The sequence below is a fragment of the Camellia sinensis genome, chromosome 3, assembly GCF_055761805.1.
Source record: "Camellia sinensis isolate YWXY chromosome 3, ASM5576180v1, whole genome shotgun sequence".
NCBI classification, from domain to species: Eukaryota; Viridiplantae; Streptophyta; class Magnoliopsida; order Ericales; family Theaceae; genus Camellia; species Camellia sinensis.
In genome coordinates, this window is record NC_138963.1 from 8,684,067 (window position 1) to 8,814,333 (window position 130,267).

At 37.8% G+C, this 130,267-nt stretch overlaps 5 protein-coding genes and 3 long non-coding RNA genes across 9 annotated transcripts; 3 read left to right on the forward strand and 5 right to left on the reverse strand.

Annotated features, from left to right (window-relative positions):
* Nucleotides 1–19,286: 19,286 nt before the first annotated feature.
* Nucleotides 19,287–58,704, reverse strand: LOC145822317 (uncharacterized). Its single transcript, XR_014363425.1, has 2 exons — nt 57,960–58,704; nt 19,287–19,831 (listed from the first exon to the last, which is right to left on the reverse strand). It is a non-coding gene; the product is annotated as an uncharacterized LOC145822317 (long non-coding RNA).
* LOC145822316 (uncharacterized) lies at nt 20,562–23,131 on the reverse strand. Its single transcript, XR_014363424.1, has 3 exons — nt 22,613–23,131; nt 21,604–21,661; nt 20,562–20,836 (listed from the first exon to the last, which is right to left on the reverse strand). It is a non-coding gene; the product is annotated as an uncharacterized LOC145822316 (long non-coding RNA).
* Nucleotides 26,713–29,164, reverse strand: LOC145822315 (uncharacterized). Its single transcript, XR_014363423.1, has 3 exons — nt 28,790–29,164; nt 27,781–27,838; nt 26,713–27,013 (listed from the first exon to the last, which is right to left on the reverse strand). It is a non-coding gene; the product is annotated as an uncharacterized LOC145822315 (long non-coding RNA).
* LOC114314620 (probably inactive leucine-rich repeat receptor-like protein kinase IMK2) lies at nt 48,128–57,100 on the reverse strand. The gene is given in 3 exon segments (XM_082919010.1): nt 48,128–48,955; nt 49,569–50,217; nt 55,749–57,100. Coding segments are annotated over 3 exon segments (2,223 nt in total). The 5' UTR covers nt 56,718–57,100; the 3' UTR covers nt 48,128–48,350.
* A 21,379-nt stretch (nt 58,705–80,083) lies between the features above and the next one.
* Nucleotides 80,084–82,159, forward strand: LOC114314622 (uncharacterized). Its single transcript, XM_028261092.2, has 2 exons — nt 80,084–80,407; nt 80,788–82,159. Exons 1-2 carry the CDS (start codon nt 80,385–80,387, stop codon nt 81,818–81,820), a joined length of 1,056 nt encoding a protein of 351 aa, XP_028116893.2. The 5' UTR covers nt 80,084–80,384; the 3' UTR covers nt 81,821–82,159.
* Nucleotides 82,138–87,672, reverse strand: LOC114314621 (MATE efflux family protein). 2 transcript variants are annotated; one of them, XM_028261091.2, is made up of 13 exons: nt 87,305–87,665; nt 87,107–87,228; nt 86,488–86,646; nt 86,255–86,397; nt 85,786–85,921; nt 85,576–85,672; nt 85,363–85,463; nt 84,405–84,568; nt 83,817–83,888; nt 83,618–83,734; nt 83,283–83,378; nt 83,077–83,198; nt 82,138–82,742 (listed from the first exon to the last, which is right to left on the reverse strand). In XM_028261091.2, the coding sequence occupies exons 1-13, from the start codon at nt 87,577–87,579 to the stop codon at nt 82,679–82,681; spliced, it is 1,668 nt and encodes a 555-aa protein (XP_028116892.2). In that variant the 5' UTR covers nt 87,580–87,665; the 3' UTR covers nt 82,138–82,678. The 2 variants fall into 2 exon arrangements, 1 of the variants encoding a protein (XP_028116892.2); XR_003647518.2 differs by lacking the exon at nt 82,138–82,742 and having other exon boundaries at nt 83,156–83,198; nt 83,618–83,721; nt 87,305–87,672.
* Nucleotides 87,673–104,201: 16,529 nt separating this feature from the next.
* LOC114306963 (uncharacterized) lies at nt 104,202–107,125 on the forward strand. Its single transcript, XM_082917589.1, has 2 exons — nt 104,202–104,611; nt 106,171–107,125. Exons 1-2 carry the CDS (start codon nt 104,210–104,212, stop codon nt 106,729–106,731), a joined length of 963 nt encoding a protein of 320 aa, XP_082773715.1. The 5' UTR covers nt 104,202–104,209; the 3' UTR covers nt 106,732–107,125.
* A 1,190-nt stretch (nt 107,126–108,315) lies between these two features.
* Nucleotides 108,316–109,851, forward strand: LOC114313336 (uncharacterized). The gene is made up of 3 exons (XM_082917802.1): nt 108,316–108,873; nt 108,966–109,113; nt 109,379–109,851. Exons 1-3 carry the CDS (start codon nt 108,316–108,318, stop codon nt 109,849–109,851), a joined length of 1,179 nt encoding a protein of 392 aa, XP_082773928.1.
* Nucleotides 109,852–130,267: the final 20,416 nt, after the last annotated feature.

Sequence of the window (130,267 nt, forward strand, 5' to 3'; positions counted from 1 at the left end):
ATTTAGCGATGCTTTTGAAACGCCGTCATAGATATTTATACATTTTAAAAATCCAACCGTTGGGGCTGGGATATAGGGACGTTTAAAAAACGCTGCCATAGCCTTTTCTTTTCTTTTTAATTGTGCTAAGCTTGACATTTAAATATAGCGATAGATATTTATACCTGTCATAAACGATTATTAAGAACTAATAATTGATGTATATTAAATTAATAAATAAACTAAAGCTTGAAAGCAAAATTCATGTTCAAATTAAAAATAAAAAAAACAATGCATTGCATACCCAAGAATAGAAACAATTCATGTTCAAATTTTAAATACATCAATTAAAATCAAAGTCGTCTTTGTTCGCTCCCACAACCTTATCCACTATCTTTCCTTCTTTCAGGATCACAAAAGTCGTATAGCCTCTACTTCCATTTCAATTCACCCCTAGCTCTGAGTTGTGCACAAGGTAGCACACTTGAGAATATAATTTTATAACAAAGGTTGAGTTATAAACTCAAAGTTCACGAGTTTAAGAAATGCGATAACGTCATTGATTGTACGAACTTATGAAAAATAAAAAAGAATAGAGCATCACCAGCTTTATATTGCGCGATATCACCAACAATAGGAGCTGAATTATGCTTGTATATCACAAGATCAAGTAACAAGCGAGCCCTATGCAAGTAGTCAAACTACATGCCAAAAGTAGTGAGTACGTAAAAACATCACATTATAAAATTAGTCTTCATAAAACATAAGATACTGATAAGTGGACAGTTGGGTATAAATGTAAGTACCTTGATTACACCCGAAGGCAAAGGTTTCCCTTGCATATATTTGATGACGAAAAGACCACAATCATAGCTATAGGAATGAGTGTAGTTGTAACAATAGAGTCAACGAACTTAGAGATTATAACATTAATGCTTATTTAAAAATCAAGAACGATAATGTAGTGTATTACTTGTTGTCTTGGCGTGGCATGTCTTCCAACCATTGAAATGCAAACGAACTAACATCTTGAACGTAATCTTCTCCATGCGCATATTGAAGCAGCTTATGATTGTTCTTGGCTATAAACATATGAAAATGAATATAAGAATTCGTATAATGGAAAATATATAACTACATACAAATAGATATTAACGAAATACCAAAAGAAAATGAATGGAGTGATCGGGCGCTTTGGAGGATCAGTCGGCTTATCCATTAGGCTCCAATCAGAATTCCTTATAAAGAAAGACAAGAAAAATAAACTCATAATATCTTTGATTAGGAAAAAAAACAAACAAACAAAAATCTTAAAGGTTATAGTACATTCATCAAATGCATGACATGCACACATGAATGGATTTGTTTTATAATAATGTAGTTAACAAAGACTATGTTTCCAATGTAAAAAGGAAAGACACTAAAAAAATTCTAATCATAAACAAAAAATGATACCCCAGTAGCTTAGGTCACATTACCATAAAAAATAGATTAAAGAAAATTTTTTTGGACAAAATTTGTAATTTGGTAAGGAAATTTTTTTGTCGCAAAAAGGAGCCAAATATTTTGGCACCATACGAATTGATAATAAAAACGACATTGTTTTTTATTTTATTTTTGGGACTATTGTAGAAAAAAATAAAAAACGATGTCATGGTTATGTATAGCTCCTTTGCTCCTTCAAGTCTCACTTTAGGTGTCCAGTCAGAAGGTTGAATATCTTTATTAACTGGTTTTACTTGCTTTGGTTTTAGCTATGTTGTGGTTCACTTTCCCATATTTTATCTTGCTAATTTTTTTTTTATTCTCTGCATGGGTTTGGGAATGGCTTGAACCACATAAAGCACTTGAAAATTATAAATGTTTAGGAAAGCAATTTGTTTTTTAGAATACAAAATACAAGAAATTAGAAAATGGGAGAATGATTTGATACAGTTGTATTCAGTAATATACATACACTAACTAAAGATTTGATGCACTAAGGACCCTTGCATACTGCTATACCTACTGCCACTCACAATTGAATCTTGGATTGTGAATAGAGCTTCTCTTGTATTAATGCTATGCTTATTATTTGATTTTATTATTTATATTTATTCTGTCATTGATACTTTAGATTCAAAATAAATAATACTAATATATGAGCACTACTACAAAATTGGTTAAAGGTCACAATTTTTAACTTTGACCTTATACTTTTAGTCTTAGTTTTTTTTTTAATACAAAAACTGTGATGAATGAGGGTGTGACTGTACAAGTTATATCATAAATATTTTGCTTTTTAATTTGGCCATCACGCATACCATATAATTTAAATATATTGAAGCATAGAGGACCTTGTAGGAAAAAATATGTACCTGTCGAAGAAGTAGTTCAGCAACAACACAACCAGCAAACCAGAAGTCAATAGCTATAGTGTACTCCGTCGATCGAAATATAAGCACAGATGTAAGAGGTATTGGCCTCTCCTTTACCTGCCAAAAATAAGGAATGAAGCATTTCAACCAAAACACAAAACTAAGGGAGAGGGGAAAAAATTAAAAGACATAAACCAACATGTCAAAACTTTAAAAATTCCAAAATGAAGTTGTTATTTGTAAAAGAGTTAATGAGGTGGTGGGAAAATAGCATATATGAAAGGGCATCATTAGTGATGAAAAAATGTAAAATAATTACAATTACACATGAGGGTTTATAGAACTCTAATAAGTATATAGCATATTAATTAGGATACATGTTAGAGTGTAAATCCTTTGGAAATTAGGCCAAATGTTATAATTTGCATATGGTACACATCTCAAAAGGGGTGTAGTAGCATGACCATACATACCACACATAAACCCATATAAACTCTAGTTTGGAATGAATCAATAAATCAAAGACCCCAAAAACAGAAGAACAATAATTTTTTAAAGGCATTTTTATGTTTCATGTATCTTCATGCTCTTGTAGAAAAAGCAATAAACAACAAAGAAGGGGGGGAAGAAAAGAAAAAGAAAAATAAGAAGTAAATTAATAATTTAGTGTCTTTGAAGTTTGAGGGTTTTGAATGAAAATAGGTTTTTCTCGAATCAAGTAATGTTGATATTTTTTTAATTATTTAATGGAAAATCAAGATGTGTGTATTTGCTAGTTCGATATGCGGTCAGATGTGTTATTTGACATGAATGTTGGAGGTAATCCTATCATCACTCTATTTCAATCCAGATGATTTTTTATTTTTTTATATTTTCTTTATTAATTTGCTTGTGTTTATCATTATTACTTACCTTCTATTGAAGCAAAAAAAAAAAAAAAAAAAAAAAAAAAGGAAAAAAAAAAAGAAGCCAAGGATGGTTGCTAATCCTGCTAGGAAGAGTGGGAGTAACTAAGTTGGAAGTGGGAGGGGTTTATCGAAGGTCATTATCTTTTGTTGTGCTTTTTGTTGCTCTTTCGTTCCTTATGGTCACCTTGGAGGATTAAGCTATCTCTCTCTCTCTCTCTCTCTACTTGGGTGATAAAAAAAATAAATTAGACCATGTAATGCCAAAGGGATGGCAATGAGGGGAAGTAATGAAGGCGGCGGTGGTGGAGGTGGCAATGATGGGTTGACTAGGGATTTCTTACGTCTTAGAACAATCTCTCATAGGGGGTTTCCAAACATGGCTGGGCTTGATCATATGATAGTAGTTATGACTAATATGGTATTGGTTATGATATAAAATCATATAAGTTTATAACTAAACGTATGGTACATCTAAATGTACCATAGCATCACCTGTGATGTGATGAGAAACCTCCATTTAATGATTGTTATCGATAAAAAATTGCAACGTCTAGTGAAATTGAAAGTTTAACCCCTGAAAAAACAGTAATCACTATTATCCACCTGTAATTCATTAATTGCAGAGTCTAGAAAGAGGAGCGCGTAAACCGATAAGATTCTCTGTGCTGCAAATTCTCTTTCTCACATCGCAATAGCTTTTTTTGGGGTTTCACTTTTTGGTGCCTCTGTTTTTTTACTGGGTTTGGAGCCAATTCTTGTCGGTTGGCTCTTCTCTTCTCTTTTGGTTAATAAAAAGAATAAAACCAAACCAAACACACCACACAATTCATATATATATATATATACTGACACTAGTGTATCAATTCAATTCAAGCCCACTTCTTATTTCTGTAGAAGACTATTGTTTTATCAATACTGGGTTTGGGTTTTCAAAGCTTGTTTATATCGAAATACTCATCTGGGTTTTATTCTCTATCAATAAAACAATTTATTCTCTATCAAATTTCCCAATATATTCCTTGTAATTTAATTAAATTAATTATTATTATTATTATTTTTTTTTTTGGGTTTCTCTGTTATTTACATATAATTCTTAGAATTTCAATGGTATGGTATGTTTAACAAAGGTGCATAATGGCCAATGGGAGATTAGGACAATGGTTGCATATGCTAGTTTGTGTACTAATATTGCTCAAAACATAAGGCTTCTATGTTGGCATAACTTATGTTCAGAATGTTGTTGCAAAAGGAGCAGGTTAGAATCTTCTTCATAATAAGCCAATTTAAATTTTTTTTACAATCTTGACTATAATGTGTTTGGGATTCTGATATTGTGCAGTTTGTTTGGATGGGTCTCCCCCGGCTTACCATCTTGATAAGGGGTTTGGAGCAGGAATTAACAATTGGTTGGTTCATTTTGAGGTTGGTCCTTCATTTACCATTTTGTTTTACAATACAAAAATGATTTGTTTGTTGTTAAGAAGATGATTGAAAAGAAAAATAAGAATTGTGAAATCATATAAGATACCCAATTTTCTGCAGTTTTATTGGAAATTGAATTGAGAACTGATTTTGATTTTTTTGAAATGCCAATCGGATGTTAATAAGTGAATAATGATTAATTAACCAACGAATCATTTTTACTATTCAAATTTTGATGCCAAAACTGGGCTTCATGTGCATAAGACATTTCATCAGGTAAATTATTGTATCAACGCATTCCTTGGATACGACCTCCATTTTTACAAAACTAGCATGTATGGAGAAGTAGTAAGTACAATTATAGTATAATCTCAATTACCAAGGTATTCATGTAGTTAAATAAACTATAATTTTAATCGTAGATGTATAGCACAAAGTTTAAGACATACTATTGAGGTGTACCAAAATGCCAATACAAGAAAACTATATCAAGCTCAACAGTAACATTTTTGTAGTAGTAACTTGGGAACAAGCATCCATTAATCAAGCTTTAGAGAGAGAGAGAGAGAGAGAGATTATTATATGCTCACTTTCACCTATATGTAGCATGGAGAAAGGCTTTATTTCATAGTTTTTTAGAACATAGTCATTGATCAAATTGGTAAAAGAAAGCGAAGCCAGTAAAATACCTTCAGAAGATCAAAAACCTTTTCACATGTATACTTTTGCAGAACACTTGCACCACGTTGTTGTAATTTGTCAGGGTGAACACATAGAGTGGCTTTCCTGTAAGCTTTCTTAACAGCCGTAGAAGTTATAACTTCAGCCAAGGGAATTCGCTGCCAACCACTATCAGGCCCAAGGATCTGTGGATGATGAAAATGTAATTTAGAGCACAAGTAAATGGAAAATTATAGAAAAAGGAATCAGTCAGTGTAACCAAGCAAGGATGAGGATCAATATTGTAATGCTAAACTATGTTGATCTCGATCATCTATTGAACTACACATATGAACGAGGAAGAGAAATGAAAGACTCTGACTGCATCTATTAGCAGATAATAATTGATATATTGATGCAGAATATGGACCTTGGTCAGGCCACATCTCCATGTATTAGTTTTCAAGGGCAGGATATTCAAAAAATATTCTGTGCCAGCAGCAAAATCCTCACTCTGGCCAATAGTTCAATGTAGATGAAGTAGCATGAGAAAGAGTAATTTCATTTCGTTCTATGCCTTCTTCATACTAACATACACTACAAGAAATTACAGCTTTGGCGACTAATTTTGCCGACTAAACTCAATTTAGTCGCCAAAGGGGTATACATTAGCTACTAAAAATTTTTTGGTCGCCAATGGTACACACGTTAGCTACCAAACATTATTTGGTCGCCAAATAAAGACGTATTAGCTACTAAACTGTTTTGGTCGGTAAATGTGACCTACTTTGCTACTAATGTGGAAATTTATTCAAGTAGGCTTCCATTGCCCTCCCATATGATTTGTTCTTTCCTACTTAATCTTATCCAAATCTCAAAACTATTTTTTCTGGTGCAGTGATTGATTCATCTATGTAGTTAAACTCAACCATATATCAAAGCATTGGCATTTATCAAATCTCCATGTATTAATTCTTCTGGTTGCCCAGCAAAAATCGATCACTTTCTTGAGTATGTTTAGATTAGACAAGAAAGTGATCGATTTTTGCTAGGCAACTAGAAGAATTAAGCACTTGGGAATATATAGCAACTAAATTGATAGGATTCCTACTGGCATGGCTTGTAGCTAAAAAAATTGACACTAACTTTACAAAGACTTCTACCCAAAATTATATTTTCACTTTTTATTTAAGTACACGTCATAGCTAAAAACACTTTAATAGCTCCTAATGCACTAAATGTTGTATAAATGCAAATGAAACACACAATACATGGTTATGTGAAAGAAGGATTAAGGTTAATAGTAAAGTTTATATACATTATTAATTAAAGTTGAAATTTGTTTTACGAATAATAATTAAAAAGTTCAAGTATGATGCAGTGATAACTGGTGGATTTGGGTGAAATGTATCATTTTGTATTATAGATGTAGATATATAGATTGGACAGCAACAAGACCTATAAATTGGGAGAAATTGTATTTTGCACCATGAGCAAATCCAATAATTTGAAGTTGATTGGATAAAATAGTGAATCCTACAGTGTAGAATAAGCCATTTGTATTGTCTCTTCGAAAGAGTTACAAAAGTAATTGGCGCTAAATGATAAAATCTTGAGAATAAATTTATTAGTTGTCAGTACTGTATTTTATTAGTTTTTTTTTTAAAGAAAGAATTTTATCTCTATACTTGATGCTCATTGTTTTTTAGTTGATTAGATTCATGGAATTGAAACATCATGGAACTTCTTGTGTTCTATTGTTTTGATTAACAGGGGGAGGTTTTGTGATGAGGAAATGACAATGTGTGATGGGACTAACTCATTTTGGTGTGGAAATGGAGGGACTTGCGAGGAGATAGTGCAGGGTGAGAGTTATAAATGCCAGTGCCAAACAAGGCATAGTGGAGAGCACTGTGAGCTTGCAGGGGCACCATGTGGTGACATTTTCTGTTTCCATGGAGGTGCATGTTTGGTTGAGAATGATGTCTGTGACTGTCCCACTGATTAGAAAGGAAGCATTAATTGCTCTCTCCCAACCACAACCCAAACAGGTCCTTGTTTCTCTGCCTTCTCTATCATTTGTTGCGAATTTAATTTTTTTGAAGTTGTGTTTGAATTTTAAATTTTGAAAAGATTTGAGAAGAGAATAGAAAAGAGAAAAGAAATTTAAAACTTATATTTAATTGGCATTTCACTTTTTTATTTTTTCACTACACAACAATTTTCAAAATTCTTGTGTTTTGTGATTTTTACGAAATTATTCAAAAGATTAAGGACTAAAAAATACTATTGATATAAAATAAATAACATAATGATATACAGATACTCACATGTTTATGGATCTCACACAAAATGGGAGCCACAAACATGCGAGTGTCTATCCATCATGCATTAGTAACGTTTTTAAAATTAGAACGAAAATGTATGTTATTATTATATATTAAAATGTTATGATTTGTTTTTCATGGACATTAATTACAAACCATTGCAGATTCTACAACAAATTCAATTGGGTTGCACCAAGAAGAAAGCAACAGTGATGTAAATGTAAGTATATATGAGGCATACATAAACAAACCATGAATTTGCAAGAAATAAAAGGATTTGTGCAAAGATTTGTAAATGAAAAGAAAAAAAAAAATCTTCACAAAAAAAAAAAGAAAAAAAAAGGGATTTGTGAATGAAATAGAGGATGAATTTTTTCACAAAAATATCTTCCTTATTATTTTCTCTCAACAAATTGCTTCACAAATTCAAAATCCAAAAATAGTCCAAAATGCACAAAGACGCCAAAGAGATAACTAAAGCATGCACAAAAGATTTGCCATGACTGCCAAAAAAACTTCAATATTGTCGAAATTTTAAAATTGACAATAATATTTTTTAATTTATTTATTTATTTATTGTCAGACTCTTCCATCATACCTTTGATTTCAACACACTCATGCACATCTTCTGTGTGTGTGTGTGTGTGGCTAACGAGAAAGCAGAGGAAAATACAAAAGAAAGGAAAATTGAAAACCCCAACCCATAAAACACCATAAAATCTGCAAAAATCGGCAAACCGTATAACTCAATAAGCATTCAAGATCCAATAAAATCTGCACACACCATAATAACTCAAAACTGCACACACCATAATAACTCAAAAATAAAATCTGCACACACTAAAATCTGCACACACCATAATAAAATCTGAACATAATAAAATCTGCACACAATAAAATCTGCACACACGGGTAATCCAAATCCAAACCGTATAACTCAAACCATATAACTCAAAAACCCAAAAACAGAGCAAGGAAGACAGATGGCAGACACAGGGTATGGGGGAGACAGAGAGTAGATACTGATATAAACACAGACAAATCATCCATATGGTGGGAACACCCATTGATCTAAACCATCCATAAAAATTAATATCAGATATTTATTCTTCAGTTCTGAAATCAAAGTGGCACATCTATTGGATATAGATTTTAATTTTCATTGAGAACCAAACTTAATATCAAATATTCAATAAGGGTTAGGGTTTTCAAATCAAAAGCCCTAATGTAAATGAAGTTTAGAGTTAGAAACAAACCTGAGCCACAGAAAATATCCCTTGGAAATATTCGATTTGAATGGAAGAAACTCTAGTTCTTGACGTCAAGAGAGTGAGAGGTTACACTGAGAGAGTGGTGATCCCGACGCCAACAGGGCTGGTGGTCTTCGGCAATGGCTGAAGCTCCAGCTATGGTGGAAGAGAGGAGGGAGGAGAAGAGAAGAGCAAGAGCAAGAGCACGACCCAGAGAGGGAGGCCAACTGGCTTCGGGACTGTTGGACTTCTGACTTTGCCCTGTTTGGTAACCGGGTACACCGGTTGCCTAATTTAAGAGAAAAATTATTTAATAACTTAGTTATGACCTGGTTATGAAGTAATATGGTATAAGTAAATAATTGAATATAACTAAGTTATGAGTTAATATGGTAATAGTTATGACTAATATGGTATAAGTTATGATATAAAATCATATAAGTTCATAACTAAATGTATGGTACGCCAAAATGTACCATAGCATCACCCTGGTTTTGGTACTAAACGGCTAGTTTTTTCTTTTTCTTTTGGATAAAAGCTCTTTCCTTGCTTCATTTGACGGTGTAACGCCCTCAAAATAAACCCATCAAATATATATAACATCAACATGCAATGTTTAAAAGGAAACATTTCATTATAATATTCATCAGAGTCTTACAAAATAAAAGCATTACATGTAACGTCAAATTAAATGCCCTACAGGCTTACATCTTTCCAAGTCATCACTTGGACACAAAAGTATGAGTTCTAACTCAATTACAAATAAAGCCCTAGGCTTGTATGTTACATGTACTAACAATGAAAAACAAATAACTGAAAATAGTCTTCAAAATCCAAGTCCTGCCAAGCTAAGTTCTTGGAGGTAGCTTATCACCTGAACCTGAAAATTATGTTCCCATATAGGGTGAGCCACAGCCCAGTAGAAATATACTAAACCAAATATAAGCAATGAATAAAGCAATAGCATTCAATAGATGGTTAACCAAGATAATCAATTACAACATTATCCAGTCTCATGACACTATTGTCAATAGCACGTTCCACTTTCCAACATTATCAATATGGCTCAGAACCTGGCCAAACTTACAACAGTGAATCATATATATCATATTCACATTCTTCCAATGTCAACAAACAAATGAGACTCAAGCTCAAATCAAAACACTTCATACTTCCAGATTGATACACATTTTAGTGCTGTATCAATAAAAACACTTCTATATAAATAAGCACACATAAAAGTGATGCTAATGGAGTCCATCCCCTATCTCCTCCCAAACAAAATCCGGTTTAGAGGTCCATCCCCTATCTTCCCCTAAACCGTGGAGTACATCCCCTATCTCCTCCCACACAAAAACAATGTATGTAAACACATAACATATACAACACACAATCAATACACATAATGGCTGTATTAATTCAACAGTCAAAATTGATGACTTAATCAATGATTAGTTTCAGTTATCCCTAATCCACATGCAGTGTCTACAACAATCACGGCTATCCTCCACCGATAGCCCAAAACAGTTATTTCTAAACTGAAAATAAATATAGCAACAATTCAATAGGCGAGTGATTTAAATTATCCAACTACGCCATTTAATCAATGAGTTCCTCAATTTCATGAATTAAACCAAATTCCCAATTCCCTTAAATTAATTATACAAATTAATTAATTAATACAACTAGGGTTTTTCCCAAAATTATCAAAGTAACCCCAACATATCAAAATACCAAAACTTAGAACAAAACTTATAAAATGGAGTAGGAAATCCCTACCTCGAAGAAAACAACCCAAATGGAGAAGACAGAGATGAATACCCAAATACCAATGTGCTCCAAATCGCCAAATGTTCAGATTAAATGAAAGCCCTCGACTCCCTCTATCTTTTTAATAAAGCAACTAGGGTAGAAACACACTCTAAATAGATCAAACCTAAGAGAGAAGGTGAGTAGGGAGAGAGAGAAGTCGGACCTAGGGTTTGGAATCAAAAAGAAGATGAAAAAGACTGATCAAAACCCGCTGCTGCGTATATAAACTGGACAGGCTCGCTCGAGCGAAGACTTGGTCGCTCGAGCGACCAGAAACAAGAAATCCTCGCTCGAGCAAAGAAAAATCTCGCTCGAGCCAAGAATGCAATGCTACAGGTCCATACTGGACGCAATCTCTCACTCGAGCGACCAAACCCCAGCTCGTGCGAAGAACCAAAAACAACATCTCGCTCGAGCGACCAACTCCTCGCTCGAGCGAAGAACCAAAATTCTGGACAGCAACACTTGGTTTCTAAACCCAACCAATCTGAAACAAACCTGCCCAACACATCCTATAACTCCAAATAAGAAAATAAGGGACAACAACAACAATTATATAATGACAGAATCTATGGAACTTAACCTCCCCCCCTTAAAAGAATTTCGTCCCCGAAATTAAGCATAAGTTTGTAAACAAAAACAAGTTTTTCTCAATTCCCAAAGATATTAAATAACAACAATAAACATCTTGACCCAAAACTGGTCACTTCATCTCTTTATCAAGGGGTATCTCACAATATATAAAACAGCATATATCTCAACCTGTATCATTATTATGCATTATTCCTTTCAATGTTAACAATTCCCATATCATATTCAATCGCATGATATATACAACACATTCAACAATGTATTCAACAGATGCAATGTTACACTAAACTTCTATAATGAAGCAAGTTTCAAGATACACCCATTTACTAAAACATACACAACGTTTTACAACTTAAGACATATGTAAGGCTCTTAAGTTCAACAATATTACAAAATCTAAATACAAGATTACAAATCGATAAATATGTCTGGGTATTTTTCGCGGACTTCCAACTCACGTTCCCAAGTGGCTTCCTCCACTCCGTGATGTTTCCACAAAACTATAACCAAAAGGATGGTTTTGCCGCGCAAAACTTGATCCCGCCTATCCAAGACCCGAACCGGTCTCTCCTCATACGAGACATCCTCTTCAACCACTAAATCGGTCCAATCTAACACATGTGATGGATCCGGCTCATACTTCCGAAGCATACTCACATGAAACACGTCATGTACTCCGGACAACTGCGGTGGCAAAGCTAAACGATAGGCAGCCTCGCCAATCCTCTCAAGGATCTCAAAAGGACCAATGAACCGAGGGGATAGCTTCTCACTCTTCCCAAACCTCATCAAACCCCGTCTAGGTGATATCTTCAAAAAGACATGATCACCCACCTCAAACACCAAAGGTCTCCTCCTATGGTCGGCATAAGATTTCTGACGACTCTGTGCTGTAACAAGCCTCTTACGGATAAGCTCAACTTTCTCCGTCGTTTCCCTCACCAACTCCGGACCCAACAGAGGTGCATCACCCACCTCGGCCCAACAAACAGGAGATCTACACGGTCAGCCATACAAGGCCTCAAATGGTGCCATACCGATACTAGACTGGAAACTGTTGTTGTAGGCAAACTCCACCAACGGCAAATGCCTCTCCCACGAACCACTAAAGTCTAGAACACAACCCCGCAGCATATCCTCAAGGATCTGAATAGTACGCTCGGACTGCCCGTCAGTCTGAGGATGATAAGCCGTGCTAAAGGTCAACTTAGTGCCTAAGGCACTCTTCAAACTCTGCCACAACCTGGCAGTAAAACGAGGATCTCTATCCGAGACGATCGTCACTGGAACCCCGTGTAACCTCACTATGTCCCGAATGTACAAGTTGGCAAGATGATCGACTGAATCTCTCACGCGCATAGGAATGAAGTGCGCCGACTTAGTCAACCGGTCTACAACCACCCAAATAGCATCACTACCCCGCTGAGTCCTCGGAAGGCCCACAACGAAGTCCATAGTGACGTGTTCCCACTTCCACTCGGCAATAGGCAAGGGTTGCAATAAACCCGCTGGCCTCTGATGTTCGGCCTTCACTTGCTGACAAGTAAGGCACTTAGACACAAAAGCTGCCACATCTCTCTTCATACCCCGCCACCAAAACTGGCGACCCAAATCCCGATACATCTTAGTACCTCCCGGATGCACCGCAAGGCGTGAATGATGAAACTCCCAGAGTACCTCCTCTCGGCAAGACTCCGGTACAAACAGACGGTCTCAGTATCTCACACTCTGGTCGGAATACACCGACAAACCCTTCTCAACCTTCCCATCGGAAATCTTCTCACGAAGAGATTCTACCTTAAGGTCACCTCTCTGAGCCTCTAACACTCGAGTCACAAGTGTAGGCTGTGCAACAACAGAACACAAGGCCGCAGCCTCAACGGATTCGCCCAGAAGTAAATCAAACTCCCCGAGTGTACCCAACATCTCCCATTCTCGGATGGCTATACTAGCTATGTCACCAACAGGTTTCCTGCTAAGGGCGTCGGCCACCACATTGGCCTTTCCCGGATGATAATGCAACTCAAAGTCATAATCCTCTATGAACTCCATCCACCTCCTCTGCCTCAAGTTCAAGTCTTTCTGTGTAAACAAATATTTCAGACTCTTATGATCCGAGAACACCTCGAACCTCTCACCATAAAGATAATGCCTCCAAATCTTCAAGGCAAATATCACAGCTACTAACTCTAGATCATGCGCAGGGTAATTCTGCTCGTGAATTTTTAACTGACGTGAGCCATAGGCAACTACTTTTCCTTCTTGCATCAACACACAACCCAGACCCTCTCGTGAGGCGTCACAATAGACTGTATAACCCAACCCTCTCTCTGGAATAATCAATACTGGAGCGGTGGTCAGTCTAACTTTCAACTCCTGGAACGACTTTTCACAAGTCTCACTCCATACAAATTTGACTCCCTTCCGAGTCAACCTAGTCAAAAGCGAAGCTAATCTGGAGAAATCTTTCACAAACCGACGGTAATACCCAGCTAACCCCAGAAAACTGCGGATCTCAAACACACTCTTAGGCTGTGCCCAATCTTGCACTGCCTCAGTCTTGGATGTATCAACAGACACTCCTTCCCCAGAAACTACATGGCCTAAGAACTTGACCTCTTCTAGCCAGAACTCACACTTCCCAAACTTAGCATAAAGCTTATGGGCTCTAAGTAACTCAAGCACCACTCTCAAGTGTTCCTTGTGCTTCTCCTCAGAAGGTGAATAGATAAGGATGTCGTCCACGAAGACGACTACAAAACGATCTAACAATTCCCGGAATATTCGGTTCATCAAATCCATAAAAACTGCCGGTGCATTGGTGAGCCCAAATGGCATCACCAGAAACTCATAGTGGCCATACCGCGTACGGAATGCCGTCTTCGGAATATCCTCCTCCCTGACTCTTAACTGATGATAACCCAATCTCAAATCTATCTTCGAGAAACAACGGGAACCCTTCAACTGGTCGAACAGATCATCTATACGAGGCATAGGGTACTTATTCTTAACCGTAGCCCGATTTAATTTTCGGTAATCTATACAAAGTCTCAAAGCACCACCTTTCTTTTTAACAAAGAAGGCCGGTGCTCCCCACGGCGAAACACTAGGACGTATAAAACCCTTGTCTAGTAACTCCTGGAGCTGAATCTTCAACTCAACTAACTCGGCTGGGGCAAAACGATAAGGTGACATAGAAATCGGCGCCGTGCCGGGCACTAGGTCAATAGAGAATTCAATCTCCCGATGCGGTGGCAAACCAACAAGATCCTCGGGAAAGACGTCCGAGTACTCACAAACCACCCTTGGCAACACAATCTGAGTCTCATCATCCTCACTAATCGAAAGGTTAGCAAGTAGACCACTAAGCTCACTCCGTCCTCACGGAACATACCCCGGTGGCAACACATTACCAACCCGGTCCCCCAGAAAATGAAAATACTCTCCGCTCACGGTACAACAAGTGACCCTCTGGCGGTAGCAATCAATAACAGCCCGGTATGACGATAACTAGTCCATACCCAAAATAACATCGAAACCCCTCATAGGCATAACTACAAAGGAAAATGGGATTCTATGATAATCAGCCTCTATATCACAACCCCTAACACCTTGTTTCAAAATCAATTCACCCCCAAGAGGTGACACTACACAAATAAGAGATGCTAACTGTGCTAACTCCAACTCCAAAACAGATGCAAATGCAGCAGACACAAAGGAATGAGATGCACCCGTATCAATCAAAACACTAGCAACCGAGTTGCAAAACAAGAAGGTACCTCTCACAACTGATGGTGCCGGCACAAGATCCTGCGCGGTAACAGCATACACGCGCCCAGATGACCTCTGATCAACCTGCTCACCCCTAGGAGCATAAGATTGCTGCACCGACTGGGACGATGAAGCCCCCCTGATTGGCCCTCGGGGCCTGACCCGACTGAGCTGGCTGCTGCCCCTGAATCGGCCTCAAACCAGATGCACCAGATGTGCCACCCAACTGCGGGCAATACCTCTTCATATGCCCTGGCTGACCACACTGATAACACGAGAGTGGCTGGCCTCTACCCTGACTCTGGCTCTGAGATCGAGCCGACGATGATGCTGCTCTCTGCACTCCTCCCCTCTGAGGACAAACTGGAGACTTGTGGCCCAGCTGGCCACACTTGAAACAGGTAATGTCTCCCTGACTGCCTTTCCCCGAACTAGCACTCGGCACAGGAAAAGTCGATCTAGAAAAGCTACCCTGAGACTGCTGAGGATTAAAACCCTTCTGTCTCCTACCATCACTCTGACCATCCTGACTCCTCTTGGAGCCCTTTTGTCCTTCCTCCTCCTCCTGCATCATGATTTCCATGTGGGCTGCAGCATCAACCATACGCCCATAATCCCGAATCATAGTTCCCCCAACTCTCAGCTTGAGGCCACGCCTCAACTTCTTCTCAAACTCGATACAACGGCGTTCCTCAGACGCCACCAACTCAGGTGCAAACCTGGACAAGCTAGTAAATGCAGCCTCAAACTCGGCCACTGAAGAACTCGACTGCATAAGCTGGCAGAACTGGTCTCTCAGCTTCTCCCTAATTGCTGGAGATAAGAACTTCTCCTCGAATGCATTCACAAAAGCCTTCCATGTACCTCCAATACGAGCCTTAGTGAACTTCCACCACTGACCCGGATCCTCGTTCAGCTGGAAAGATGCCAAGGTCACTTTCAACCCCTCGTCTTCGATGCCAAGCATCTCAAACGTCTTCGTTGTCTGTTCGAGCCATTCATCTGCCTTAAGCGGCTCTTTAGGATCACCCACAAATTCATCCGGGTTAGACCGGAAGAACTCCCTCTTCAGAAAGGAAGGTCCTGCATCCGCAACAACAACCTAAGCTTGATTCTCAGCTCTGAGAATGCCTACTGACTCTCTGAATGCCCCTGCTATCTCTCGGGCTAGAGCGCCCATAGCCTGCTGGCCTACTGGCTCGGCCACATTGGCCTGGCCAATTCCCTCCTGAACTGCCGGAATCTCCTCTGGCACAGGCACCTCCTGCCTACCCGGCCTACCACGCCTACCGCGTCCTCGTCCTCGTCCTGACATCCTAATAAAGGAAACAAAGACGTTAGCACATTAATAAATGTGCCGAAACTAAACACTCGCGTCCTAATGCATTGGACAACAATAATTCATTCCACGTAAGCACATAATCACATAAGCACCTACGAACTTCATTCCCGGATGATGATAATTCCGAATCGTTACTATAGTTCCGGTTGGAAGCAGCATTGATCAAGTGCCTTTCCAACAAGACTACTAGAAACTCAAGGGTCCAATCAACATCCTAGGAACTACATTCCATACCCACATAGTCACATAACATGTTATCACGTAAGCATATAACATTACACTAAGTCTCTATCAAACGAGACGAACCCAATGTGATACTAATCACTTCCCACGTACCCAAAGTATTCAAACCCGGTACGCTCTGATACCAAGTTGTAACGCCCTCAAAATAAACCCATTAAATATATATAACATCAACATGCAATGTTTAAAAGGAAACATTTCATTATAATATTCATCAGAGTCTTACAAAATAAAAGCATTACATGTAACGTCAAATTAAATGCCCTACAGGCTTACATCTTTCCAAGCCAACACTTGGACACAAAAGTATGAGTTCTAACTCAATTACAAATAAAGCCCTAGGCTTGTATGTTACATGTACTAACAATGAAAAACAAATAACTGAAAATAGTCTTCAAAATCCAAGTCTTGCCAAGCTAAGTTCTTGGAGGTAGCTTATCACCTGAACCTGAAAATGATGTTCCCATATAGGGTGAGCCACAGCCCAGTAGAAATATACTAAACCAAATATAAGCAATGAATAAAGCAATAGCATTCAATAGATGGTTAACCAAGATAATCAATTACAACATTATCCAGTCTCATGACACTATTGTCAATGACACATTCCACTTTCCAACATTATCAATATGGCTCAGAACCTGGCCAAACTTACAACAGTGAATCATATATATCATATTCACATTCTTCCAATGTCAACAAACAAATGAGACTCAAGCTCAAATCAAAACACTTCATACTTCCAGATTGATACACATTTTAGTGTTGTATCAATAAAAACACTTCTATATAAATAAGCACACATAAAAGTGATGCTAATGGAGTCCATCCCCTATCTCCTCCCAAACAAAATCCGGTTTAGAGGTCCATCCCCTATCTTCCCCTAAACCGTGGAGTACATCCCCGATCTCCTCCCACACAAAAACAATGTATGTAAACACATAACATATACAACACACAATCAATACACATAATGGCTGTATTAATTCAACAATCAAAATTGATGACTTAATCAATGATTAATTTCAGTTATCCCTAATCCACATGCAGTGTCTACAACAATCACGGCTATCCTCCACCGATAGCCCAAAACAGTTATTTCTAAACTGAAAATAAATATAGCAACAATTCAATAGGCGAGTGATTTAAATTATCCAACTACGCCATTTAATCAATGAGTTCCTCAATTTCATGAATTAAACCAAATTCCCAATTCCCTTAAATTAATTATACAAATTAATTAATTAATACAACTAGGGTTTTTCCCAAAATTATCAAAGTAACCCCAACATATCAAAATATCAAAACTTAGAACAAAACTTATAAAATGGAGTAGGAAATCCCTACCTCGAAGAAAACAACCCAAATGGAGAAGACAGAGATGAATACCCAAATACCAATGTGCTCCAAATCGCCAAATGTTCAGATTAAATGAAAGCCCTCGACTCCCTCTATTTTTTTAATAAAGAAACTAGGGTAGAAACACGCTCTAAATAGATCAAACCTAAGAGAGAAGGTGAGTAGGGAGAGAGAGAAGTCGGACCTAGGGTTTGGAATCAAAAAGAAGATGAAAAAGACTGATCAAAACCCGCTGCTACGTATATAAACTGGACAGGCTCGCTCGAGCGAAGACTTGGTCGCTCGAGCGACCAGAAACAAGAAATCCTCGCTCGAGCAAAGAAAAATCTCGCTCGAGCCAAGAATGCAATGCTACAGGTCCATACTGGACGCAATCTCGAGCGAAGAACCAGCTCGAGCGAAGAACCAAAAACAACATCTCGCTCGAGCGACCAACTCCTCGCTCGAGTGAAGAACCAAAATTCTGGACAGCAACACTTGGTTTCTAAACCCAACCAACCTGAAACAAACCTGCCCAACACATCCTATAACTCCAAATAAGAAAATAAGGGACAACAACAACAATTATATAATGACAGAATCTACGGAACCTAAGTCCGGATACATTAATCAAATGGGAAAAGACCGGGGTCGCTATAGACGGGGAATTACTAATTGCTAAAATTATGTATGACCCACCTCCTTTATTTTGCTCCGTAATAGAGGGTGCCACAAATTTATTGCATTTTTTATTATAAAAGTAATTAATAAATAAACTTGCTGTCAAGCGTTAAGAAGTGGTCGTTAAAACCCTTGACCAGGTCTAAACGCAGAGCATGGATCCTCTCCTAATCAACTCATATTTTTATGATGGGATGTCAAAATTAATTTATGTGTTTCTCGATTGATTTTGAAACTTATGCACAACGTCTCTTTACGTAAATCGGATAAATCTCGAACATAGCATACATATATCAATTCAAAAAGTTGATAGCATCTAGTGTGAGTTGAACCTGAAACCTAAAGAGAGGATACTTCCCAACTCAAGTTATATTCACTAGGCCAACCCTTTGAGTTCATAGTCAACTCATTTAAATGCTAAATTATCTCTATTTATGGGTAGATTTTTAATAATGTTTTTTTCCCAAAACATCACAATTTAAAGTCGTTCACATCTAGCTTCTTTCTTTTTTTTTTCTTTTTTCTTTTTTTTTCCCTTGAAACCAACACCAAAACAAAAAATTATATTTATAAGATAGCACAAACTTTGTGTGTGTATGTGTGTGTTTTGGGGGCAAATAAGAACTTCATTGATAGGAAAAAAGTACAAACAGTTTTGAGTTGTTACAAACAGCCATAAGGTAACAACCAGCGGCCTAACTATGCAGCAGCAAATCAAAAAGAGAAGTAACCGCCAACAAAACAGAGCAAAACCACATCAAAACACCCCAAAAAAAAAGAAAAAAATTAAAGGAGGAAAAGCTATAAAAGATGCTACCGTAGTCTCTGGTGCCACCAAAAAAAAAAAGCAAAGGCTAAAAGGAGACCCGTGGTTAAGCAGCAAAGGCAGCAAGAGCTGTGGCACCAAAAAAAAAAAATAGCAAAGGCTAAAAGGAGACCCGTGCTTAAGCAGCAAAGGCAGCAAGAGCTGTGGCACCAAAAAGGGATATCTCATGAACCGAAGAAATCTCATAGCACTGTAGACACTGGACCTAGAGGAGAAAGGACACTGGACAAGGACGAGACTTCAAGAAGAATATCAGCCCGGCACATTAACATAGCTTCGAATTAAAGAACATCCTATTCAAGCACCAGAAAACTCCTCAACCACCTGCAAATAAAAAAACAGAAAAAGACACATGCACATGCGCGCGCACACACAAGAAATGGAAACAAAACAAGCCCGAAGCACTGAGGGAATTAATTACGAAGGGCCCGATTATGTAAAACATGAAAGTTTTACGATTTGCATAAGAAAAAATTAGGAGAAAAGATGAAGCTGAAAGTACTCCAACTGAATAAATCAGGAGGAAGGATCTTTATCGGAAGAGGAAAATCTCAAATCTGAGCCACTCCCAAGTGGTCCTTTTGGGAAAGGACATCCTTGTGGTAAAGAGGGATACTTACTCTCGGCTAGATAAGGGTAAAAATTTACAACTCTTTCACAGGAATGTGGTTGCCATTGTGTCAGTTAAGATTTACGGCAATAGATACATCAAGCTCTTGTTCAACAGAAGCTCACATGCAAAAAGCTAACCTTGAATTTGAAAAGAGGAATAGCAACATCCAAGACAACATACATACATGCATATTGGAAGATATTCGTATGGAGTCAAACCGGATTGGTTTTGATGGTGTAGAAATGAGATATGGAGAGGTCCAGACCATTATGCATTTAAGAAAAAAATGCATTGACCCAATCCCAAAATTCTGAAATAAAAAGCCATAGGAGTAAGGGTTCTTGTAGGTTAGTGTCACACCCCAAATCCGGGCATGACCGGCCTTGGCCCACAGGGACTTAGCCCAAGGCACACGTAAGCCTAAACACGAATCCAATCACATTGAACAACTGAACAATAGTCTAATAATAAATAACCAAAACTCAATCCAGACATGTCACAATTATAAACGGCAAAATCAACCGTAATAAAAAAACCATCCAAACTTATGGGATATAAACAACCCACCTATCAAAAATAATCCTAAATAAAACCCAATCACAAAGTATGCACAAAACTCGACAAAGCAACCTAAAAGAAAATTAAATAAATGCCCTAGAGGTCCATGCAATTGAGTCCCCGCTACGCCATGAGTCCACTCTAAGTCCATCTAACACCTGGAAATGGTAAACAACTAAGTCAGCTGATAGCTCAGTGAGTAGCAACATGGATAGTAAATACAGTTTTGAAAACAGGGTTCAATTCCAAAATAAGATAGATATCACAGAAACTAGATTGGCATACAGTTTGGTAAATACAATCTGTTTCAAAAAGAAGGTTCCACAGTTCAACACTTAAAATACTCATGTCTCGCAAGAACATGATAAACGACATTTTTCACTTAAAACAGATTATAACATGAACACCAATACTTTTCTGGGTACCAATAAAAACAAATAATCTGCCACACATTTCTCAGGCTATAAGCCTCGTTGGATCCAATACCGAACTAAGAGTCATCCTCAGGGTGGCACCTGGGCCTTTTCTCAAAGACGATCCGATTGAAGGTCACCTAGTTGTTTTTAAAGGTCTGTTCCTTACAATCGTTGAGCACTAGAGTCATCACGGCCCAACCCGGATCTGTTCCCTAGTGGCCAGAGTCACCACACACAGTGGAATAATTTCCCTGGACTAAATACACACATGGTCCCAATAATCAATACACATCAGTTTTCGCAAAACATGGTGGTTCATCATTATAAACATGAGACCAAAACAAATAGTTTACAGTATGCCAAGTTCACACGTGTTTTAGAAATAATTTGATTCAATTGATAATATAATAATTTATCAAAACAGTTTAATCATGAAACAATAATTTAATTTTTCCAACAGTTCAGGGTAAGGGAACATTTATAAAAATACGTAGCATGAAACTACTCACCTGAAACGAAATGATATAATCCTTGAATCGAATAGAGTGTAAAAGTCCAACTAGTGCCCTGAACGAAGTATATATAAAAAAAAAAAAAAACTACACGTCACAACTAATTTAAAATACTACAAAATAGGAACTAAGTAACCTCAACTAAAGCGCACTAACACGGCTCAACCCAACTCACCGTTACTCTTAAATATTAGCTAAGTTCATGTTCTTCAACGTTTAAAATCACCCAAGACATGGGTTCCGGTCAAAACTTAATTAATTGTGACTTTAAGATAAAACAGAATTTCAAACAAGCCTTCCCAACCTATTCGCTAACTTTGAAAATTACAAAAACCCACTCCACGCTATTCAAAAAATTCCAATAACCTCCAGATATGATCTAATGTATCCTAAGTTTCAAACCCAAATGGTTTCACTTGATTTGCTTATCAAAATAATTATCTACAATTTATTATATCCAAACAGGTTGTTTTCTGCAGCACTTTAAAGAAATTGACGGTTCTCTTAATATACACGAGCAATCAATGCAAGGCCAAAAATGTACGAAACTAGACTCGTAACCGGTTCTAATGACACTAATTTGATAATTTTTGGATTTATACCCAAAGAGAACAACACTCCCGAATTTACTATTTCGGACTAGTTTCCGGACAGATTTGAATACCTCAATTTATATGGATTTTGACTCCCAAAAATTAATGAAAAAAATTCAGATATACAATTCAATATGTAGTTGATCTACTATAAAAATTTCAGTTCAAAATTCATCCGTTTGATATGGTTTCTTGATTTTTAAAGTTTGTGATTCTGTGCAGAATTTTTGGACTAAGAATTACACCATTCTTTATACATGAATTTAACTCCTCAAATTTCTTAACAGTATATATATATATATACAAAATACATAAACCTACAACTTCTCCATCAATGATCTAAATAATAATAGAGTAAGAATAAAGAACAAAAACAAAGAAAAAAAAAAAAAAAAAAGAAGAAAGATACCTACCACACCCAAAAATTACTCCTTGTTTGCAATCCCCTTTTTTCTTCTTCTTTTCTCTCAAACTTCTTCCTCCCCGTGGCTGTTGTGGCTGCTGCTATAGAATGTATTAGGAACCTAGGGTTTTTCTTTTCTTTTCTTTGTTATACATAACATAAATGACTCTAAACAAAAATGTCCTTTGTTTTATTTTATTTTATTTTATCTCTCCATTAATTTAAATAAAATACAACTACTATTAGATCAAAATATGCTTACTAATTTGACACTTAATTTTATTTTATTTATTTATTTATTTTTTTAAATAATAAATCTTGCCTTTAAATTGAAGACTTTCACCATAAATTTATTTTAGGTTTTAAAATTAATTAAAAGACCCTCCAAATATTTAATTTGCACTTTAGAATTCACCATCAAAATATTTGAGATTGTAATATTATTATTATTATTATTTAATTATTTACTTAATTTTTTTATATTTGGGTCTTCACATTCTCCCCCACTAAAAGAAAAGTTTCGTCCTCGAAACTAACCTGAGTAAATCATGTGAATAGACGTGGGTACTTCTCGCTCATCTCGTCCTCGCGCTCCCAAGTCGCCTCTTCAACTAGATGATTACGCCACAATACCTTAACCAATTTAATGACCTTTGTACGCAACCTTTTCTCTTTCGAATCCAAAATCTGAACAGGTATCTCCTCATATGAAAAATCCTCTCTAATCTGAAGCGGCTCATAATCTGTCACATGCGACGGACTGTGCACATATTTCCTCAGCATAGACACGTGAAACACATTATACACTCTTGCCAACCTAGGGGGTAGAGCAACACGGTACGCAACCTCACCAACTTTCTCCAATACCTCAAATGGACCAATGTATCTAGGACTCAACTTTCCTTTCTTTCCAAACCTGATCACTCCTTTCCATGGTGATACTTTCAAGAATACCATATCCCCCTCATGAAACTCTAAGTCTCTCCTACGATGGTCAGCATAACTTTTTTGTTTACTCTGAGCAGTCAATAATCTCTCTCTAATGATTATAATTTTCTGTGTAGCATCCTCCACTAAATCAAGTCCCAACATTTGCCTCTTACCAACCTCATACCAGCACAAGGAGACCTACACTTCCTCACATACAAAGCCTCATAAGGAGTTACTCCCAAACTAGAATGATAATTATTATAATACGCATACTCCATGAGCGGCAAATAATCATCCCAATTACCTCTCCACTCCAAAGCATAAGCCCTCAATATATCCTCAAGGATTTGAATAGTCCTCTTCGATACCCCATCTGTCTAAGGGTGATAAGCTGAACTAAAATTTAACCAAGTACCAATAGCTGACTGTAACGCACCCCAAAACTTAGACACAAAACGAGGGTCCCGATCTGACACTATTGACACAGGTGCACCATGCAATCTAACAATCTCCTTCACATACAACTGTGCAAATTGAGCTAGAGAATAGGTCATCCATACTGCAATAAAATGTGCTGACTTGGTTAATCTATCAACAACTACCCAAACTGCATCGTGATTACTACTAGTATGAGGTAATCCACACACGAAGTCCATGGTAACATGATCCCACTTCCACTCCGGTATAGGTAAGGGTTGTAGTTTCCCCGCAGATTTCTGATGTTCTACTTTAACCTGTTGACACACCAAACACTGAGCCACAAATTTTGCAATATCTCCCTTTATACCATTCCACCAAAAATGTTCATAAAGATCCCGATACATCTTAGTACTTCCAGGATGAATGCTATAACTATAACTAGAACTATGTGCCTCCGTCATAATCTCCTTCCTCAAATCACCACCAACAGGAACAAAAATTCGGCCACAGAATCTAAGCAGCCCATCATCACTAACCACAAAGTCTACATGCTTACCCTCTACCATCTCTCCTTTAATACGCTCACACTGGGGGTCAATCTCCTGATCTAAACGAATCCGTTCTCTCAAGGTCAGTTGAACTATCAATTGACTATAATAAGCCCTATCACCAGGCATAACAACCTCAAGCCTCAAACGTCTAATGTCTTCCACCAAACAACTCTCAATAGACAAAGCAGCTACATCTCCAACTGCTACTTTCCTACTCAAGGCATCTACCACCACATTTGGCTTTCCCGGATGATACAAAATATTCATATCGTATCTTTTAACAACTCAAGCCATCTTTTTTTTTTTTTTTTTGCCTCAAATTTAGTTCCTTCTGTGTGAAAATATACTTCAAACTCTTATGATCAGTGTAAATCTCACACGACTCTCCATACAAATAATGTCGCCAGCTCTTAAGAGCGAAAATCACTATTGCTAACTCCAAGTCGTGCGTAGGATAATTTCTCTCATGTACTTTCAACTGTTGTGATGTATAAGTAATCTTCTTCCTATGCTGCATGGGCACACATCCTAAACCCTATCGTGAAGCATCGCTATAAATCACAAAACCACCACCATCAGTAGATAAGGCAAGGATTGGAGCTGATGTCAACCTCTGATTAAACTCTTGGAAGCTACACTCACAATCATCATTCCACTAAAACTTGACCCCTTTCCTAGTGAGATTGGTAAGTGGCAAAGCAATACGGGAGAATCCTTCCACAAACCGTCTATAATAACCAGCAAGCCCTAGAAGCTATGTACCTCCATCACCGAAGTAGGTCGTGGCCAATCAACAATTGCTGCTACCTTTGTGCTATCCACAAATACCCCATCTTTACTCCCACATGACCCAAAAAGAATACACTGCTCAACTAGAATTCACACTTCTTAAATTTTGCATACAGTCTCTTCTCTCTAAGGATCTAAAATACTACCCTCAAGTATTGCTCACGCACTGCTTTACTCCTCGAATAAATTAGGATATCATCAATAAACACCACCAAAAATTTATCCAGTTGCGGTTTAAATGCTCTGTTCATCAAATCCATGAATGCGGCGGGTGCATTTGTGAGACCAAAAGGTATCACCAAGAACTCAAAATGCCTATAACGGGTTCTAAAAGCGGTCTTGGGAATATCTTCATCCCTTACTTTCAACTAGTGATAGCCTAACCTCAAGTTAATCTTAGAGAATACCTAAGCTCCCTGAAATCGGTCCAACAGATCATCAATGCGTGGCAAAGGATACCTATTCTTCACTGTGACTTTGTTCAGTTCTCTATAATCAATACACAATCTCATAGACCCATCCTTCCTCTTCACAAACAACACAAGTGCTCTCCAAGGTGAAACACTAGGCCTAATAAAACCTTTGTCTAACAACTCCTATAACTGAGTTTGTAACTCCCTCAACTCCAATGGTGCCATTCTATAGGGTGCTTTAGAGATAGCTGTTGTATTAGGGGTCAAGTCAACGGAAAATTCGACCTCACGGTCAGGAGGAAGACCAGGTAGATCCTTTAGAAAAACATCAACACATCACTTACTACAGGAAACTCCTCTAACTTCTACTCTGGTTGTTCGATACTCACCACACAAGCTAAATAATCATGACACCCTTTACTTAACATTCGATTAGCCTAAAGGAAAGAAGTAAAACAGATAGAAGACCATTTCCTATCCCCCTGAAAGAAAAACTCAAGTTGTCCCAACATAGCAAAAACTACCCCCATTCTAAAACAATCAATAGAAGCATGATGCTTCGTCAACAAATCTATCTCCAAAATCACATCAAAATCATTCATCTCTAAAGAAATCAAATCCGCTGGAAAAATCCTACCATCCATCTTTATCTCACAAGATCTACAAACATCTCCCAATACTACTATTTCTCCTAATACTACTGTTCCACCTAATGGAGTAGACAAGGTAATACAAACATCAAAGGCTCACCAGGAATAGACAATCCAAATAGATATCCAGGTACTAACTCTTAATCTCCAAAACGAAATCAAGAACGATTCAACACAAGCTTAAACAAAACTAACTTAACCAAACACTACTAAGGACTATAGGGACTCGGACCTCGTCTAAATGATGAAATGCAAGATATGTGACTCGATAAACTACAGCTCTGATACCACAATTGTCACACCCCAAATCCGGGCATGACCGGCCTTGGCCCACAGGGACTTAGCCCAAGGCACACGTAAGCCTAAACACGAATCCAATCACATTAAACAACTGAACAATAGTCTAATAATAAATAACCAAAACTCAATCCAGACATGTCACAATTATAAACGGCAAAATCAACCGTAATAAAAAAACCATCCAAACTTATGGGATATAAACAACCCACCTATCAAAAATAATCCTAAATAAAACCCAATCACAAAGTATGCACAAAACTCGACAAAGCAACCTAAAAGAAAATTAAATAAATGCCCTAGAGGTCCATGCAATTGAGTCCCCGCTACGCCATGAGTCCACTCTAAGTCCATCTAACACCTGGAAATGGTAAACAACTAAGTCAGCTGATAGCTCAGTGAGTAGCAACATGGATAGTAAATACAGTTTTGAAAACAGGGTTCAATTCCAAAATAAGATAGATATCACAGAAACTAGATTGGCATACAGTTTGGTAAATACAATCTGTTTCAAAAAGAAGGTTCCACAGTTCAACACTTAAAATACTCATGTCTCGCAAGAACATGATAAACGACATTTTTCACTTAAAACAGATTATAACATGAACACCAATACTTTTCTGGGTACCAATAAAAACAAATAATCTGCCACACATTTCTCAGGCTATAAGCCTCGTTGGATCCAATACCGAACTAAGAGTCATCCTCAGGGTGGCACCTGGGCCTTTTCTCAAAGACGATCCGATTGAAGGTCACCTAGTTGTTTTTAAAGGTCTGTTCCTTACAATCGTTGAGCACTAGAGTCATCACGGCCCAACCCGGATCTGTTCCCTAGTGGCCAGAGTCACCACACACAGTGGAATAATTTCCCTGGACTAAATACACACATGGTCCCAATAATCAATACACATCAGTTTTCGCAAAACATGGTGGTTCATCATTATAAACATGAGACCAAAACAAATAGTTTACAGTATGCCAAGTTCACACGTGTTTTAGAAATAATTTGATTCAATTGATAATATAATAATTTATCAAAACAGTTTAATCATGAAACAACAATTTAATTTTTCCAACAGTTCAGGGTAAGGGAACATTTATAAAAATACGTAGCATGAAACTACTCACCTGAAACGAAATGATATAATCCTTGAATCGAATAGAGTGTAAAAGTCCAACTAGTGCCCTGAACGAAGTATATATAAAAAAAAAAAAAAACTACACGTCACAACTAATTTAAAATACTATAAAATAGGAACTAAGTAACCTCAACTAAAGCGCACTAACACGGCTCAACCCAACTCACCGTTACTCTTAAATATTAGCTAAGTTCATGTTCTTCAACGTTTAAAATCACCCAAGACATGGGTTCCGGTCAAAACTTAATTAATTGTGACTTTAAGATAAAACAGAATTTCAAACAAGCCTTCCCAACCTATTCGCTAACTTTGAAAATTACAAAAACCCACTCCACGCTATTCAAAAAATTCCAATAACCTCCAGATATGATCTAATGTATCCTAAGTTTCAAACCCAAATGGTTTCACTTGATTTGCTTATCAAAATAATTATCTACAATTTATTATATCCAAACAGGTTGTTTTCTGCAGCACTTTAAAGAAATTGACGGTTCTCTTAATATACACGAGCAATCAATGCAAGGCCAAAAATGTACGAAACTAGACTCGTAACCGGTTCTAATGATACTAATTTGATAATTTTTGGATTTATACCCAAAGAGAACAACACTCCCGAATTTACTATTTCGGACTAGTTTCCGGACAGATTTGAATACCTCAATTTATATGGATTTTGACTCCCAAAAATTAATGAAAAAAATTCAGATATACAATTCAATATGTAGTTGATCTACTATAAAAATTTCAGTTCAAAATTCATCCGTTTGATATGGTTTCTTGATTTTTAAAGTTTGTGATTCTGTGCAGAATTTTTGGACTAAGAATTACACCATTCTTTATACATGAATTTAACTCCTCAAATTTCTTAACAGTATATATATATATATACAAAATACATAAACCTACAACTTCTCCATCAATGATCTAAATAATAATAGAGTAAGAATAAAGAACAAAAACAAAGAAAAAAAAAAAAAAAGAAGAAGAAAGATACCTACCACACCCAAAAATTACTCCTTGTTTGCAATCCCCTTTTTTCTTCTTCTTTTCTCTCAAACTTCTTCCTCCCCGTGGCTGTTGTGGCTGCTGCTATAGAATGTATTAGGAACCTAGGGTTTTTCTTTTCTTTTCTTTGTTATACATAACATAAATGACTCTAAACAAAAATGTCCTTTGTTTTATTTTATTTTATTTTATCTCTCCATTAATTTAAATAAAATACAACTACTATTAGATCAAAATATGCTTACTAATTTGACACTTAATTTTATTTTATTTATTTATTTATTTTTTTAAATAATAAATCTTGCCTTTAAATTGAAGACTTTCACCATAAATTTATTTTAGGTTTTAAAATTAATTAAAAGACCCTCCAAATATTTAATTTGCACTTTAGAATTCACCATCAAAATATTTGAGATTGTAATATTATTATTATTATTATTTAATTATTTACTTAATTTTTTTATATTTGGGTCTTCACAGTTAGGATCAATTTATAAGAGGATACAATTCCATAAAGAGGTGAGTTGGGGTCTGGAATGTAGTCCTAATGTAACAAAGATTGAGAATTATGAGGCAATGGATGTCACCAAATCACTTTTGAGCCCATTGCAAGTTGCCTTGTCTCGAAAGCGTGGGTTGGAGCTATTACCCAAGGTTTCACTAACAAAAAGCACAAAAGAGAGAGCATCATTACCCAAGGTTTCACTAAGAAAAAGCACAAAAGAGAGAGCATTATTACCCAAGGTTTCACTAAAAAAAGCACAAAAGAGAGAGCATTATTACCCAAGGTTTCACTAAGAAAAAGCACAAAAGAGAGCATAATTAAAGATGGCTACAGTGATCCAGCAGTAAAACTTCTCAGCGTTTTAGTGGCCAAAATGTGGGACATAACAACATTTATAATATCGGGCTACATTGTCCTTGTATACCCAAGATGATGCTATCTAGCTTATACCTAGATCAATATCAAAATGAAATCATATTTTAAGTTGGTATTTACTTTAAATAAGGAATTTCACTTCCTCTAAATATTATTCAGTTTGAATAAGTAGTTTGGAGTAATTCACTTAGCGGGCTTGAAAATAAAGAAGAGAAAACGGACAAGTATAATCTGTGTTGAAAATTTTTGTTTCATTTGAAGCCAACTAGTTTACAAGAATAAAATTAAGAAACAGTGTAAAAAATGCTCAAGACGCAACAATCTTACTAGTAGATCATAACCAACAAAAGCATCAAATGAAAGACATTCAAGTTTATCATTAACTTACAAATGCAATTCCATACAAGTTATTTAATAATAGAAGCAGCAGTCCACTAGCCAGGGTTTGAAGTCAAATGCCATTCCATGGTTACATTGTATTATTATCAATTGTTTGTTCTCAAAGCTCTTCCTCCCTTTCCACTTGCCTCCGTATTAACAGAATTTAACAAGGGATAATAACTTCTTCTTTTTTATCATTTTCACTTCCATTTTTTTTTTTTTTGGGTCTTATATCTCGTTTGGGAGTAGGTTATTTTAGTAAGTTTTTAATTTTTAATAAAAAGATGTACGAAAAAATAAAAAGAAAGATATAACATCTTATAATAATTTTTTTACTTTTTAATTAAAATATGTAACTGACAAACGTAATCTAAGTATCAAAGTTAACAACAATAAGGGAAGTTGGCAGAAGATGTTAATGGCTTAATGGCTTAATGGCTTTAAATTTACATAGTTGTATCAGAAGCTTACATTGATAGAGAAAAACAGTGTAGAACAAAGAAAATAAAAATCTCAGATCCACACTCGATGATGGTCATATTACTGTCATCTCTCTCTCTTGTCAAATACTTTGATAGCATGTCCTAATAAACTTTAATAATTATGTCATTAAAAAGCTTCCTGTCCAATTGAAGCACCAAACGAAAGTTAGTTTACCTCTCTCCTCACTTAGTAGCCATTTGTTGGTAACCGCACAATTTTTAATTATAACTAGTCATTTTCAGTCACTCACATCCTATTTTACCAATCGTTTCACGTACAACAACTTTATATTGAAATCATACCATAAGAGAAAGTAGATGCACAATCTTTCTTTTACCTTCGTGACATCAAATTTAAACCAAGGTGAGCCTTGATGCTTCGGTATTGTATTGTTTTTTTATTTTTTTTATGATTTTTCATATTTGATTATGAATAATCTTTTCTAGTTTCTTTTTGATCGATTGAGAGAACAGATACAAGATAAACCCCCCAAAAAAGGGGTCTTTTGAACCATGCTCCATATTATGACCCAAAAAAAGGTATACTCTATACGACAAAACCATCAAATCCAAAGTTTAGCACCCTCCAACTTCTTCCATTGTTCCACTATTAAACACTTTATATAGACTTTCCCATTTGTTGTCTGACCATTAGTCCATCTAAACATACTACTTGCAACTATGTTCATATCACGGAGATGTTTTTTTACTACCCCAAAAATATATTCGACTGTTGATTTTTGACCATACAATCAAACGAAGAACTTAGTTGCAGAGCATCGATAGAATAGATTAAGTCCAACAATATGTACAAGAAGATGAGAATCCGACGGTGGTTCGTCCACCTGGAGGTATTTCGATGATTAAGTCAGTAATCAATATCTCTTAAAGATAGCAAATTGTACTTAAACTCACAAGAAGAAACTTACTTCAGACCCACAAGGGTGCCTTGCTTTTATAATCAGCATTGACCTAATCCCCCTAAAAGTCTCACTTCAATGGACTCAGGCTCCATACTCATCATGAACCTTCATCTAGATAAAGATAAACTCTTCTTGAGACTTATCTCTATCCAAATTGAGGTCCTCCCCTGTTCTAGGACTTCTGTCCCTTATCTGCTTATCTCAAACTCTGATATCTCCACAGATAACCTCGGCCTAGCCGAGATCATCTCAGCACATGACCAAGCCACGTGGCACCTCAGGGGACACTTCGACGTCACCTTAGCCACGTGCTGCCATTTACAAAAAATGTCCCACAACTGCCCCCTAGGTTCTATTACCTCAGCAACCTGAGGTAATGGAACCTACATCGTTTGTCCATATAGCACATCGACTAAAAATTCATTTCTCTTTTTGACTGATATCATAACTCATCAGCTTCAGCAAATCCAGGACTCAGCTGTCCACTTTCCCAAGACTCGAGAACCAAGAACTCAGTTCTTTAAGCATCTCATCCGAGGTTGCTCCTCCAGCCGTGGTTATGGCCTCATTACTTTAGGAATTGCAAGAGTTCTTAACTGTGCATGAGCTATCGCGCACAGTCTTTCCAACCATTTCATATACGTGTCCTTTCCTTAGTAATTCGTACTTGACACACGCTATTAGGGCGCGTCATTTCTGCCCACACCGCTTGACAAGCACGTCGTCCAAGGCATCTCATTACGTTTTGCTGTCTTTTCACATTTTTGACAAAACTTCTCCTTTCTCTATCTGCCTATTCATTTCGCATTCTCGCATTCTCTCTTTTAGTCAAGATTTTCTCTCTCTGCATTCCCAAAAACCTCTATTGTTGCGTTCACGAGCTCTTTGTACCCATTCGGTTCACCACTTTCGGCGAGGCATTCCCTGTTCTAATTCATTTACCGTCGTCGTCAAACTTTGACGATCATTGCTCCGTCGTCATTTTCCCGACAGGACTCAGTAAGTTCTCTAATTTCCTCATTTTTTCTTTTAATTTTCCAGTGTTCTTGAGTGTGATACTGTTATGAATATTGTTTTGCATATCTCTTGCTTCTTGAATTCTTTATTCATTCCCTGATTCAAATTGCCATTTTTAGACATTGCAAATCAATTCTGGTTCTTGACTCTGTTTTACCGTTCTTCGTTACTTTGGCTTTATACTGTATCTGTGTGTTGCCATTTGAATCGGTGTTACCTCTATACACTTTCTATATTCTTGCATCTCTATTGCTTTCTTGATTCTGAATCATGCTTTTTTCTTTCTGTTGTTTTTGCTTTGTTTCCAAATTTTTGCCTTTGATTCTTGTTTCGGTACATTTAGGTTTGGGATTTGTTAGAAATCACATTCTTAGGAAAATTGAACCAAATTCCCCTTAGATCTTCAAAACCTTTGCCCCAGTGCCTATTTAGGGTTTAGCCGAGGTCTTCAAAACAATACCAATCATTTTTTTCTGAAATCTTGTACCAACTTCATTAATCCGACATCATGGGTATGTTTAGGTAGAGAGTAGACACCCCAGCCAAACAAGAGTACTTCCGACAAGAATTCTCCATCCCAACCGACGTTCAACTCAGGTTGGCTGGGGAAAAGGACTCTATCATGCCTGATGAAGATTTCATGCCCTTCCCAGTAGTTGCCTTCATAGAATGTGGACTCAGCTTTCTTTTCGACACCCTCTTTAGGGAAGTCCTCAACTACTACAAACTTAATCCCACGTAGCTAGCCATCAATTCCTATAGGTTTATCAATGGTATAATCGCCCTAGCACGCTGAGAAAAGGCTAGGATTACACTAGCCGATATCCAATTCTGTTACACAATGTGTGGCCTTAAGTCTGAAAAATGTTACATATATTACCTCAAGCCCAAATCCACCGCCTACAAACTTATAGTCGACCTCCTAGACTCTAACAAGGGTGTTGGAGATAGTTACTTGATCATCTCGGGCAACTGGGAGTTTGCGCCTGATAATGATCTCCATCTCTTTCCTCTGCGTCGAGCAGTGTTTAAAGAGGGTGATGGTAAAAATTGGGTCATCTCATAACTTACCTTTACTAAGACTAGCTAGTTCATCTATTTGTACTAATGTCTTCTTTTTGTTTCTGCTTTGCAGCTCTTCCCCAGCCATCAAAGGATTTTCGCCAAACTTTCCGCCCCAGCCCTGATCTGAAAAGGCTTCTAGGTTTGGATATTAATAAGTGCAAAGCCCCTTAGCTACTTGATTATATCCTGACCTACAAGTCTACTTTGCCCGACGTTCTCTGTCGAAGTAAGACTCCCCTATCAACAACCACCCCACTAGTTGCTTCATTGCCAAAACAAGACCAGGCCTCGTCCCCAGATCTAGTAGAGCAACCCTATACCTCTGCCCCTTAGTTGATCCCACAATCTCAGCGTCAATGTTGACACCAAGCCCTCTAAACGCTCCAGTCGACAGAACTCGTAGCCATAAACGCCGAGATTCTGAGGCATTGACTTACGATCTAGCTAATCCTCCAATTGCCCTTCCTACAATCCACTTCGTGTCCAAGCTTCGCTTCTTTCTGAGTAACTGAGAACACAAAATGGCAAGCTACCGAGCGGTGTGCTGCCCGAAAAACCTTCCGACGATCAAGTTAGCACACTAAGAGAGAAAAATAAAAGAGAGACAAAGGGGTAGGTAGCTCTAATCACCAGATGTTCCAGACCTATGTATGGATACGCAACACCGTTTATATAGTTCCTGCACGTTCCTCTCTGTCTGTCCTCCTCCTGACACATGGATATGTTTCCCTCTTACCTTCTTCCACGTGTAAGGGCAAATTCTGCCAAACACCGAATGTCAATACCACCCAACGGTATTGACACGTAGGGAGGACGACGGAATCTTTCTCCAGTAATCAAATTATGCTACATAGCACACCCTACTGAGCTATACCAAGTACGGTACCACAATCCTTCTTCAGGGCTACGCTATCTATTCGGTCTCATCGAACAAACCCATTCATGGTCCCAGCCGAGCTCCGTAATCCACAACGAGCGCCTGCACGGTTGAATCTGACATTCTGGGGACGAATTTTGTCCTCCGAAAATGCACATCCTTAAACCGGGCTAGCCTCTTGCCGTTAACTTGTTCGGGCTGTGTCTTCGGTTGTATGCGTGTCTTACATCAGACCGTATTTAGACCCCGGTGTGGCACGCATCTTTATTTCATTCGAGTAAAAACCTTGGCTAAGGCTCACACCAGCTCGGCCATTTTAGACCTTAAATCTCTCTCTCAATTGCCCCTTAATTCTGTCAGCGCTAGCATGACTGGGATTACACTTATAGGCTGAGCTCGTTTTCCTGCTTGGTCATCCATTATTCTGGACCAATTTGCTATCTTCGACCGTGCTAATTCTCATGCGCGGTCCCACGACCTGTCTAGTTGACGATTTAGTTTTTCAACTTGTCTTTTCAAGACTGGCATTGGTCTCGTCATGGACACGTGTCGTTTACCTATTGGCCCCGTACCGCCCATCTAGCTGTCCCACACCATCTCCTCATATTCAAATTTTGCCACCTATTCCCATTCTATACACATAACCTTTTCACTTCTCCTTCACCTTTCACTATTCACCTTCTTCATCACTGACGACTAAGAGCAACAACGTGCCAACCTCCTAGTTTTTTACATTCTTTGCCTGAATCGAAGCATCCTCTTGGTGGATTTGGCGTTGTCGTGATCACCAGAGACTCACCAGTCGACTGAGACGTTGATTAAAGCTTCCCTTCGTAAGTTCTTTATACTTCATCCTCTCGTCATTTTTCTTCGAAATGACATGGTAATAACATGAAACATAAAGAAAATAGGGTAGAATCAAACAAACTAGCGCTCTGTTTGATCATTTGTACTGGGAAATCCTCGTATTTCTCATTTTTTACCACTGTTCATCGCCTTTTGAGATGAATAGGGGCAAATTTGGGTCAGACTAGGAAAAAAGTGTTATCTTGATCTAAAAATGCCAATTGACTGGGAAAACATAGTGTTTATTAAGTTAGAGTAAAAAAATTGAGCTACCAAATGCACTAGGTCACGCAACCGGGCTAATATCTGGTCCTTTTGAGCGTTCGAGCTTGGTTTCATTAAACCATAACGACCGAGCTGTAATCGCGCTCGATCTGACCGAGCTAAAATCAAGCACATTTGCGTGACCGCACTACCACTTACACTTGGTTTTTAACTACAGAGTCCTAGAAGACCAGGTACACCAACACTAGGGCTCTCAAAGACTGAGCAGCCATCAGGCACAACTTTGCCAAATTAATTCTGCCAGGCTAAACAAATCGGCCTCCCATAAGGCACTATCGCTTCCTTGTAAACATGCCAGGTGCACTGGTTGCGTTTCGAGAGGAGTACAGCTCCCAGCCAATGTACACTTAGAGCTCAATGAAGAGGACATAAACCCGTGGGGCAGATTGGAGTCCTACCTTTTTACCGTGCTGAGCATAGTCGAAGGGGGACTACGTTTTCCAATGCAGCCCTTAATTTGTGAATTTCTAAGACACACTGGACTAGCTCCCACATAAGTTTCCACCAATACATACCAAATCATAAACGGAGTAGCCGAGCTGAACCACCAGCTTGGTCTGAATCTGGGCCTGGCCAAGATATTGCGCCAATACACACTCGGTCACACGACAGACAAGTATAATTATTACTTGAAAATAAGGTCGGGCCAAGAACGTCTAGTAATCGGTACTCCGGACAAAGATATGTACGATGATGACTTGTTCTGGGTGTCTAGCAATTATGAGACCGCCGATGTGTATATAAGCAAAGACTTTGGTAAATCATGTAAGTCGCGCTCCTTGACCGGTCAAGTTATCTAACTTTATCATTCTGTGCTAACCGACTTCTTTTTGCAGCCATTGAAGAGTTACAAGCCAACTATCTTCGTCCAAATGAAGAGGCGATTAGGGTCGCACTAAGGTATCGACACCGGGATTGCCACAAGCTTCTCGGTTATGTACCGAGCTATCGCTACTCAGCTCCTCACAAAAGCAAAGTCACAAACTTTCTGTGAGCTCCTTCTCCACCACCAGATCTAACACTTCTAGATGTGCCCATAATCAGATTGATCGAGGAACAAGAAATGGTAAAGAAGAGCCGAATCAAGAACCTTATCATCGCCACCTCCACCGAGCTGTCGAGCAATCCACCACCTGTACCTACTACCGGTCAGAGTTCAGGGACCGTGATTGCCTTGGCTTCCACGACTGCTCCACACGCTGAACAACACAGGGATAATAAATGGGCCGCTCGGCTGATTCGTCTGCCGAGCTTGTGGTTGAGCTAAGCACCAAACAGCCGGTACAGAATGTTGAGCCGACGCCTCCATGGAAGCTCGAGTTCAAGCACTATAGTAAAGAGATCCCGGCTAACACTTCAGTTAAAGGAGATAAGGAGCATCTTTTGGCTTTTGATTTGTCAAAAGTGTTGCTACTGTCGAGCGATGTGACCGGGAGCGATCATGTTCCTGACACCCGACTCGTAAAATCTACTGTCAAGTCTATGACTAGGGTATGATTCGAAATTTCGTCAAGTCTTTGCTTGGTTGATTTCTTGGCATAGGCTAACTTTCCTCTGATTTCTTGCAGGCTATCCAAAAACAACACCTCGTCATGGACTGTGTTGTCAACTTGCGTCATAAAGTGACCGAGCTGAATAACGCTGGTAAGAACGTTTCGGCCAACCTTGGTCGAGCTAAGGCCTGGCTTGAAATTGCCAGTGCCAACAATGTCAGGCTTTTTGGCTAGCTTGGTAGGGCCGAGCAAGAGAGGGATGCACTCCGTGCCGAGCTGGAGGAGTTAAAGAAAGCGAGGCAGAAAGACATAGATAAGGCCAATAATCTCAGCTTCATGGAGGCCGAGGAGAACTACATTAAATAGGTTGAAGCCACCAAGGACATCTTCTTCAAGTTCGGTTGGAAGGAAGCCTATGAAAAACTCAGCTAAGGATCTGAAACCGAGGTTTTCACCTCTCCTCCCCTCGCTTTCCTGCCAGTCTATATGGTGCCTTACGCAAACGACGTCTTCAACTCGTTGCAAAAGAAGGCCAAGGAAGGACGTAGTCAAAAGGAGATTGGCCAAAAGGAGGCCAGTGACAAAGAAAGGATTGCTGTGGTCGACCTGGAAACCGCCTCAAATGGAGTCGGAGATGAGTTCGCCGACCTCTCCCCCTTAGTCTAGTTTTCAATTCTCTGCCTTTTTTGTTTTGAACTTTTGTAACCGGGCTGGTTACCCGAACTCTTGTACTTGCAATCTCAATCAATGAAAATTTTTACGATTTTTGTTGCTTGAAATTACATTATGTTCCTTCTTTGCAACCGTGCAATATTCTTTGAACAAAGTATCCACTCCATTAGTTGGGCAAAACACCTCAGTTGAAAGATTTGAGCTGAACAATTCATCAACTTTTTTAGCCGGGAGAATACCTCGGCTAGAAGTTTTGAGTTGAACAATTCAACAATTCTTTCAGTCGGGCAAAATCACCTCAGCTAAAAGCTTTGAATTAGACAGTTCAACAATTCTTTCAACTGGGCAAATTCTTCTTGGCTAAAAGCTTTGAGTTGAACAATTCATCAACTCTTTTAGCTGGGTAAATTCTCCACGGCTAAAATCTTGAGTTGAACAATTCGTCAACTCTTTTAGTCGGGCAAATTCTCCACAGCTAAAATCTTGAGTTGAACAATTCATCAACTCTTTTAGTCGGGCAAAATACCTCGGCTAAAAGTTTTGAATTGAACAATTCAACCATTCTTTCAACTGGAAAAAATCACCTCAGCTAAAAGCTTTGAGTTGAATAATTTATCAACTTTTTTAGTCGAGTAAATTCTCTTCGGCCACAAGTACTGGGTTGAACTATTCATCAACTCTTTCGGCCGGGCAAAATCACCTCGGCTGGGAGACCGTTGCCCCCGGTCCACAGCAATCCACAAATCACGACAAAATTTCTAAGTACAAAATTCGAATTCATTTCCTTTGTATACACATTTCATAAATCCTTGATGTAGCTGAAAGAATTACATTAAAGAGTAGTGGGGTATGACTGCCTCCTGCAAAAGTTACATTGAAAGTTTAAACTAAAAATAATGTGGGTGTTTGGGAAGTGGCTATTTTAGAGGCTTTTTGACTTTTTGACTATTTTAGTAGGCTATTTTAGTTTTTGTGTTTGGAAAGATGGGATGGATTTTTATTTGAGTTGGTGTATTGAAAAATGTGTTGAAATGATGTTTGAAGTTAAAATGACAAATTTGTTCCTAACCTCACATTTTTCAAAATTAATCTAAAGGGGAAAAATTGTAATTTACGAACTTGTCACTGTGACAGTGTCACTGTCACAGTGTCAGCCCACTGCCGACCCATTTTTTTTTTTTTTAAAAAAAAACCATTAGTTTAGAGGCTTTTAGGTTTTTTTTTTTTTTAGCCTTAAAGTTAGGTTCTCAAACACCCCCAATACAATTTCAAATTGGCTGCATTCCAAGGTCGAGGAATGGCTTTATCGTCCAGATCCTCTAGGTGGTACGCCCCTTTGCCCACCAGACCAGTTATCTTGTAAGGCCCTTCCCAGTTTGCCCCTAGCTTTCCTTCGCCCGGCACTAAAGTATTGCCTATCACCTTCCTTAGAACCCAATCCATAACCTTGAATTGTCTGGGGTGAACTGTTTTGTTATACTTCTTAGACAGTTTTTGGTGGTATGCTGCAACATGGATCAGTGCATTTTCTTGGCATTCTTCTGCGAGGTCCAACTCTAAGGCGATGGCTTTGGCATGCGAGTCTGGCTCAAAGTTTTCTCTACGGATGGTGGGTATGTCGATCTTTAGTAGGATGAACGCCTCTATGCCATATGTTAAAGCGAAAGGTGCCTTTTCGGTGGAGCGTCTTAGTGTTGTTCGGTAAGCCCAGAAGACATTCAAAAGCTCTTCAGTCCATTTTTCTTTGACCTTATCCAGCCTCTTCTTCAACCTATCCAGAATGGTCTTATTTGACGCCTCGGCTTGACCATTCGATTGGGGATAGGCCAGTGCTGAGTTGTAGAATTCTATCTTTAGTTCCTCACAGAATCCTCTGAACAACTTTTCGTCAAATTGGGTGCCATTGTCGAAGATCAAAGCCTTGGGGACTCCAAACTACGTTATCACGTTTTTCTAGACAAATTTCTTCACATCCTTTTCTTTAATTGCTGCAAGGGGCTCGGCCTCAACCCATTTGGTGAAGTTGTCTGTCGGCACTATGAAAAACTTGTGGTTGCCCAGTGCAGTGGGGAGTGGTCCCACAATGTCAAGCCCCCATATTGCGAATGACTAAGGACTTGTGAGAAGAAGAAGCTTTCTAGCCAGCTGATGAATTTGGTGGGCGAATTTTTGGCACTTCTCGTATTTTCTCACATATTTCTATGTGTTTTCCTGCATGCACGGCCACCAGTATCCTTGCAAGATAGCACGGTAAGCTAGAGATCTTCCGCCGATGTAACTCCCACACATCCCTTCATGGATTTTGAAAAAAACAGCATCGATTCTGCTTGGATGGACGCACTTGAGGTATGGATTAGTGAAGGACCTCTAATACAAAACACCAGATGGAGAGAGCCAAAACCGTTTAGACTTCACTCGGACTTTGTTTGCCTCTTTCTTGTCAGTTGACAGGATTCTTTCTTTTAGGAAAAGAATGATGGGGTGTATCCAAGAAGGACCTAGCTCAGCGCAGAGAACTTTCGTCTGCATTGAGTCTTCTATGCTGGGTCTTAGGAGGAATTCAATGAGTAGAGGGCTAGGGGTTGATTTGTCTACCATCGAAGCCAGACTGGCTGACTCATCTGCTCGGCTGTTGTCTTCTCGACCGATTCGCTGAACTCGTATGGCTTGAAACATTTTGACCTGCTCTCTCACCAAAGCTTGGTATTTGGCCATTTTTTCATCTTTGGCTTCATATTCCCTAGACACTTGGTTTACAACGAGTTGGGAGTCGCTATAGACCATTAGCTCGGATGCTTGCAGTCAGAGCGCACTTTTCAGTCCGACTAGCAATGCTTCGTATTCGGCCTCATTATTGGATGCGGAAAACCCGAGTGTGATGGATTTTTCAATTGTCAGCCCGTCTAGTGAGATCAAAACTATGCCTAGCCTGGCTCCATGTCTGTTTAAAGCGCCATCGACAAAAAGCTTCCACATTTCGCCGATAAAAAACTTCCAACTTTCTGCAGGGCCTTGAGACTTTTGATGGTTCAAGTGTTCTGAGTTGCTCGGTTGCTCAGTTATTTCTGCATCAAGCTCTCCGTCGATGATTGCAACTTGCATGCCTTCATTCCCTTGATGCGGTGTTGGATCTAACATGTTGTCCTATTATTCCTAAATCCATCAGCGCATTGCCAGGTTTAAGTGGGCCTTCAAATGATGGGTCTGTGGTCGGGCGAGCAATTTTTGCGTCACCCTCCATGTTCGGCTTGTTAACAGGATTGGCTTGGACCGAATTGGGAGTTAGTTGTGCAATTTTCGCCGTGCCCACCCTCCTCTGCCCGATTGCATTGGTAAGATCCACCGGGCAAACTAGGTGAATTTCAAGCAAGAATTTTACAACGAAGTCAGCCAATGCTTGTGCCTTGATGGCGGTTTGAGGTTAAAACTTGACGTCGAATTGTTCCAACTCGACTGCCCACTTCCGGATTCGACTGGAGAAGTCTGCCCGCTCAAACAAGGCTTTTAAAGGGAACTCGGTCAGCACCACGATCATGTGAGCATGAAAATAATATGCCAACTTCCTTGAGGCCATCATTAGTGCTAAGGTGAGTTTCTCGAGTAGCAGATATCTCGACTCCGCCGGGAGCAGGGTTTTGCTCACGTAGAAGATCGGTAGGTGTTGTATGCCTTCTGCTCTTACCAACACCGTGCTGACCGCACGTTGGGAAACAGCTAAAGCAGGGTGAAGAGCACTTCACCCTGCTTCAGAGGATAAGTATGTCTTGAGTTCGACCAACGCCTTGTCGCATTCTTCGTCCCATGAAAACTTTGACTTCAAGGCTTGGAAGAAAAGGCGGCAACGATCTAATGACCGGTTTATTAATTAGTTAAGCGCGGCTGCCATCCTGATAAGATGTTGCATGTCCTTTACTGAGTTGGGCAACTTCAATTCTTGTATGTCTTTGATTTAAGAGGGATCTGCCTCAATCCCACGGTTAGTGACCAAAAAACCCAAGAACTTTCGTGACCCCACACTGAAGGCACAGTTTGATGCATTCAAACGCAACTTGTGTTGCTTAAGAATGGTGAACATCTCGGCCAAGTCAGCTAAGTGGTCAGTCTCACATTTGCTCTTCACAACCATGTCATCAATATAGGCTTCTGTCGTCCGACTGAGCAAAGGAGCGAACATCTTCGTGACCATCCTCTGAAAGGTTACTCCGACATTCTTTAACCCGAATGGCATAACTCTATAACAGAAAAATCCTCGTGGGGTCGTAAAAGAAGTGATTTCTTGGTCGGGTTCATGCATGAAAATCTGGTGGTAGCTGTAGTAGGCGTCCAGGAAACTAAGCCGGTTGTGCCCAGCTGCTAGGTCCACCAGTTGGTCAATTCTGGACAAAGGGAAACTGTCTTTAGGGCAAGCTCGGTTGACCGTCTTCTAATCGACACAAACTCGCCATTTTTCATTCTTTTTTGGCGCAACAACTGTGTTGGAAACCCACCGTAGGTAGTGTACTTCCCAGATAGCCCTCGCTTCAAGTAGGTTCTTCACCTCTTCCACCATTATCTCGGCGTGATGAAACGTTGATCTCTGTGTTCTTTGAATGACCGACCAGGCATCAGGGAAAACATTAAGTTGGTGGAAAATGAATTTTGGATCGACGTCAGGTATGTCGTAAGGCATCTATGCAAACACTTCGATGATTGTCACCAAGAAATTAACCATCTCTAATCGTTCTTGGGTTGTAAAGGTGGATCCTAGCAGGAAAAACTTCTCAGGATTGTTCTCATTGATTCGTACCTCTACCAAGTCCTCGACAGCCTTCTCCTAGACTCTAGTGCCCATATTGTCCAGGACGCTTTGATCTTCCAGTCCTTCGATCATTTGCACGAAGCCTTTGGTAGCTCAGCTCCCATTTATGGCCATGAACCATTATTTGGCCATGACTTGGTCACCCTAAACTTCTTCTATCATCCCGGTAGTAGAGGAAAACCTCATGACTTGGTGGTAAGTTGACATTACCACTTGCATGGCATGAAGTCATCCTCTGCCCAAGATCAAGTTGTACGTCGAGGGCATCTTCAGCACCCAGAATTCCACTTGTTTAACGACGGACCCTGCTTTGACCGGTAGGATGATCTTTTCTACTGGCCATTCCGGCTGCAAATCAAAGCCAACCAGTGGTGAGGTCGCTGGAGCCAGGTCCTGGCCATTTAGCTTGAGTTGTTTGAAAGCGTCATAATGCATTATCTCGACCGAGCTACCTTAGTCGATTAAAATTCGTCTAATGTCAAAGTCCTTCATGTGAAGCGTGACCACCAACGCATCATTGTGTGGCGTCTAAATGTGCTCAAGATCTTTGCTTGAAAGCTGAGGACATCTTTCACCTCGATTTTGCCTTTCTTGGCTGCTGGTTGGACCGACATAACTTCCCTCATATGCTCCGTTTTCTTAATCATCCCCCGAAGATTGCATACTCGCGTTGGCTCGACAATTGAATGGATCACATTGATCACGCCTTAGGGGGGTGCTTCTAAGGCAGCCAAACCGTTAGGCTCGGCTTGAGCATGGGGGGCGGCTTTGGCATGATCAATGGACTATCGGGAATTGAACAAAGTAACTATTAATCATAGCCTAGGAGTACTTAGGATGAAATGAGGATGCTTGAATGCACTTGAAACACTTGACAAAAACTTTGCTGAAACAGGGGTCTCGCTTGAGCGTGGCTTTCTTCGCTCGAGCGGACATGCCAAATGTGAATGGTCGCTCGAGTGCACACTCCTTCGCTCGAGCGGCCTACAAAGTATGAAAAAGTTCTGGTTGCGTGCAATTTTCGCTCGACGCTTGGTTGAGCATCAGACCCAAGTCCTCGCCTGAGTGGAACTCTAGTCGCTCGAGCGGACTGCAAAAACACGCAACTTCTGAGAGCATGCAATTTACGCTCGAGCCACCCTTTTGTCGCACGAGCGGAAATGTGAAAATGAAAGTGGTCGCCCGAGCGTAGAAACCTTCGCTCGGGCGTGGAAGCAAAATTCTGGGTTTTCCAAATTTGCATCCAAACTGAAATTCTTGAATTCAACATTCCAAAACTCATCCCCTTGGGCCAAAATTCTGGAAAATATTTAGAAACTCACAAAACATCAAGATTTTCATGAAATCAAGGCCCAAAGGCATGTCAATTGTACACAAATTCAACTTAAACTTTATAAATGTTCCAAAAACATGACATGCATGAAATGATTGAGCTTCAAGTCTCCAAATCATGATCAAATGAAATGAGAGGATGTAAAACATGATGAATTCCTACAACTAAGCTCAATTTATGACATGCATGAGAGAACTTCCTAGTAAACATGCTCCAAATGTATTGAAATGTACATGCATATATGAATTAATCTTCCTCTCTACCTCTTAAGCTTGATTCTTACATCTCTTAGCTCAATTTACTTGAATTCATGGATGAATTAACTCAATTTCAAGACTAGAGACTTGGCTTCTTACCTTAGATGCTCAATTGGGTCTTAGGTGCTAAATTCTTGAGCTAGATGATCAAATCTCCAAAGTTCTTTCTTTTTTTCTAGCAATTCCTTTTTAATTGAGTTCAATTCTCAAGCCTAGGCCCAAATCTTCTTACTCTCTCCCTCTATCTCGTTTTTGAACATCAAATTAAGGAAAAAATGAAGTGTAAAAGTGAGCTAATGGGGTCAAATATGGCTCATTTGGTGGTAAATAATCAAAGTTAATCAAATGGCATTAAATTAATCTAATTTAATCGCTCCGAACCAATTTTTAATTAAACTTACCATAAGGTTCTAAACATTCCAAATAACACATAAATCAAATCAATTTCTGTATCGGATGCCGCTAAAGCCTTCAATTCACAGACTGAAACTAAAACATGAATAGATCTTTCTACATTAAACAGATATAACCACAAAATGATGCAATGCAATTGTAATTAACTCAGGATTTCTTCTTAATTACTTATTAGGCATACACAAACATGAATTAGCGCAAATCATGGGTCGGGGTTGTTACAGGCACATGTGCAGTTAGGCGTGGTGGCGGCATTATAACCTCTTCACTAGCACGACCTTCGTGGGACAACCACTACAATGTCGGTACCCTTTGCGCCTCCCGCTGGTGCGCTTGTTCTTCCAGGACGTCCCTCAAGTCCTTCGAACGGGCGGAGTAAGAGTATCTCGATATCATTGACGGACGTGAGGGACGGTAGCTGCTATCTTGTGCACACGATTTCTCCACCGGCAGGTCAGAGTCGCCAACCCCGTAGCTCCTGGTGATGGAAAGGAAAGATGTCCTTCGTTGGTTTTGGTTGCTTGAGCGACGGGGTTGGGTGCGCTCACTGTGGTTACCCACTCCGACGATACCCTTCCCTTTGACTTACCGTTTCAGTGCCTCCATCTTCGTCACCATCCTCTGAATGATAGTGTCTTGGTCTCTCAACTTATGCTCCAAACGCTGAGCGTGTGACTCTCTCTGTCGCCGATGCCCGTCTGGACTCCGTAAGTGGTCTGTGCTCGTTGTGCGCTTATCTCGCGCATCTTTAGAAAAGCCTCTGGAGGAAGTCTCTAAGCCCGCCATGGTTGGAACGGCCGGTGGGCCATCTTTCCTCCAGACTGACTTTGGGGTAATGCCATCAACGACAGACAATAGCGTTTTGTCGTTGTGAGCCATGAAAAATGATCGGAAAAGCTCGAAGGACAAGGTTTTGTCTGTCGAAGATTTCCACAAACGACGCCAATTGTACGGTGAGTAAATATTTGTCGCTTTCTGTACTCCTTGTGTCCAAGCTTCGTTTCTTTCCGAGTGACCTGAGAACACAAAACAATGAGGTACCCAGGGTGTGTTGCTAGAAAAACCTCCCAACGGTCAAGTTAGCACATTAAAAGAGAAGAAGAAGAAGAGAGAGACAAAGGGGTAAGTAACTCTAATCACCAGATGTTCCAGACCTGTGCATGGATATGAAGCACCGTTTATATAGTTTATGTGCGCTTCTCTCTGTCTGTCCTCCTTCTGACGCGTGGATATGTTCCCCTCTTACCTTCTTCCACGTATAAGGGCAAATACTGCCAAACACCAAATGTCAATACCGCCCAACGATATTGACATATAAGGACATCGGAATCTCTCTCCAGTAATCAAATTATGCAACGTAGCACACCCCACCATTCTATACCAAGCGCGGTACCACAATCCTCCTTCAGGGCCGCGCTATCTGCTTGGTCTCATCGAACAAACCCGTTCGCGGGCCTAATAGAGCTCCGTAATCCACAACGAGCTCCTGCTCGGTCGAATCTGACCTTCTGGGAATGAACTCCGTCTTCTGAAAATGCATATCCTCAAACCGGCTAGCCTCTTGCCGTTGACTTGTCCAGACTGTGACTTCGATCGTACGCGTGTCCTACATCAGACCATGCTTAGACCCGAGTACGACGTGCATCATCATTTCGTTTGAGTAAAAACCTTAGCTAAGGCTCACACTAGCTCGGCCATTTCAGACCTTAAATCTCCCTCTCAGAACCTTTTAACAAAAATTGACTGAAAATGAAGAGATGTTCAAGATTGCTAATAAAAGATGAGGTTCCCTAGTACTCGATAATTTTATATCTCCAAAAACTTAACATATATCTCAAAGAATGAACAAAAAATTACCTTAAATAACCAACTATTCCAAGCCAACAACTTTGTACCTCAACTTCATATTGTGATTTTCCTACCAAGTTTCAGAATTTTGTTAGTTCCATCAATTTATCTTAACACGAAAATTAATAGAAGGAAAATTCAATATTCAAAACAATCACTTCAAGTAAATTTGAGCACACTTAACAGCACATTCCTACCTGCTCAAGAACCCTAGCTGAACTCTTCTCCACAAGCCTTGGCAAGCATTTTATCATACAAATCCTCGAATTCCCCTAAATAACTTATGGTTTCTAGACCCATCAACCAACTCAACCACCCCACATCAAACTCCTCAATGCACAAATCAAGGTCCCTCTGTTCATCGGAAACCTTACTCATACCCTCAAAGCCCTTAATCTCACCTTTCCCATCCTCCACAATCGAACTCAAAAACGGAGAATTAGGCGAAAATCGTCGTAATGGCTCCGAGCCAATATTGACCATATCTTGGGTTTTAGCTTAAAAAGATTGGGTAGATTATCGGAATTGAAATGCTTTGTAGTCGTGTGAGTGGATCAATTGGGCTTGAAAGGGGGTCGTGATGAGGAGGAAGATGAAGGGAGAGAAAGAGTAGGGTTTGGGGAAATTGTGGAGTTGGGTGGTGGAGGAGAGAGAGAATGTGATGGTGGGATTGTTGTCGGAGAAGGTAGATGGGGTGAAGAGGGAGACGTGGCCGAAGAGAAGGCCATCGAGGTCACTTGGAGAAAGAGTGCAGAAGGGATGCTAAGGTTGAGCCTGAGATTTGTATCTTCTGCAATGGAATGTCTTCCATGGCTGCTGCTGAGTGAGAGAGAGAGAGAAGTGAATTAACAAAAAAAAAATTGATAACAGAATTTAAAAATTCAAAAACGCTAGACACTCTAAAAATTCTATTAAAATTTTTATCAAATGTCTCACATGAGACTCATCGGGATTCACATTATGTGGGTCCTATACTCACGTGAGATATTTAATAAAAAAATTTAATAGAATTTTTAAAATCTCTAACATTACTCTTAAAAATTAACAAAAATTAATGGGTGTGTTTGGTTTGTGTTTTGAGAGAAATTTTCAAAAAAAAAAATTGGGAGAGAGAGTTTAGAAATTTTTTTAGTTTGTTTGGTTGTATATTTTGAAAATAGTTTTGGAATTTGAAAGTTTAGGATGATTTGATATTTTGTTGTAGTGGAATAGATGTGTGTGAGAAAAAAAGTAATTAAGAACGAGAAAATAGAGAGAAAAAGTGATTGATTAATATAAGAGAAAGAGAGTGAGTGATTTTGAAAAAAAAAATTCAAAAAATTTGAACCAAATAAAATTTTAAAAATTTTTCTTAAAAATTATATCTTGAGTACAAACCAAGCCCAATAATTCCACTCATTTTCAAAACAAGGGTGAGTTCATACTTTTCTTGTGGAAACATGTCAAATATATTTTCTTACTACTATTATTTTCGCTTTCTGTTACTTACCCACAATATTAGGGGTGCCTGTTGTAGTAATCAACCTTATTTTGAATTTTTTTTTTAATAATTTGAATCGTTTATTTTGTAAGAATTTATTATGTATTACAAAATGTAGTTAAAAGAATGTTTATAGCAAAACTCTTAATTTTTATTTTTTGAATATTTAAATACCAAATATATTTTTTATTTTTATTTTTTTAAAAAAAGTGAAAAAAATATTTCAACACTAGCAAACCAAACAAAATAAGCAAACGGAGCATATATCTCAAGAACTTCATTAATAAAATAAAATAAATAACTATTTTATTTCGTTCACTTGAATATGAATAGAAAGAATTTTATTACAATCCTACATTTCAACAACAACCCAAATGAAATAAATAAATAAACTCATATAGATTTTATATACACATATAACAAATTAAACAAGCCATTCTTGTAATAAAAAAATAATAATAATAAAACACTTCCAATTTCAAACTATCCAAAACCTTCTTCACTTATGCAGCAGCTTTGTTACTATCATCGCCAGGTCTGGCAACCATCTCCGGCTTAATCTCCTCCAGCTGCCGGAGAACTTGCTGAGCTTCAGGCCTTGCTGCCGGAGACGGATCAACACAATGCAAAGCCAATTTCAACGTCTGAAGCAATCCGTCGCCTGAATTCGATGCATCCCTCATAAGCTCCACATCAAACACTTCATTAGTCCAATCCTCTTTCACAATTGAGGCCACCCAAGAAGGCAAATCAACCCCATCTGTTGCCTCACTAGCTGATTTCCCTGTCAAGAGCTCCAACATGATCACCCCAAGGCTGTAGACATCGGACTTTGTGGTGGCGTTTTTGAGTTTTGAGAGCTCTGGCGCCCGATAGCCCAATGTGCCTGCTGTGGCAATCACATTTGTATTGGCAGCGCTAGTCATGAGCCGCGAGAGGCCTACATCTGTGATCTTTGGATTGGTTTGTTTGTCGAGTACTATGTTGCTTGATGTGAGGTTCCCATGTACTATGTTCTCTCGGTTGTGGAGGCAGCGTAGTCCACGTGCGATTCCCATTGCTATGTTCATCCTTGTTGGCCAGGTTACCAGAGTGTCAGGCCCTCGAGCTGCAGACATCAAACCATAATCGTTCGACAAAAAGAAGAAAAAAATCAACGTTCAGATATCATGAAAACATTTGCATCCCATGACGTGTATTATCTCAAAACATTTTACCCCAACCAAAGTAGCTTTCAAAGTGTAAGTCCCACACCATGTGCGATTTTTAATAAAATATTTAGTAAAACATTTGAGTTCCTAACATTTTTCTTCAACTTATTTTCCATACTAAGTTGTTTATTGAGCCTTTAGGGTTTTCAAAACACCATTGAATTCGTGTTTATGAAAATAGAGAGGCTGAAATAGTCGGATTGGAAAATAAGTTCAAAACTACGTGGGTTTGGAAAGTGCGTCTTAAAAGAACATGGATTCGGGGAAAAAAAAGAAAAAGAAAAAGATCAAGATCTAGTTTGTCCACTCACTAACATCAAACATTTAAACTGGAATTCTAGTTATCAAGATCTACTGTGGAGCCAACTCTCATGATAATAGCCAACATTGTATCTACGTTTTTTTGTCACTCATGAAGAACTCATGTATCAAACTTTTATAATGGTTGACGTTCAAAAGAGACAAAAAATGAAAACACAACCAAAAACAGTTTTGGTTTAGCTTAATTACCATGGAGAAAGGTTGCAAGACTCCCATTAGGCATATAATCAAAGACAAGAAGCTTCTCTCCTTTGGGTCCCAAATAGTATGCTCTGAGGGCTAATATATTCGGATGTCGAATCTTCCCAAGCTCCACGACCTCGATTTCAAACTCCTTCCGCCCCTTCGCAACCTTCTCTCGCAGCCTTTTTACAGCAACATGATTACCATCCTCCAAAGTCGCCTTGTACACCGTCCCATACGTGCTCTTCCCCATTATCTCCGCCGTTGCACACAACAGATCATCAGCTGTGAACACAAATGGACCATCAAAATGGACTAATTTGCCCCCAGTTTCACCACCCGATTCAATTTCACCCCCAACCACAGGAACCCCCTTCTCTCCTCTCCCCGAAACAGCCTGACCGGTTTTCTTGCCGTTGTTTCCTTTCGCAGCTTTTTTCCTGATCAGACAACAGAGCAAAACAGAGCACAGAAGCAGTAGAATCACCAGGAGGGCTCCGGCTGCTATGAGGATTATGTCCTTGGTGTTCAATTTGCGATCGCGATGATTTGAACTCGACGGTGGTGGAGAGGGAAGAGTTTGGGGTGGGGGAGAAGGACATGGAGTTGAGGTAATATACCCACAGAGTTGAGAATTCCCAACAAAAGAGCTCGGTGTTGAGGATCGGGGGCACACCAGGGAACTCAAACAAGCAATAACACACAAGTTTTAACGTGGTTCGGCAACTCGCCTACGTCCACGGGCAGCGGATTCACTATATTGAACAAAATGGTGAATTACAACACTCTCTGTAATTCTCTCTCTCTTTGCTCTCAACTCACACCTCCTCAGCTCCACATCTCATATCTATATCCTCTCCCTCCCGTCTCTATTTATACACAAAGGAGTAGGTGGGAGAGCCCTCATTCTTTGACTTTTGACATGGTTGGTGGCCTTCCATTGTTGACATGAGGTTGGTGGCCTTCCATTGTTGACATGAGGATCACCCCTTTCACATGGGGTGACCTCCAGAATCTGCAGCCAATTCAACAAATCTCCACCTTGGCGAGGATTCTCTTATCCAACATAGTGATCGATCAACACTGCCATGCACCCGAAGGTACTCAGTTCCGAGAGATGCTGACCAAGTCCAAACAATGTTGGAACTTGATCCCAGAAACTACCTTTGTGAGCATATCGGCCGGATTATCTGCAGTACCAATCTTTTGAAGCAGAATATCCCCTTCATTCACTATTTCTCGGATGAAATGGAAACGGACATCAATGTGCTTGGTGCGGGCATGATGAACCTGGTTCTTTGCCAAACAAATGGCACTCTGACTGTCACAAAACACCTCAACGTGCTTCTGAACAATTCCCAAGTCTTCAATCAATCCATGTAGCCAAATAGCTTCCTTAAAGGCTTCCGTTACTGCCATGTACTCTGCCTCTGTAGTAGACAAAGCCACCGTTGACTGAAGCGTTGACCTCCAACTTACCGGCCCTTTAGCAAGCGTAAATAAATACCCTGTTGTTGACCGGCGTTTGTCTAAGTCACCAGCATAATCTGAGTCCACATATCCTTCCAAATTCTGCCCGAGTCGGTTATCTCTCTCGAACTTCAATCCCAGATTGACCGTGCCATGTATGTACCTTAGGATCCATTTCACTGCCTGCCAGTGATCTTTTCCTGGATCATGCATATACCTGCTTACCATACTCACAGCATGCGAGATGTCAGGCCGTGTACAAACCATAGCATACATTAATGCACCAACTGCATTTGCATATGGAACCTGTGCCATATGCTTCCGTTCTTCTTCTGTGCGTGGAGACAACGAAGCACTAAGCTTGAAATGAGGGGCCAATGGTGTACTTACAGCTTTGGTTTTCCCATTGATGCCAAATCTGTCTAACACCTTTTTCAGATACTGGGTTTGTGTCAGACAAACCGTGCCCTTCTTCCTGTCTCTCTTGATCTCCATGCCAAGAACTTTCTTTGCTTCTCCCAAATCCTTCATTTCAAACTCCCTTGCTAACTGTGCCTTGAGTTTGTCAATCTCCACCTTGCTCGTAGATGCAATCAGCATATCATCTACATATAAGAGCAAATAGATGAAGGAACCGTCGGGAAGCTTACGGAAATATACACAATGATCAAATTGACTTCTTGTGTATTCTGTCTCTATCATGAACCGATCAAATCGCTTGTACCACTGTCTCGGGGATTGCTTCAATCCGTACAACGATTTGTTCAGCTTACAGGCCCAATTCTCTTTTCCAGCAATTTTGAAACCATCTGGCTGGGACATGTATATCTCCTCTTCAAGATCTCCATGTAAGAAGGCAGTTTTGACGTCGAGTTGGGCGAGCTCGAGATCAAACTGTGCAACCAAAGCTAACAAGATGCGAATAGACGTGTGCTTCACAACAGGTGAGAATACCTCATTGTAGTCTATTCCTTCCTTCTGAGCATAGCCTTTAGCTACCAATCTAGCTTTGAATCTGATGTTGTCTCTGCCTGGAATGCCTTCCTTCTTGGTGTAAACCCACTTACACCCAATTGCTTTCTTGCCTTTTGGAAGTTGCACCAACTCCCAAGTCTGGTTCTTGTGAAGTGACCCGATCTCTTCATCCATAGCCTCCTTCCATTTGACACTTTCTACATTATGCACGGCTTCTTTGAAAGTGCAAGGAATATTGTCTTCAATGATTGGAAGTGCATAGGCTACCATATCGGTCATCCAACTGGGTTTCTTAGTCACCCTTTTCCCTTTCCTGATTGCAATGGGTTCTGATTGATGCGGAGCCTCTGGATCTTCATTTTCATCTGAACTCTCTTCAGAGCTATCCTCTGAGACTTCTTCAGGATGGTTGATTGGCTGACTAGTCTTTGTTGGAGTCTCAAACTCCACCTGCACTGACTTCTTCAATGCTTCCTCATTCTGTTGAGGATCTGATTGCTTCAGCATTACAGACTCATCAAAGGTAACGTCTCTTCTGATGAGAACTTTCTTTGATTCAGGGCACCACAGTCTGTATCCCTTGACACCGTCACCGAAGCCCAATAAGATGGCTTTCTTGGCTCTTGGATCCAACTTAGTTTCTGTAACATGAAAATATGCTGGACATCCAAAGATACGTAACTGATCATAATCAGTAACTGGGACTCCTGACCATACCTCCATGGGAGTCTTCCCATCTAATACTGCAGTAGGTAGTCTGTTGACAAGATGACGAGCATAGTTCAATGCCTCGCCCCAAAATGCCTTGCTCAATCCAGACTGTGACAGCATACACCGGACTTTCTCCACCAAAGTGCGGTTCATGCGTTCTGCAACTCCATTCTGCTGCGGTGTTCCAGGAACTGTGAAATGTCTCACTATCCCTGCATTCTGGCAAACCTCAAAGAAGGGATCTGATGTATATTCTCCACCATTGTCAGATCTGAGCTTCTTGATCCGTCTGCCTGTCTGGGTCTCAATCATCTTCTTCCACGTAAGAAAGATGTCTAAGACTTCATCTTTGTGTTTCATTGTATAAATCCAAACTCTTCTAGAGAAATCATCAATGAACGACACAAAGTAGTGTTTACCTCCCAACGAAGCAGTCTTGGAAGGACCCCATACATCAGTGTGGACGTAGTCTAGAATCCCTTTGGTACGGTGAATTGCAGTACCAAACTTGATTCTTGTTTGCTTGCCCAATACACAATGCTCGCAGAACTCAAGCTTCCCCGTCTTGGCGCCTTTCAACAGGCCTTGCTTTACCAATCCTTGTAAAGCCTTCTCACCGACATGCCCTAGGCGCATGTGCCAAAGTTTGGAAGTGTCTGATGCATCATCTTCTGAGCTGGAACTGGTGGAGACAGCCACTCTCCCTGTGACTGTAGAGCCATCTAGGAAATATAAATTTCCCTGTCGAGTACCCTTCATTACAACCAATGCTCCTCGAACAACTTTAAGGACTCCACCTTCCATGGTTATTCTGTAACCTTTGGAGTCTAAAACTCCCACTGAGATGAGATTCTTGGTTAGATCTGGTACATACCGTACATCTTCAAGAATTCTGATTGTTCCATCATGGCTCTTCAGTTTAATTGTTCCAATCCCCTTTGTCTGGCAAGCTTGGTCGTTGCCCATCAGCACAACTCCTCCATCGAACTCTCGTAAGCTCGAGAACCACTGCTTGTTAGGACACATATGGAATGAACATCCGGAATCTATTATCCATTCATCCGACTGGCCATATGATGAAACTGTGAAGGCTCCTCCTTCATCATTATCTCCATCTCGTGCAATATTCACCTTCTCTTCTGTCTTGTCTTTATTTGGACAATCTTTTGCCCAATGCCCCTTCTGGCGACAAGCTGCACACTCGTCTTTTGCAAGACGTCTTTTGTCTGAAGGTTTCCCCCTGGATTTTGAGCGAGACTTTCCTCGCCCTGTATTTCTTCTGTTATTTGTTCTGCCTCTGACTGTTAATGCCTCGGATGTTGAGTCCCTGTTTGCAGACTTATCTTTCCTTCTGAACTCATTGTTCACCAAGGCGTTTGCAACATCAATATACTTGATCTTCTCTTTACCGTACAGTAAAGTAGTAGTGAGATGATCATACGAGTCAGGCAAGGAATTTAACAATAACAGTGCTTTATCTTCATCACCAACATGATCATCCAAATTCTTCAAATCCGTAATAATTTTGTTGAAGTTATTTAGGTGTTCGTTCATCGAAATACCTTTAACGTAGTCGAAACGAAACAACCTCTTCCTCAAGTAGAGCCGGTTCTCAATGCTCTTTGTCATGAACTTATCTTCCAGCGCCTTCCAAAGCTTCTTCGCAATATCATATTCTGTAAAGGCATACTTCTCCTCTTTTGCAAGGCAAAGTCGGATGGAACTACAGGCCAGGAGATTCACCCTCTCCCATTCTATCTCGTCCATGTCATCTGGTTTGTCTCCCAGAGTGAAGTGCAGGTTCATTTGGACAAGCATATCCTTAACTTCGCATCTCCACATGCCGAAGTTGCTGCTTCCATCGAACTTCTCTACCTCGAACTTGGCATGGGACACCGGGGTCCAATGCCTAGAAGTGCTTGTACTGGCTGGATTACTTACGGACTCGGATGCTCTAGATTCTGCCATTTTTTAGAAACTTCAATTCAAAAAACTGACCGTACAGATGTGTCCGGAATACTCCAAATAGTTGGGAAGCACTATTGGATCGTCAAAAACGGACTCCGAATGGCTCCGATCTGGCAAAAACACTTTGGACGGGTCAGATCTACAGAATCTGGTGCGCTGAGATGCACCGGATACTTTCTCCCGTCAACGGCTGGTCAACGGCTCAGTCAACGGCGCAGGCGGCGCGGTCAACGGCAGCGCAGGCGGCGCGGTCAACGAGGCTCCGGCTCGGTCAACGCGGCTCCGGCTGACTGGGCAGGACACGTGGCTGACACGTGGCTGACACGTGGCTGACACGTGGCTGACGTGTCGGATGACGTGGCACGCGCGTGTATTACACGCGCCTTCCCCCACTCGTCTTCTTCCTCCGTCAGCGCGTGGGGGCGCGTGCGTGAGAGTGGTATCACGCGCCGGTTGTCTGAACGGCGCGTGTGGCGCGTGCTGAGACTGTGGGTGACGCGCTTTGTTCAGAGAGCGCGTGAGGGCGCGTTGCGAAGCTTCTGGGCTCTGTTTTTGCTGTTTTGGACTCCTCTCGGGGAGTTCTTCCTCCTGGTATGGTCAAAAGTGGATTTTGAGCACTTCGAAATCTGGGCACTTTCGGGAAAAATTCGATTTTTCGCAACCCGAGCTCTGATACCAATTGTTGAGGATCGGGGGCACACCAGGGAACTCAAACAAGCAATAACACACAAGTTTTAACGTGGTTCGGCAACTCGCCTACGTCCACGGGCAGCGGATTCACTATATTGAACAAAATGGTGAATTACAACACTCTCTGTAATTCTCTCTCTCTTTGCTCTCAACTCACACCTCCTCAGCTCCACATCTCATATCTATATCCTCTCCCTCCCGTCTCTATTTATACACAAAGGAGTAGGTGGGAGAGCCCTCATTCTTTGACTTTTGACATGGTTGGTGGCCTTCCATTGTTGACATGAGGTTGGTGGCCTTCCATTGTTGACATGAGGATCACCCCTTTCACATGGGGTGACCTCCAGAATCTGCAGCCAATTCAACACTCGGATCAAATCTTTCGGAAAGGAGATAAGGAACAGAGCCTGAGAGATTATTGTAGGAGACATTGAAGTGAGTGAGATTGGGTAAGTTGGAGAGTGAAGTTGGGATTTTTCCAGTGAAATTGTTGTTGGAAAAATCAAGTTGGGTTATACTGGATATGTTTCCAATTGTTGCTGGAATGGTTCCAGAGAGCTGATTATGATCAAGGGTCAAGATTTGAAGTTAATTGATCTTCTTCTCTGTTTCATTTCCACCCCAGGAATCAGGAACAGAGCCAGAGAGATTGTTGTGTTGGAGAGCAATGAAGGTTAGCGAAAAAGACCCAAAAAGACTAACCGGTATAGAACCCGAAATTGAATTGAAGCTCAGGTTGATTCTGTATAACTTGGTAGAGTTTGCAAGACTAGAAGGAATTGTACCAGTGAGCTTATTGTTGTTGAGATTAAGGGTCCGAAGAACAGGGCAGCCACTAATTGAAGGCGGGATTGAACCAGAAATGCGGTTATTGAATAGATAAAGTCCTCTGAGATTGGGGAGAGACCCGAGAGAGTTGGGGATAACACCAGTGAGAGCATTGTCGTGGAGGCTGAGCTTTCGAAGAGCTTGAAGCTGACCAATTTTCTCGGAGATTCGACCACTTAAGCCCCTCCATGGAAGCTGGAGAGCAATGACTTGACCTTTGAGACACTTGATTCCAACCCACCCACCTGAGCAAGCTCCATAGCCAGTGTCATTCCAGCTCCTCAAATGTCCTCTAGAATCGGTGAATTCGTGTTTGAGGGATTTGAGAGCTTGGAAATCTGATTGGGTTATAACCACCCCTTCCCAATCTTGGTCTGAAGCAAATCCAGAGGCGAAAAGGAGTAGCAGAATGAACAGGAGGAGGTGGGCATGAGAAGAAGAAGAACATCGAACACTAATCCATTTTTGTGTAAAATGTCGAAACTGAAGAGGGTATGTGTGTGATTGATTCATGAGCTAAGAGCTGATGTTTTTATGGGAAGTATAAGAAATTTTGGAACTTGAGACAGAGGATTGAGATAGAATGGAATTTGATCTTCTCTCTCTTTCGTATTCAGTACACAATCTAACGTTGGTGAGTGAAACCGAAGATTAATGTGAGAGAAAGAGAAGCTCAAAAAAAATATGAGAGAAATAGAGAGCAGGTGGTGGAGGAACAAAGTGAGGAGAAAGAAAGTGAGGGAATCTTTGGATTTGGGGGAGAGAGAGAGAGAGAGAGTAGGGAGTCTCTGGGTGAACAACAAAAGGATAGTATTCAGAAGAGTCTTGTTTGGTTTTGGTACTAAACGGCTAGTTTTTTCCTTTGGATAAAGCTCTTTCCTTGCTTCATTTGACGGGGTGTTACTAACGGCTAAAATATGTATGACCCACCTCTTTTATTTTGCTGCGTAATAGACGGTGCCACAAATTTATTGCATTTTTTATTACAAAATTAATTAATTAATAGACTCTGTCAAGCTTAAGAAGTGGCGGTTAAAACCCCTGACCAGGTCTAAACGCAGAGGGGGATCCTCTCCTAATCAACTCATATTTTTATGATGAGATGTCAAATTTAATTTATGCCCATCTCCATTAATTTTGAAACTTATGCATGACGTCTCTTTACGTAAATCGAGCAAATTTCAAACAGAGCATGTAGATATGACTTCAAAAATTTGATAGTATTTAGTGCGAGTTGAACTTGAAACCTACAGAGAGGATACTTCCCAACCCAAGTTATACTTACTAGGCCAATCCTTTGGGTTCATAGTCATCTCATTTAAATGCTAGATTATCTTTATTTATACGTAGATTTTTAATAATGCTTTTTTCCCGAAACATCACAATTTAACGTCGTTCACATCTACCTTGTTTGTGTGTGTGTTTTGTGGGCAAATAAGAACTTCATTGATAGGAAAAAAGTACAAACAGTTTTGAGTTGTTACAAACGGCCATAAGGCAACAACCAGCAGCCTAACTATGCAGCAGCAAATCAAAAAGAGAAGTAACCGCCAACAAAACAGAGCAAAACCACATCAAAACCCCCCAAAAAAAAATTTAAAAAAAAAAGAAAAAAATAAAGGAGGAAAAGCTATAAAAGATGCTACCGTAGTCTCTGGTGCCACCAAAAAAAAATAGCAAAGGCTAAAAGGAGACCCGTGCTTAAGCAGCAAAGGCAGCAAGAGCTGTGGCACCAAAAATGGGTATCTCAACCACCTGCAAATAAAAAAACAGAAAAACACACATGCACGTGTGCGCGCACACACAAAATGGAAGCAAAACAAGCCCGAAGCACTGAGGGAATTAATTACGAAGGGCCCGATTATGTAAAACATGAAAGTTCTACGATTTGCATAAGAAAAAATTAGGAGAAAAGATGAAGCTGAAAGTACTCCAACTGAATAAATCAAGAGGAAGGATCTTTATCGGAAGGAAAATCTCAAATCCAAGCCACTCCAAAGTGGTCCTTTTGGGAAAGGACATCCTTGTGGTAAAGAGGGATACTTACTCTCGACTAGATGAGGGTAAAAATTTACAAGTCTTTCACAGGAATGGGGTTGCCATTGTGTCAGTTAAGATTTAAGGCAATAGATACATCAAGCCCTTGTTCAACAGAAGATCACAAGCAACAAGGTAACCTTGAATTTGAAAGAGGAATAGCAACATCCGAGACAACATACATACATGCATATTGGAAGATATTCGTATGAAGTCAAACCGGATTGGTTTTGATGGTGTAGTAATGAGATATGGAGAGGTCCAGACCATTATGCATTTAAGAAAAAAATGCATTGACCCAATCCCAAAATTCTGAAATAAAAAGCCATAGGAGTAAGGGTTCTTGCAGGTTAGGATCAATTTATAAGAGGATACAATTCCGTAAGAGGTGAGTTGGGGTCTGGAATGTAGTCCTAATGTAGCAAAGATTGAGAATTATGAGGCAATGGATGTCACCAAATCACTTTTGAGCCCATTGCAAGTTGCCTTGTGTCGAAAGCGTGGGTTGGAGCTATTACCCATGGTTTCACTAAGAAAAAGCACAAAAGAGAGAGCATCATTACCCAAGGTTTCACTAAGAAAAAGCACAAAAGAGAGCATAATTAAAGATAGCAACAGTGATCCAGGGGTAAAACTTCTCTGGGTTTTAGTGGCTAAAATGTGGGACATGACAACATTTATAATATCGGGCTACATTGTCCTTGTATACCCAAGATGATGCTCTCTAGCTTATACCAAGATCAATATCAAAATGAAATCATATTTTAAGTTGGTATTTACTTTAAATAAGGAATTTCACTTCCTCTAAATATTATTCAGTTTGAATAAGTAATTTGGAGTAATTCACTTAGCGGGCTTAAAAATAAAGAAGAAAAAACAGACAAGTATAATCTGTGTTGAAAATTTTTGCTTCATTTGAAGCCAACTAGTTTACAAGAATAAAATCAAGAAACAGAGTAGAAAATGCTCAAGACACGACAATTTTACTATTAGATCATAATCAACAAAAGCATCAAATAAAAGACATTCAAGTTTATCATTATCTTACAAATGTAATTCCATACAAGTTTTTTAATAATAGAGGCAGCAGTCCTCTAGCCAGGGTTTGAAGTCAAATGCCATTCCATCGTTACATTGGCCCTGTTTGGTAGAGCTGTGGGAAAGTGCTTATAGCTTATGCCTAAACAGCTTATAGCTTATAACTTTCAGATTAAGCTGATTTCCAGCTTATTCTTAAAGCATCTCCTGCCTCACTCAAAGAATAAGCTGTTTTCTGACTTCCACAAAGCTATAAGCTATAAGCTATAAGCTAAACCAAACACATCAAAATAGCTTAAATTAAGCTGAAAGCTGAAATAAGCTGAAATTAAGCTGTACCAAACAGGGCCATTGTATTATTACCAATTGTTTGTTCTCAAAGCTCTTCCTCCTCCCTTTCCACTTGCCTCCGTATTAACAGAATTTAACAAGGGATAATAACTTCTTCTTTTTTATCATTTTCACTTCCATTTCCCCTTATATCTCGTTTGAAAGCAGGCTATTTTAATAAATTTTTAACTTTTAATGAAAAGATGTAAAAAAAATAAAAAGAATGATGTGACATCTTATAATGACTTTTTCACTTTTTAATTAAAATATATAACTGACAAACGTGATCTAAGTATCAAAGTTAATAGCAATAAGGGGAGTTGACAGAAGATGTTAATGGCTTAATGGCTTTAAATTTACATAGTTGTATCAGAAGCTTACATTGATAGAGAAAAACAGTGTAAAACAAAGAAAATAAAAATCTCAGATCCACGCTCGATGATGGTCATATCACTGTCATCTCTCTCTCTTGTCAAATACTTTGATAGCATGTCCTGATAAACTTTTGATGATGTTGCTAGCCACAGATGAAGCGAGTCAGGGTTGTCCACCCTTCTCAAGTCGTTGCCCGATTGTAGGACCCACCGTGAAACCTGCAAAATAGTCCAATGGGGAACGGGGAGTCTCCCAGTGAACCCTCTGACGATCAAGTTAGAGAAGGGAGAAGATGGTTGAACGTAGAGAGATAGATTAGTGATAGAGAACTTAACCTCCTTTTCTTTGTCTTAGGAGCCTGCTTATATCCATTGCTCATCATTTTCTTGTCCACTCCGAGCCATCATGTTGGCCGAAAGTCTATGGTCTAGCTTGCCTTGTTCATGGTGAGGCTGTTCTATTCCGACGTGAGGGGTTATCGTAATAAATGCTGCAGGAAAACTCATTAATGGCTGATGCAAATATCAAATCATTCCAAACTTTCAAACTCCAAAACTATTTTCAAAATATACAACCAAACAAACAAAAAAAAATTCTAAACTCTCTCTCCCAATTTTTTTTTTTTTTTTTTGGAAATTTATCTCAAAACACAAACACACTCATCAATTTTTGTTAATTTTTAAGAGTAATGTTAGAGATTTTAAAAATTCCATTAAATTTTTTTATTAAATGTCTTACATGGGTATGAGACCCACATAATGTAGATCCCATATGAGTCTCACACTCATGTCAGACCTTTGATAAAAATTTTAGTAGAATTTTTAGAGTGTCTAGCATTTTTGAATTTTTAAATTCTGTTATCAATTTTTTTTTTTTTGTTAATTCACTTCTCTCTCTCTTTCTGAGCAGCAGCCATGGAAGACATTCCATTGCAGAAGATGCAAATCTCAGGCCCAACCTTAGCATCCCTTCTACACTCTCTCTCCAAGTGACCTCGATGGCCTTCTCTTCAGCCACGTCTCCCTCTTCACCCGATCCACCTTCTCCGACAACAATTCCACCATCACATTCTCTCTCTCCTCCACCACCCAACTCCACAATTTCCCCAAACGCTACTCTTTCTCTCCCTTCATCTTCCTCCTCCTCACGACCCCCTTTCAAGCCCAATTGATCTACTCACACGACTACAAAGCATTTCAATTCCGATAATCTACCCAATCTTTTTAAGCTAAAACCCAAGATGTGGTCAATATTGGCCTAGCACCATTAAGGCGATTTTTTGCCTAATTCTCCGTTTTTGAGTACAATGGTGGAGGATAGGAAAGGTGAGATTAAGAGCTTTGAGGGTATGAGTAGGGTTTCTGATGAAAAGAGGGACCTTGATTTGTGCATTGAGGAGTTCGATGTGGGGTGGTTGAATCGGTTGATGGGTCCAGAAGCCATAAGTTATTTAGGGGAATTCGAGGATTTGTATGATAAAATGCTTGCCAAGGCTTGTGGAGAAGAGTTCAGCTAGGGCTCTTGAGTAGGTAAGAATGTGTTGTCAATTGTGCTCAAATTTACTTTAAGTGATTGTTTTGAATATTGAATTTTCCTTCTATTAATTTTCATGTTAAGATAAATTGATGGAGTTCGATGTGGGGTGGTTGAATCGGTTGATGGGTCCAGAAGCCATAAGTTATTTAGGGGAATTCGAGGATTTGTATGATAAAATGCTTGCCAAGGCTTGTGGAGAAGAGTTCAGCTAGGGTTCTTGAGCAGGTAAGAATGTGTTGTCAATTGTGCTCAAATTTACTTTAAGTGATTGTTTTGAATATTGAATTTTCCTTCTATTAATTTTCGTGTTAAGATAAATTGATGGAACTAACAAAATTCTGAAACTTGGTAGGAAAATCACAATATGAAGTTAAGGTACATAGTTGTTGGCTTGGAATAGTTGGTCATTTAAGGTAATTTTTTGTTCATTCTTTGAGATATATCTTTAGTTTTTGGAGATATAAAATTGTTGAGTACTAGGGAACCTTATCTTCTATTAGCAATCTTGAACATCTTTTCATTTTTAGTCAATTTTTGTTAAAAGGTTCTGAGAGGGAGATTTAAGGTCTGAAATGGCGGAGCTGGTGTGAGCCTTAGCTAAGGTTTTTACTCAAACAAAATGAGGATGCGTGCTGCACCGGGGTCTAAGAACGGTCTGATATAGGACACGCATACGACCGAAGTCACAGTCCGGACAAGTCAACGACAAGAGGCTAGCCTATTTGAGGATGTGCATTTTCGAAAGACGGAGTTTGTTCCTAGAAGGTCAGATTCGACCGAGCAAGAGCTCATTGTGGATTACGGAGCTCTACTGGGCCCGCGAATGGGTTTGTTCGATGAGACTGAGCAGATAGCGCGGCTCTGAAGGAGGATTGTGGTACCGCGCTTGGTATAGCTCAGTGGGGTGTGCTACGTGGCATAATTTGATTACTGGAGAGAGATTCCGATGTCCCTACATGTCAATACCGTTGGGTGGTATTGACATTCGGTATTTGATAGTATTTTCCCTTACACGTGGAAGAAGGTAAGAGATGAACATATCCACACATCAGGAGGAGGACAGACAGAGAGGAGCGCGCAGAAACTATATAAACGATGTTGTATATCCATGCACAGGTCTGGAACATCTGGTGATTAGAGCTACCTATCCCTTTGTCTCTCTCTTATTCTTCTTCTTCTCTCTTAGTGTGATAACTTGACCGTTGGACGGTTTTTCCAGCAACACATTGCTGGGTAACTAATCGTTTTGTGTTCTCAGGTCACTCAGAAAAAAATGAAGCTTAGACACGAGAAGTACGGAAAACAACAAATATTTACTCACCGTATAATTAGCGTCGTCTGTGGAAATATTCGACAGACAAAACCTTGTCCTCCGAGCTTTTCCGATCATTTTTCATGGCTCACAACAACAAAACGATGATGTCCATCGTCGACGGCATTACCCTAAAGTCAGTCTGGAGGAAAGATAGCCCACCGGCCGTTCCGACCATGGCAAGCTTAGAAACTTCCTCCAGAGGCCTCCCTAGAGATGCGCGAGATAAGCGCGCAAGGAGTACAGACCATTCACGGAGTCCAGATGGGCATCGGCGACGGAGAGAGTCACACGCTCAGTGCTTGGAGCATAAACTAAGAGACCAAGACATTTGGAGGATGGCAGCGGAGATGGAGGCACAAAAATGATAAGTCAAAGGGAAAAGTGTCATTGGAGTGGGTAACCACAGTGAGCGCACCCAACCCCATCGCTCAAGCAGCCAAAACCAACAAAGGACACCTTTCATTTCCATTCCCAGGAGCTACGGGGTTGGCAACTCTGACCCACCGGTGGAGAAATCGTGTACACAAGATAACAGTTGCCGTCCCTCATATCCGTCGACGACGTCAAGATACTCTTACTCCGCCTGTTCGGAGGACTTAAGGGACGTCCTAGAAGAACAAGCGCACTGGCGGGAGGCGCAAAGGGTACCGATATTGCAATGGCTGTCCCACGGAGGTCGCACAAGTGAAGAGGTTGTAAAGTCGCCACCACGCCCAACTGCACATGTGCCTCTCGCTAGAGGCTTGGTGAGGATGAGCGCCACTCATTTCTCCCTCGAGATAGAAACCACGCCACTCCCTACAAGCTTTCACCATCCCAAGTTTACACTCTATGACGAAAAAACCGATCCATATATGCACTTGAGCCACTTCCAGCAAGTTATAGCTGGTTATAGACAGAACGACGCACTTATGTGCCTGATTTTCCCATTGAGCTTGGGCAAGTTGGGCCTGAAATGGTTCAAAAGGCTGCTAGAGGGGAGTATCAAAAAGTGGTAGCAACTGGCGGAGCGTTCGTGACCCGATTCAAAACCAACACTAAAACACCCAAGGAAGCCGACCACCTACTCAGCATCAAAATGAAATCGGATGACTTATTCAAGGTGTACAGTGCCAAGTATTGGAAAACTTTCAATGAAATTCTTGATTGCCCGACCAACTTGGTAATCACCCAATACAAACACAGTCTCCCGGTCGGACATAGACTGCGGGACTCGTTTACCATGAGTCAGCCAACCACCATGGAGTTACTGATGCAACGCATCAACGAGCACATCTGAGTCGAGGATGATGCGAACGCGGCTACCACGAAGCTGAATCCGGTAGCAGTAGACAAGAAGGTGTCCGGAAAGGTTCATGCAATTGGACAGGAGGTGAACCATCTAAACAACTGCAAAAGAGAATCAGATCACAATGCTAACCGTAACAATTGGGGTAAAGGTCGTTGCAACGACTGAGCTAACTGCCCACGTGATGTCGCGAAAGATGCAAAGAGAAAGCTGAACGCCCGAACCGGCATCACCACGGTTTTTAAGATCCCAATCTATCGCATCCTTAGTGAGATCCGCGATGAGGCATACGTTCGGTTTCTGGCTAAGTTGGGTGATACACAGAGAGGCTTCAATCCAAGATGCTGCTGCACCTCCCATGATGAGAGCAGTCACCGCACAGAAGATTGCGTCCCTTTGAAGAAGCATTTGGAGGAGTTAGTGGTTGCCGGCCACCTAGACCGCTACATTGATGGGGGCGCCAAGGCCGTGCCCCATGCTCAAGCTGAGCCTAATGGTTTGGCCACCTTAGAAGTACCCCCCTAAGGCGTTATCAATGTGATCCATGGAATTGTCGAGCCAACACGGGTATGCAATCTCCGGGGGACAATCAAGAAAACGGAGCATATGAGAGAAGTTATGTCGGTCCAACCAGCTGTCAAGAAAGGCAAAATCAATGTGAAAGATGTCCTCAGCTTTCAAGCAGAGATCTTGAGTACATTCAAACGCTACACAATGATACGTTGGTGGTCACGCTTCACGTGAAGGACTTTGACATTAGACGAATTTTAATCGACAAGGTAGCTCGGTCGAGATAATGTATTATGACACCTTCAAGCAACTCAAGCTAAATGACCAGGACCTGGCTCCAGCGACCTCACCACTGGTTGGCTTTAATTTGTAGCCAAAATGGCCAGTAGAAAAGATCATCCTACCAGCCAAAGCAGGGTCCGTCATCAAACAAGTGGAATTCCTGGTGCTGAAGGTGCCTTCAACATATAACTTGATCCTGGGCAGAGGATGACTTCATGCTATGCAAGTGGTGGCGTCGACTTACCACCAAGTCATGAGGTTTCCCTTTGCTACTGAGATGATAGAAGAAGTTTGGGGTGACCAAGTCATGGCCAAGCAATGTTTCGTGGCCGTAAATGGAAGCCGAGCTTCCAAAGGCTTCATGCAGATGATCGAAGGACTAGAAAATCAAAACGTCCTGGACGATGTGGGCACTAGAGTCTAGGAAAAGGTTGTCGAGGACTTGGTAGAGGTACGAATCAATGAGAACAATCCTGAGAAGTTTTTCCTGCTAGGATCCACCCTGACCGCCCATGAACGATTAGAGATGGTTAATTTCTTGGTGACAAACATCGAAGTGTTTGCATGGAAACCTTACGACATACCTAACGTTGATCCAAAATTCATTTTCCACCAACTCAATGTTTTCCCTGATACCCGGTCGGTCATTCAAAGAACACGGAGATCAACGCTTCATCACGCCAAGATAAAGGTATAAAAGGTGAAGAACCTGCTTGAAGCAAGGGCTATCTGGGAAGTACACTACCCACGGTGGATTTCTAACACGGTGGGTTTCCAACACGGTTGTTGTGCCAAAGAAGAATGGAAAATGACGAGTTTGTGTCAATTACAAGATGGTCAACTGAGCTTGTTCTAAAGACGGTTTCTCCTTGCCTAGAATTGACCAACTAGGGGACCTAACAGCCGAGCACAACCAGCTCAGTTTCCTGGACGCCTACCGCGGCTACCACCAGATTGCCATGCATGAACCCAACCAAGAAATCACTTCTTTCACGACCCCACGAGGATTGTTCTATTATAGAGTTATGCCCTTCGGGTTAAAGAATGTCGGGGTAACGTTTCAGAGAATGGTCACGAAGATGTTCGCTCCTTTGCTCGGCCGGACAACGCAAGCCTATATCGACGACATGGTTGCGAAAAGCAAATGTGAAACCGACCACTTAGCTGACTTGGCCAAGATGTTCACCATTCTCAAGAAACACAAGTTGCGTCTAAACGCATCAAATTGTACCTTCGACGTAGGGTCACGAAAGTTTTTGGGTTTTTTGGTCACTAACTGTAGGATTGAGGCGGATCCCTCTCAAATCAAAGCCATACAAGAATTAAAGTTGCCCAACTCAGCAAAAGACGTGCAACATCTTATCGCGATGGCAGCCGCACTTAACTGATTTATAAACCGCTCATTAGATCGTTGCCGCATTTTCTTCCAAGCATTGAAGTCAAAGTTTTCAGGGGACAAAAAATGCGACAAGGTGTTGGCCGAACTCAAGACATACTTATCCTCTGCTTTATTTCTTGTCACACTAAAGCAAGGCGAAGACTTGCACCTCTATTTGGCTGTTTCCTAACATGCGGTCAGCGCGGTGTTGGTAAGAGCAAAAGGCATACAACACCTACCGATCTTCTACGTGAGCAAAACCCTGCTCCGGACGGAGTCGAGATATCTGCTGCTCAAGAAACTCGCCTTAGCACTAATGATGGCCTCAAGGAAGTTGGCACATTATTTTCATGCTCACACGATCGTAGTGCTGACCGAGTTCCCTTTAAATGCCTTGTTTGAGTGGGCAGACTTCTCCGGTAGAATCCTGAAGTAGGCAGTCAAACTACAACAATTCGATGTCAAGTTTCAACCCTGAACCACCATCAAGGCACAAGCATTGGCCGACTTTGTTACAAAATTCTCGCTTGGAATTCACCCAGTTTGCCCGGTGGATCTTACCCATGCAATCGGGCTGAGAATGGTGGGCATGACAGAAATTGCATAGCTAACTCCCAATCTGGTCCAAGCCAATCCTGTTAACAAGCCGAACATGGAGGGCGACGCGAAAGTTGCGCACCCAACCACAGACCCATCATTTGAAGGCCCACCTCAACTTGGCAATGCACTGATGGATTTAGGAATAACAGGACAACATGTTAGATCCAACACCGCATCGGGGGAACGAAGGCATGCAAGTTGCAATCATCGACGGTGAGCTTGACGCGAAAATAACTGAGCAGCCAAGCAACTCAGAACACTTGAACCTTTAAAAGTCCCAAGACCCCGCAGAATGTTGGAAGTTTTCTATAGGCGAAATGTGGAAACATTTTATCAATGGCGCTTCAAACAGACACGGAGCTAGGCTAGGCATAGTTTTGATCTCACTAGACGGGCTGACAATTGAACAGTCCATCGCACTCGGGTTTCCCGCATCTAATAATGAGGTCGAATATGAAGCACTGCTAGTCGGATTGAAAAACGCGCTCTGACTGCAAGCATCTGAGCTAATGGTCTACAGCGAATCCCAACTCGTTGTAAACCAAGTGTCTAGGGAATATGAAGCCAAAGATGACAGAATGGCCAAATACCAAGCTCTAGTGAGAGCAAGTCAAAATGTTTCAAGCCATACGAGTTCAGTGAATCAGCCGAGAAAACAACAATCAAGCAGATGAGTCTGCCCGTTTGGCTTCCATGGCAGACAAATCAACGCCTAGCCCTTTACTGATTGAATTCCTCCTAAGACCCAGCATAGAAGACTCAATGCAGACGGAAATTCTCTGCGCTGAGCTAGGTCCTTCTTGGATACACCCCATCATTCTTTTTCTAAAAGAAAGAATCTTGCTGACTGACAAGAAAGAGGCAAACAAAGTCCGAGTGAAGTCTGAACGGTTTTGGCTCTCTCTATCTGGCGTTTTGTATAAGAGGTCCTTCACCAGTCCATACCTCAAATGCGTCTATCCAAGCAGAGTCGATGCTTTTTTTTTCAAAATCCATGAAGGGATGTGTGGGAGTTACATCGGTGGAAGATATCTAGCCTACCATGCTATCTCGTAAGGATACTGGTGGCCGTGCATGCAAGCACACACAGAAATATGTGACAAAATGCGAGAAGTACCAAAAATTCGCCCACCAAATTCATCAACCGGCTAGAGAGCTTTTTCTTCTCACAAGCCCTTGGTCGTTCGCAATGTGGGGGCTTGACATTGTGGGATCACTCCCTACTGCACCGGGCAACCGCAAGTTTTTCATAGCGAAGACAGACAACTTTACCAAATGGGTCGAGGCTGAGCCCTTTGCAACAATTAAAGAAAAAGATATGAAAAAATTTGTTTGGCAGAACGTGATAACACAGTTTGGAGTCCCCAAGGCTTTAATCTCCGACAATGGCACCCAATTTGACGAAAAGTTATTCAGAGGATTCTGCGAGGAACTAAAGATAGAATTTTACAACTCAACACCGACATATCCCCAATCAAATGGTCAAGCCGAGGTGTCAAACAAGATCATTCTGGATAGGTTGAAGAAGAGGCTGGAAAAGGCCAAAGAAAAATAGACTGAAGAGCTTTTGAATGTCCTCTAGGCTTATCGAACAACACTGAGACGCTCCATCGGGAAGAAGCCTTTCGCTTTAACATATGGCATGGAGGAGTTCATCCCACTAAAGATCGGCATGCCCACCATCCGTAGTGAAAACTTTGAGCTAGACTTGCACGCCGAAGCCATCGCCCTAGAGTTGGACCTCGCAGAAGAATGCTAAGAAAATGCACTGATTCATGTCGCAGCATACAACCAAAAATTGTCTAAGAAGTATAACAAAATAGTTCACCCCAGACAATTCAAGGTTGGGGATTGGGTTCTAAGGAAGGTGATGGGTAACACTTTAGTGCCAAGCGAAGGAAAGCTAGGGACAAATTAGGAAGGGCCTTACAAGACAACTGGTCTGGTGGGCAAAGGGGCGTACCACCTAGAGGATCTGGACGGTAAAGCCATTCCTCGGCCTTGGAATGTAGCCAATTTGAAATTGTATTGGCGGTGTTTGGGAACCTAACTTTAAGGCTAAAATAGCCTCAAAAACAAAAACAAAAAAAGCCTAAAAGCCTCTAAACCAATGGTTCAAAAATAAAAAAATAAAAAAAATAGGACGGCAGTGGGCTGTCATTGTGACAGTGTAGGTACAGCCTACTACTATCACAGTGACAGGTTCGTAAATTACAATTTTTTCCCTTTAGATTAATTTTGAAAAATGTGAGGTTAGGGACAAATTTGTCATTTTAACTTCAAACATCATTTCAACACATTTTTCAATACACCAGCTCAAATAAAAATCCATCTCGTCTTCCCAAACACAAAAACTAAAATAGCCTACTAAAATAGCCAAAAGACCAAAAAGCCTCTAAAATAGCCACTTCCCAAACACCCACATTATTTTTAATTTAAACTTTCAATGTAATTTTTGCGGCAGGCAATCATACTCCACTACTCTTTAATGTAATTCTTTCAGCTACATCAAGGATTTATGAAATGTGTATACAAAGGAAATGAATTCGAATTCTGTACTTAGAAATTTTGTTGTGATTTGTGGACTGCTATGGACAGGGACCAACGGTCTCTCAACCGAGGTGATTTTTCCCGGCCGAAAGAGTTGATGAATAGTTCAACCCAGTACTTGTAGCCGAATGGAATTTACCCGGCTAAAAACGTTGATGAATTGTTCAACTCAAAGCTTTTAGCTGAGGTGATTTTGCCTAGTTGAAAGAATGGCTGAATTGTTCAATTCAAAACTTTTAGCTGAGGTATTTTTCCCGACTAAAAGAGTTGATGCATTGTTGAACTCAAGATTTTAGCCGTGAAGAATTTGCCCGGCTAAGAGAGTTGATGAATTATTCAACTCAAGATTTTAGCCGTGGAGAATTTGCCCGGCTAAAAGAGTTGATGAATTTTTCAACTCAAAGCTTTTAGCCGAGAAGAATTTGCCCAGCTGAAGGAATTGTTGAGTTGTCCAATTCAAAGCTTTTAGCCGAGGTGATTTTGCCTGGCTGAAAGAATTGTTGAATTGTTCAACTCAAAACTTCTAGGCGAGGTATTCTGCTCGGCTAAAAGAGTTAATGAATTGTTCAACTCAAAGCTTTCAACTGAGGTGTTTTGCCCGGCTAATGAAGTGTATGCTTTGTTCAAAGAATATTGCACAGTTGCAAAGAAGGAACACAATGTAATTGCAAGTAACAAAAATCGTAAAAAATTTCATTGATTGAGATTGCAAGTACAAGAGTTGGGGCAACCAGCCCCGGTTACAAAAGTTCAAAACAAAAAAGGCAGAGAATTGAAAACTAGACTAAGGGGAAGAAGCCATATAGCGATCCCGGTTGTCCCTTTACTATTCTGTTGTGTTCCGGACTTGGTTCCGTGAAGTTGGTAGTTGTATCTATCTTATTTTCGTCCTTTAATTCTGCTTGATTGAGTTTTAGGATGTTTTGGGCAAGGTTGTTACAGGTTGGTTAGGCCTTGGTTTCAATTCCTTGTTGCCCAGTTTTTAGGCGGTCCGCTCGAGCGGGTCTTCTTGCGCTCGAGCGGGGATTGCACACTCCCAGTTTTTCGTGTCCCTGCAAAACTTCTACAGGTGTGATTTCTACGCTCGAGCGGGTTTCTTTACGCTCGAGCGGGTTTCTTTACGCTCGAGCGGTAGCGCTCGAGCGGGTTTGTTGACGCTCGAGCGGGTAGTGCCTTTTTGGTGTAAGTTCTGGGAGGGGAAAATCTACGCTCAGGCGGACTGATTTCGCGCTCGAGCGGATGTGCTTTATTCTTGTGTCTTGGCGCTCGAGCGGGTCTTCTTGCGCTCGAGCGGACCTAGTTTTTGTTCTTGACGCTCGAGCGTTGTGCTTTCCGCTCAAGCGGGAATGTCGTATATCAGTTGGTTGTGGGGCAGTTTTAAATCACTTTTTCTCATTCTTTCTCTCTCTTACTTTTCCCAAAAAGCCATTTGAGAGCTCCTCTCTCTAAAACCTTAACTTCTCTCTAAGTATTGATCTAGCTAGGGTGCTTTCCTCACCTTTGGCCTTTACAAAAGAGTTGTTGATCGTCGAGAGCTATCTTTTGATCCGAGAAACTCGTGGTTTGGAGCAAGTTCGTTTTCATCATCCTCTTCATTGGGTGTCATCTTTTGAGGTAGGGATTCTTACTCACTCTTATGGTCTTTGACCTAGATTTTTAGTTGTTTTGATAGAGTATTGAACTTGGAAAATTTTGGGACTTAGGGTTTCAAAATGTGTAAAAAGGATTTTGTGATTTTGGGCTCATAACTTGTATTTTGGGTTTCAAAGTGATGATATAGTTGTTGGTTGTTGATATTAGGCCATTGGGTCAATATTGGGAAATGGGGTAGAAAATCCTAATTTGTTGTATAAATTAATTGGCATAATTAATTTGGGAAAATTGTAAACTTTTGGAATTGAGTTGGAAATAATGAAATCGGTTCATTATATGGTTGAATAGTGGAGTTAGATTTATTAATCGCTCACTTTTGAAAACATCGATATTTTATCTGTTGGAGCTTTTATTATCTGTTTAGAAATAATTGCTTGGGCTACCGGTGGAGGGTAGTTTTGATTGTTGTAGACAATGCATGATGATTAGGCAAACTAAAACTAATCAATTGGATATGTCATTGAGTATGACGGTTGATAGAATACATTAACGTTATGTATTGATTGATTGTGTATATAACCTTTGTGTATATATGTTGTGTGTATGGGAGGAGATAGGAGATGTACTCCACTGTTTAGGGAAAGATAGGGGATGGACCTCTAAACCAGATGTTGTTTGGGAGGAGATAGGGGATGGACTCCACTGATACAGCTCATATGCTTGTTAGATAATGTGTTGATACAGCTCGTATGCTTATCTTTGGAAGTGTTGATACAACTCATATGCTTGTCACTGGATGTGTTGATATAGCTAATATGCATATCTGTTGAAATGTGGATACAGCTTGTATGCTTATTTGTTGAGATGTTGATACAACTAATATGTTTATCTATTGTAAAATGGGAAATGTTTAATATGAGTCATTGTCTCATATAAGTGGTTGGCCAGGTTCTGAGCCATTGATGTAAATTGTGAAATTGATAAGAAATGAAAACTGAAATGAAACATGAACATAGTGATCATGAAGTGGAAATGGATTATGATTTGGTTTATGAAAGATGAACATTTATCAATTGCTAATGTCTTAGTCATTGCTCATACTGTGTTTAGCATATCTCTACTGGGCGTTGGCTCACCCTTTATGAGACATTATTTTCAGGTACAGGTAGTATGCCACCCCCAAGGACATAGCTTGGATGATGATGAGAGTTGAAGACTCTTTCTTTTGTTTATTTTGATGTATTACATGTAAATCCAAGCCAATGGCTTAATATGTATTGAGTTAGTACTCTTCTTTTTGTAACAAAGTATTAACTTGGAAAGCTGTAAGCCCTTAGGGCATTTGCTTTTGTTGTTAACATGTAATACAGTTGTAAGAATTACTCTGATGAATAGAAATGGTTGATTTCTTTTGTATCAATGCATGTCTATAATGTTGGTTTAATGTTATTATTTTGAGGGCGTTACAGGCCGACGAATTCGTCTCCGACTCCATTTGAGGCGGTTTCCAGGTCGACCACGACAATCCCTTCTTTGTCACCGACCACCTTTTGGCCGATCTCCTTTTGACTGCGTCCTTCCTCGGCCTCTTCGCCGGCTTCTTCCTCGGCCTCCTTTTGCAACGAGTTAAAGACGTCGTTTGCGTAAGGCACCATATAGACCGGCAGGAAAGCGGGGAGAAGAGAGGTGAACACCTCGGTTTCAGATCCTTAACCGAGTTTTTCATAGGCTGTCTTCCAACCGAACTTAAAGAAAATGTTCTTGGTGGCTTCAACCTATTTAATGTAGTTCTCTTCGGCCTCCCTAAAGCCGAGATTATTGGCCTTATCCATGTCTTTTTTCCTCGCTTTCTTTAACTCCTCCAGCTCAGCACAGAGTGCGTCCCTCTCCTACTCGGCCCTACCGATCTGGCCAAGAAGCCTGGCGTTGTTAGTGTTGGCGATTTCGAGCCAGGCCTTAACTTAGCCAAGCTCGGCCAAAACGATCTTGCCGACGTTATTCAGCTCGGTCACTTTATGACACAAGTTGACAACGCGGTCCATGATGAGGTGTTATTTTTGGATAGGCTGCAAGAAATCAGAGGAAAGTTAGCCTATGCAAAGAAATCAACCGAGCAAAGACTTGATGAAATTTCGAATCATACCCTAGTCATAGACTTGACCGCAGATTTTACGAATCGAGTGTTAGGAACATGATCACTCCCGGTCACATCGCTCGACAGTAGCAACGCTTTTGACAAATCAAAAGCCAAAAGATGCTCCTTATCTCCTTTAACTGAAGCGTTAGCCGGGATCTCTTTACTCCAGTGCTTGAACTCAGGCTTCCACGGAGGCGTCGGCTCAACATTCTGCACTGGCTGTTTGGTGCTTAGCTCGGCCACGAGCTCGACAGACAGATCAGCCGAGCGGGCCCATTTACTAGCCTTGTACTGTTCAACATGCGGGGCAATCACGGTCCCTGAACTCTGATCAGCAGTAGGTACAGGTGGTGGATTACTCGGCAGCTCGGTGAAGGTGGTGGTGATAAGGTTCATGATTCGGCTCTTCTTCACCATTTCTTGTCCCTCAGTCAATCTGATTAGGGGCACGTCTAGAAGTGTTGGATCTAGTGGTGGAGAAGGAGCTCACAGAAAGTCTGGGACTTTGCTTTTATGAGAAGCTGAGTAGCGATTGCTCGGCAGGTAACCGAGAAGCTTGTGGAAATCCCGATGTCGATACCTTAGCAGGGCCCTAATTGCCTCTTCGTTAGTACAAAGATAGTTGGCTTGTAACTCTTCAATGGCTGTAAAAAGAAGTCAGTTAGCACAGAATGATAAAGTTAGATAAATTGACCAGTCAAAGAGCGCGACTTACATGATTTACCAAAGTCTTTGCTTATGTACCAACCGAGCACATCGGCGGTCTCATAATTGTCGGACACCCAGAAGAAGTCGTCATCATACATATCTTTGTCCGGAGTATCGGTTACTAGAAGTTCTTGGCCCGACCTTATTTTCAAGTAATAATTATACTCGTCTGCCATGTGACCAAGCGTGTATTGGCACAAGCTCTTGGCCAAGCCCAGATTCAGACCAAGCCGGTGGTTCAACTCGACTATTCCGTTTATGATTTGGTATGTATTGGTGGAAATTTGTGTGGGAGCTAGTCCAATGTGTCTTAGAAATTCACAAATTAAGGTCTGCACCGGAAAGCGTAGTCCCCCTTCAACTATGCTTAGCACGGTAAAGAGGCAGGACTTCAATCTACCCCACGGGTTTATGTCCTCTTCACTGAGCTCTAAGTGTACATCGGTTGGGACGCAGTACTCCTCTCGAAACGTAACCAGCGCACCTGGCATGTTTACAAGGAAGTGATAGTGCCCCATGGGAGGCCAATTTGTTTAGCCTGGCAGAATTAATTTGGCAAAGTTGTGTCCAATGACTGCTCGGTCTTTAAGAGCCCTGGTATTGGTGTACCTGGTCTTCTAGGATTTTGCAGTTAAAAACCAAGTGTAAGTCGTAGCGCGGTCGCGCAAATGTGCTTGATTTTAGCTCGGTCAAATTGAGCACGATTACAGCTCAGTCCTTAAGATTTAACGAAACCAAGCTCGGACACTCAAAAGGACCAGATATTAGCCCGGTCGCGCAACCTAGTGCATTTGGTAGCTCGATTTTTTACTCGAACTTAATAAACACTACGTTTTCCCAGTCAATTGGCATTTTTAGATCAAGATAACACTTTTTGCCTAGTCCGACCCAAATTTGCCCCTGTTCATCTCAAAAGGCGATGAACAGTGGTCAAAAATGAGAAATACGAGGATTTCCCAGTACAATTGATCAAATAGAGCGCTAGTTTTTTTTATTCTACCCTATTTTCTTTATGTTTCATGGTATTACCATGTCATTTCGAAGAAAAATGACGAGAGAATGAAGTACAAAGAACTGACGAAGGGAAGCTTTAATCAGTGTCTCAGTCGACTGGCGAGTCTCTGGTGATCACGACAGCGCCAAATCCACCAAGAGGATGCTTCGATTAGGGCAAGAAGTGTAAAAAACTAGGAGGTTGGCACGTTGTTGCTCTGAGTCGTCAATGACGAAGAATGTGAACGGTGAAAGGCAAAGGAGAAGTGAAAAGGTTATGTGTATAGAATGGGAATAGGTAGCAAAATTTGAATATGAGGAGATGGTGTGGGACAGCTAGATGGGCGGTATGGGGTCAATCGGTGAACGACACGTGTCCATGACGAGACCAATGCCAGTCTTGAAAAGACAGGTTAAAAAGTTGAATCGTTAACTAGACAGGTCGTGGGACCGCGCATGAGAATTAGCACAGTCGAAGATAGCAAGTTGGTCCAAAATAGTGGATGACCCAGTAGGAAAACGTGCTCAGCCTATAAGTGTAATCCCAGTCACGCTAGCACGAACAGAATTAAGGGGCAATTGAAAGGGAGATTTAAGGTCTGAAATGGCCGAGCTGGTGTAAGCCTTAGCCAAGGTTTTTACTCGAACGAAATGAGGACGCGTGCCACATCAAGGTCTAAGCGCAGTCTGACGTAGGACACGCGTACGACCGAAGTCACAGCCCGAACAAGTCGACGGCAAGAGGCTAGCCCAGTTTGAGGATGTGGATTTCTGGAGGACGACGTTCGTCCCCAGAAGGTCAAATTCGACCATGCAGGAGCTCGTTATGGATTACGGAGCTCGGCTGGAACCGTGAATGGGTTTGTTCGATGAGACCGAGTAGATAGCGCGGCCCTGAAGGAGGATTGTGGTATCGCACTTGGTATAGCTCGGTAGGGTGTGATATGTGGCATAATTTGATTGTTGGAGAGAGATTTTGCTGTCCCTACATGTCAATACCGTTGGGCAATATTGACATTCGGTGTTTGGCAATATTTGCCCTTACACATGGAAGAAGGTACGAGGGGAACATATCCATATGTCAGGAGGTGGACAAACAGAGAGGAACGTACAAAAACTATATAAACGGTGTTGCGTATCCATGCACAGGTCTAGAACATCTGATGATTAGAGCTACCTACCTCTTTGTCTCTTTCTTCTTCTTCTCTCTTAATGTGCAAACTTGACCGTCGGAGGGTTTTTTCGGCAGCACACCGCCTGGTAGCTCACCATTTTGTGTTCTCAGGTTACTCGGAAAGAAACGAAGCTTGGATACGAGGAGTACGGAAAGCGATGCATATTTGCTCCTCGTACAGGTTCAACTTGGCTTGATTGAAATAAATGGCATGGAAGATGCTTGATTTTACTCTATAGTTGTGTTTTTGGATAGACTCCTACTTGGTCCTACTTTTTTTTTTTAGGCTATGTTTGGATTATAAATTTGGATAACAATTTGAAAAGGGAAAGAGAAAATGTAGGTTTTTCCCTTTCCCTTGCACTTTTCAAATCCTTATCAAAATTCATGATTCAAACATGGCCTTGGCGTTCCAAATTCATAAGTTGGAATCAGGTAATAAATTTGTGTGCAAAATCACCCTCTTCTGTTATATGTGACAAACAACTACTTTGATACACTGAGCTTTGTTGTGCTAATTGTTGATTAGCCTTGTCCGATAAATGAGTGTGTAGCATGCATTTCTATCTTAGGTCTTCCCGTTTTACCAACTTTTCATTTTATTGAGTTACAATACCTTGTGTGAGATGAAGGGTTTTCAGACCATATATTCTTAGTACTTGCGTCTTTATATTCTATCCAAGGTATTTTTACCTTTCATTATCCATAAAATCTTCTTCTTCCTAGTCTAAAGCTTTTCTCCAGGAGTGATAGTAATGGCAAAAGCATCTTGACTAAGTGCTATTGCTGCAAATTGTTCTTCTTCATTTGATTTTGCTTGTATTCATGTCATTCACTGTCATTGAATCTATGGTATTCTTTTGTGGCTGTAGTAAAGCTTCTTTTTTTGCTTCCATCTCTTACTGGTTCCATAGCTGATATTATGGTATTTAACTTGATTTCTTTGGGAAATAACAAGCTTGGAGGGCTTACCTTAGCTAATACATATTTTTCACGGGATATGCTGCCTTAAGATAGCTGTAGAGATTTTCCTTGATCTTTCATGGTGGTTGTTCAAGCTTGTTCTTCACTAGGGACTGGATTGAGTACTGAGACAAAATTGTTGAATTTTAAATAGGAGACAGTTTACTCAATTTTCATTTAACACCTAGCTAGAGGTCACGTACTGGTAAAAACCAACATGTTAATAATCTAGATATGTTATAGAAAATGAATGAATAAATTTTATAATTTTCTGTAACTTATGTTTCAGTTTTATACCCTCTTACTAACTGTGTTGTCATTTTTTTTTTCTAGATGTATCTGAAAAGAAAGTGCCAAATCAAAATCTTGCAGCTTCAATTGTCAAAAATCCAACATGTACACAACTGCTTGGTGCTTCTGGTGGTTCTTAAGATGGTGGCGGCTTAACTCTGCCCGTATTTGGATGCACGCCACTTGTGTTACCTATCATTGTGTTCTATTTATTGGCCCGAGGGTTTATATATGTTCTCGTCTTTAATTGAAAAGTTCGCATGTTGAAATTGACAATGATAATTATTGAATAGAGAACAGGGACTTTATCCAAATAATAGACACCACCAATGTAATTTATTAATAAAAAATGCTTTGTTGGTTGGTGGGCATATACTATGCATGGATATGCTCAATGTGAAAGGGCACACTATGGAAATGTCGTAAATAGGTTCAAGTGAAATTTGTATATGAATTGGGCCAAATCACCATAAATAAATTAAAGGGTTAATAACTATTAACAAATATCAATTTATTCTATTTATTTATGAATTTGTACATATAAACTTTTTCAATTAAGAAAATTATACAAATATATATTTTTTAAAATGTGATTTGAAAAGGGTATATAAAGATAAAAGTGATAAATTTTTATAATTAAAACAATTAAAATATACGAATTCATAAATAAAGCGAGTAAAATGGATATTTACTAAGAGCTCAGTGTAAGTAAGAGTGCTGCTATTAGCACCCCGTGAATTATTTTGAACCCCCCCAATTTTTAGTTTTTTTATTTATTACAATAATAATCTCAAAAAAAATTACTGCAAAAGACATTATTAATATTGGAACACCCATTCACAATTAAACCTACACACCCACTACATGATGAATTAGGGTTTATGAGAGCACCCACTTACATCACCACACATTCAACTTCCCCAAATCCCACCTTCAAAACTTACCTACCCTCAAAACCTTGAAAACTCTTTGGTGGCAATATTCCGACGGTAACGGTGGCAACCATTTGATTACCTAAACTTCTCCGGTAATAACAATGAGTGGAAGTTTTTCTAGCAACCACAACTCTATAAAACGAAAGCAGTACAACAATAAAAGCTTAAAGGAGGTTCATAACTTTAATGTTGTTATTAGCTCAGAAGAGGTTGATCTTGTAAGGGTAAGTTTCTTTAAAAAAATGGCAGAAATATTAAAACCTGTTCGTTATTTTTTCAAGACTGAACTCCCGAACATATGATCAAAATTCAAGAACACGGTCCCGAACATTGTTTATTTGTTTGAGAACCGGTAACTGAACATTTATTATTCGGATCTCCCAGAAGTTTTAATTTTTCCAAGTTCGAGAATACAGGACCGAGCATTACTGATTTGTTCGGGAATACATTCCCAAACATAGCTTATTTGTTCAGGAATATAGGTTCGAACATGGAAATTTGTTAACAATTTGAATGGTTAAAATTCTTAAAACTTCCTAAATACTAATCACAAAATAGCAGCAGTAGACATGAGAGAGAGAGAAAGGAAGAGGTAGATAACCACGCCAGAGATCTATCTTTCTGGCCATAATCTACCGAGAGAAAGAGACATAGCATACCATTGTTTTTCTTGTTCATGGGCTTGAAAATGATGAGGTTTTGTTAAGGTTTTTTTGGAACAGATATTTTTTTTGGGAGTGTGGGGGTGTGCATTTAATTGGGTGGAATGTTTAAGGATAATTTTGGTGTTATTTTGGGAGGTCCAAAGAAATTTTTAATATTTCAAAAATTACAAAAAAGGGTCTAAATTAATTCTTGGGGGTGCTACTAGTACCACTCGTAGGTAACTCTAAATAAAATAAAGAAAAGACAACTCTTATTCTTAAATAAGAATAATATTAGAGATCTCAAATATTTTATTAAATATCTCACATAAATATAAAATCCACATAAGACTCACATAATATAAATTTTACACATGATGTGAAATATTTGATAAAACATTATAACCTAATATTTTTCTTCAAGCAAACGTTGACCTGGCGCCAAGTCGGCTCACCAAAATCTTTGCCTCCACGTGTCAAAATATTGGCCATGTAAAGAGTTAATGAAACCTTATGCCATACTGGCCCACCAAAATATTTTCCTCCCAGGTGTCAAAATAATGGCCGTGGAAAGATTTCAAAAACAAATGAATATGCCATATCATAGTAAATATCTGTTTTCTTTTGTCCACCCAAAAAAATCGGTTTTCTTTAAAAATATAAAAAAAGCTTAAAATAAAAATTCGTTCTCATTATGCATCTGTCATTAAATTATGATAGAATTTTAAAATAGAAAAATTTAAGTCATAATTTAAGTGTTGTGAGTGTTTTAAAATAAGAAGGTAAAAAATGTAAAATAATTTTTTTAACTCAAAATGTGTGGACGAAACATAAATTTTGATTGATTTGAAATAAAATAAAAAATTATAATTTTATATAGAAATTAATACACATGTGTCCCATAGTTTCAAATCAATTGATTTTGTATTTTGAACAAATTTAGTATTTATTTACCATAAGTTAAAATGAGACTTTTTACTTAAAATAGTTATAAAAAAATAAAAATAATTTTTTTAATTTAATAAGATAAAATGTTACATCCAAATCATAATTATTTAATTTTTTTCTCATAAAAATTAAAAAAAAAAAAATCTATCTCGAATAAGATTTTTTAACTCCAAATCAAAAAAATTAAAAAGCAAAAAAACTAAATTCATCATTTTCCTAAACATGTACAGCTTGAAATATCTGTCCTTTACCCTGAGGTTACATCTTTTCTTTTAAGTACGGTTACTTCATCCCCCAAAATCGCCAAAAACAATAAACCAAACACCCACTACCACAAGTCCACCCCTGGAAAAGAAAGTTGAAAAACATTCAAACCACTTGGGAGCACAAAGAAGATTCAAAGAGAGAACAGGGAAAAGAAATCCTACAACACCATTGATAAGGTCATCATACAAACAAAGAACAAGCTCAAGAGCAAAAGAACTCAAAGATCAGAAGAAGAAAAAAGAACTGATCAAAAAGAACACAAAAACAAGAAAATCTTTTGGAAATCGCATGTCGTCTGAGAATATTGATGGGTGAGTTTCTTCATGCTTTATCTTTATTTTAGTACTAAAAAGACATGTATAACTAGGATTTGTAGTGCAGAATTGAAAGCACTTTGAAAAAGCTCAAAACACAAGCTTGGTATCTATTTTCGGATAGTTCTTACAGATGATATAAAGTAGAAACCAAAGCATCCCTCCCCGTTTTTGGATAATTATTATTTTTTTATAAATTATTTAAGCTATTTCTTTCTCATACGGTATAAGCAGAAACTGTACTAAAGAAATTGTACTAAACGCTCATGACATAAATTTTCAAAAAAAAAAAAAAAAAAGTGTAAGCTGCTCAATAAGTTGACCGAACAAGGCCATAATCAGAGTCTTTTATAACCCATGGATGGTTTTGAGAACAGGAGATTGAGAAAGAGGCAAAATGGTTCAGACTCCCTAGAGGAGAGACTGCTCATGTGGAAGAACTATCACAGCCAAATCCAAATTGATTCCACCAAGGAAATCGGACTCAACCGGAGAAGAAAGGGTCCTTCCAAGGGATTGAAAAGGGGTTGTATGCAAGGGAAAGGCGGGACAGAGAATCCGGGCTGCATGTATAGAGGAGTTAGGCAGAGAACTTGGGGGAAATGGGTTGCAGAGATTCGTGAACCCATTTATGATAGCTGTCAACTGAGGAAGAAGGCGAATCGACTCTGGCTTGGGACTTTTTCTGCATCTGTTGATGCTGCTCATGCTTATGATGAGGCTGCAATGGCTATGTATGGCTCTGCTGCTATACTCAATTTTCCCAACTACCATAAAATGCCGTTGGACTTTTGTAATGATCAATTGTATCTGATTACAGAGGAACCAAAGGTTAGTCAGAGTGAGCATTTCAATAGCATTGAAGTAGTGTCACCGACAAAAAGTGAAGTAGAGAAAGAAAAAATTGCAGAAGCTAGCTATTCATGTAGTGTTAGTGACTACAATCACAAAGATGATGGCTTGAAAGACTTGAAAGAATTGAAAAAAGAAACAGAAACAACAAACCAACCTTTTGGGGATATTAGCAGTGATGACTTTGTGTTCAGACAAGATCAATTTGGCTCTTTTGATGAGCCTTTGGGGTACCAAGGTCAACTTGATTCCTTGGAGACCTTGTTAATGGAAGATGAAATTGAGATTCAGTCTCCTGGGCCAACTGACACGGATAACAATGAGTTATTGAGTGATGGTCATTTCCTGAATCGAACACAATCCAATCTTTATCACCTTTTGGAGAAGGCAGAGCAAAGCGAATACATGGGTAATTTACAGCTTCAAAAGTATGAAACACAAAATTACGAGTATAATTATGATACGATAACAGAAGAAATGTTTGATTTCAAGCCTTCCGGAACTTCTGTTACTCATAACCCTGGATTACAGCAAGAGGGAAACTATGATACCGGTTAATATGGGTTTTCTAGTAAGAACCTGTCACAATGGGAAAGGCCTCACGGTGTCGTGTGTGAGTTGTGTGTGAGCGGACACCAAGCTGCCGGGAAATTCAGAGGGTACAGAAAACTACGTACACTAGAACCTCATCATGTAGCAAAGTCGAAAAGCTGCACATTTTCATTTGTGTTCATGAAGTAAGAGAATTTCAGTCTAAGGTTTTTCCATTTGTAAATTATGGTTTTATCAATGTAATTTTCCAATTTTGGTTGGCTGTATCTCTTTACTTGCTGAGAAGATCAGATGTACAAAAAATAACAGGAGCTAGAATATGTGAACTTTTGAATTCCAATCAAATTATGCTTTAATCTGATTGTATAAACAAGACTATGAATCATATCAACAAATATGTTTACATTAGGCATGCAGTTACAACTCCAGAATCCACACCATTCATTCATAATGCAATCCAAATTGTATCCTCCACTTGTATCTAAATAGAGCTCCAGCAAGTCTACAACCCTGTGGCAGTTCTACTGAATGAGAAGTCTGGAAAGCGAAGCATCTTGCCTCTGTAACCGTTACATCCCCTGTTGTCTTCATGGAATATTTCATTGTCTGTATGTTTTCCACACTAGTAATAACTAATTTGCTGCCAACTGAAAGCCATTCTCACCAGTAAAATTTACTGGCTCCAAGAAAGAATTTGGCCAGAGAAATTGCATCCCAAAATAAACTTCTGTCTCTGGTGTTGATGTATGTCAGTGGTGTGATCTGAATAGTATATGGACTGTTTGTTGTGGCATGGCCCGCGAATTGATTGAATTCATCATTATGCACGGGGGAAAATATGGAACTTGGAACTTATGCACGAGCTCAGGCATTTTCCTGCTCTATCTCAGACCAAACCAATTTCCAAGGTCCGCTTTTCGTTCCTAATCTGGGATTCGGAAAAGATAAACAGATGAAACATTTTTATCATTTAGTAAGGTCAGATGCATTATGTTAAAAGCATCCAGGTTTAGGGCTAAATTTTCAACCCAAAAACTAAACCAATCAACTTAGACATTCAGACATGAAAAACTAAAGAAAAATCATTAGCTGAGGGAAAACCAATCCTTTTTTTAGGGCCATATCACATCTAAATGTGGGTGATCATCACAAAGGCCTAGCCCTATATGTTCTTAGAGCCCTATTGCACCATCAAATGAGCTAACAATCCAATGATATGATCCTTTTTAATTTAAAAAGAATGAAAATTAGAAGGATTTTACCTCCAGATTCCTGCTGCAACACGCAAAGTCATAAACAGAAACAACCCTGCCCAGATTCCAGCAAGACCAAATACCGGGGCAGCAACAAGTATGAACACCGAGGAGACAATTCCAACCAGCACCTGCTTAACCCACATAATAAGCTGTGGAAGAAATAGATAAAGTGAAATAATGGAAGTATTTTATACATAGGCAGAAACAAGTACCATTGAGTATGCTGCATATTCAAAGTCTGAAACTCCGTAGTAGAGCCCATCAAGAACAAAAGCAAGAGCATTAATTGGCTGAGATCCAGCAACAAACTGCCAACAATAACAATCCCATATTTCATTACTAGTAGCATGTCTAACTTGCGACAAGCTACAGGTATCGAAAATAGTGATGCAAATCCCAAAATATAATTACAGAAATTAATGCATTCAATAGCAAGAACACACAAAGAAGGAAAACACTGGTTTTTCACTGGTAGATCCCTGTGAGATTCTATCTAGAAGACACAAAGATCTTCAATAAAGGAAGACCAAACCAAGTAGTTTCTTACCAAGATACCAGACCGTGCAATTTGCAGAACTTCTAAATCGGTGCTAAATAAGTAAGAGAGTGACACGAACCCAAGGAACAAGGTAACAGCCAAGGCAACTCCTGCTATTAAACCAACCTGATGGATTCAAATGAAAGTAAAAATACATGGAAGCCAAGATACCATGACAAATAACACACAAGGTAGATAAAGAGCTAACCAGTAAAACTTTGTAAACCAATTGGCGTGCTTGACCATAATCTCCTCGGGAGTAACGACCGGCAAGAAGAGCCTGTGAGAAAAACATTGAAACAGTGGTGGAAGAAAAAGAAAAACCATTAACACATTCGGCATATTTGAACATATACGAGTGATAATGACCCAAAAGAATAGATGTGGAAGCAGCACAAATACTGCCTGGACCTTATGAGATGGGTTTAAAACTTTTAAACATAAATGCTCTTCCATCCAAGCCAGTTTTAACTGATTGTGAAACAGAAGTGTCATATGTCACTAGATGATAAAATGCAATCATAGAACTTGAAGCTCAATTCCTTGAATGGCTCTTCTAGCCTAGATTTCAAGTTGTGAAATAACCAAGAGAACCCCTCAAACCGTTAGACCAAGCAATTTGATTGATGGCTCATCTTCATCATATAGCCAACGTTTAGTATTCAAATGCTCTATCAAAGGCCAATAGGAGATGCTATGAAACCTTTCAGAAGTTTCTTTTGGCCATTCTAGTTTGACAAATTTGATGAATATGAATATGAAATAACATAATGCTTAGACAGCGTAAATTGTGTACCTGGCCAGCCAGCGCTATAGCATCAGTAAGTAAAGATACAGCCAACCAAACTTGTAAACAGATCTGATGACCAGCCATAGGTATGGGGCCCTCTCTCGCTGCCAGTGATGTAGCTAGTGTCATGATCACAAGCACCGCTAAAGTTCTGCCAATTAGAAGCCCACCTGCAAAACGAGGTCAGCAGATTCCATACTTAAGACAAAAGTTGTATCTTAAATAACTTATGGCATCACAAATAATCTACTGGTACAGATCCTGTGGCATTAAAAAAAATCTAGTTTTACCATCAGCCTTACAGGCCCAGCGGTATTTGGTTAGTTTCTCAACCTCATGTCAAGGGCTCAAGCCCCCTTAATGTCTTGTTCACCCAAAAGAAAGGGGGGGAAAATAATAAGAAACAAATGAAAGAAAAGATTGAAGAGGATATTGTAGCTCTTGTTACACCAACATATATAGATCAGCAGTGATCATGGTGTTCACATATGTGATAGGCACATTGTGTTTCAAACTAACAACCGCATTTGAGTTGGGAACAATAATGACTCAACATATAGACATCAAAAACCTAAGACAACGTTTCTTTGGACTGGTTGAAGCAGAAAACATGCTAAAACAAAGCATATGCAGTAATCACACCATTGCAAGGATTCATGATGTGATAAACTAAGTTGATGGCCTTGTTAAACGTAATAGACATTTTGGTAACTCTTGCATGCCAAAGCAGTGCTCATACCCCTTGTCTATCAGTGTTTGGCCATAAACTTGTTATCAAGTTTAATCTTTTTTCTAATCTTTTCTGCCACGTTATGAACTTCAGTCAGTTGACCTTTACCGTAGTTTTAGCAATTGCCTGTTTTAGTCAGTAATGGCAGTTCATATTATTATGCAAAGAGCTAGAGGAATAGCAAAAGTCAATTGTCAACTCCACCATCATATACTAAGGTTTCAAGATACATACCAGATTTTAGATACCGAGCAACTCTTCCCCCATCAATGTTTGGAGAAACAAGTAATACTTTCTCATTCAATTTCCACAGAAGGATAAAAGCAATCAAATATCTGATGTGAAATAATACAAGAAAACCCATGAGGAGAAGAAAAATTACTCAAAAGTCATAGAATTCTACAAATATTGAGTATATGCATTAGTTTTACCACATCATTGACATACTCAGAAATCATAGTAGCAATTGCAGCACCACTAATGCCAAAACCGAAGAGAAAGATCAAAATTGGATCTAAAATTGCATTCAATAAGTTGCCAGCAACTGAAAATCCAGAGTAGGCATGTGTCATAGACTAACCAAGTAGATTATTAACATGTAACTTTTGGTAGAGAATCAAATCAATAAGTAGATTATTAACATGTTGTAATACTTGCCAACGGCATACAAAGGCGTCTTCGTATCTTTAAATCCTCGAAAAGTGCCTTGTGCAGCAAGTGCAATTACAATTGGTGGAGCACCAAAGGCCCTCAGGGTAAGGAATTGCTCAGCTGGTATACGCATTGGCGAATCCTGCAACATAACAAGCCTCAATGAACACACATGAATAGTCTTCAATCACCAAAAAACATGTATAAAATTGCAATTCCAAATCAAGGACAATATTTAGAAGGCATGATGCCACCTATGGTAATACAAAATTTAGCTCTATGGAGCTTTGTCCCTTTAAATTGTCATAGAAAGTAATAGAGCGATGATATCTAGTGTGTTCGTGTGTGCATATCTGTTCTTAAACCTCATGCAAAGTAACTTTTGTAAAGGATAAATTATAATTCCACATCACTTTATAGGATTACGATAGTTACAGTAAAAAACTTAATCCATGACTAGCTATGTAAGACGTACAACAGGTATACCCATGGTATTCATTAAGAAACCTGAGCCAACAGAAAGTGCCACAGCTTCTGCAATGCCAATGCCAGCAGCTAGTGCTAAAGAAGTTGATACTGAAGGAAGGAATATCTTGCTCTGGTGGTCAGCCGCAAAATCTCAACAAACAGCAATGGAACAACAGCCTTCATTAGATAGATGAACAAGACAATTCAGCAAATATATTCTTGAAATTTCAATCACAATACCTTGGTAAATTTGGTTAGATTCATCATCACTCTTGGCAACCAATGCCTGCTCTTCAGCGACAAATGATGTTGTGACGTTGAGCAAAGGAACGTTAAACAATTTTGACACCAGATTGACTACTGAAACTGATACACCTATGGCTGCCAATTCAACCGATCCTACACAACAAAGAGCAAGAAAGTTCAAAGCTCATTTAAACTAACTGAGATTTAGGCCCCGTTTGGGGACTTACCTTTTTAGTCAATTAGTGTAAAAGTTACTAAATTAGTCAAAAAGCCAACAACTCATACCAAAAAATTAAAGATTCTCTTTTCTCTCTACTTTTTGCACATCTTTTCGTAATTAGCCAAAAAGTCATCCCAAACATAAAAGTTTTTTTTACCTACCTTTTTAGCCAAATAGCCAAAAAATTACTAAATTAACCTATTCCAAAATGAGGCCTTAATACCAAAAAAGCAACAATCTTTCTTGTAAAACTTGAGCTAGTCATCATCTACATCAACATCTATAATGTTCAGCATTGTCCAACCATAATGATGCTATAAACTAGAAATTTTATAAATTGGAACATGAATTACAATAAGAGCAACCATAAAAAAAAATCCAATTGAGTATTACCCAAATGTCCAACAAATGCGGTATCGACCAGCGAAGCAATTGGGTCAGCAGCAAGAGCCAATGCAGCTGGCAATGCAATAGACAAAATTTCCAATCCAAGCGCATCCACCTTAAACCCATCTCTAAAAAGTCCAACAAAAACTCATTAACATCAAACAAAGCTCAATTAAATGTCCATTACTGTACAGAAAAATGTACCTTAAGCGACGAAGAAGAGGAGAAGCTAAATTCAGCGACGATGAATCCGAAGACGGGTTTGGGTCCGGAATCTCAATTGGGGTTATGGGTTTTTGAGGAGTGGTAGGGCTGTCACGAGGTGATGATTTGGGCACTGTTCGAAGACGAACAGAGCAATTAGAGTTTTGAAAGAGAAGTGATGATTTGGTAGGTTGGTTGGATGAGTAGCAGAGACACTGGAATTGATGACGCAGAGACTGAATGCAGAATAGGCGATGAGAGAGGACACTCGCCATCGTCAATTCCTACAGAAAAAGAGAGAGAGAGAAAGAGAGAAACCCCGGGAACCATGTATTGGGTCGTCGTATCGTATCTATAAGCTATATATCAACTTATTTTAACGGTTAGAATGAAAGTTTCAAAAACAAATATCTCTATTTTGTGGGGAATTGTATCCTAAATTATGTTAATTTTTTTTATTTATAAATTTATTTTAATTATAATTTATGAAAGTTTTAAATTATTTTGTTATAATTATTAAATTTTAATTATAACTCGACAAAAATAAAATTATATATTTTTTTTTTTATCATAAACCAAAGTGTACCTATGTACCACGTCTAGTAGTGCCTTGAGGTCATGTTTGATTCACAAGATTAATAGTGAAGTATTGATAGTCTTATTAAATTAGTGTGGTATTTACTATCCAATTAGATTAATATTTATTGGATTAATAATCCCACCCCTACCCCATTACTAATAATCTTACAAATTTATTGGATTAATTATCCATTAGATTAATAATCCTAAACCAAAATGTTAAAACAAACATTGGATAATTAGACCCACGGATTAATAATCACAATCCCATACTCTAATCCACCCAATCAAACATGCCCTGAATGCACTTACCATTGAGTCTAGTTGGACCACAAGGGTGTGGACTAGCTTTTGGTTTGGGTGGGCTGATTGAGCCCATGACATCCAAAAAAATGAGAAAATTATTATGTAATCTTATATAAAGGATCTATTTTCCTTCTAATCTTATTATATTTTTAAGTATAAATTACATTAACACTTTTGAGATTTGGTCCAATTACTACCTACTTCTTGATGTTTTAAAAATTACATTTATACTCCTATGGTCAATAGTTTCATTTCACAAACCCCCTGCTTATATAAAAGTTAATAACCTCTAGTAGAAAAATAGAAGAAATTACATTTAAAAAAAAAGTAAAGGAAAGGGGAAAAAAAAAAGAAAGTAAAGCAAAACAAAAAAAGAGATAGTGTATGAGTTCAATATCTTTAATCTGTCTAAATAATTATAATGACGAAGGGGGGGTTAGTGTAATTTTCCAAATGTCAGGGGGTAATATGTATTAAACATAAACCTCAAGGGGTGTAAGTGTAATTTATCCTATTTTTAATAGACTAATAGGTTCACAATTTTTTAAGTTTTGTATCTGGAGGTTCTGTTTTTTATTTTCTTATTTTTTAAATGACTGTATTACCCTTTGATTTGAGATATATATGTGTGTGTGTGTGTGTGAAAAATCAAATATTAGATTGTGGATCTCGTCTATGCGAGGTTGTCTGTGATCTCGATCTCTCTCTGTGAGGTCGATCTCTTTATGCGATCTGAATCTCTGTGTATAGGCAATCTCTGCGTACGCTCTGTGTATGTGTGTGTCTGTGTCTGTGTCTGTGTCTCTCTCTGTCTCTATCTCTCGATCCATATATGTATATATATATATGATCTCTGGTTTGTGTTCGTCAATGTTGTTGTAGTTCTTTATTTTGTGATAAACTTTATTTGTTTGATACTTATTTTGTAATTTTTGTATGTGATATAGTGTAATGATTTTGATTTTTTTTATTTTGTTTGTTGTATAGTGTAATGTGTTTTGAATTTGCAGTTTGGAATTGTGAATTTTGAAGTTTTGATACTGAATGTTGTAACTGTATAATTTTGCAAATTGGAATCTATGACCAATTGTTTGCTGGTTTGTAATTTGTAATATGGAGGAGTGTTTCATGTTAATGTGCAAATACAGTAAGTCTTGTGCTGCTATTAAGATTAGTGAGGGATGTAGTTATCATGAAATTGTTAAGAAAATATGTGCAAAGTTCAAAAAGTTGAGTGTTGGTAATTGTTGTTTGTTTTTCTCTATTCCTGGATATTCTAATTGTATTGTTGAATGTGATGATGATTTAGGGAATATGATGTCAATGGTAGCTTCTAGTGGTTCTCATGTTGTTGGGGTGATAGGAGAATTGTGGATGTTGATGATAATTCTTCTAGGATTGATTCTGTAATTTGTGAGAGTTCTTTGGTTAACGATTGTGATATTTTGGTGGTTTGTTGCCTAGTTTTTATCTAGAACCAAAGAGAGTTTTGTTGTCTGCTAGTTGGAAGGGGATTATACACAGTGTTGGTCAAGAATTTGACGGTGGAGTGTCGATGTTCCACATTGTTTTGGTAAGTATGCAGTTGAGTGTAGTTTTGCAGTGAATTATTTGAAGAATAATGTAACAAGAGCAACTATTGAATATATGATGAAGTTGTCTACGAGTTGTAAATGGTTTGTGCATGGAAGGATGTTGATGAATTCTAGTATTTTTTATTATTATGAAGTTGGATAATGTGCATACTTGTGGGGTTGTTGCTCGTAGATCTTATAGCAAAATGGTTGGTTCTAGACTTGTCTCTGATATTGTGTATAATGATATTAGTGATAATTCATTAAAAAAAAGTTGAAGAAGCAATATGGTATAGATGTTTCTTATCGAGTTGCATGGTTAGGAGTTGATAAGGCAAGAGATGGGTTGTTTAGTGATTTTGCATCATCATTTGACCAACTTTGATAATACCTTGAGACGGGTATGAGAACGAATCCCAGAAGTGTGTTTGAATTAAATCTGGATGAAAGTAGTAGGTGTTTTCGAAGGTTGTTTGTGACATTTTCATAGATGTTTGTATGGCTTTCAATTTTGTCGTCCGTTGTTGTTTGTTGATAGTACATTCTTAGAGGGGTGTTACAAGGGGCATTTGCTTGCAGCAACATCAAACGATGGTAATCAAAGTATATATTTATTTGCAGTTAGTATAGTTTTGGTTTGTCAATGTGTTTTGGTAGTCGGTGGATTTTGGTTTCTGTTATTGTATTGTGGGTTTGCTAATTTTTGCAGTTTCATGTTTTTTTTTTTTTCAAGCTTATTTCATTTAGCTTTTACAATTGTTGACGCTGAAAATCAAGAAAATTGGATGTGGTTTTTAAGTCAGTTGTTGAAAGCTGTTGGTTCAGTCCGGAGATTAACCTTTATGTCCGACCATCAACATGGGTTGCCAGACGCTCTTTCCGTGGTTTTCCCAATGCACATCATGTATATTGCTTGAACCATTTGAAAATAAATTTGATTGACAAATTGATGGAACTTCATACTAACTATAAACTGACTTTGATGAAAATATTAGTTAAATGTGCTTATGCGCCAACTGTTGTTTCTTTCCAACATTATATGGAGAAGTCGAGGCATATTGCTAGGAATGGTAAAGTTGATAGTATGTTGGATGGTTTACAAAATGATAAGTGGACGAATACATTTTTTAAATGGAAACGATATGGTAAGATGTCATCTAATGCTACCGAGCCTTACAATAATTGGATTGGTGGGGCCTTTGAGTTGCCTATTACTTGTATGGTTGATATGATTAAGGTTCAAATCATGACTTAATTGTCTAATAGAAAAGTTGAATCTAAAAGATGGACTACCAAATTGTGTCTAGTTATGGAAAATAAGTTAGTGGACTCTTTGAAGCTAACTAAGTCTTGGGATGTGATTGTTGCTAGTGATACTGTGCTTGAAGTTCATTCTTCTATTTCTTTTTATGTTGATATTGGTAGACGAACTTGTTCTTGTCATGAATGGCAATTGAATGGTTATCCTTGTTGTCATGTTGCGCATGCTTTGCATAGTAGTAGTAGAGATGTGTATGATTTCATTAATCCTTTTTTTCGTGTGGATTGTTTTAGAGAGTCGTACAAGGAATCTGTTTATTCAGTGCCTTCAAGTAAGAGATTTGACTTTAATGGTGCCGATAGTTCGATTATCAAACCTCTTATAACGAAGAAGCAGCCCGGGCGAAATAAGAAGAAGAGGATACCTTCTAGGGGTAAGATTGTAAAGCAAACCAAGTGTGGAAGGTGCTTGATATATGGGAATCATAATAAAAAGACGTGCAAGACTGTTATTTGAAGCCATAGTCTATTCTTTGGATTTGTATTTGAAGTTGAGGAATTATGATAATAAAATGTGATACTTGGTACTATGGAAGTAATGAATAAAGTTGGTTGCATTCTTTTTTCTTTTTCGATGTGTTCTTTTGTTATTGAAGTTGTTTTGTAACTTTTTTTTTTTTTTTTTTTTTTGTGGAGTTGGTTGGTTTTATTTTTTTGAATGTTGATAAAGTTTTTGAAAATTTCTTAATGAAACTGTATAATCTTGTAGTTTTATTACATGATGTATTTATTTAATGTTTCGTAGTGACAAAACTGTATAATTTTATAGTTTCATTTACAATTTTGAAATATAGTTCATCTATTTGTTTGAATCATGAAATTGGATAATTTTTCAGTTTCAAGAATTATGTAGAAAATACATATTATAATGTGTGGAAGGCAATTCACGATAATGAAACTGCATAATTGTGTAGTATAATTTTTGTTTGAGTGATGAAACTGCATCATTTTGTAGTTTTAGAAATTATGAAAAATAACCTCATGAAATAACACAATTTTGCAGTTTTAAGAATTATTAAAAACAACTAGTCCTGTATGAATTTATATGCAACCACAAACGTAACGACAATAATAACCACAAGAACACAAACAAAAATAATAACTACATGAAGAAGAACAACAACAACAAGAGTAACAACAACATCAATGACAAGTGACAACAACCATTAGCACCATGATAACCACAAGAAGATCAATTACCAAAAGTAAAAAAAGTACTTGTCATACATAAAAATAAAAAATAAAAAATAAAAATGTACAAAAATATGTTCACATGAGTATTTGTATTGTAAAGAAGTTTGTTCATTATTTCTATGGTTTGGTATGTTTTGTCAACATTTGATAGTTTTCGAGGTTTCAAGATCGATTCTTATCATTGAAGAATTGATTGATGATTTCTACTCGAAATTTCGAAGTGATTTCTGCATAGGTTGTCAGTTGATATATTGGTTGATAACATTACAGACGGCGATTACACAATCATTCTTGCAAAGTTTTAGACGAAGTGAATTAGTTAGGTAAAACTGAAAAATTTAGCATATTAAAACATTAGTTATTGAGTTTGTATCTTACGAGTATGGGGTTTGTTGTTGGCATTCCTCAATTGATGCAATTGTTGTCTCGTACTCTTGAGATAATAACATGTTTCCTTCATTGCTGAATAATGCTTTATTCCATCTCAGTTAATATTGTTGCCACAAAAGAGTTAGTGGGTATTTTAGTTAGTTATAGTGATATGTTTAAATGTTTTGAAAAGAATCGAACTAAGTAGGAAATTTTATTTAACTTACAATTTCCTTTGCAATTTCAAAGTGCTTGTTGTGACATCCTTTTGCTGGCCTTAAAAAGTTATAGTGCCTCCATATTCTATCAGTATTGTCAAAAATCACAATGGTCTTATGGTTGTCATGGTTGAGTAGGAAATGGATATATCTGTTTTTCATTGCTTCTGGAAAATGGTTGTCCATCATTTTTTCTCTTAGTGCCTGATCTTGGTTTTGTAGTGGAGTCAGTAATTTATATATGTTTGAAATATGTTATAAAAGTATGTAGTAAGACATGTTAAGAAAGTAGAAAATCTTATAGTTTGAATAATATTGAAAGGTATGTTAATAATTTTGCTTACATTGATGAGTGTTGAGAAAACGTAAGATCTTCCTGCGTATGGATTTCTTTCAAACGCTAGATCATGCTTCTCAAATGCTTCAATTGATGATTGGAGTGCCACTTTCATTTATGCGATGGCATCAATGACCTGAAACATGTTATATATGAGAATGTGTTAGGTTTGTGAAATAGGTTATTAAACATGAACAGAGATTGTAAAATTATGAAATTTAAGACCTACATTTCCATATAAGGCTTCCTTGTTGCACAATCTACATATATCTGAAAAGTATATGCAATTTTCATCTTCGTTGCCAAACCAGACACAAGTAGTTGATTGTGTGTTGTTGATGAGTTGAATTTGGTTTTGGTCCTTTTGGGATAAGCTATGCTAAACCTTGTTTGTTTTGAGGAATGAAAGGGTGAGTGGCTTGTTGTGGATTGGTTCTTCCTTGAAGTCATCATCGCTTTCCAAATCAGGGGCTACTTGAACTTGTATCTTCCCTTGATTGGCATACTCTTTTGGTTTGGGTTCATTAACAACTTCTTTCTCTTGGCCGATTTCTTCTTTAGTCTTTTCTTTCCCCTGCTCTTTTCCTTCATCAGTACCCTCTTTTGGCTCGGGTTCAGCCGCAGGTTCTTTCTCTGTTTCGATTTTTTCTTTTGTCTTTTCGTTCTCTTTCTTTTTTTTCTTCATTAGTACCCACTTTTGGCTTGGGTACATTAGCAGCAACTTCAATCTCGTTCCTTGTATCTTCTTTGTCATCTTGTTTCTGCAGATTTTTTTTGGCTTTTGTCATTAGTTGGTATTCAAAATCTGGCTTATGTGCTCCTTTTCTTGACTTTTGTTTGATTCTCTTGACCATTGATCTTTGTTAAGGACTTTTTCCTGCTTGTTCTTGATGATGTTATTTTTTCTTTAGAACTGTGTTTCTAGTTTTTTTGGTGAACATTGCCTTCAACTCCTCTTCCTTTCTACGCAATTTAGCTATGAATTTTTGTTTCATTTCTCGCATTTGTGCTCTCATGGATGCTATGAGTTTGTCATTGTCGTCCTCTTAGGTTGATGTTTATGCTTAGTCATTATCTATAAAAATGTTGCATTTTGTTTTGGTTAGTTTAATTAAATTTTGCAGCTTGGTTCAGTATTAGACAAGAGTTTACCTTGTGTATGAAATGTATTAAATTTCTTTTGGAGTTCTTCTTCTTGTTGTTCTTTCCCTTTTTCTTCTTGTTAGTTTGTTTGTTCTTTTTCTTCAAGTTGTTGTTATTGTTGGTTTGTCAGTTCTTGTTCATTGACTTCTTTTTTTTGGTTTGTTTGTTCTTCTTCTTCTTCATGTTATTGGCCTTCTTCATCTGTGTTTTCTTGTTCATCACCTTCTTCTTTTTCTTCTTCTTCTTCATCATTATTTTCTTTTTCTTCATCACTCTCTTTTTATTGTTCATCACTTTCTGCTTCTTGAATTTGTTGCTTTTGTGGTTCTTACTTTCTTTTCTTTGTTTTTTGTTATTATTGTTGTTCTAATTCTGATTTGTCACAACCCATCCCGATGACCAAGGCTGGATCGCAACTAACTAATCCTAAAATTCCTCAGACTAATTCCAAGTAATTAATTTAAATAATGCAGCGGAATAAAATAAAAAAGTTAGATTAATATCCGAAACAGACATGGAAATTATTATTTATGTAACGATATAACATTAGTCGAATAATGATTATAAGAAAAAAAAACATGATATCCATATCAAATTTGAGGTTTTGATCCACAGGGTAAAACCATCCTTCTTTAAATTTCTTCTCCTGAAAGAGGTTTTAACAACTATAAACACATGACATAGTGAGAAATATTATACTGAGAGCATGAAGGTATAAAATCATCATGGATAATTATTTAGGCTAAATGATGAATAGTTTGGTTCGGATAAATTATTTTTAATAACAGACATATAACACAAAATCATATAAACAAAATAATTATAACTACGGTACAGAACAGAACAGAGGGTCAATAGATCCATGATAGACAGAGGGTCACGAAGTGACTAATCAGAGGACCAAAGGTTATTTACGTCCCCCAAGGCATGAGACTGTCAGAGGGTCACTCAAGTGACAATTCAGAGGGCCAATAATTATTTAAGTACCCTAAGGCATGGGACCTCCGTTGTGGTACTTATTCAAAATAAATGTTTATAAAATCATTGTCAAATATTTTCAAAATTTTAAATAAACATATCCATGGGTTTCAATTTAAGCAAATACAGTTCAGAAAATAATCCACATAATTGAAACATTAATATAACCATAAAACATAAGTTATATAAAATAATTCATGATAACTCAAAACATTCGTAAAATATGTTATGGTGACTCAAGGTATAATATAACTCACTTTAATATTAACCCTTACTGTTTCCTCTTCCCGATCCCTCCGAGTTCCTCTTTGCTCCACTTTCTTTTCTCCCTGTTTTTGTGTGGCCTACGCTTATCACCTCTCCCCTCTTTATATACTTGCGCAAATGCTGAGACCCCTAAGCCAACTCATCCCTTAATGATTTTCTCTACAGGTGGCAGATCTCATATTTAGCAAGATCTTCAAGTGGCACATTTTTGGATGCCCTTAGCCTATCTAGAACATACTAGCCTATCCTAAGTATTTAAAACATAATAGTGTAGCAAACTACTAGAGCCACCTGTATACTTTGTTGAGTAATTATTATTATTATTATTATTATTATTATTATTATTATTATTATTATTTTGTTTTATTTATTTATTTTTTTTCTTTGAAGATTACATTTTATATTCTGGTAAAACTAATTGCTCTTAATTAGATGACATTTTAACACACGCCATTTAAATATACTCCTAGTATTTTGTTTTATTTATTATTTTTATTATTATTATTTATCTTTATTTTATTTTATTTTTTATTTTTTTATTTATTCTATTTTTTTTGTGATAAACATTAAATGTTTAGTTAAAGTTAGTGAAATATTTGGGACTTGAGTATCACATGATTTGTCTTCTTCTTCGAGAAAGTCTTCCTCATCACTGTCTAGAAGTTTCTTTTTGTTGCTTTGGTTTGTTTTTTTCGCTTCTTGTCCTTTTCATGGTCATGTTTCTTTACTTAAGAATCTATTGATGTGCTTTGATTGATATGCAATAACTATATTTCTTGTTCAGTTGGAGTTAAAGCACTTTGGTCAACCTGTATTAGAACAATGTGGCATATATCAGTAATACCGAAAAATTGGTCAGTTTCATAACATGTTTTGTACTGTGAGTAATGTGAGTGAAGTGTTGAAAATATATTGTTTGAAACTGTAAACTTTTATAGCTTCATAACATAATGTTACTATAATCAATGTTAAAGGAGTGTTAAATAGATTTTTTCTTTGAAACTATAAAATTTTACAGTTTCATAAAATTATTGTTACTGTAATTACTGTAGAATGAGTCTTGTATAGATTTGTGCTTTGAAACTGCAAACTTTTACAGTTTCATAACATGATTGTTACTGTAATGAATGTGAAAGGAGTGTTGAATAGATTTGTGTGTTGAAACTGCAAAATTTTGCAGTTTCATAACATAACTGAGAGGAGTGTTAAATAGGTTTGTTTTTTGAAACTGTAAGCTTTTATAGTTTCATAACATGATTAGTACTGTAATGATTGTGAAATGAGTGTTGAATAAATTTGTGCTTTGAGATTATAGAAGAGTTTGAATACATTTTCAAAGTCAGCAAGGCTGATGTGTTTTCACTTGGAGTACATTTTTCCAAGCTTCCACTTCGTAAACCTTAGGAAGCCTTCTTTGTTGGATGGTCGGAGGAGTTTACTTTGCTCCCAATACCAGTACTGTAAAAAAAATTGAAATATGTTAGATAGTTTGAGATAGTTGAATGTTTGATATTATTGTGTGAAATAGTTAAGTTGTGTGTTTACCAAGAGTAACATGACGCATCCGGCGACATGTCTTCGGTTGTTGTTTGCATTTGCCATTGAATTCATCAGTCTTTTATTGCTGCAACCCAATTATACTTTTTAATGTTGTTGAGATTGTCAACATAGCTGAGAAAACTCCAACCGAGTATATGTCCTGTTGTAGGCATGAGAAGTTTCATGTGATGCCCCGAATCTACACTATTGATTGCAGTCAATGGAGAGTCACTAATGAGTCCTATGATCAATAACCAAGTAAGATCCCAGATCACCGAAAGATTCAAATTAGCCTCCCTTCTATGTCCGGCTTTCTTAGGCAGCGTACTACCCTTTTGGCAGATCTTAAAAGGTATTGACACAAGGTCTCATCAGCAACGATAAGGTGTATACATATAAATATTAGAATATAAGTACATAACAACCACGAATATCCTTAATTTCAAAAGCTTGTTCTATTACATTACATCCCAAAAACAAAGTTTAAAACTTCATATGAATCTTACAAAATATCAAAAGGAATTTCTAATTTTCCTAAGATAGCCAAAAGTCTTCGAAGATTTCAGGCTCGTCGTCTCTAGCTAATCCTCTTCGGCACCTGGCATGATACGCCGTGAGCTTTGAATGCTCAGTAAACACACACACACCCCATCCCTTTTTCTCAGTCCAATACACAATCACAATTATAATATCAAGTAGTAAAGCATGATGCTAAATAAATAAAGGGTTACAAGTTAGATGTTAGTAAACTAGAAATCCTCCAAAGAGATTTCGTCCTCCCAACCACAAGAATCGGACGCGGATTATTCGATATGCCCCCTCTTTTGCTGCTTTGTTGCAGAACTAACCTCGGATGCCTACCAATGGTTATATACCGTGTAGCGCCAACCGCAGGGCCTTAAAGGAGACGGTAATAATGGGCCTTGCTCAAATCTCTCCTCACACCAAACCACCTAGGGTCCGAATACAACCGCTCCGTTCAAGGGTTCCGAAAACCACTTGCGCAAGACTTTAACTTCTAAATAGGGAATGCATTCCAATAATCCATACATCATATATTCTCATCTTTTCATTACTCAAGTGATCGAAAATCCAATACCATCCCAATTAAGTTTTCCGTTGAGTTAAATGTTTTAAATCAAGGTTAGACCAACTTAACAAGATAATAATATCCACAAAAGCATGCATCATTAAGATGAAGAAGATAAAGAACATAACCATAACACATATAATATCATGCCAAGATATGATCATAAGCTAATAAGCATTATCATGAATACTAGACCATAAAACATCCATGCACAACAGAATTTTCAGATTCAATATCACATAAGGATTAGAATGAAAAGGGCTATTCTAGAATTTTTACCGGACTCGGCCTTCCTATGGTTCGTAGAGAATTTAATCTAGTTTCTAGAACATATTTCGGAAATGGGATAGCTTTTCTAGATTTTAAGTTATTCAGAAAACACTCCAGCGCTGTCCAAATTCGTCGACCGTTACGAAAATTTGATTTTATTGCAAACCGCTCACTTTTTTTCAATGAAACCAATTTTAGTTGAAATCTAACTCCTTAAGGAAGATTTTGACATAAAATAGAGGTCTAGAATAATTTTCTACATTTTTCTAGAAATTTTGAAAGTTGGCTGCGAAAATAGATTCTATGACACAATACCCAAAACAAGAAAATTTGTGAGAAAATGGATCCATTATGGGAAAATTTTCATTTTTTTTTTGTGATGAAAACATGCTAACTAACATATATTAAACTCAGAAAATTTGCTTGAAGGTGTGCCTTTGGAAAGTTTGAGAGATTGGCATGAAAAAGATAGTTTTGTACCGAAATGAGGGAGACTACAAGAGAGATAGAATCATGGCTCAACTCTTATCATTGTTAACACAAGTAACTCATAAATAACACATCTGAAAACAATGTTTAGAATCCTTAAGAACATGTATTTGAAAAAAGAAAATGAAAGAGAAGGTTGTGTTGTGGCTTACTTGCTAGACTTGAACAAGATGGCTTCTTCTCTTCCTTCCTCTCCCTCTCAAGACTTCTCTCTTGCTCTCCTTTCTCTCCTCTAGGCTGAATGTGTGTGTGAGTGTGTTGTTTATGCTTGCCAAGCTAGGGGATTGTGGTATTTATAGGCAAATTTTGGTGTAAAAAGACATAAAGGCCCACTAGTTGGAATTGGATAGAAAAGTTAGGATTTACTTGGAGTCTAATAGAATACGGAGTGATTAGGGAACTTAATCATGGGATTAGATAATATCTAGTTGGTCTTAAGTTAAAATGAAACTAGTATTAGGAACAAAACCCTAGGTTTAGGGGTACTAGGTGTTAGGGTTTCTAGAAGATCATGATTACAATTCTTGAAAATAGGCTCCTCACATCTTCTTAGGGTGGCCGGCCACTGGGAAGGGTGATTGGGACATTGTTTTATTCAATCTAGGTACTAGGGACACATTCCCCAATGTGTATATATATATATATATATATCTCAATTTGATTGATGGTACTTATAATATAAAAACAAATGTACTAGTTTTGGGAAAATTTTTTAATTTAAATAAAGAAGTGAGGGCTTGGAATTAAATTCATGTATTGGACCCTTACTTATGTAGAATTAAATTAAATTAGGCTAAGGAACCTAATTCGGCTAGGATATTTCTGTTTTGATAAAAATAAAAATAAAATATTAACCGACAAGATTTGAAATAATTCAAGGAACTGAGGGGCTTTAAGGAAATTATTAATCATATTATTTAATTTTGATGATGTATAAAATATTATTTGTAACAATTTGGTTTTTTTTAATATACATATTATTTGACACAAAATATTATCTTTTTAAAATATATATATTTGTTAAATATTATAATAAAAATATTTTTGAAAACTTTACTATTCACTTTTTGAAAATTTAGGCTGATCACTATTCACTTTTTGACAAAATTAAAATTGATTAATTATATTATTTTGACAAAAATGATTGATTGGTTGTATTGTCTTGACAAATATGATATTAATGAGTTGTCTTCTTTTGACAAATGTGATATATCCAAATGTGTAGTGGTAGGATATATTTAGTTTAAAATCTCTACAACATATACAATATTTTAAAGAGGGCATATATTTTCAGATCCATCATAAATATTATTAAAGAGATTTTTCTGTATGCATATAATATAAATAGAATACATCACGTGTGCTATTAAACTTTTTACACTACATTGATTATATCATATCACACTACACTAAATTGATTATATCATATTATAATCAAACAAGAAGAAAAAGATGGAGTTATATATATAAGTATATATATATATAGATGGAGCAAATCATTTGTTTGTTTAAAAGTTGTGAATTTTGTATTAAATTGTCTTCAAAAACGATGGCTCCATGTTTGAAAAAAATAAACAAAAGGAAAAGAAAAAATTAGTCTTACTTTTATCTTTTTAATTATTAACATTTGCTGACTATTTAAAATCAAGGAGTGTGCTTATGTAAGCCATGACATCAAGAGCGTGCTTATGTAAGCCATGACGTCAAAAGCGTGCTTATGTAAGCCATGACATCAGTAAGGAACGTCCAACGAGTATATTTTTATGTATAAATAGAAGTGTTGTGTGTGGAGAAAAAATCAAGAACTTGAAGAGAAAATTTTCTTAAGCTCCAAAATTCTGAGTACATTGTATTCTGCTCTTTCACTTTCAGATCTAAGTCTAGCCTTTGTTCTTACACTTTCATATCTACTCTTTGTGAGAGAATTATTGTAAAAGTGGGTTCAAGTACTACTTATTCTTATTCCTTATTTTTGCGAGAGATTTTGTAAGGGTCAGGCATTTATTGTTGAGTGAGGCTCAATAGATAAGAGTAAGTCCTGTGCCAAATCCACTCAATTGATAGTAAAGAAATTCTCAAGGAGGTTCCTTGAGGAGTGGACGTAGGCCTAGCGTGCCGAACTACTATAAATTGCAGTGTTTGATTTTCTCTCCCTATCTCTCCTACTTTTATATTGATAATTATTATTCTGTTTTTTTTATTTATTAAAATTCTGAATATTGTGTTATTTTTAATATTGTGAAATTTTTAATAACCCAATTCACCCTCTCTTGGGTTGCCTATTTGGGATAACAATTGGTATCAGAGCCTAAACTCTAGTTTGTGTGACCTAACCGTCTGAGAGTAGATCATGGCAACCCCTAGTTATTCTTTACTCAAGGGACAAGCATCCAATAGGCCATCGCTATTTAGCGGTATAAATTTTAGTTATTGGAAAACTAGGATGACCATACATGTTCAATCTAATGATTATGAATGCTGAAAAATTATTTGCAAGGGTCCAAAAATTCCTACCAAAACCGTAGATGGACTTAGGGTACCAAAACCTGAAGATGAGTGGGATGAATCAGATACTAGAATGGCCCAAATTAATGTCAAAGCCACAAACATGTTGTACTGCGCCTTAGATGCCAACGAGTTCAACAGAATTTTCACATGTAAAACCGCAAAAGAAATTTGGGACAAGCTTATAGTAACTCATGAGGGAACCGAACAAGTTAAAGAATCTAGAGTTAGTTTGCTAGTCCATAATTATGAACTCTTTAAAATGAAGCCTGATGAGACTATTCCTCAAATGTTTACTCGCTTTACTGATATTATTAATGGTTTAACTTCTCTTGAAAAAATATATACTAATGCTGAAATTGTAAGAAAAGTGTTTAGGTCATTGCCGAAAAGTTGGGAGACAAAAGTCATTGCCATTACCGAGGCCAAGGATTTATCAAAGTTAAGTCTAGATAAGTTAATGGGATTTCTCTTAACTCATGAGCTCATAATGCAAGAAGAAAAAGAAGAGGAGGACAACATGAAGAAGAAATGAATAGCTTTCAAATCCACCTTGAAACATCAAGAGGATAAGGAAGATGATTCGGATGAGGATGAGAAAATGGCATTCATCACTAGAAAGTTCCACAGGTTTGTGAGAAAGAAACAAGACGTACGAAATTTTTTCAAAAAAGATTTCAACAACAAGGATTTTCAAAGAAGAGAAAATCACAAAAAATCTGAAGTAACCTGCTACGAATGCAACAAGCCTGGACATTACAAATCAAAATGTCCAGAACTTAAGAAAAATTCAAGAATGATAAGAAGAAAGCTATGATTGCAGCATGGGGAGAAGATAGTGATGAAAGCGACACAGAAACCGAAGTTTGCAAAAATGAGGTTGCTAACATATGCTTAATGGCACTTGGAAATGAAAATGAGCTAAATGACGAATCATTTACATTTGATGAATTACAATTAGCTTTTGATGAATTACATGCTGAATTTAAGAAACTTAGGGCTAGTTTGGGATGCTACGAAAAAGCCAAAAAGCCAAAAAATTATCAAAAAAGTCAAAAAGTCACCCCATTTTCATGTTTTGGGCGGCCAAATTTGGGAGAAACCTACTGAGGGTAAAAATACTATTCTGCCCCTTTTTTTTTTATTCATTCCTCAACCCCTTTAACTCTCACCCGAACATCCCCTTCTCTCTCTCTCTCTCTCTGTATCAGTGGAGTTCTGCCGAGATCGAAGACCAAAAGGGGGCAATCTGTCTGCGGAGATATCCACACCAGCGACGCCGGAGATCCGTCGCAGCCTTCACCGTCCAGCACCGCAACAGCCGTGGGGAAGTCCGACCTGGACTCGATCGCAACTTAACACACAATCCGTCGCCCAGATCTGCATCACTTCCGACCAGATCTACACCACGCCGGCCGGTTTCTCCCTAACTACAAGGTAACATCTCTTCCACGCAATTTAATTTTCTCACTGGCTCTCCTTTCTCTGATTTTGTTCCAAAACTTTTTTATCTTTCCTACCTCTCTTCTCTTATCTGTAACACCGAAACCCTCTATTCTCTCTACCGAAACCCTCTATGAATCCGGAACCCAAACCAGATCTACAGATCTGGTTGTAAGATGTGAATTTCGGTTCGGCGATCTATTTCACGATCTAAGCATCTCTCCACGATGTCAGTTCGAATTTCACAATCAGTTGAACCCTCTGTCTCTGAAGATGAACAAGACCAACTTCAGGGAACACGATGACGTTGTTGTTGTGATTGTTGTGTGTCTACGGTTTGTTGTTGTCATTTCTGATTTTGGTTATGATGTTTTTTTTTTTTCTATTTCATTGAGTCTTGCCGGAAACGATGCGGGTGGGAGAAATGGAACAAAGAATTAAAAATGGGATACTGATCTGCAAATCAGTGTTTTTCTGAGTAAAAATGCATTCCTTTATAGCCCATCTGTCCAACAAATAGAGCTACTTCCAAACAATTACACTGATCCTTCTGGGTCATGGTTGGCCACATTTTTATCTTATGGAAATTTTGGAATCATATTTTCAAAAACGACCTACTATCTTTAATATATTTGTTTTTATGGAGAACCTTTTGTAATTGAATTTGGTTTTCTGCCATGGAATGTGATCTTCATACTTGAGATATTTGTTTAAGGCACTCTTTATTGCAGCCAAAATCCTATATTAAGGGGTTGGACTAGCATATAAATTGTTTTGAGCATTCATTGATGTCATTTGTGAAGAGATAATGGTCCATTGACAATTGCCAGGGAACATTCTTTAGGGTTCCTCTGGTAAAGTTGTTCTGTAATGTCCTCTATCACCTTCTAGTTTTACAGACAAGTTCATTATCTAATAGATATTTCCAGGAAGTTTCGGATTAGCATACAATTGTTAGTGTTCATTGATTTCGTTTGTGAAGAGATCCCATTGACCAGGGTACATGCTCTAGGATTTTTGTTGTATAGTTGTTTCTGTATTGTCCACTATGTTGCTTTTTAATTACACAGATGAGCTCGTTCTGTGGTACACATTTTGAGGAAATCATTGGAGACCTGTAGTGTGAGCCGACGAAAAAAACAATAACAATGTTCTAAGACGGTTGTATTGGAGGACAGCTGTTACACAGTTGTTCATATGTTTTTTATTTTATTCGCATTATGAGTTTGAATGTCTTCAATTTTTCCTCGTATACCATAATTGTTGTTGCATTGTAGTACGCAAATGGAGCAGTCCCAAACGCAGTCGACGCCTTCCAAAGCTTTGCGCAAACGCGGTAGTAAACCGACGCAGCAACAGTCCACAAACATGCATAAAGCATCTTGGGACTCCGACACGGTGCGGATTTTTTTGGAACTTGTTATCAAAGAGTTGGACGTTGGTTTCAAGGGGAGCTTCCATACTATGACAATGCATGGATATCGAGCTGTAAGCAAGGGCTTTCTGGACCGTACAAATAAGGTGCATGACGTCAAACAACTGCAGAACAAGTACTCGTTGCTGAAAAAGGATTGGCAGTCCTGGTCGAAATTGATGGACAACAGGCATGGGCCAACCGGCATCAGTTACAATGAAGCCACGGGTTTGATACAAGCATCTGACGATTGGTGGACACATTATGAAAAGGTAACATTTCAACAACGAGTTTTACGTACGTTATTTACATGGAAACTTACACCGTTAGTATTGTCAATGCTTAAGCTTATTTTCAATGGCGCGTTGTGTAGATTATTACGTACACCCTAGTTTTTTTAGTTGGGTCTAAACATAAATAATTGTGACATTTCGTATTGTGTCTCTAATTTAGCCTTGTCGATGTACCCCACCACCATAGGAATCTGTAATTCATGTTTTTATATGTACATAATAATTTAAGAAATCAAATTAGTACATGAAACTTCATTAGAACCTTAAACTAATAACATTTTGGACTGGGAGTAGAGTATTATTTACCACTATCATGGAAATAATGTAAAGAAGGAATACATCTTTTCTTTATCCTAATTTTTTTCCCCATTAGATTATTAACATTATTATTTTTCCATTATGCTTACTTAATTTGATAAATTACAAAATGGTTGATAAATGTGAATGATTCTTTGCTTTTTTGGAGGTCACAAAGAAGAACAAAAACTACTATTACACATCATCCTTTATTGGGACAAAAAAGTTAAGTGTTACTATATCTACAACCATAGTCTCATATTTCAAACCACTACAATCATCTCTTGCCTTACATGATTATATGTAAGCCATATTTCAACTTACTACTCACTTTCTCTCCAAAATCCACTGAATTACATAGTACAACATTTCACTCACCTTTTTTTCCCCCCTCTTTCTAAGTTACTTCTCTAAATTAATAATCTGAACACAATCTTAATACTTGTAAGAAACTTTAGACAAAATACTCGAACGACTCCCTCATAAGGTAGCCTATAAAATAAAACAATAAGTTAATCCGTTGGTTACGAGTTTATGTTCGTTACTAAGAAGTTACAATTCATATCTCCTTATCAGCATAGAGGCCTTTCTTGTTGTATTGCTTTGAACATTTTTTAGACCCGTACGTGTTGGTTGTTTATTACCTTGTATCTCCATTTCAATTTTTTACATAATATTTGGAATGGGGTCTACCTTCTCTGTTAACTGAAGAGAAGATTGAGCCATCTAGTTGGTTCTGTTGAGCCCACTACAGCCTTTAAATTCATAATTCGAACCGTTGCTCCTTCGAATCCGCTGTATGTCAATTATTAATAAAAATATTATTCACCCAATAATAGTACTCATTTTCACCCAATAAAACGTATGCTTTGGAAAATATATTATTTATTTCTTTAAGACAAACATAATGAAATCATGTGACTGTCTAGTTCAATTTATTTTTTATTTTAATAAATAATCTACAAATATAAGTCCATAAAATGAACAATATAGATCATCCAAATAGGTTGGTTATGGCCTACATTATCTATTTCTTTAACACAAACATATTGACATTATGTGACTACCGAATCAATCTATTTTTTATTTTAATAAATAATCCACAAATAACCATTATTATGTATGTTATTTACATGGATACATAAGCCTATTTCTTTGCCGCCTGTGTTTGCTCCCCATTATTCTCTGTTTCACTATCTGACATGAAGTTCTGCCGATGGGTTTTTGGTTGTTTTTCGCAGGTTGACAAGAATGCAATCAAGTTCAAAACAAAACCGTTGGAGCACATGGACCTCATGCGAAGGGTGTACGAAGGCGCTACAGCAACCGGAAAATATGCATGGACACCAGGTTCAGCGTTCGAACCTGTGGCACCCGATGACGGTACTTCGCAGGCTCCTGACGAAGACTGCGAGGATAGCAGCGGGCTGCCCCCTTTCCAGCCTGCCGCGCAGCATGAACACACTGTGCAGCACATTGTTGCGCAAGAGGATGGCACGCCGGCGCCCGTGCACGCTGCGTCGTCGGGCATTAACGCTGACGACACACCAACTAGTGGCATGAACAAACGCAAATCGCCAGGCCCAACACACCCACAGCGGAAAAGAGGGCAGAGTGAGGGAGCTTCTCTGTTGGCGAGTAATATGGAAAACCTTGCATCCTCCGTGAAATTACAACAACGACAAATCCGCGTCTCACATGATTACGCAGATTCGGCACAGCAGCTAATTGAGAAGTGTATGACACGGTTGTATTCGCTGGAAGGGCTGGATCCGCAAGACCCGCTAGTTCCTTTTGCGTAATCGGTACTTGACAACCCTGCAAATCAAGCCATAATGATGTCGATTCCTACAGACGCGGCTGTCATTGCTTGGTTGCGAACAAAGAAGTCCCGTGAGCAATGCATTGGTGGCCCATCAGTAGCAAATCCCAGAATGGGTGGTGGCTGGTTCTGAGATTTCCGAGCAAATAATTTGTGTTTCCTTATTAATGTTTGTGTGTTGCTTGTTTATTAATGTTTGGGTGGTGGCTGCTAGTGAATATTGATGTAATGTTTCCTATGTGATGTTTGTGTGTTGCCTTTTGTTTTTCTCCCCCTTGAAACAAACAGTTGGGCACATCTCCTTCCTTCCCAAAAGGATGGCATTGTTGGTTGAATTTTTCGGACATTATCAGTTGATAATATTTGTGTAATGATGTTGATGTTGTAGTATATGGCTGTTGCTGCCAAATAGGTTTATTATCATTTCTTTTCCATGAAACATAAATACATTATGTACAGACCATTTTGGATGAGTTGATTTTTGGTCACTTAAGTGATGGTGATGACAAATACATTATCTATACACCCTTTTGGATGAGTTCATATTTTGTGGTTCGAACCACTTTGTCAATCTCATCCATCTACAATTTGTTAAATTAATAACAAATTTTTTAAAAACAATCAGATATAATTTTATGACACGAGGTGAGCTTCACCTTCACCTTCACCTTTCTTGCTACAGAGTTGTGAAGTTGTAAAGTGCACGAAATTAGTTGATTCCACACCAGGTTATTTTTTAAAAAAATTAAATTAAAATAACGAAAAGGTTTATACATATTAATAATTTAATTTATAATTTTTAGGGTCGTCCCGAAAAATAAAAACAAGACATTTAGGGACAATTTTAAAAGGTTATTAATAAATACATTTTTTGGGAGAAAATAATTTGGTCTAAAAAATTTTTATTTTTTGACACAAAAAATATGTTCAAAAAATGGTAATAATTTATCACTAATTTCCAATTTTTGTTGTTAAAAATATAAGGACGATATTCGAACCGTTGTTTTGTTTTTATCTATTTATTTATATTATAATCAGTACTCCCTTTTTTTTAAGGTGACGAAAAAATGACACGTGAGGATTGGTTTTTGTTTTTCTTACATGTTTTGTCGGCCCAGCACACAGTTTCATTTACACCAATAATGAAGGTATCTATTACCAAAAAGAAGAGAACAAATTATTGTTGAAGCCCCCCATAATTTGTGTGTTGCCCAATTTGCATGGACACCACGTGAAGTTGTTGAAAGTTTGGTTTCACCGGTCCCACCACATGATTATTTGAAAGAAGAGAATCCTTTCTTATGCATGCTCAATGTTGTGGTTTCAAAGAAGAGGATCCGTTTGTGTTGCTTTGTTGAAATTTTGGTTTCAACGGTCCCACCACAATTTTCTTTTCAAAGAAGAGAATCCGTTTGTGTTGCTTTGTTGAAATTTTGGTTTCAAAGGTCCTATCCCAATCTTTGCGCATGCTCAGCTTTGATTTGTTTATATAAGACCACAATCTGCTTGTTTCATTGTCCAAAGGCGTAACAATTTTCTTGGTAGGCAGCCTCGTACTTCCAGAATGGCAGACAACGCAGGTCCTAGTTACACTGTGCCCAGTAATGCAGCCCGAGAAGCTATCGATGAAATTGCACGGGAAATGATGGTCAGAAATGATCACAACTTCCTAGAGGCGTATAACAGTGCAGCTACATATTACTACAACCATTATCACAGAGTGCCTCGAAATACATCCATACTTACAGGACGTTTATGGATGTATGAGTTGTTTAACGGTCACCAAGGCCGGTTTGAAGATGCTGTTAGCATGTCCAAACCAGTGTTCTTGATGTTATGCGACACTCTTCATAGTTTCGGATTGACACTGCCACAGCGGGAGCATAGCGTTCTGCTAGAAGAGAAGGTAGCCATTTTCATTTGTGCATTGCAGGGAATGAAGATGAAAGATTTGCAAGAACGGTTCCAACACTCGAAGGAGACTTTGTCACGGAATTTCCATGAGGTTTTGAATGTTATGATACCGTTCACAGCGGTTCATAGTAGGAGTCTTACGCCTGAGCAAGTGCAACAGGGGGGCCACCCACAATTACAATCGCAACGGCGATACCGGCCATTCAAGGTGAGACTGTTTCACATAATTTTAAATATCACTGTGGCGACATATACCATGAATTATTATTTATATATTCTGCGTAATGGTGCGTTGTGTAGGACTGCATCGGTGCACTAGACGGCACGCACGTGATGGCTCGTGTCTCGGAAGAGTACGCCACTTCGTATTACGGCCGAAAAGGCGTCCCAACACAGAACATACTGGCCGTATGTGACTTCGATTTGTGCTTCACGTTTGTGTCAGCCGGTTGGGACGGGAGCATGCACGACAGTAGGGTGCTGCACTACGTGACAACCGAGCCTAAACATCGCTTGCCGCACCCCGCACCTGGTAAAAGTATATCTTACGTAACAAAATAGTATAATCTAAAAATAATATAAGACAACTTACACATTCGTACTTGCTATCGTAATTGAGAACTTACCAAAAATAGATAATATCCTCTGAAAAAAAAAATGACGCAAAATTATTTTTCTCAAACAACTTGTTTGTAAAAAAATGTTCGTTGTAGGAAAATACTACTTGGTGGATAGCGGCTACAGCAACAAGACAGGGTACCTAGCCCCATACAAGGGATATAGGTATCACCAAAATGCTCATCGAAATCGAAGACCACAAAATGAGTTTGAACTATTCAATAAGGCACATTCGTCATTGCGTAGTTGTATCGAGCGGACATTCGGTGCGTGGAAGTCGAGGTGGGGGGCATTGCGGAATATTCAGAAGTTGAGTTTCGCTAATCAAGTGATCTTTGTGTGTGCGTCGATGGCGTTACATAACTTCATACGCCGAAACAGTGAAATTGATGAGGTCACAGTTCCTATCGCAAATAGCACCGAATACGTGGCTCCCGAAATGCCCGACCACGATGAATACGCACGGGTTGCGGATGTGATTGAGGAAGGGGACTCCGACCCTGCAATGACAGTTGTACGAGCGAACATTACGTACCAACTAGCCCAGCAACTGAACACGAATAATTGAAACATTAATGTTGGTTAAATTTGTAATGTGTGTAACTCAGATCCGTCGCAAGATTATTATCATGGTTTGTTAATGTGTTTTGTATTTCTAAATTTGTAATACTTCACAGCAGGAAGTTGATAAAGTTTTGTATCCAATTTTATGCTACATATGTCCAAAAAACACTATTGAATACAAAATGAAAAGAATAAAATAAAAAAACTTGGTTGAACAACCTAGAATAGCACTGGGCATAATAGAAAGGGAAAAGAAAAAAAAAATGACAAAAAAAGCAATTTAAAACAGAATGAAACCAAATTTGTTAAAACGAAAACAATAAAAGCGAAAAGAAAAGAATTTAAAAAAAAATTGAAAGGAAAAGAAAAAAAGTAATGAATAAAAAATGAAAACATTCAACAAAAATTTACACGTAAAAAGAAAAGAATACAAAAAAATGACAAAAAAAGGAAAATAATAAACCCAAATTAATAATATTAAAAGGAAAAGAACAAAAAATAAAATATAAATGTGAAAAGGAGAAGAAAAAAAAACCGAAAAGAATGAAAAAGAAATATTCACAACAAAGGAAAAGAAAGAAAACAAAAATTATAACGAAAAGAGTAGAAAAAAGAAATTGAATAAAATTATGAAAACAAAAAAAATAATAATATTAAAAGGACAAGTACCGACTACAACGGGAAGAAAAAAAAAATTATGTTAAGTGGAAAAGAATGGAAAAAAAAAATTGAATAAAAAAGGAAAGAAATAAAACAAATAATAATGATAAAAGGAAAAGAATTAAAAAAATACATTGTTTTAAAATAAAAAATAATAAAAACAAAAATGTTAGGGAAAAGAAAAACAAAAAAAAAATTTGGCTGCAAGAAACAAAAATTATGAATAAAGAAAAGATATAAGTGCCTTTGACCGTTGCACAGTGTCCATGGAAATGAAGAAAAATATTTAAAAATTATATGTTGGAAGTGATTGTCACCACAGACGTAAAGTGACGCTGCGCAACGGTGACACGTACTGCCGAGATTGTGTGTAAGTAACGAAGGGTAAAACAGTCATTTTACCATGTTAACTAATATTATATTACACAACTTTTTATAAAAAGTCAAAAATTTATTCCAAACAACTATCTTTTTTCTCTCAATTTTTTAGTCCAAAAAGTCAAAAAGTACACTTATTTATGACACCCCAAACAAGCCCTTAGTTTGAAAAGTAATTGTCAAAAGAAAGTAATTTCAAGTTTATCAAAAGAAAATGAATCATTGACTTCCAAGATAAATGTTCTAGAAAATGAAGCCATGAAAATGGGAAAATGAGATTTTAACTCGGAAAGAGTCTTCAATTTGTGAAAAACATTTAGTTGTATTGCAAAAAGAAAATGAGTTTTTAAAAAATGCGCAAATTATTTTGAAAGAAAATATTGAAGACTTGAAAAATACTCTTTCAAAATTCACTCAAGGCAGAGAAACTTTAGATAAAATTCTTAAAAATCAAAATCGTACTTTTGGTAGGATCGGAATTGGATATAAACCTTTTTCAAAAGTAAAAACTGTCAAAAATGGCTTTGTGTATGCATCTTTTAATCACTCTCATCTCACATGTCATTTTTGTGGTACAAAAGGTCATATTTCACCTTCATGTCCTGTTAAAAAAAATCATTTTGCTAAAATAAAAAAGATGTGGGTCCCTAAGGACAGTTCAAGAGTATCAAATTCCAACTTTTATAGACCCAAGAAAAAATGGGTACCAATAGAAAAATCAAATTTTTGTAGGTATGTTTCAAGACAAAATCCAGTAATGATAGATGGTATCTCGACAGTGCATGTTCGAGGCACATGATTGGAAATAAAGCTATGTTCGCGACACTTCAACCAAAGGATGGCGGATATGTGATTTTTGGCGATAATAGCAAGGGTAAAATCATTGGTGTAGGAAGTATTGGTAAAAATCTCTCTCCTATTATTGAAAATGTTTTATTTGTTAAAGGTTTAAAACATAACTTGCTTAGCATTAGTCAATTATGTGATAAAGGTTATAGAGTTATTTTTGAAAAAACTCATTGCACTATTGAAAATACCCTAGAAAACAAAACTTTATTTGTAGGTTATAGACATGAGAATGTATATGTGTTTGATTTACATGATTTATCTTCTCATTTTAACATTAAATGTTTATCTGCTATAAATGATAATGGTTGCCTTTGGCATAGAAGATTAGGACATGCTCATTTTGATTTAATTTCCAAACTTTCAAAAAATGAGTTAGTCATAGGTTTACCAAAAATTGTTTTTGAAAAATATAAACTTTGTGATGCATGTCAATTTGGAAAACAAACTAAAATTTTTTTTAAATCCAAAAATATCGTTTCAACTACTAGACCGCTTCAACTCTTGCATATTGATCTATTCGGACCATCTAGAACATTAAGTTTAGGAGGAAAATCTTATACCCTTGTTTGTGTTGATGATTATACTAGATATACATGGGTATTATTTTTAGCACACAAAAATGAAGCTTTTTATAATTTTTCAAAACTTTGTAAAAGAATTCAAAATGAGAAAAATCTTAATATTTGTAATTTTAGAAGTGACCATTGTAGAAAATTTGAAAATGAGGATTTTATTATGTTTTGTGATGACTTAGGAATAGATCATAATTTCTCAACCCCTAGGACTCCTCAACAAAACGGTGTGGTTGAAAGAAAAAATAGTACTCTTGAAGAAATGACCCGTTCTATGCTTTGTGAAAATAATCTGCCTAAATATTTTTGGGCGGAAGCTGTTAACACTGCATGCTATGTTATAAACCGTGTCATGATTAGACCTATTCTTAAAAAAACCCCTTATGAACTTTGGAAAGGTAGAAAACCTAATATTAGTCACTTGCGTGCTTTTGGTTGTAAATGCTTTGTATTAAATAACAATAAAAATAACTTAGAAAAATTTGATGCTAAATCGGATAAAGCTATATTTCTTGGTTATTCTATGTTTAGTAAAGCTTATAGAGTATTCAATAAAAGAACTCTACTTGTTGAAGAATCTGTATATGTTGTTTTTGATGAATCTAACGATATTATTTCCAAAAATCTTGTAAGTAATGATATTGTAAAAAATCAACCAAACATGGAGAGCATTTACAAAAAGGAAAATGAAGAAAATCCATTACGCGAACATGAAGAAGAAATGATAATGGAGAAACTTCAAGAAATATATGCTCTTTCAGAAAGTGACTCAAATCTACCAAAAGAATGAAAGTATGCTCATGGCCATCCCAAAGACCTCATCATAGGTGATGCGGCGGAAGGTATAAAAACTCGTTCCTCTGTTAGAAATATTTGTGGTAACTTAGTGTTTATTTTACAAATTGAACCAAAATCATTTTTAGAAGCTGAAAATGATGAAAACTGAATTTTAGCAATGCAAAAAGAATTAAATCAATTTGAAAGAAATGAAGTTTGGTTTTTGACCCCTCGACCTAAGGATTATCTTGTTATTGGTACAAAATGGGTTTTTCGAAATAAAATGGACGAATCTGAAGTTGCTACTAGAAATAAAGGTAGATTAGTAGCTCAAGGCTATAATCAAGAAGAGGGAATTGATTTTGATGAAACTTTTGCACTAGTTGCTAGACTTGAAGCTATTAAAATGTTACTTGCTTTTGCGTGTTTTAAAGATTTTAAATTATATCAAATAGATGTTAAAAGTGCTTTTTTAAATGGGTACATTTCGAAGGAAGTCTATGTTGAACAACCTCACGGTTTTGAAAATCATAAATACCCAAATAATGTTTTCAAACTTTCAAAAGCGTTATATGGCTTGAAACAAGCTCCTAGAGCATGGTATGAAAAATTGAGTAATTTTCTATTTGACAAAGATTTTTATAGAGAAAAAATTGATACAACACTTTTTATAAAAATCAAAAAAGAAGATATGCTAATTGTTCAAATTTATGTTGATGATATCATTTTTGGTGCCACTAATGAAAATTTGTGCAAAGAGTTTGCTAAAGACATGCAGGGTGAGTTTGAAATGAGTATGATGGGGGAATTAAATTACTTCCTTGGTCTACAAATTAAACAAACTAATGATGGAATCCATTTAAATCAAACGAAATATATCAAAAATCTACTCAAAAGGTTTGAAATGGAATCTTCAAAGCCTGCCGCAACTCCAATAAGCACATCGATAAAAATTGACAAAGATGAGCAAGGTAAACCTGTAGATAAAAAGAAATATCGAGGTAGGATTGGTTCTTTACTCTATTTTACTGTAAGTAGGCCTGACATAATGTTTAGTGTTTATATGTGTGCACGTTTTCAATCTGCACCGAAAGAGTCACACATCATCGCAGTCAAACGCATTTTCAAATATCTTGTTGGCACTCTAAATTTGGGATTATGGTATCCTAAGGGAACCACCTTTGAACTTTTTTGTTACTCAGATGCCGACTTTGCGGAATGTAGACTTGACCGAAAAAGCACTAGTGGCACTTGTCATTTTCTTGGACACTCACTCACTTCTTGGTTTTACAAAAAACAAAACTCAGTGGCTCTGTCAACTGCTGAAGCAGAATACATTGCAGCCGCTCGGTGTTGTGCACAATTGCTTTGGATGAAACAACAACTTCAAGATTTTGGACTTCACTATGATCATATTCCTATAAAATGTGACAACACAAGTGCCATTAACCTTTCAAAAAATCCTATTTAGCACTCACGCACTAAACACATTGAAATAAGGCATTATTTTCTAAGAGATTATGCACTCAAAGGTGACATTGAACTCGAATTTGTGCCTAAAAATCGTCAATTAGCTAACATTTTTACCAAGCCTCTAAATGAAGAACAATTTTGTTATATTAGAACTGAACTTGGTATGATGAATACTCCAATATAGTGTTTATATTAAAAATATATATATATAAATAAAAAATAATAATAATAATTTAATAATAATAAATAATTAAATAAAATGTTTCTAATAATAATTATAAAAAAATTAATAATAATAAAAAAATTATATACATATATTTTCTCTCTCTCACCTGCTCCGTCTCTATCTCTCACTCGCTCTATCCTTTACTCTCTCTTTTTCTCTTTCTCTTGCTCTTGCTCTCTCGCCCTCTCCTTCTTCCTCATACCCTCAGCCGACTCCATCTCCACCCTCACCATAGCCTATAACTAGCTCTATCATCCACCATGCACCATCCACAAAATCATTCATCACTTTCATCACTATCACCATCCACCCAAATCCTTCACCAATCTTCCGAACTCCATCACTTCTCTACCCGAAATCTGCATCACCATCTTTACCGATTCATCAAGTTCCATCACCGATCCATCAAGATCCGTGACTGATATATCAAGATCCATTGCTGATCTACACAAATTCGTCACCGATCTACCCAATCTTCTCCATTTCTTCCGGTCATCACCGATCAACATGTTGAAATTCTTGTTGCACCGTGTTATATTTTTTTACTTGTTGTATGTGCTCCAAATTTCCTTGGATTTAATAATGGTTGCTTCTACCTTGTCTGAAGAAATTGTTTTTATTTTTATTTTCTCCTTTTATGCTAGTGCACTTGGTGTAGTTGTTTATGGCCGGATCTTAATGGTCCTTGGTATTTATAGATTGGTAATTTGTTTCTTCAAATTTATGTAATTTTTAATGCATTAATTCAAGGGGAGACTCATATATTTTGAGATTAACAATCATTATAAAAAGATATATATATATATATATATAAAAAGGCGTGTGTATATTTTGTGCATAATTTTAGGGGGAGTATATATACATATTTTTTTTCTCCTTATCTGCACCAACAAACAAATATTTTTTTGTGCAAAGACAAAATAAAAATAAAAATATAATAATAATAATAATAATAATAATAATAATAATAATAATAATAATAATAATAAATAAATAAATAAAAGGAAGAAATGCTCGCAATTTTATTTCAGAAAAAGAAAAAATTACTCGATTACATGTAAATTTTCAGAAGGCTTCACAGATTTTTTCTTTTTCACTTCTCTCAACAATTTTTCATGAGCTCCTTTTACATGCTTCTCTCCATTTTCGATTTCTGTGAGTCTTGGCATTATCACCGTTGCATAATAATGCACTGCATTTTTCAACTGTGCATTTTTCCTTTTTAGCTCTTTCTTCTCCTTACACATATTAACTACTTGTTATTTTAACAAGCACACCTCATCTCTCCATTGCTGATTTTCTTGTACTCTTGCTTGTAATCGTCACGCCATATTAGAAACTGCAGTCATGACCTGTGTACTAAGAGCCATAGTATTATTAATAGCTTCAAAATCATTTCGACTACCAATAACACTAGAACCCTCATTTACAGGCATAGCATGTGCCTGCACCACTAGTACTCTCTCATTTGCCTGCATTACAGGCACCTTATGCAGGTCCGATTCATCGATAGATAAGGTAAGGAATGACATGATTACAAAAGACGCTTAAACAAATTTTTCTCTCCAACACTTGATGATTTCGTATCTTTGCCTATGATTTGTGTCGCTTTTTATACACTTCATCGATCCATTACTCGATGCATATCTGCTCAAATCTTTTGTTTATCAATATTTTCTGCGCTCGAGATGCTCCAAAATCCGCACAATGATTCCGACAAGACAGAAGGCCAATTATTTTATTTTGGGCCGCTCAGATTATTTTATCAAATGTGTTTGTTTCATCTCTTCATCTTTTATTTTGATGATGTCAAAGGGGGAGAAAAAATATGATTTTGCTTTTGAAAATTATAAGTTGCAGTATGTTGCAGGGTTATCAAATATTTTGTTAATTTTATTTTGTATCAAATCCATACAAATATTGCCATCATAAAAAAGGGGGAGTTTGTTAATCATATTATTTAATTTTGATGATGTCTAAAATATTATTTGTAACAATTTGGATTTTTTTTTAATATATATATTATTTGACACAAAATATTATCTTTTTAAAATATATATATTTGTTAAATATTATAATAAAAATATTTTTGAAAACTTTACTATTCACTTTTTGAAAATTTAGGCTGATCACTATTCACTTTTTGACAAAATTAAAATTGATTAATTATATTATTTTGACAAAAATGATTGATTGGTTGTATTATCTGGACAAATATGATATTAATGAGTTGTCTTCTTTTGACAAATGTGATATATCCAAATGTGTAGTAGTAGGATATATTTAGTTTAAAATCTCTACAACATATACAATATTTTAAAAAGGGCATATATTTTCAGATCCATCATAAATATTATTAAAGAGATTTTTCTGTATGCAAATATTTGTTTAGAACATTATATATATAATGCATATAATATAAATAGAATACATCACGTGTGCTATTAAACTTTTTACACTACATTGATTATATCTTATCACACTATACTAAATTGATTATATCATATTATAATCAAACAAGAAGAAAAAGATGGAGTTATATATATAAATATATATATATATATATATATATATAGATGGAGCAAATCATTTGTTTGTTTAAAAGTTCTGAATTTTGTATTAAATTGTCTACAAAAACGGTGGCTCCATGTTTGAAAAAAATAAACAAAAGGAAAAGAAAAAATTAGTCTTACTTTTATCTTTTTAATTATTAACATTTGCTGACTATTTAAAATCAAGGAGTATGCTTATGTAAGCCATGACATCAAGAGCGTGCTTATGTAAGCCATGACATCAGGAGCGTGCTTATGTAAGCCATGACGTCAGAAGCGTGCTTATGTAAGCCATGACGTCAGCAAGGAGCGTCTAACGAGTATATTTTTATGTATAAATAGAAGTGTTGTATGTGGAGAAAAAATCAAGAACTTGAAGAGAAAATTTTCTTAAGCTCCAAAATTCTGAGTACATTGTATTCTGCTCTTTCACTTTCAGATCTAAGTCTAGCCTTTGTTCTTACACTTTCATATCCACTCTTTGTGAGAGAATTATTGTAAAAGTGGGTTCAAGTACCACTTATTCTTATTCCTTATTTTTGTGAGAGATTTTGTAAGGGTAAGGCATTTATTGTTGAGTGAGGTTCAATAAATAAGAGTAAGTCCTGTGCCAAATCCACAAACTTGGTGGTGTATTTATTCAATTGATAGTAAAGAAATTCTCAAGGAGGTTCCTTGGGGAGTAGACGTAGGCCTGGCGTGCCGAACCACTATAAATCGCAGTGTTTGATTTTCTCTCCCTATCTCTCCTACTTTTATATTGATAATTATTATTCTGTTTTTTTTATTTATTAAAATTATGAATATTGTGTTATTTTTAATATTGTGAAATTTTTAATAACCCAATTCACCCCCCTCTTGGGTTGCCTATTTGGGGTAACAGAAATAATTCAAACATTAGGGTTTTAAAGAGAACACATTTTTCAGGGACTTCACATTTCAGGCACAAGTAAAGGATGATGACCCTTGCAAAATCTTAATGGTGATTGGTTGATTTCCCTTTTTTTGTTTCTTGAAATATTTTGGTCAATGACTTGGCATCCAGCCTCTTCACTAATTTGCATCTTTGTTTGTAAAATGCGAGCTCAAAATCCTTTGGCCTTACATAAGATTTGGTGGTGATGCTATTTTCTCCACAGTCGATACCAAAAATGAGTCTTACAGCATTGTTTCTGAGTTTCATTTCCTTTTTGCTAAGTATAAATGCTCTTTTTTTTTTTTTTTTTTGGTTGTAGAGCATTGTCATTTCTGCTACAATGGAATTGTAACATTTGCATCAAGAGGCCTTCAGTTACGTTGAGGAGAGAGCCGTTATAATGGCCCAAAAAGGGGTTTTTTGCAGCTCTGTCTTTTGGGCTGTTGTGAATTTGACCCCCTTGAACAGTTTGATTACCATTTCGATGTTGGAACGGTAATTAAACTATTGGACTCTCTTTGCAGGGACTGCTCCTTTTTTCCCTTTTGATGCCTTGGTTTGTGTTTCGGGGACTTGATTGGCTTTCTTGGAGCTTTCTCTTCTTCTTTTTTTTGTTGGAGGAGCTTTTTTTTTTTTTGTTGTTGGCTTTCTTTTGTTTGTTTTTTTGTGGTTGGAGGTATGGTTGGTGTTTGTTGTGTGGGTGTGATCTGTGGTGTAGTTCTTGGGCTTTTTCTTGTAGGTAATAATGTGATTGCTTTGTGGGTTTTTTTGGTTGTGGTGGTTGGGTTTTTTGTGGAAAGGGAGATGGCGGCATGTCAGTGGATATAGGTGAAGGAGTGTCAAAAGGGGAGACACTTAAATCATTGATTGGATCTTTGAGCATATTGGTTTGCTTCTTCCAATATCTTCCAATAGCTATTTCTAAAAAAATGAAAGCAACAATAGAACATGAGTAATATAGTGACAAAACTATATAATTTTGAAGTTTTATATGCAATTTAATATTAATTATATCTATTTGTTGTTAATAGTTACAAAACTGTATAATTTTACAGTTTTATATGCAATTTGATATTAAGTTATATCTATTTGTTGTTAATAGTTACAAAATTGTATAATTTGACAGTTTAATTTGCACTTTATAATAAGTTTACCTATTTGTTTTGAATAGTAATTAAACTATATAATTTTGCAGTTTCATTTGCAGTTTGAATAAATTTAGATATTTACTTGTAGAGTGATGAAATTGTATGATGTTTCAGTTCTATAAACACTAGCAACAATAAGAACAGTCCATTGTATTTTGTAAACAATAACAATAACAACAAGAAGATGAAGTATTCAACGAAATGTAGCAACAATAAGAAGAAGAAAAATCAATATTTAACAAGAAGAAGAAGCAACAACAACAAGAATCAGAATAAGAGGTTGAATGTGTAAAAACAGAGATTATGTGTAAAAATAGGGAATTAAATATAACTAGAATGTGTAAAAATAGTGGATTATATAATTAGAATGTGTAAAAACAAGGGATTATATAATCTAAGTAAGAATAAAACGAAAAAGAGATCTAGAATCGTAGGTAGAATATGTAAAATAGGGTTTATACATTTTGAAGTATGTAACAAGGGTTTTTTTATGAAAGTGTTATTGAAATAGTATGATAAATATAGCATATCAAAGAATAATGTACAAATATGAATGAAAAATAAAAGGTGAAAAGAGATTTTACTTTTTTTCCCCCATTTTTGTGAATCGGAAGTCAGAAACTATGAAATTTCTTCAAAGTCGTAATGGTTCTTCGTGTTGTTGAAAGTTGTTGATTGGAGAAGATGAACGACTTCATGTTGTGTTGTTGAGAGTCGACGATTGGAGAAGATGAACGGCTTCGTTTTGTGGTTAGGGTAGGGTTTTAGAGGTAGTGGAGTCAAACGATGAAGAGATGGAGGATTGAGAATGTAGAGTTGAGCGGTGGAGATGTGACAGTGTTAGATTAGCATCTATGGGAGAAAATCTCTTCACCCTTGGCAAAGCACCAAAGTTCTTCGACTCCCTTAATTCAAGCCCCCTAAGGGGGCAGAGATGTGATAGTGTACTAGTCAGACTAGTGTGAGATGATCATGGGTGGAGGTTGCGCGCGTGTAAATTGGATGATATACGAGGGTATTTTCGTCTGATTGCTAATTTGAGGACTCAATGGAGTATTGAATTTGTTTTGGGTCTAAATGGGGCGTGATATGTTGGGCTTGGACGTTTGGGTCAGTTCCCCCCAAAAAATTGATCTTGGTCTTAACATTAGAACATATTTTAGAAACTTTTTAAATACACCCGTTTAGTTTTTGGCTTATTTTGAGAAAATGGTTAACAGTTAATTGTTTAACTTTTTTTGACATTTTTTTAAAAATATATAAAAAATTATAAGAAATGATATAATTCAAAATAAATTAAAATTTGACTTTTGACTTTTAACTATTAACCCAGTCCCTAAAAGTCATTTGTACATCCTCCCTATTGATAGTTGCTCTAAAATGGGCTTGGGACAAGGACGGAACTATTTGCAGACAGTGAGGCGCCATGACCCCTTGTTCAAAGGAAATAATGTTATGTTGTCCAAAGTTTTTTTTATTATTTCAAACGGTCCTTGTTGCTCCTACCTTATGTAAGCATATTGAAAATTTTATGTTTCCTAATAAAACAAGTTTCTCTGTACAAAAGAATCGGAACACTAAAAAAATAGAATTTTTATCTTTCTTTTAATTTATTTAATAAATGCATCATTTAGTAGTAATAATATATTATTTATATTTATTTTATCTCAATTTGTATATCACCAGATGAGGCACACTAATGATATTGATATCATATTAATGAGATTCATATGAGACTTAGTGAAAATTTTTGAATTTTGACAAAAAAAAAAATGACTTTCACTTTAATAGATAATTGAGTTAGCATATATAAAAAATCAATTAACTGATGATTTTTTTTTATTTATATATTAAAATTGAGTAGATATGACTTCTTTTTTGATCGTGTTAAATAGATGATAATTTTTTTTGTATTATTTTAATTTTAGATCTTAGTTATTTTGCATTATTGAATTGAAATATGACAGTATATAACAATTGATATATAAAAGTATTTTTTTCTCATATCTTGGCCCTTTTGTAGTTGAAATTCTAATTCTATTCCTCGTGTTAATGTACACCTAAACCTACTCCACTAAACCTAACCCACTACACCACTACACCACTACCACCTCACCTACTCCACTAAACCTAACCCACTACACCACTACCACCTCCACTTCACATCTCCTATATAATGTACATACAATACATCAAAACAATATACAATCAATAATACATAATTTATTCTCTCTTTCTCTATACATTAATTCTTACATGGTATCAGAGCTAGGTTAAGAACCTAGTAATTTCGTTCCATCGGCGGGCGGCAATCCTGCCTTGGCCGCCCGCCGGACAAACCCAAATTTCCTTAATATCTTCTTTCATGCAGATTCTTCAACAACTCACCATGATGGATTCATTCACCAAATTTTAAGACATGGTTAGGCAGAACATTCTTGTCTTTGTAGCCCAAGTCCCTCCTTTGTTGAGAGTACAGCTGGGTGAGTGCCTCAAGACAATTATCCATGCAGATTACCCGGAGCAATGGCCCAGTCTTTTACAATGGGTGAAACATAATTTACAAGACCAGCAAGTTTATGGAGCTTTGTTTGGTCACCTTTTCTCTCTAGACTTGCTCTCTGCGTCTGTGATGTGAACCCTCAATCGATTGTCCGTTTCATGCTTGACATGGAGCTGCAAATGAGGGATATCAGGACCGTAGATAGAGTTCTTTTCCTTGATTTGGAGGTGGCCCACAAGTCCTCCATCGAGGGACTCTTCAATGGAGATCAGACGGTTGATTCAGATCTTCCCAAGAGGCTTCGTTCTGATTCAGCGCCGCCGGTGAAAGGCAGTTTGGGCTTCCACGGCTCGAGCAATGTTTGCAACCAAACACATCCACGCTGGCATCGATCTCAACCACGCTGACATCGCCGGCTACCTCCCAACGGAGCTTGGTCTCCTTCCCGGCCTCCACCCTCTTCGGGGTCTTCACCTTCTTTCAGATCACACCTTCCCCCAGCTCTCCCTCTCGGCCGAAGCTCCCTCAGCAACACCACTGCACTATCTCTCTCTCAGGATGCAAACCACTCTCTCCTTCGGTGTCTGATAATACATATATGATGTGTGTGTATGGCTCTCCATTCCAGCCTCATCAAGGATTCATTGCAGCCGTCGTGATGATCGAAACCTACAACATACACTCACTCGGGGGGAGCTCCATTCTCCACAGCCACAGACACACGGCAGCAGCAACCCAACATACACTCCACACACCCGACAAACACACTCAGATTCATACACACACACCCATTGGAGGAGGGGGGAGACACGGTTTCTCTCTCTCTAAAGACCCACTTATCACACCCACGGGTTTACACCCAGCAGATTCATACACACACACCCATTGGAGGAGGGAGGAGACACGGTTTCTCTCTCTCTAAAGACCCACATCACTCACATTTTTCGAATCTCTCTCTCTCTCCCTTTACACCCACTCTCTCACCAACACGGATGCCAATCCTGTTCCCCACTCCCTTACTATAAAATAGCATATCTTTATTTCTTATCTTCCCTTTCTTGTGTTCCATGTATTCTGTGCGTGTCACGCATGTGACCCACTCTACAAAAAAAAAAAAAAAAAAAAAAAAAAAAAACACAAACATTTCTCAACACCATTGCTGTTTTTCACAAATCCGTCAAGAACCACTCTTTCATTTTGATTTCACATATATTCTTATTCTTTCTTTCTTTATTTTTCTTTCACTTTTTTTTTTTTTCAAAATTCCATTCATACCATATAGATTTGCATTCCACAAACCATATTTTATTCATCTCAGGGATCAACCCCGATCACCATTTTACAAAAAAAAAAAAAAAAAAAAAAACCAAAAATAAAATAAAATAAATAAATAAATAACAAAAAAAATAAAAATAAAACTAAACATAACAACCAAACAATAACCAACCAAAACACAACACCCAAAGATTTGTTTTCTTTTCTGCAGCCGGCCACCCACCGACCTCACTTCTTCGCCTATTCCGCCGGTCTTTTCTTCTTGCCTCCGTCCTGGGCTGCCCTTGACGGTGCTGCCTCCGTGTTTCCCACTCCACTGGGCACGATCACTACTCCCTGCTCCTCCACTGCAGCATATGGCGGCCCTCCAAATCGGAACATAACGGTGGCTTTCCGCTTCAGCTCCTTATTTTCCGCCTTTAGCACACTTATCTCTGCTCGCGCATCCTTATACATGCGCTGGAGCAGAGCCAGTTGGGCGTTTAACTGCTGCACCTCATTTGTCCTACTCTGCAGTCGGTGCGACAGGTTTGTGACCGCCGTCATGGTCTCCACACATGACTTCAAAGTATACTGATTGGCCTCAATATCAGTTTGCACCGCCATTTTTTGCTCCACCGACCGCATTGGAAAGTTCAACGGAGCAAAACCAGAGGCGCTTAGTTGAGGTTCACTGGCCACCGCACCAGTTATCTCTCTTGTTGACTCGTTGAGGTCGGGAAAGAGAGTGAGCAGACCACGGGACGAAGAGGCCATATTCTGGGTAGCTGAACGGGAAGACGAGGCCATGTTTTTGGGTTGCTAAGTGTTTCAGAGAAGCAGCGATTACCGATTGGTACTGTCAGACAGGGTTGGTTACCGAGTGTTTCAAGATTTGCAGCTCTTAGAGACAAGCTCTCCGAGAGTTCAGAGGTTTCAGACTGGTTTGCACAGCCTCCGCCTCACCCTTGATTTAAATAGCCAGGGTCGATCCGCGCATCGCGCGCCAGTTGCCGACAGACGACAAAACGGGCGCGCAAGCCAAGGTAGTCACGCGCCTCGCCATAATGTCCGGCATGCCTTTTTATGAATTGGGCACGCCTTTTGATGTCACGCCTTTTTGAAAGATTGGGCACACCTTTTGAGGGCACGACTTTTGAGGGCTCGATATCTATATCCATGTATATCTTTTGGGCAGCCTATCTACACACTCATACAGTGTCTTCTACACCGGTCAGCTTTATCAATCCCTTTGTTTCAACCTCAAATAGGTTTCTATCTTCACACCTATTTGAGTTTGAGGGGGGGTTATACATATATCATGTATCATGGTGAGCATGGTTACACACCATGGGAACCACCCAAGCCACCCCATGGCGCACTCCCTAAGTCGCCCCCTTGGTGCACCACCACAAGCTTCTACATCGGTCCGGCATGACCCCGTAAACTGTCCCGACATTGATTCCGGTCAGCTTTTACAACGGTCCGGCATGACCTCGTAAACTGTCCTGCTACAACGGTCCGACATGACCCCGTAAACTGTCTTCTACACCGGTCCGACATGACCCCATAAACTGTCTTCAACAACGGTCTGACACGACCACACAGTGTCTGCTACATCGGTCCGACATGACCCCGTAAACTGTCTTCTACATCGGTCTGACACGACCACACAGTGTCTGCTACAACGGTCCGACATGACCCCGTAAACTGTCTTCTACAACGGTCCGACATGACCCCGTAAACTGTCTTCTACATCGGTCTGACACGACCACACAGTGTCTGCTACAACGGTCCGACATGACCCCGTAAACTGTCTTCTACAACGGTCCGACACGACCTCGTAAACTGTCTTCTACATCGGTCTGACACGACCACACAGTGTCTGCTACAACGGTCCGACATGACCCCATAAACTGTCTGCTACATCGGTCTGACACGACCATACCGTGTCTCCTATTCTGTTTTATTTTATTTATCAGTTTACTTTCCTGTTTTGTTACTCTCTTCAAACTCAAGTTGGTTAGTTCCTATCCTCCTTGAGTTTGAGGGGGGCTGTTAATGTACACCTAAACCTACTCCACTAAACCTAACCCACTACACCACTACCACCTCCACTTCACATCTCCTATATAATGTACATACAATACATCAAAACAATATACAATCAATAATACATAATTTATTCTCTCTTTCTCTATACATTAATTCTTACACCTGGCTTGATGGATAAGATGTCAGATGCTATAAAAGACTTAACTAAAACCTTTTTCATCATCAATTGGTTTTAGAAAAGTTAATGGAACCGATTAACTGTGGTATCAAAATTAAGTTGTCATGGATTCAAGATTATTGGTATACAATATTACTCCGTGCAACTTCTCTAAGAATAGGCCTGTGGGGCCAGATATCCGCTCAACGATTCCTTTCACTTTCTTTGGCATTGATAGTTTGATTTAGTTTTCGCATCAAAAGGGTTTGATCCTCGGTGCGTCTGAAAATACTATTATAAAACTTCTTTTTACACCTCTCTTTCCTCTTACATGAGATGTTTTCATTGGAGAATGAGTTCTCATAATGATGGCTCTGAAGATAAACTTTTGGAATGTATTTATACCTTCAATCATTTTCTTTATTAGTCAAATTTTCCATTTCGACCATGGTTGTTTACTTCATCCTTATTTCAAACAAGGCATGATACAAATCTGCCCATAGTTATTATGCCAAGACCAACAGAACAAATCCTTTGATTTTGACTTCAAATTAAAATTTAAAATAATAATAATAATAATAATTAATTAATTAAAAAAAACTTATACGTTGTTACAATCACGAAGCATAACTTCAAGTTTGAAACCACCATAAAATTAACCAGTAATATGTTTTGAATAATATTATGCAAGAAGATTGTGTTCATTGAATTTTAAATTTGTGAAGAAATTTGTAAATAAAACAAAAAAGAAAAGAAACAGAAAGACATTACAAAAAATTGCATCTTGGACAAAGCTTTTTAAAGAACCATCATTTCATACAAACCCTGTTCTTGCACACTCTATTTTGTGCCTTAGAAAAATACAAATATAGAGTGTAGAAACTGAAATGTGGAATGTGAAGAAGGGGATCCAAGATCAGCGGCATGTTATGTGATAAATGTCATAAACATATTTTAACTCTTTATTTTTATAGGACCATATAGGTTCTATGTGAGTTCCGCATAAATCAAATATCAGAATGTGTATGTGGCATCGTCACGTTGGTGTCACTAATGTCATCAAATAACTGTTTCATCTGCTACATAGTTCACTTGTTAGTTATAGATTTCAAACACTACTGTTAGTGCAGTATATAGAAAGGAAGAATCTGAAATTAACATTGCATACATACCCAGATGGTGACCATATGAATCGTTTCGTTACAGAGGACAGAGGAGCACAAGCATGAAAAAGCCATGAAACTCAGGATAGATAGCGCTATAGAGAGGATGAAAAAAATCATCACCATTCCATGGCGCTATCCCTCCTGAGCTTTATAGATTCTTCTGTACTTTTTGTTATAAACCTGATATATACATATGTGTATATAATATATATTCATATCATGAAGAATAGAGAAAGAGAAAGCCCATGGAAAAGGAAGATGAAAGTGATGAATGAATGAATGAATGATGGTGGTGGGGGAGAGTTGAAAGGAAAAGAGCTGTATTTATAGCAAACAGCAAGTAGGTCGTCATGTGATAATAAGCAACGTGGGGAAAGGCAGGCAGGCAAATGTCACCGCTCCTCTCCTGGATGGAGCCCCCCATGAGAGAGAAGACAAGCCTTGACTAACTTAACTTGTCAATATACATATTATATATTTATATTTTCACTAATTTGTCAAGAAGAATAATATTAAAGATAATGAAAAAAATATCATGAAATGTATCATGAAAATTTTTCATTCTTTAATTAGTGTATAATATTTGTTGTATATATAATCCAAATGTAGAAAATCTTTCATAATTACTTTCATGACATTTTTTTCATAATCCCTAACATTACTTTGTCGGGAATTTCATACATTTTTCACCTCACTCATTCTAACACAACAAACCTTGTTTATGTTGAACATTTAACATTAATTTTTTTTTATTTATAGTTTTTTGACAATTGAGTAACTATTATTTATGTGTATGCAACTATATATATGGTAAATAATGTAAAATTTATATGATAATAAGTACAGTAAAATTAGGATAATTATTTAAGGGTAAATTACAAATATACTCTCTAAGGTTTGATTAAAATACGAATCGTTCCCTGTGATTTTAGAAATTATGTTCCATCCCTTGAGATTTCTAATTTCATAACAAATTACCTATTTTATTAATAAATTATCAAGTCAATTAATAGTTTTTAATGATATTAGAAATATGTTTCAATTAATAATTTAAGTAATTTTATTATTATATAGAAGAGCAATTATAAATTTCATTTTTTCGTTAATTCTATTAAATAAAAAATACTAACAAGGAGATATTTGTAAATTTTTAAATCACAAGAAATAATTTATACTTGAAGCAAATTTCAAAGTGTGTATTTGTAATTTACCCATTATTTAATAGTCTTGGACAACCATGTGGCGTTATCCACATGGTGCTCATAACCAATAACTTGGTGAAATTTTTTACCGGTATAAGATAACGTTTAACACATCTTTAGATGAGATAAACAAATTATGATTTACCTAATGTATTTTGCATATGCATGACAATTTCTCTTCTACCCTTGTATCCTCGCCCCACATGTGTTCTCCACGCCCAATTATTTTTATTAAATATAATAAGATTAAAAACTAAAATATTATATATAACATTTATTTTCACTTTTTTATTTTCATGTTACATTTTTTTTTTATTCTCATCACTTATAACTTTTATTATCTCTAATTTTTATTTTTATTTTTATTTTGTCCTCCCGTTAATATGATACGCAGTCCCACCCTATTCCCATATTTAATTTTATAATTTTTCATTTATCAAGAATATTATATATATATATATATATAAAATCCAATTTTCTAAAATTGTATATAAATATATGTGGGGGTGTCTATGGTGTTGAAAGTGTGAATGATTGGATTCTTGCCATGATTATATATTTTTTGAGTGGCCCTGCCGACTACGCTACCTTCCTCCCCTTTTGTCTCTGAAAATACGAGTACGGTGTGTGTTTGTATCCCCAAATTCTAATTGCTTACTCATTTCTTGTACATTACGCCCTTGTCCTCTGCCATTAGTGCCTTTTTTTCCCACTTTTGCTTCATCATTACTCTCCATTTTCTTCTTTAATTTTCACTTATTAATCATGATACATTATAATGGTCGTCTGCATTATGTTATGCTACTATATTAAACTCCCAATCTTAAAAAAAAATCTTCATTTTTTAGCTTCCATTTCTCTTTCGAAACTCAAGCAACACAGAAGTTCAACACATGCTTGAATAGTAGATTATTTATTAATATTTTTATCAACACAAGTATATCCTTAAGCATTTATTTTATTTTACTGGGTCTATTTTAGGAATGTAAACTTAAATATCAAGCGACATTACCTTAATCGTATGATCCAAACAAATGAGAGGGGCCGACAAGAATCAAACCTGAGTTGAACATGTGGGGAGCATACCCATTAACTAACTAGGCTACCACTTAGGGTTGCTTATCATTCCGTACTTGATGTTTTGAGTTTTTCAAATGACATTCAGTGTGTTTGGTTTGAGTTTTTTGGATTAAATTTTTTAAAAATTAAATTTTTTTGTTTTCGTGTTTTTTTTATTTTAGTGAATATTTTTTAATTTTTAATTTTTTTTTTTACTTTTTTAAATGCACCTTCCTTAGAGGTATTTACAAAGCAAAAATTTGTGAAAAAATATTTTAAAAAATTAATAAATATATAGAAATACAAAAAATGTACTGAATTCTTATATTTTTTTTGTATTTTTGGTATTTAATGAATTTTTAAAATATTTTTTATAATTTTTTTACTTTTTAGGTGTATTTATATTAGATGTATCTAAAAAGTAAAAAAATTACTTAAAATATTAAAAAAATTCAGTAAAAAAAAAACACAAAAAATAAGAAAATAAAATTTTTCAAAAAGTGTTTTTAAAAAACTGAAACCAACCAAGTTAATTTGTTTCTTCACTGGAATAATTGTGAAATTTATCCCATGATAACTAAGAAAAATTACAATTCAGTCCACTTCTCAATAAATAATTACAAATTCATAAAAAAAATTATAATTATAATTATTAATATTTATAAAACTTATCACTAATTTATAATTATTATTTTTTTTATACATATCACTGATGTGATGTTTCCCCTAATACTATATAGTCTTTGTTTTTGCCCAACACGTGTTATAAAAACACTAAATAAGTAAATAATTACTTGTATAGTTGGCTTTTCCAACTTCCCGAATTAATTATATGGCTTGGCTACCTCCACTTGATGTGAATGTGTCATGCTCTCACCAAACTGCACTACTTTGCCTCCGTTTGGGAAGTGGGTTGGCTTTTTGGCTTTTTGGCTTTTTTGGCTATTTTAGCCTGGGCTAAAAAGCTTGGTTTGGGAAGGGCTTTTTGGCTTTTTGGCTTTTTGGCTTTTTTTTGTGAGAGAAGAGTGTAATGATTATGGGTTGGATTTGATGTTTTGTTTGTTGTGGCTAAAATAGCCTGTTTTGTCTTTTGTGGCTATTTTAGCCCCAACCCACTTGCCAAACACCACTTTTAAACCAATCTGACCAAAATCTCTATCATGGTGGTATTTTTGTAAATCCAGCATACAATTTAGTGATAAAAGGGACCAAGACCGACTCAAAAGATTATACATCACTCTTTGAGTGCTTCTTTTTTCTCATCTCCACAACCAAACATTCCAACCTTACACCAGGGCCGCTTTCGGGCACAAACTAGAGAAGCGGTCACTTTGGGGGTGTTTGTTTCAGCTTTTCAGAATTAATTTATGCCTTTTAACTTTGAAAAAGTTATTTTAGACTGTTTGATTAAACTTATTTCAAACAGCATCTGATTCTAACAGCTTATTTTAACTCAAAAAAGCTGATTCTGAG

Bases quoted from the DNA above. Each gene is read 5' to 3' on its own strand.
- LOC114314622 (XM_028261092.2), top strand. From the start codon at position 80,385: ATGTCGTCTGAGAATATTGATGG. The intron at 80,408-80,787 runs GTGAGTTTCTTC...TTTTGAGAACAG, and splicing joins TCGTCTGAGAATATTGATGG to GAGATTGAGAAAGAGGCAAA.
- LOC114306963 (XM_082917589.1), top strand. From the start codon at position 104,210: ATGGAGCAGTCCCAAACGCAGTCGACGCCTTCCAAAGCTTTGCGCAAA. The intron at 104,612-106,170 runs GTAACATTTCAA...TGTTTTTCGCAG, and splicing joins GGTGGACACATTATGAAAAG to GTTGACAAGAATGCAATCAA.
- LOC114314621 (XM_028261091.2), bottom strand. From the start codon at position 87,579: ATGGCGAGTGTCCTCTCTCATCGCCTATTCTGCATTCAGTCTCTGCGT. The intron at 86,647-87,106 runs GTAATACTCAAT...TTTGTTGTGTAG, and splicing joins CGCATTTGTTGGACATTTGG to GATCGGTTGAATTGGCAGCC. The intron at 84,569-85,362 runs GTATGTATCTTG...CTCGTTTTGCAG, and splicing joins TGCTCGGTATCTAAAATCTG to GTGGGCTTCTAATTGGCAGA.
- LOC114313336 (XM_082917802.1), top strand. From the start codon at position 108,316: ATGGCAGACAACGCAGGTCCTAGTTACACTGTGCCCAGTAATGCAGCC. The intron at 108,874-108,965 runs GTGAGACTGTTT...TGCGTTGTGTAG, and splicing joins GGCGATACCGGCCATTCAAG to GACTGCATCGGTGCACTAGA. The intron at 109,114-109,378 runs GTTGGGACGGGA...TGTTCGTTGTAG, and splicing joins CTTCACGTTTGTGTCAGCCG to GAAAATACTACTTGGTGGAT.